Source organism: Jaculus jaculus, chromosome 9, assembly GCF_020740685.1.
Source record: "Jaculus jaculus isolate mJacJac1 chromosome 9, mJacJac1.mat.Y.cur, whole genome shotgun sequence".
In the NCBI taxonomy this organism is placed as follows: domain Eukaryota; kingdom Metazoa; phylum Chordata; class Mammalia; order Rodentia; family Dipodidae; genus Jaculus; species Jaculus jaculus.
In genome coordinates, this window is record NC_059110.1 from 100,515,890 (window position 1) to 100,658,568 (window position 142,679).

The 142,679-nt window shown below is 46.2% G+C and overlaps 3 protein-coding genes, 1 non-coding gene and 1 pseudogene across 5 annotated transcripts in view; 4 read left to right on the top strand and 1 right to left on the bottom strand.

Moving 5' to 3' along the window:
* Positions 1 to 34,348: 34,348 nt before the first annotated feature.
* On the bottom strand, positions 34,349 to 80,241 carry Scpep1 (serine carboxypeptidase 1). The gene is made up of 13 exons (XM_045159325.1): positions 80,117 to 80,241; positions 75,940 to 76,094; positions 66,622 to 66,711; positions 63,940 to 64,095; positions 62,246 to 62,320; positions 59,680 to 59,752; positions 49,622 to 49,659; positions 47,929 to 48,057; positions 45,429 to 45,522; positions 42,251 to 42,364; positions 38,022 to 38,159; positions 36,950 to 37,113; positions 34,349 to 34,654 (listed from the first exon to the last, which is right to left on the bottom strand). Exons 1-13 carry the CDS (start codon positions 80,190 to 80,192, stop codon positions 34,592 to 34,594), a joined length of 1,365 nt encoding a protein of 454 aa, XP_045015260.1. The 5' UTR covers positions 80,193 to 80,241; the 3' UTR covers positions 34,349 to 34,591.
* On the top strand, positions 68,435 to 68,541 carry LOC123463688. The gene has a single exon (XR_006639079.1). It is a non-coding gene; the product is annotated as a U6 spliceosomal RNA (small nuclear RNA).
* Positions 80,242 to 101,761: 21,520 nt separating the features above from the next.
* On the top strand, positions 101,762 to 121,793 carry Coil (coilin). Its single transcript, XM_045159763.1, has 7 exons — positions 101,762 to 102,023; positions 107,995 to 109,078; positions 109,199 to 109,285; positions 109,822 to 109,869; positions 113,239 to 113,308; positions 116,805 to 116,893; positions 120,886 to 121,793. Exons 1-7 carry the CDS (start codon positions 101,779 to 101,781, stop codon positions 120,973 to 120,975), a joined length of 1,713 nt encoding a protein of 570 aa, XP_045015698.1. The 5' UTR covers positions 101,762 to 101,778; the 3' UTR covers positions 120,976 to 121,793.
* Positions 121,794 to 124,187: 2,394 nt separating this feature from the next.
* LOC101601491 lies at positions 124,188 to 124,449 on the top strand (annotated as a pseudogene).
* Positions 124,450 to 131,090: 6,641 nt separating this feature from the next.
* The window catches only part of Trim25 (tripartite motif containing 25), a 24,922-nt gene continuing 13,333 nt past the window's right edge, over positions 131,091 to 142,679 (top strand). For both annotated transcript variants that reach the window (XM_045158756.1, XM_045158757.1), the window contains exons 1-2: positions 131,091 to 131,684; positions 138,853 to 138,948. In XM_045158756.1, coding sequence (XP_045014691.1) covers positions 131,091 to 131,684; positions 138,853 to 138,948 — 690 coding nt within the window. The remainder of the gene's footprint in view (positions 131,685 to 138,852; positions 138,949 to 142,679) is intronic.

Below are 142,679 nucleotides of genomic sequence, written 5' to 3' on the forward strand. Positions count from 1 at the left end.
TTGCATTCTTTCTGCCACCTAGTCCGAAATGGTCCCTGAGCCTTGGAGAGGGTGATAGAGATGTCTCACTTAGTGTTGAACACTACTCCGCTGTCACTTCTTCACAACACTTTGGTGACTTTGTTTCACCACACTGCAAACCCAGGACTTGGTGCATGCTGGGCAAACACTACCAGCTGAGCGGCATCCCCAGCCCCTTCTTCATTTTTCCTTTATCACCCTTACCCAAGGCCCTGTGCAGCAAGCACTCTCACCCCCAGTCACACCCCCAGCCTTCACAGTCTTAAATCTGTGTCTTTTGTTCAGTGGGTGTGGCAGCCATTTCCAGGAGACCCTTCCCGTCACTCTTCCAATAGTAGCTTGGAACTGGAATTTGAAAATCTCCTTCTGTTGGGCGTGGTGGCTCACGCCTGTAATCCCAGCACTCGGGAGGCAGAGGTAGAAGGATCACCGTGAGTTTGAGGCCATCCAGAGACTTCATAGAAAATTCCAGGTCAGTCTGAGCTAAAGTGACACCCTACCTCGAAAAAAAAAATTAAAAACCACTCCTTCTGGCAGGCTAAAGTAGGTAAAATAGCCCAAAGTCTCAAGTGTTTGTAATGAAGCCTCCTACCTGGTCCCCAGCAGGTAGGGCCTTTGGGAGGTGGAGCCTTACTGGAGAGGATGTGTCACTGGGGGTGGACCTTGAGGTTTGTCAGTCCAGCTCTACTGGGTGGCCAGAGTTAGTTCACTCTGCTGCCCTGACAAGAATGCCATGCCCATCTGCCTGCTCCACCATGCTTTCCCTGCCAAGAAGGAGCTTCCTCTTGAACCTGTAAACCAAAGTCAAGTATGATGGCACACACCTTTAATCCCAGCACTCTGGAGGCAGAAGTAGGAGGATCAATCGCTGTGAGTTCGAGGCCACCCTGCGACTACATGGTGAATTCCAGGTCAGCCTGGGCTAGAGTGAGACCCTACCTTGAAAAACCAAGAAACTATAAGCCAAAATACTCCCTTTCCTCTCATAAGCTGCTTCTGCTCGGGGGTTTGGTTCCGGCACTGAGCAGGTAACTGCAACAAGGCCCTTGCAACAGCAAAGCTCATACAAGTAGAAAAGCAATTATGTCATGGGAGACAGCTACCTGCCTCATTTGATTCCTGAGATATATCTCCTGTTCCAACAGTTGGGATCATCTCAGGCCACCAGACATTGCTGGGTGCCTGTGTGTGAATGATTGGATGCTCAAATCTGTAGGACCAAAGCATCCTCTCTAGGCAAGGTTTGGAATCCCATGTGCAGTTTAAATATTTTATTTATTTATTTATGAGAAAGAGAAAGACACAGATAGAAAAGAATAATCCCTGCAGGGCCTCTAGCCACTGCAAACAAACTCCAGACACGCGTACCACCTTGTGCATCTGGCTTACATGGATACTAGGGAATCAAACCTGGATCCTTAGGCTTTGTAGGCAAGTATCTTAACCACTAAACCATCTCTCCAGCTCCCAAGTGCTGTTTTGTGAGTAGTATACATACATTTTTGTATACCGCTGCAGAATGGTAATCCAGAAATGGCAAATAATTACAAGGGAACATGAACTTCCCTGCAGATGAGTCAATTGGATGGAGGCAGGAAGGTCAGGAGTTCAAAGTCATCCTTCCTACTTACTGAGTTCAGAATCGCCTACACTATAGGAGACTCTGTTTCAAAAAAAAAAAAAAAAGAAAGAAACACCAAGAAAGAAAACATAACAAAAACAACTCTAGAGATGAATATAGCACATATCCATATATTTCCACATATTTCCACATCTCCATACTTTATTTTATTTATTTAATTAATTTATTTATTTTTGGTTTTGTGAGGTAGGGTCTCACTGCAGTCCAAACTGACCTGGAATTCACTGTGTCATCTCAGGGTGGCCTCGAGCTAATGGCAATCCTCCTGCCTCTGCCTCCATAATGCTGGGATTAAAGGCGTGCACCACCACACCAAGCTTTATATTTTCTTTCAATCTTTAACATGCTTATTTGTCTATCTTGCTATTTATCTATTTAATGTCTTTTGGGATTTATGGTTATTTTTGGTTTTTCTGAGGTAAGGTCTCACTCTGCCCCAGGCTGACCTAGAACTCACTCTGTAGTCCTAGGCTGGCCTTGAACTCACAGTGAACTTCCTACCTCTACCACCCTGGCCTTGGGAAGGAGGAGGAGAATCACACTGAGTTCAAGGCCAGTCTGGGCTATGAAATGAGCTCCAGGTTAGCCTGAGCTAGAGTGAAACCCACTTCAAAGAAGAAGACAAAAGAAGAGGAGGGGGAGAAGAGGAAGAAGGAGAAGAGGAGGAGAGGAAAGATAAAGAAGAGAAGGTGGAGGAGGAAGCTTCTCTGACCAAGGCTGAAAGCAGCACTAATCTATGGGTATAAACACAAATAATTAAAAGGCAATTTGACATGTTCATTTTGCAAAATAACAGTAGTAGACTCCCACATTAGAGTGTATGGCCTCCCCAGCCATGGGCTTTTGACCAAGTTTATAGCACCCCTCCTGTGGGGTGGGCCTCAAATCATAGAGTAGTTGGTTACCACCATAGTAATCACGCCATTATTACACCAGTAAACACATCTTGTCTGGAAGGCTGGTTATGTAACATGGAGGGTTCTCAGTTGGGTATTGATGACTTTTCTCTCCCAGCAGCCTGCAAAACACCTTGTGGCATGAGCCACCTAGTGCATCCTAGCTTTATGTGGGCCCTGGGAAATCAAACCCTGGCCATCAGGCCTTGCAAGCAAGCACCTTTAACCACTAAGCAATCTCTCCAGCCCTCCTAACTCTCTCTCCAGATAGCTACATAGATAGATGATAGACAGATGCATAGATAGATATACACATAATATTTCATTTTTCAATTTTTTTTCAAGGTAAGGTCTCACTCTAACCCAGGCTGACCTGGACCTCACTCTATAGTTCCAGGCTGGTCTTGAACTCACAGTGATCTTCCTCTGCCTCCCAAGTGCTGACATTAAAGGCATGTGCCACCATGCCCAGCCTTAAATCATATTTGTTGCCATGTGTGGTAGGGCACAACTTGAATCTCAGGACTCGGGAGGCAGAGGTAGGAAGATCACCATGAGTTTGAGGTCAACCTGAGACTACAGAGTGAATACCAGGTCAGCTTGAGCTAGAGTGAGACCTTACTTTGAATAACCAAAAAAAAAAAGTTATATTTGTTAATTAATTTGTAAAGTAGTAAGTTTCCATGTGGCTTTGTCATGCATCCCGAGTCCTGGTTAACCCTCTCTCCCACTCCATCACTCACCTATGAAACCAGGTCTTCCTGTGTAGTCCAGCCTCGCCTAGAACTTATAATTCCCCTGCCTCATCCTCTTGAGTGCTCACATTGTAGACACTTGCCACCACACCCAGCTTTGAAGTTGTTTGTTTTCTTTTTTTTATCATGTGTGTGGTATGTGTGAATCTTTGAGTCTTTGTATGTGTATAGGCACATCTGTGTATGCAGGGTGCATGCACATGTGTGCACATGTGTGTGGAGGTCAGAGGCTGACGTGAGGTGTCTTCCTCAATCTCTCTCCACCTTTATTCTTTGAGACAGGGTCTCTGGATGAACCTAGAGCTCATCAGGTTGACTGGACTAACTAACCAAGAGGCCCCAGAGATGCCCCTATCTCTGCCTCCTCAGCACTGGGACTGGTACTGTGGCCACACTGGTATTTTCAAATGGGTGCTGGGAAGCGGCACTCAGGTCCTCAGGCTTGCATTGGCAAGCACCGCTCACTGAACCAACTCCCTACCCTCAGCTTAGACCCCATGGGAGCCACAGCAGAGTAATGTGGTCACTGTCAACCTACCAGTTGCATTGTATTTCATTTTCTTGTGTCTGAGGGCTGGAGGGATGGCTCAGTAGTTAAGGCACTTGCCTGCAAAGCCAAAGAACCCAGGTTTAATTCCCCAGGACCCATGTAAGCCAGATGTACGAGGTGGCATGTGCATTTGGAGTTTCTTTGCAGTGGCCAGAGGTGCACCCATTCTCTCTCTCTCTCTCTCTCTCTCTCTCTCTCTCTCTCCCCCTTTCTCTCTCTCTCACACACACACTCTCTCTCTCTCTCAAAGAAATAAATAATTTTTTAAAAATATGTTCAATTTGTGACTTAGGAAGTATCTAACAAGCAAGGCTAGAATACTTCAGAAATCAATGGTGTGAAATGCTATATGATACAACACAGGGTTTGGTGGGGGGGGGGTTGGAGAAATTGTTCAGTGGCTAAAGTTGCTTGCTGTGCAAAGCTTGATGACCAGGGTTTAATTCCCCTGTGCCCATATAAGCCAGATGCAAAGTACAAAATGTGTATGGTGTTAATTTGAGGGGAAGGAAGTCCTGACATGCCCATACACACACATACGTACATAAATAAATAAATATACATACACACACATATATGAAGTTAAAACACAGCAGGGGTGGCTGGGGAGATGGCTCAGTTTAAACAGTTAAAGGCACTTGTTTTCTAAACCTGCAGATTCAGGTTCAATCACCCAGTACTAACATAAATCCAGATGCACAAAGTAACACATGTCTGAAGTTCATTTGCAGTGGCAAGAGGATCTGGAGAGTTGTTCTCTCTCTCTCTCTCTCTCTCTCTCTCTCTCTCTCTCTCTCTCTCTCTCACACACACACACACACACACACACACAATCTCTCTATCTTAAATAAATAAAGAATAAAAATCTGGACTTGGTGACACACAACTTTAATCCCAGCAATCAGGAGGCAGAGGAAGGAGGATCACCATGAGTTCCAGGTCAACTTGAGCTAAGGAGAGTGAGACCCTGCCTCAAAAAACCAAACAAACAAAAATGGGTCAAGCCAGGCATGGCAGTGCACATCTTTAATCCTAGCACTTGGGAGATGGAAGTCAAGGCCACCCTGACACTATATAGTAAATTCCAGGTCATCTTGGGCTAGATAGAGTGAGACTACCTTGAAAAAAAAAAAGTGTGTGTCGGGGACTGGAGAGATGGCTTAGCAGTGTTTAAGGTGTTTGCCTACAAAGCCAAGGAACCCAGGTTTGATTCCTCGGAATCCACGTAAGGCAGATGCACAAGGGGATGCATGCATCTGGGGTACATTTGCAGTGGCTGGAGGTCCTGGCACATCTATTCTCTCTCTCTCTCTCATCTCTCTGTCTCTCTTTCTTTCTCTCTCTCTCAAATAAACAAAAATAAAACATATTTTTTTAAAGGGGTCAAATCCACATTTCAGAACCAGCTCACTGTGTGACCCCCATGAAAGTTATTGGATCTCTCTTTCCATCCTTCCCTCAGCTGGAAGGTAAGGGCCAATTAAATATAACTTCCCAGGGTTCTCTGAGAAGTAGAGAGAAAACAAGGAAAGTACCAGGTGATGGTAGGTGAGATTGTCTGGCAGTGCCATGATATGGGCACTATTGTTGTGATTGGAGTTCTGGATTTCTTCTCAGTAAGGCAACATGAGTGGTACATTTGGAGCCATGTCTACTTCCGTCTTTCACTGGAGAACTCAGCAGCTCCTTAGCATCGTCCACCCCTCCTTGCAAAGCTCCCAGTGATGCCAGGCAGTCAGGGAATGGCTACATGAATATGCTCAATCTTTGGCAAAGCAACTTAGTAATCATTAACACGAGTCATAAAATAACGTTCACATCCTCTGACCCAATAACCAAAATTCCATAAGTGCTCCAAGAGAATTGATTCAAAAGGAAACCAAAACCCATAAAGTTTCATATTGTCATTTTCTTTATTTTTTATTATGATATCTCATATTTTTAAAATATTTATTTATTTGAATGAGAGAGAGAGAGAGAGAGAGAGAGAGAGACAGAAGCAAAGAGAAACACAGAGACAGACAGAGAAATAATGAGCACCCCAGGGACTCTAGCCACTGCAAACGATCTCCAAACGCATGTGCCACTTTGTGCACCGGCTTACATGGGTACTGGGGAATTGAACCTGGGTCATTGAGCTTTGCAGGCAAGCACCCTAACTGCTAAGCCATCTCCCCAACCCTATTATCAGCTTTTTCTTTTTTTTTTTTTGAGGCAGGGTCTCACTCTAACCCATGCTGACTTGCCACCACATCTGGCTAATTGTCATTTTCTCTATACCAACTAAAATTAAAGACACAGTTTAGATGTCTAAAAATAAGAGGATAGTTAGCTAAATTATTATACAAATAAATACTTGCTAAAATATATTTTTAATACTTAACTTATTTGAGATGGAGAGAGAAAGAAAGAGGCAGACATAGAGAGAGGAGAGTCTGGGCCCACCAGAGCTTCCTGCCATTGCAAACAAGCTCCAGACGCATGTGCCACTTTGTGCACTTGGCTTTATGTGGGTCCTGGGGAGTCAAAGTCAAGCACTAGGGTTTGCAAGAAAACACCTTTTCCACTGATCCATCTCTCAGCCCTACTTGCTAGAATATTATGCAATTGCTAAAATGACAATTATTATCACTCTATGGTAGAAAGAAAATTTAAAAATATAAATGCTAAGTGACAAATTCACAAGTATCTCTACGTGGGGTTAGGGATATAATTCGGTTGGTAGAGTGCTTACCTACTATGAGAGCCTGGGTTTGATCCTGAGCACTGCAGAAGACTGGGCGCTGGGGGGCTGGAGAGATGGCTCAGTTGTTAAGGTGCTTGTCTGCAAAGCCTAACAACCCAGGTTCAATTCCCAAGTACCCATGTAAAGCCAGATGTACAAAGTGATGTATGCATCTGGAGTTCATCTGCAATGGCAAGAGACCCTGGTGTGCCCATTCTCTCTCCCTCACTCTCTCCCCTTGCAAATAATAAACAAAAAGAGAAGCTGCCAGGCATGGTGACGCACGCCTTTAATCCCAGTACTTGGGAGGCAGAGGTAGGAGGAATCACCTTGAGTTCGAGGCCACCCTGAGACTCCATAGTGAATTCCAGGTCAGCCTGGGCTAGAGTGAGACCCTACCTGAAAAACCAAAAAAAAAAAAAAGAGAGAGAGAGAGAGAGAGAGAAGCTGAGCTTGGTGGCTCAAGCCTTTAGTTACAGCACTTGAGAGGCAGAGGTAGGAGGATCACCATGAGTTCAAGGCTACCTTAAGACTACACAGTGAATTCCTGGTCAGCCTGTAGAGTGAGACCCTACCTCAGAAAACCAAAACTAAAACAACAACAACAAAAACCTGGGCATTGTGATGTGAGTCTGTAATGCCACCACTTGGGAGGCAGAAGCAGGAAGATCAAAAGTCAAAGGTCATCATCCTTCATGACCTCATGACCTAGCAAGTTCAAATGCAGTCCAGGCTACTAGAGACTGTCTCAAAAAAAAAAAAAAAAAAAAAAAAACAGCTAAGCTTCAGTTGGGGTGATGCTGAGCAGGTAAAGGCACTTTCTGCACAAGCATGAGGATCTGAGTTCATTCCCCAGCACCCATGTAAGAAGCTGCTGGGCATAGTATGCAGGCTTGTAACCCCAGTGTTGAGAGTGGGGGCAGAGATAGGAGAGTTACTGGGGCTCACTGGTTTGCCAGTCTAACCAAAAAAGTGGAGGACACCTGATGCCCTCCTTTGGTCCACATGTGCACAGGACTTGCACAGATGCACAAACACATGCCAGAGAGAGAGAGAGACACAGAGAGAGAGAGAGAGAGAGAGAGAGAGAGAGAGAGAGAGAGAGAGAGAGAGAGGGAGGGAGAGAGAGAGAGAGAGAGAGAAAGAGAGAGAGAAAGAGAGAAACAGTTCCCTATTCTTTGGTAAAATCTTAGGGTTAGGGGCTGGGGTTAAATGTGCTTCCTTGTAAAGCCTGCCCACTTGGGTTTGATTCACCAATACCCACATAAAGCCACAAAATGGCACATGTGTCTAGAGTTGATTTGCAGCCCCTGGTGTGCCCATCTCCCTCCTTTCCTCCTCCCCCCCCACACAACTAACTAAATATTTTGAAAATACTAGGGTGCTGGGTGTGATGGCTCACACCTTTAATCCCAGCACTCGGGAGGCAGAGGTAGGAGGATTGCCATGAATTTGAGGCCACCCTGAGACTACATAGTGAATCCCAGGTCATCCTGGGCCAAAGACCCTACCTCAAAAAAAAACCATAATAATAATAAATAAATAAATATAAATTAAAATACTAGGGTAAGGGCTGAAGGGTTGGCTTAGCGGTTAAGGCATTTGCTTGCAAAGGCAAAAGACCCAGGTTCGATTCCCCAGGACCCATGTTAGCCAGATGCATAAGAGGGCAAACATGTCTGGAGTTCGTTTGCAGTGGCTGGAGGCCCTGGCGCGCCCATTCTCTCTTTGTCTCTATCTGCCTCTTTCTCTCTCTGTCACTTTCAAATAAATAAATAAAAATATTTTTTTAAAAAACAGGAAAGAAAAAGAAATCCTGGGTTAACTAATCTCTTTGGTTGTTGGAGGATGAGACAAGGTTTCACATAGCCTAGGCTTACTATGTTGTCACTGATCCGTTTTCATGACGACTTGCTTCGTGAGCCCATCACATCCCTACCTAAGTAAGTTCTTTGGGAAAAGTTATTTTTCAGGAGGAGGCCAGCATGCCTTAGAGACTTCCTGCCTCCCTAGTGAAAGAAGTTTGGGATGCAAACTTTACCCAAGCACGAGGGGTTTTGAGTTCTTAGAGTCTTTGTGAGTCTCTAGGAAGGTAGCACATGGGGCTGGAAAGAAGGCTCAGCAGCTGAAGCCACTTGCTCGCAAAGCCTGGTGGCCAGAGTTCAATTGCTCAGCACCCACGTAAAATCAGACCCAAAGTAGTATGTGTGCGTGTGTGTGTGTGTACACGTGCAGATAAATAAAATTTCTAAAAGAAAGCAAGGAAATGCTGGAGAGATGGCTTTTCAGTTAAAGCGTTTGCAAAGCCTAACAATGTGCGCAACCCAGGTTTGATTCCCCAGTGCCCACGTAAAGCCGGAGGCACAAAGTGGCCCATGCATCTGGAGTTCATTTGCAGCTGCTAGAGGCCCTGGTGCACCGATTCTGTCTCTCTCTCTCTCTCTCTCTCTGCCAATAAATAAATAAATAAACATTTTTTTAAAAAAAAGGAAAAGTTGGGTGTGGTGGCGCACACCTTTAATCTTAGCACCTCAGGAGGCAGAGGTGGGAGGATCTCTGTGAGTTCAAGGCCAGCCTGGGACTACAGAGTGAGTGCCAGATCAGCCTGGGCTAGAATAAGCCCCTATCTCAGGAAGAAAGAAAAAGAGAGAGAGAGAGAGAGAAGAGAAGAAGAAAGTCGTCTGACTCTCTGAAGGAAATAGATGAAATATTTTTCAAAGGGGGCTTACAGAGTCATCTGAACGGAGGCTATGCCACCCAGCAATGACCAGGGTGTTACCTGTTGCTTTCCTTGACTACTTAATCACCAATGGTCCTACTTCCACCAGATTCCTTGTGCTGCCTGACAAACTGCACACGGGCTAACACCCACACTGTCAGCTGTCTCCCCAGGGTACATCCACCCTACTGGGTGTATCAAGTGCCTTGTTTCTTGTTTTTTTTTTGAGGTAGGGTCTCACTCTAGCCCAGGCTGATCTGGAATTCACTATGGAGTTTCAGGGTGGCCTCGAACTCATGGCAATCCTCCTACCTCTGCCTCCCGAGTGCTGGGATTAAAGGCGTGCGCCACCACGCCTGGCTCAAGTGCCTTGTTTCTTGACCAGATGACCAGTAACATGGAGCCCAGATGTACTGAGTCATTTTTAAATACCTCAGCTTGCTCCAGGGAAATATATCAAGAGATAATAAAGGTACCAGTGAGAGATTCTTGGATCATTAAGTAATCTCCTATGAGCCATGCTAAACTGTAACAAGTCGAGCAAGATTGTTATTGCCCACATTACAGCCATCAAATTAGGCTTTAGCTAAAATGTATGAACCAATGAGCTTTTATGTGCTATAAGGTTCATTGGACTCCCTGTGTAATCATGGTTTAGAGCACATTTAAGCCTGTTTTATGGAAGTTGGAGCAGCACACATTTTATTGTAGATGACTACAGATTTTATAATCTTTTTTTTGTTAGAATGCAGTTTGGGGAAGGGTTTTTTAATTTTTTGGTTTTTGGTTTTTTTTGAGATAGTGTTTCACTCTAGCCCAAGCTGACCTGGCACTCACTCTGTAGTCCCAGGCTAGCTTTGAACTCACAATGATCCTCTTACCTCTGCCTTCCAAGTGCCAGGATTAAAGGCCTGCACCACCACACCTGCTTTTTTTTTTTAATTATTTTTACAGGGATTAAAATGTAGTTTTGGCTTATTTAGGGATGAGTCCTTTGGTTAGGAGCACACTGTCTTGTTCCAATAGTATTCATGTGATAAAATGTAGTATCTTTATTATTTTTTAATTATTTATTTTTATTTATTAATTAGAAAGAGGGAGAGAGAGAGAGAGAGCACACCAGGGCCTTTAGCCATTGAAAACAAATTCCAGATGCATGTGCCACCTGCAGCTGGCTTATGTGAGATCTGGAGAATTGAACCTGGGTCCTTATACTTCACAGGCAAGCGCCTTAACCACTAAGCCATCTCTCCAACTCCTTTTTTAAAAAATTACTTATTTATTAAAGAGAGGAAGAGAGAGGATAATATATTATTATTATTATTTATTTTGATTTTTTCGAGGTAGGGCCTCACTCTAGTCCAGGCTGACCTGGGATTCGCTACATAGTCTCAGGGTGGCCTTGAACTCACTGCCATCCTCTTACCGCTCTCTCCAGAGTGCTGGGATTAAAGGCATGCGCCACCATACCAGCTTATTTTTGAGACAAGCTTTCATGTAACCTGGGATAACCTTGAACTCATTATGTAACCAAGGATGACCTTGAACCCCTGACCCTTATGTTTTTACCTCCCACATGCCAGGACTGCAGATGTGAGCCACCCACCACATACCTGTTAGGCTGGCTCTTTTTTATTTTTTTCTTTAAATAGTCTTTAATGAAGTCCTGGGGATTGAACCCAGGGCTACCCGCATGACAGGCAGCACTCTACCAACTGAGCCACGCGCCAAGTCCTCCTTTTGGTCTTTTCAGAAGGGGGTCTCACTAGCTATCTCTGGCTGGCCTGGGGCATGTTATGTACCACAGGCCTGAGTCAAACTTAAGATGATCCTCCTGCCTTTGCCTCCCAACTGTTGGGTTTACAGATGTGTGCACCACACCTTGTTCAAACAGAGTATTAAAACCACTTTTGCCAGAGCTGGGCGTGGTGGTGCACACTTTTAGTCCCAGCACTTGGGAGGCAGAGGTAGGATTGCTGTGATTTCAAGGCTACCCTGAGACTACATTGTGAATTCCAGGTCAGACTGAGTTAGAGAGAGAGAGACCCTACCTCAAAAAAAAAAAAATCACGTTTGGGCTGGAGAGATTGCTTAGCGGTTAAAGCACTTGCTTGCAAAGCCTAAGGATCCAGGCTTGAATCCCCAGTATCCATATAAGCCAGATGCACAAAGTGACACAGGTGTCTGAAATTTGTTTGCAGTGGTTGGAGGCCTGGTGCAACCATTCTTTCTCTTGTTCTCACTCCCTGTGTCTCATAAATAAATAAATAAAAATAGCAGGGCACGGTTGTGCATGCCTTTAATCCCAGCACTCGGGAGGCAGAGGTAGGAGGATTGCCATGAGTTTTAAGGCCACACTGAGCATAGTGAATTCCAGGTCAGCCTGAGCTACAGTGAGACCCTACCTCGAAAAACAAAAATAAATAAATAAAAATGAAATATTTAAAATAACGTTTACCTGTTTATTTTTACTTACTTGAATGTGGCCACTAAAAAACCTTCATAAAATTTTAAAATTTAATCTAAATTATCATATAACTTTTATTTTATTGATCAGTATAGTTTTGTTTTTTTTTTGTTTTTCGAGGTAGGATTTCACTCTAGCCCAAGCTGACCTGGAATTCACTATGTAGTCTCAGGGTGGCCCCGAACTCATGGCGATCCTCCTACCTCTGCCTCCCGAGTGCTGGGATTAAAGGCGTGCATCACCACGCCCGGCTAGTGTAGTTTCTTTAGTACCTATGTATTATTTATATATTATATATTTACTTTAAAAAGAGTATAGGCATGCCAAGACTTCTTGCCCACTGCAAACTAACTCCACACACGTGTGCCACTCTGTGCATCTGGCTTTATGTGGGTACTGGGGAATTGAAACTAAGCTGATGGGCTTTACAAGCAAGCGCCTTTAACCGCTGAGCCATCTCTCCAAGCAGATCAGTGTGGTTTCTGACGCTCTGGGAAAGCCTGCTGGGTTAGTCCAGAAGACCATGTGTTTGGTTTCCTGTTGCGTATTCTAGTACATTGCCACAAGGGGGCGCTTCCCTGACCTTGAACCTACTTGGCTTGGTTCCTGACACCTTGCCTTAAATTTTTCAAACTCGTTTTGTAAGCTAGAGGTGATCTCGGAGAAAAAGCACAGAACTGCGCACAGGCTTTGCAGCAGCCGCTGCAGACAAGGGAACTTGAAGCCTGCCTGTCATTAGCTGCTGCTTCTTTTTTATTTTTATTTTATTTTTTTATTTTTTCGAGGTAGGGTCTCACTCTAGCCCAGACTGACCTGGAATTCATTCTGTAGTCCCAGGCTGGCCTCGAACTCACAGCAATCCTCCTATCTCTACCTCCAGAGTGCTCGGATTAAAGGCGTGCGCCACCACACCTGGCTCAGTAGCTTCTTGATAAATCTGCCTCCTTTCTTCAAACCTCACTGGGGCAGCTTGCTTCCCTCCATGCTGTCTGGCGAGGAATCTTACTCTCCATAAATCTCTTATGAGTTACTAGGGTAACATCCAAAGTGACCATTGCCCTTAACCCAGGCAAACAGGACCCTCAAGCTTAAGAGAACTGCTTATACACAGTGTGTGTGTGTGTGTGTGTGTGTGTGTGTGTGTGTGTGTGTAATTTTGCTATGTAGCCCAGGTTGACCTCATACTCACAATAGTCCCCCTACCTCAGCTTCGCCAGTGCTGTGATTATAGGTATGGGCTACCGAGTCCAGTTAAACAGAGGCTATATCAAGGAATGTCTGTAGTGGAGCCTGTTCACCAGAATCCATGAACTAAACATCAGTGTTCTCATGTCTTATCCCATTCATATCCCCAGAATGGCTTCCCTACATCTCTAATCCTCAGTCCTGGAAACAGAAAGGAATGAGACAGAGTACTGCAGAAATCTGCTGCTAATGTGGAGCTGGAGGCCACTTCTGAGCTCTGTGGGGAGGAAGAGGTACTAAAAAAAAAAAAAAAAAAGACAAAGTAATTATCTTGTCAAATTCTTCCTCCCAGCTAGCAAAAATGAGATAGATTCTTGAAAGACAAGGTACCAAGTTCAAGGGTGCAAAGATTCTGGTATTTGCAACTGTTGCAAAAGACAGCCCAGGAATATTTGTATCATCAAATCATTCATATTCCTGTTAAATTGGTATCTACACATTTAGATGCCCCTCCAAGGACACATGAGCTGATTTGGTAACTAGATAAACAGATGTAACAGCAATGGCATGCATATTGACTATGAGAATTATAATCTGGTCTTTTTCATTTAAAAAATGTTTTTGGTATACGTATGTGTATGTGTGTTTTGTGCATGATGCATGTGCATGTTGATGTGTGTGAGTGGGGAGATCAGGGGACAACTTTCCAGTACCTGTGGTCTCGGGGTGGCCTCGAACTCATGGTGATCCCCTACCTCTGCCTTCCCAGTAATGGGATTAAAGGCGTGCGCCATCACACCTGGTTCTACAAAATCTTTTTTTTTTAATATTAATTTATTTATTTTAAAGAGAGAGGCTGAAAGAGAGGCAGATAAAATGAGTGTGCCAGGGCCTCTAGCCACTGAAAAAGGAACTCTGGATGCATGTGCCACCTTGTGCATCTGGCTTATGTGGGTAGTAGGTACTGCTGAATTGAACCTGAGTCCTTAGGCTTCACAGGCAAGCGTCTTAACCACTAAGTCATCTCTCCAGCCCCTTACAAAATCTGTAATAAAGATTTTATTACTAAGCCAGGAGTGGTGGCGCACTGTCTTGGGAGGCAGAGGTAGGAGGATCGCCATGAGTCTGAGGCCACCCTGAGACTATATGAATTCCAGGTCAGCTTGGGCCAGAGTGAGACCCTACCTCAAAAAAACAATAAAAAAGAAAGAAATCTTCAAATTTGTAATTTGAAAGGATCAGATGATAGCTCAGGGCTAATCTCAGGAGACTTAATTTTTTTTTTTTTTTTTGGTTTGGTTTTTGTTTTTTGAGGTAGGGTCTCACACTAGTCCAGGCTGACCTGGAATTCACTCTGTCTCTCAGGGTGGCCTTGAACTCACAGCGACCCTCCTACCTCTGCCTCCCAAGTGCTGGGATTAAAGGCGTGCACTACCACGCATGGCTGGAGAGGAGACTTAATTTTTGATCAAAACAATGAGAACAACAACAAAAAAAGAATAAGTCATAACTCAAATGCAGGCTGGAGAAATGGCTTAGTGGTTAAGCGCTTGCCTATGAAGCCTAAGGACCCCGATTCAAGGCTCGATTCCCCTGGACATTAGCCAGATGCACAAGGGGCGAATGCGTCTGGAGTTTGTTTGCAGTGGCTGGAGGCCCTAGAATGCCCATTCTCTTCCCCCTTCTCTCTCTCTGCCTCTTTCTCTCTCTGTCTGTCGCTTTCAAATAAATAAATAAAATAAACAAACAAAAAAAGGCAAATGCAAACTCTGACCAGTCCACCAGTATATGAATAAAACTGCATTCATAAAAGCTACAGTGAATGTGAAAACCACAGTTTACCTTATTTAGTTGATAGTGAGACTGGAAAATGGCCATCATGTACTTCTGATAGCATAAAACACATTTTGAGCAAAATGCAAACCAATTTAAATTAATAATTAAATTTACCATTGACCAGGTGTAGTGGTGCATGCCTTTAATCCCAGCACTTCGGAGGCAGAGGTAGGTAGATCACTGTGAGTTCAAGGCCACCCTGAGACTACAGAGTGAATTCCAGGTCAGCTTGGGCTAGAGTGAGACCTTACCTCGAAAAACCAAATTAAAAAAAAAAAATTCCAAGGGCTGGAGGCATGGCTTAGCAGTTAAGGTGCTTGCCTGCAAAGCCAAAGGACCCATGTTGGATTCCCCAGGATTCACATTAGCCAGATGCACAAGGGGCGCATGCATCTGGAGTTCCTTTGCAGTGGCTGGAGACCCTGTCGTGCCCATTCTCTCCCCCACTTTCTCTGTCAAATAAATAACATGAAATATTTTTAAAAATTCCATTGGATAAACATGGCAGAAATTTTAGTATTTAAGTTTACACTGAAATTATTTTAGATGAAGTAAGAAATTATTTAAAAAATAGCTTTTAAGAGCTGGATGTGGTGGTGCACACCTTTAATCCCAGCACTTGGGAGGCAGAGGTAGAAGGATCACTGTGAGTTCGAGGCCACCCTGAGACCATTCTCTCTCTCTCCCTCTCTGCCATTCTCTCTCTGCTTGCAAATTAAAAAATTATTATTATTATTATTATTATTATTATTATTATTATTATTTTGAGAGAGAGAGAAAATGGACATGCTAGGGCCTTCAGCTGCTGTGAATGAACTCCAGACACGTGCGCCCCCTTGTGCACATGTGTGACATTGCGTACTTGCATCACTGCATCTAGCTTACATGGGACTTGGCAATTCGAATATGAGTTCTTAGGTTTCATAGGCAAGTGCTTTAACAACTTGACCACTAAGCCATCTCTCCAGTCCAGTAAAAATATATTTTTAAAAACCCTAGTCAGGTGGAGAGATGGTTCAGAAGCTAAAGGTGCTTATTTGCAAAGCCTGCAGGCCTGGGTTGGTCCAGGTTTGATTCCACAGAACCCATGTAAAGCCAGATGCACAAAGTGGAGCATGCATCTAGAGTTTGCAGTGACCAGAGGCCCTCACATACCCATACTGTCTGTCTGTCTGTCAGTATCTTTCAAATGAATAAATAAAAATATCTTTTTTTGAGGCAAGCCCAACAGACTGGCCGGTTTTTATGAAAGAGAATTGGAGTGCTAGGATCTCCAGCCACTACAATCAAACTCCAGATGTCACATGCGCCACCTAGTGTGCATGTGCGACCTTGCATGCTTGATCACTGCCCGTTGGGCTGAAATGGGACCTAGTGAATCGAATATGAGTCCTTAGGCTTCACAGGTAAGCACCTTAACTGCTAAGCCATCCCTCCAGCCCCATGGTTGGCTTTTAAAAGTACTTTTAGAGCTGGAGGGATGGCTTAGCAGTTAAGGTTTTTGCTTGCAAAGCCAAAGGACCCAGGCTTGATTACCTAGGACCTATGTTAGCCAGATGCACAAGGGGGCACATGCGTCTGGTGTTCGTTTGCAGTGGCTGGAGGCCCTGGCGTTCCCATTCTCCCCTTTTGTCTCTCTCTCTGTTTAAAAAAAAAAAAAAGCCAGTCATAAAATGGCTCTCATAGCCCAAGGGCAAAAAAGAAAAATGACTCAGTCAATAGCCTTCAAAAGGAATACAACCAGGGAATGGACAAGGTGACCATGATGCATGACCATTCCTTCCCCTGATTGGGCAAATGACCTGTGATCAGCTTCTTAGGTAGGTGGAGGGGACATGCGCAGAGTGTGTAGCCTCCTCACTGGTTTGGCCCAAGATGTGCACACATGACTAACTTCAGTAAAGATTATCTATGTCTACCCAGTTCCCAATATAAGTCCCATAAAAAACACCTGTAAACCAGGCAATGTCTCTCTCAGGTTGCCCTTCCTAACTGGGAGTCTTACCTCAACGAATCTAATTTTGCTAGAAAGAAAGGTTGAAAGAAAGCAGAGAGAGAGAGAGCGAAGAAAGGAAGGAAGGAAGGAAAGGAGGAAAAGAGGAAGAGAGGAAGGGAGAAAGGGAAGCAGGGAGAGAGCACACCTGGATCTGTATGGTTTTCAGTTACTGACTTCTTTATTTTATTTTTCAAGGTAGGGTCTAACTCTAGACCAGGCTGACCTGGAACACCTGGAACCTGAATCTGGCTTACATGGGTACTGGGGATTTGAACCCAGTCCTTTAGCTTTGCAGGCATGCACCTTAACTGCTAAGCCATCTCTCCAGCCCTTCAGTATATATACTGAGGTAGGGCCTCACTGTAGCCCAGGCTGACCTGGAACTCACTATGTAGTATCAGGATGGCCTTGAACTCATGGCGATCTTCCTACCTCTGCCTCCCAAGTGCTGGGATTAAAGGTGTGTGCCATCACGCTTAGCTCAGTATATACTTTTTAACATTTTTAAAAAATATATCTTGGGCTGGAAAGATGGCTTAGCAGTTAAGCGCTTGCCTGTGAAGCCTAAGGACCCTGGTTCGAGGCTTGACTCCCCAGGACCCATGTTAGCCAAATGCACAAGGGGGCACACACATCTGGAGTTCGTTTGCAGTGGCTGGAGGCCCTGGCACGCCCATTCTCTCTCTCTCTCTCTATCTGCCTCTTTCTCTCTGTCTGTCGCTCTCAAATAAACAAATAAAAATAACAAAAAAAAATCTCATTTTTATTTGTTTATTTGAGAGAGGGAAAGAGGCAGAGTGAGAGAGAGAGAGAGAATGAGCACACTAGGGCTTTCAGCTACTGCATACAAACTCCAGACACATGTACCACCTTGTGCATCTGGCTAATGTGGGTCCTGGGGAATAGAACCTGGGTCCTTTGACTTTGCAGGCAAGAGCCTTAACTGCTAAACCAGCCCTATTTTTTAACATTTTATTTATTTGCACAGAGAGAGAGAGAGAGAGAGAGAGAGGAAATGGGCGTGCCAGGACCTCTAGTCACTACAAACTCCAGATGCATGTACCACCTTGTGAATCTGGCTTATGTGGGTGCTGGGGAATCGAACCTAGGTTTTTTGGCTTTGCAGGCAAGCACCTTAACTGCTAAGCCATCACTCTATCCCTCCAGTAGATACAATTTTTTTGTTTGTTTGTTTTCGAGATAGGGTCTCGCTCTCGCCCAGGCTGACCTAGAATTCACTATGTAGTCTCAGGGTGGCCTCAAACTCACCGTGATCCTCCTACTTCTGTCTCCTTAGTGCTGGGATTAAAGGTGTGCACCACCATGCCTGGCACCAGTATATTTTAAACATTTTATTTATATATGTATTTATTTATGTATTTATTTACACACAGAGAGAGAAGACAGATATATATACAGAATTGGCGTGCCAGAGCCTATTGTCACTACAAATTCTAGACACATGGGACACTGTACATCTGGCTTTATTTGGGTACTGGGGAATGGAACCCAGGCCATCAGGCTTTCTAAGCAAGTGCCTTAACTGCTGAGCCATCTTTCCAGCCACCCCCTTTTTTTTCCTTTAATTTCTGCAAAAATAAACTGCTGCAAGCTCTAGAAACTGAGAGGGTTAAGAGACTCTGTCATAGACTTCTCTGTTTCCCAGGTCCATAAAATTAGGCTCACACTGTTTCTCGCTGGCTGCAGGACCACTGCTGGCCCACAGCCTCTTGGGAGCACCCTCCAGTGAGGAATGACTGCATCGAAGCCTGGAACCGTTCGCGTGCGAGAGCAGCCCTCTTCTTCGGGAACTGGGTGTGTACTCAGGGACGCTGGCCAGAAAGCGGGTTCCCAGCGGGGAAGCAAAGGTCCTCCTGCCCGAGAGGGAGGGGCAACAGCTCCTGGCATCTCAGACCAGCTTCCAGGCAGGCAATTCCCAAATGCTAAGTGGTGTTTGGTGGGGTCAGTTTTCAGTCTCCCTCACTCTCACCCAGTCTCCAGAGGTCCATCCTGCCCACCCTTTGGGGCTGCACTCTCCTGCAGAACCAGGAGACAAAGGCAGCAAGTACAGAATGGCTTCCTGCAACCACTAAAACAGCCAGATTGTAAGGCGCATATGAGGAGAAATCTGAGTGTGTTTTTTCCTTTTGTTTTGTTTTGGTTTGAGACAGGACATATTCCAGGTTGGCCTCAAACTCTCTAGGTAGTCCAGAATGACCTTGAATTCAAGATCCTCCAGCCTAGCCTCCACTTGCTCAAATGCTAAAATTATATAGACAGATTGTGTGCTTTTGCCTTAAAAAAAAAAAAAGTCATGTTTAGGGCTGGAGAGATGGCTTAGCAGTTAAGGCACTTGCCTGCGAAGCCTAAGGACTGAGGTTCAGTTCCCCAGTATCCACATAAACCAAATGCACATGGTGGTCCATGTGTCTGGAGTTGGTTAAAAAAGGGCTGGAGAGATGGCTTAGCGGTTAAGCTCTTGCCTGTGAAGCCTAAGGACCCCGGTTCGAGGCTCGATTACCCAGGACCCACATTAGCCAGATGCATAAGGGGGCACACACATCTGGGGTTTGTTTGCAGTGGTTGGAGGCCCTGGTGTGCCCATTCTCTTTCTCTCTCCCTCTCTTCCTCCCTCCCTCCCTCTCTCTTTCTGACTCTTTCTCTCTGTGTTGGTCTCAAATAAATAAAAATGAACTACAAAAAAAATTTTTTTTAAGAAAAAAATCATTTTAGGGTCTGCAAAGATGGCTTAGTGGTTAAAGGTGCTTACTTATAAAGCCTGTCAGGTTTGATTCCCCAACACACAAATAAAGCCAGAGGTGCAAAGTGGTGCATGCATCAGGAGCCCACCACCACAGAACAGTTGGGAGGGGAAGGGGGAAGTCTGAGCTAAGATTCCCTGGAGGAACCAGGAAGCTGTCTCTGGTGGCCATACTGAATTAGACTGAAGTTTCTGTCTAGTCCCACCAGGGCTGGTCACATCTCTGTCCCCATGTCCCTAACTAAAGTCCTGGAAAAGACTACATTTCTCATAATCTCTATGACAGGCACCTCCCCGAGGAGAGTCTGGCTGCAGTCTCACTGTTTCTCAAGGTGGCTTTGCAGTTCCAAACAGAATCTAAACTATCTTTCTTACAGATCCTGCAAGGGGGCTGTATGAGCCTAACTAATGGAAGTGAGCTTCCCTGACCTGGCCTTCTATAGGCAGCTTCTGGCTTTGTGGAGATCCCAGGGGCTACCGTTACAATGAGAATCAAGTTTCACTCTCCAGTAGTCCTTCTGGAAGAGCAAACCACCAGTAGCTCACGTTGGCTGTATCAAATAGCAAGGTGATGTCAGCAAGCTCAGTCCAACTCAGAGTTTATTTTGGGTCTGACACAGAGCAAGGACGTGGTGGAATACCCGGCTGGAAATCCACCTGTGTGGGAGGTTTTTTGGAGCATAAGCACTGTAGAGCCTGGGGCTGAGAGTAGCTGCAACTCAGTTGGTAGAGCCCTTACCTAGCATGCACAAGGCCCTGTGTCTGATCCCCAGATAAATCAGGCATGGTGACATGTAGATCCGAAGTTCTAGGTCATGATCAGCTACAGAGGGAGGCCCAGGCCAGCCTGGTACTGGCCAGCTTCCCCTCCACACAATAGTTCTTTATTCTATTTTATTATTTTATTTACTTATTTGCAGAGGGACGGACAGAGAGAAAGAGTGAGAACGAGCATGGGACACCAGGGCCTCTAGGTGCATGTGCCGCTTTGCCTGTCTGTCTGTATGTGGGTGTTGAGGAATTGAACCAGCGTTGTCAGGCTGTGAAAGCAACCACTTTTAACCACTGAGTCATCTCCCAGACCATCAACATAATGTCTTCTTTTAAAATTTTTTTAAATTTATTTATTTGAGAGCGACAGACACAGAGAGAAAGACAGATAGAGGGAGAGAGAGAGAATGGGCGAGCCAGGGCTTCCAGCCTCTGCAAACGAACTCCAGACGCGTGCGCCCCCTTGTGCATCTGGCTAACGTGGGACCTGGGGAACTGAGCCTCGAACCGGGGTCCTTAGGCTTCACAGGCAAGCGCTTAACTGCTAAGCCATCTCTCCAGCCCAACATAATGTCTGATATGACTTATAGTGAGATGTGCCATACACAGAAGCAAAAAAGGCAGGTAAGTGAAGTTTAGTGTGTCCGTGTAAGTTGACTACTCACACACCCACCAGCTGGTCTAGACTTGAACTTAGTTCCCTCGAAGCCCTTCTGCCTCCTGGCACATAGTTCCCCACCAAGGGCCACTGCACTGATAGAAATCACTTTTTTTTTTCTTTTTCTTTTTTCCTTTTTTTTTTTTTTCCGAGGCAGGAAGGTTCCCCTTTGGCAGGAGGGCCTCTGCTTAACCCTTGGGAACCAGCTCCCTGGCTAGTGTCCATGACTATACACCCAGTTCCTGAAGAGGGCTACGTGTGAAAGGTTCTGGCTGGGTCTCCAGCACCTGGCAAAAAGATGCAGTCATTCCTTGACCTGGAAACCAGAGATAAGTCGTGACAGAGTCTTTTAACCCTTTTAGTTTCTAGACCTTGCAGCAGTCGATAAACATATTCTTTTTATTTGGGGGGGGGGGTTGAGGTAGGGTTGGCTGAACTGCCTAGAATACAATATAAAGTCTCAGGGTGGCTTTGAACTCTCAGTGATCCTCCTATCTTTGCCTCCCGAGTGCTGGGATTAAAGGCGTGGACCACCACGCCTGGCTTACTTTCTTTCTTTTCTTAAATATATAATATATATTTTATTAGAGGTATTTATTTGTGAGAGAATGAGCATGCCAGGACCTCTAGCCACTGCAAATGAACTCCATAAGCATGTGCCACCTTGTGCATCAGACTTACATGGGTCCTAGGAAATCGAACCTGGGTCCTTTGGCTTTGCAGGCAAGTGCCTTAACTGCTAAGCCATCTATCTTTTCTACCTTCATTTTCTTTTTCTCTTTCTTAAAAAAAGATTTATTTGTTTATTTGAAAGAGAGAGGGAAAAGAGGTAGATAGAGAAAGAGAGAAAATGAACATGCCAGGGCCTCTAGCCACTGCAAACAAACTCCAGATGTATGCACTACCTTGTGCATCTGGCTTTACTTGGGTGCTGGGGAATCAAACCTGAGTCTTTTGGGTTTGTTGGTAAGTGCCTTAACTGCTAAACCATCTCTCCAGCCCATTTCTTTCTTCCTTTTTTTTTTTTTTTTGTTTTTTTTTTTTTTTGTTTTTTTGCGGCAGTGTCTCACTCTAGCTCAGGCTGACCTGGAATCCTGCAATTAGCCACAGAGTGGCCTCAAACTCACGGCGATCCTCCTACCTCTGCCTCCCAAGTATTGGGATTAAAGGTGTGCGCCACCACATTGGCTCTTTTCTTTTTTGGGAGAGTGAAAGCAAGAGCAAGAGTGAGAGCGAGAGAGAGAGAGAGAGAGAGAGAGAGAGAGAGAGAGAGAGAGAGGACTGGTGCACCGGGGCTTCATCCACTGCAAACTCCAGAGGCTTGTGCCACCTAGTGCGCATGTGCAACCTTGCACATGCCTCACCTTTGTGTGTCTGACTATCTTGGGATCTGGAGAGAGATTGAACATGGATGGGTCTTTGGGCTTTTGCAGGCAAGCGCCTTAACCACTAAACCATCTCTCCAGCCCTTCATTTCCTTCCTCCCTCCCTTTCTTTCTTTCTTCCTTTTTTTTTTTTTTTTTTTTACAGATAAGGCTTATTTTCCCTCAATGCTCTGTGTGACTGACCACCGAGGCCACTGGGCACAGGCACAAGGGAAGCTTCCCTTCCTGGTCGCGGGTGGGGTCTCGACGACCTCTTCCTGCCTGGCCCGAGGCGCTCCCCACGCGCTTGCGGGCGTCCTTGGTCTTAGAGCTGCGGGCCTCAGCCTGGGCAGCCGGCGGGCGCTTCCTGCGGACCTTATCGGCCTCGGGCTGGTGCATGTGCTCCGTGAGAACGCGCTTGGTTTTGAACACGTTCCCCTTCAGCTTAGGTACAGGCTGTGGTACAGGTGAGGTCAATCTTAGATTCACGGTATCTCCAGAGCAGCCTGCGCAGGATCCGCATCCTCCTCATCTAGGTCACCTTCTCGGGCATTGGCAGTACCCTTCCGCTTACCCATGCCCATGTGCCTGCTCTTCCGGCGCGCCAAGGTGTTGTTTTTCCCCCATGGAGCCTGGGGATGGACAGTTACAGGCTTGCGGATAATCAGCCCATCTTTGATCAGCCTCCAGGTCTGCTGATGGGAGGTGGAATTGACGATTTTACTGGTCTCTTTGGGGTCCAAGCAGACCTTCCTTTTGCCACAGCATTGGACACGCCAGAGGGAAGCCTGGGCATACTGATGGTTGCCGCCACAGCAGCGAAAGAAAAGCTCACTTGGTACTACAAATGAACTCCAGATGCATGTGCCACTTTACACGGGGTTGCACCCAGGTTCACATTGCTGGCAGAAAACACCTGGCCAAGAGCAACTTGTGGAGAAAGAAAGAGTTTACTTAGCCAGGTGTGGTGGCACACGCCTTTAATCCCAGCACTCGGGAGGCAGAGGTAGGAGGATCGCAGCGAGATCAAGGCCACCCTGAGACTACATAGTGAATTCCAGGTGAGCCTGAGCCACAGTGAGACCCTACCTCGAAAAAAGGGAAAAAAAAGAAAGAGTTTACTTTGGCTTACAGATGCAAGGGGAAGCTCCATGATGGCAGGGAAAAAAGACAGCATGTGCAGAGGGTGGACATCACCTCCTGGCCAACATCAGATGGACAACAGCAACAGAAGAGTGTGCCAAACACTGGCAAGAGGAAGCTGGCTATAATCATCAAACCACCACACATCAGTAACGGTGAATCAAACCTGAGTTGTTAGGCTTTGCAGGCAAGCACCTTAACCACTGAGAAATCTCTCCAGCCTTTTAGAAATCTCTTTCTTTCTGCTCCGTTGTTTTTTCAAAGCAGTTTCTCACTCTAGCCTTGGAACTGACTCTGTAGCCCAGGCTGGCCTCAAACTCACAATGATAACCCTACCTCAGCCCCCCCAAATTCTGAAACTAAAGACATTGTGCCTCCACACCCAGCTTCTTTTCTTTTTTAAGTATTTTTAAATTTTCATTTAGTTATAAGCAGAGAGAGAAAGAGAAAGAGGAAAGAGAGACAGACAGAGAGAGAATGGGCACACCAGGGCCTCTAGCCACTGCAAACGAACTCCAGATGCATGCATGTGTCCTTTGTGCATCTGGCTTATGTGGGTCTTGGGGAACCAAACCTGAGTCCTTTGGCTTTGCAGGCAAGCACCTTAACCTCTGAGCAATCTCTCCAGCCCTTCTTTCATTTTCTTTAAATTTTTAAAATTTACTTGAGAGAGACAGAGAAAGTATGGAAGTGCCAGGGCCTCTTGTTGCTACAAACTCCAAATACATGTGCATCTGGCTCTATGTGAGTACTGGGAAACTGAATCTAGGGAAGCAGGCTTTTCAAATAAGTGCCTTTAACTTCTGAGTCATCTCCCCAGCCCCAGGGGCTCTTATTTACTTTTTTTCTAATACATGTCCGTGTGCATGTGCATGTGCGCGCGCGCGCGTGTGTGTGTGTGTGTGTGTGTGCAGGCCAGAGGGCAACATTGGGTGTCTTTCCATGTGCCATTTGTCTTTGTTGTTTTTTCGGTCTTTGTTTGTTTTTCAAGGTAGGGTCTTGCTGTAGCCCAGGCTGACCTTGAATTTGAAGCAATCCTCCTACCTCTGCCTCCCAAGGGCTGGGATTAAAGGCACGTGCCACCACACCTGGCAACTCCCACTTTTATTTATTTATTTTTAAAATATATTTTATTTATTTATTTGAAAGAGAGAGAGAATGGACACACCAGGACCTCCAGCCACTGCAGACGAACTCCAGATGCATGCGCCCCCTTGTGCATGTGGCTTACGTGGGTCCTAGAGAATTGAACAAGGATCCTTTGGCTTTGCAGGCCAACACCTTAACCACTAAGCCATCTCTCCAGCCCCTATTTATTTGTTTATTTTATTTACTTACTTGAGAGAGAAAAAGAGGCAAAGAGGCAGAGAGGAGAAAGAGAGAGAGAATGGGTGAACCAGGGCTCCCAGCCACTGCAAATGCACACCAGATGCATGTGCCAACTTGTGCATCTGGCTTACATGGGTTCTGGGGCATTGAACTTGCGTCCTTTGGCTTTTCAGGCAAGCACCTTAACTGCTAAGCCATCCTCCACTCCAAATCCCACTTTCATAAACTCTTTTTTAAAATTTTAACTTAATTTTTTAAATTTTATTTATTTGAGAGCGACAGACAGAAAGAGGCAGAGAGAGAGAGAGAATGGGTGCGCCAGGGCTTCCAGCCACTGCAAACGAACTCCAAATGCGTGCACCCCCTTGTGTATCTGGCTAACGTGGGTCCTGGGGAATCAAACCAGGGTCCTTAGGCTTCATAGGCAAGCGCTTAACCACTAAGCCATCTCTCCAGCCAAAATTTTAACTTTTTATTGACAACTTCCATAATTATAGACAGTAAATTGTGTCAATTCCCTTCCCACACCCATGTTCCCCCTCACAAATCCACCTTCCCTCGTATCCCCTCCCCTTCTCAATCAGTCTCTCTTTTATTTTGATGTCATCATCTTTTCCTCCTATTTATTATGAGGGTCTTGTGCTGGTAGGGCCAGGCACTGCGAGGTCATGCATATCCAGGCCATTTTGTGTCTGGAAGATTGCATTGTAAGCAGTCCTACTCTTCCTTTGGCTCTGGCTTTCTTTTTTTTTTTTCGAGGTAAGGTTTCACTCTAGCCCAGGCTGACCTGGAATTCACTATGGAGTCTCAGGGTGGCCTCGAACTCACAGCGATCCTCCTACCTCTGCCTCCCAAGTGCTGGGATTAAAGGCGTGCACCACCACGCCCGGCTGGCTCTGACTTTCTTTCTACCACCTCTTCCACAATGGACCCTGAGCCTTGGAAGTTGTCATAGAGATGTCTCAGTGCTAAATACTCCACTGTCATTTCTTCTCAGCACTATGGTTCAACAAACTCTTTTTCTAGTGGCATTGATCCATTCCTCAAGACCAAGCCCTTGTGACCTCCCCAAATACCCCCACTCAATATAGGTCAGGTCTCCAGCACATGAATTCAGGGCCCTTAAGGAGTTTCATTTGAGACAGGGTCTCATGTAACCCAGGTTAACCTTGAATTCCATATACAGACAAGCCCGGCTTGAAGTACTGATACTCCAGCTTCCAACTGCCAAATGCTGGGTTAACAGGGGTGCTCACAACCTGGCTGACTGTCATGGTGACTGTGGCATGTTCTTTCTCCACAGGCTCACATTAGGGCTGTTTTGGAACTCTGCAGAATCTTTTGGACAAGGGGCATAGTTGCCAGAGGAAGGGTATGGCTTAGAGGCAGGGTTTAAAGTAAGAGTGAAGGGTTCTAGCTGCTTCTGCTTCTAGCTGGATTTTCTTGCCTGTGAGACCCAGGCTTTCTCTGACACGCCCTCCCCACCACATGGGCTGTAACCTCAAGGCAGGAGCCAAAATAAATTCTTCCTTTCCATAGCTTCTTGTCAGTAACAAGAAAAGTAACTAAGCCAGGTACACATTCAGGTCACAGCATCGAATGTCACTTCCAAGATTATGAAAGACCACGGTCTTGTATTACTCACTCTGGAAGAAGCCATGTCCTGAGACAGCCTTGTGTGGAGGCCCAGGTGGTGAGGAACCAGAGCTTGCCAACAGCCACACAGTAAGCTTGGGAAACAGCTTCTCCACCCACTGAGCCTTCAGACAAGACTAAAGGCCCAGCTAACACCTAACCACAACCTGATGGAAAGACTTTCAGCCAGAGACACCCCCACTAAGTCATGCTTGGACTCCTGACCCACAGAAGCTGTGAGATGATTAATGACTTGCTTTAAGCTAAAATATCTGGGGGCAATTTGCTACACAGTAATAGGTAACAAATGCCCTGCCTTTTCTTGGGTAAGAAAAGAATTGGCAGGTTAGAGAGATGGCTTAGTGGTTAAGGCATTTGCCTGCAAAGCCAAAGGATCCTGGTTCGAGTCCCCAGGACCCATGTAAGCCAGATGCACAAGGCGGTGCAGGTATCTGGAGTTCATTTGCAGTGGCTGGAGGCCCTGACGTGACCATTCTCTCTCTCTCTCTCTTTCTCTCTCACAAATACATAAATAAACATTAAAAGAACAGAGTTGGCAATGTCAAGCTGGGCATGATGAACCAGGCCTGTCACCCAGCGTGTGGAGGGTAGAAGCAGAAGGATCAGGACTTTACGGCCAGCCCAGACTCTATATTGAACTCAAGGCTAGCCTGGGCTACATGGGATCCTGACTCACAAAAAGAAAAAGAAAGAAACAAGAAAAGCAAGAACCCTGGGGCTGGAGAGATGGCTCAGCAGTTAAAGGTGCTTGTTCGCAAAACCTGATGGCCCTGGGTTCAATTCCCCAGTACTCATGTAGAGCCAGATGCACAAAGTGGGGCATGCATGTGGAGTTCAGTTACAGTGGCAGAAAGGCCTAGCATGCCCATACTCACTCTGCCTCTCTCTCTGAAATAATCAAGAATAGCCAGGTGTGGTGATATACACCTTTAATCCCAGCACTGGGGAGGCAGAGGTGGGAGGACTGCTGTGAGTTCGAGGCCACCCTGAGACTGCATAGTGAATTTCAGGTCAGCCTGGGCTAGAGTGAGACCCTACCTGGAAAAAAAATTAATTAATTAATTAAATTAAAAATTAAAATATACATATTAAAAAAAAACCAGCCAGCATGGTGTCCATGCCTTTTAGTCCTGCCACTCAGGAGGCTGAAGTAGGAGAATCGCTGTGAGTTTGAGGCCAGCATGAGACTAATTCCAGGTCATGCTGGGGGTCAGGAAAGTCCTTGAACCGTAAACCCTAGGTATGTGTCTACTTTTAATCAAGGAATTAAGTTGTTTTTTGTTTTTTTTGAGGTAGGGTCTCACTCTGGTCCAGGCTGACCTGGAATTAACTCTGTAGTCTCAGGGTGGCCTTGAACTCATGGGTGCTGGGATTAAAGGCATGTGCCACCACGCCCGGTGGAATTAAATTTTAAAAGAAAACTGAGAAGGATAATTATTAAATTATTATAGTTATTAAGGGAAGTATAGAACCAAGGAAAGATAACCCCATGGCTTGAGAGCCCACGTGGAGGGCTGTGGAGAAAAAAGAAAGAGAAGAAAGTTCAGGAGCTGGAGAGATGGCTTAGAGGGTTGCGGCATTTGCCTGCAGAGCCAAAGGACCCCCGTTCCATTCTCTAGGACCCATGTAAGCCAGATGCACAAGGGGGCACATGCGTCTGGAGTTTGTTTGCAGTGGCTGGAGGCCCTGGAGCATCCATTCTCTCCCTCTTTCTGCCTCTTTCTCACTATCAAATAAATGTATAATTTTATATACGACATATAATTTATATAAATATAAATACATTTTTTTTAAAAAAAAGAAAGTTAAAAACTCCTGCTACATGGGAAGCTGGAGGGGGTAAATGAGCCCATGTGGAGAGGAAGAACTAGGGAGTCTCTCCCCAAAGCCCGCCAAGCAGAGGAGGAACTCACCAGCGGCTGGAAGTTCAGGGGAGGTCAGGCGGCACCCAGCCCTTGTTCTCCCTTGAAAACATATTTGTAACCTTATGGTGGAGGGCCCTACCTTCCAGCTTAGCTCACCTGAGAGATAGCTGATTGGTTTGGGCCAGGGGTTGTGTCAGGAAGAGGACAGCCATGATGCCAAGTTCTGAACGTTGACCAATCACAATGTTGGAGCCAGATGTCAATCCGGGGCCTCAGAAAAACCGAGCTTAATAAAACAAAAACCCTTCAGTTTCATGCTTTCACACTGCCTTTCCCCCACACACTGGGGTTGAAGAAAGTAGCTCAGACACAACATACTGCCCACGACTTTTCCTTGCTCTCTCCACTTTCTCCTGGAAAAGCAGAAATCATCTTACCTTGCCCCTTGCAGCCCAGGCTTTTGTTGTTAAACTTTTTATTACTTTATGGGTGCTCGCTCCACTGCAAACGAACTTCACACAGAAAACACGACTTTTTGTGCGCAGCAGGGAATCAAACCTGAGTCCTTTGGACTCGTAGGCAAGGGCCTCAGCCGCTGGGCCATCTGCTCAGGCCGGGTGCCGGGCAGCTCTTGCGCCAGCATCCTTTCTCAGCAGCCCGCCACGCTCTTCGGCGAGCAGCAGGTGGCGCTGTGGAGCGCGGAGCCCGGCTGACCTCCGGAAGGGAACCCGAGCTCTCTCGCCTTTGCCTGCACTGGCCATTCCCACGCTTCCTCTTCTTTTATTTCCGAGTTAGGGTCTCGCTCTAGCCCAGGCTGACCTGGAATTCACTGTGATGGCCTCGAACTCACGGCGATCCTTCTATCTCTGCCTCCCGAGTGCTGGGATTAAAGGCGTGCGCCCACGCCCCCTTCTTTCCCCGCATCCTGTCTCCAAGGATCACTGGATTCAAAGGACTCAGCGAGCCCAGCCCGGGGCTGCGTTTGCCCATCTGTGGGTTTCTGTTCCTCCACGGCAAGAGGGATTTGTCCCCAAAGGTTGCCAAAGGCAGTGGCAGGAACTCCGAGAGAGCAATTACTTTGAAAAGCCTTCCCCGAGGCACAGGGTCTCTCTTTCCCAAGTGGGAAAATCCTCACCATGTGCCAATTAGCCCAAAGGGCACCTGGAACTTTGCCAGCTGAAACACTCCAACCCTTAAAGGGAAAGCGAGCAAAGAACACGGGCTGCGGCAGCAGGTAGGTGGCATTTAAAGAAAGAACGCAAGAGGCCGGGGAGGTAGGGCTGAGGGTCTGCCTAGCATGCGCGAGCCCCAGCGCCACATAACTCTTTATCCACTGGGCATGGTGGCACACGCCTGCAATCTCAGTGCGTAAGTGAAGACAGGAGGATCACGTTCAGGATCGGGCAGGCCCCTGTGCTGGCACACACCTTTAATCCCAGCGCTGCAGGCTGGCCCTGTGGTGCCTAGTGATTGCTGTGTTCAGGGCTGGTGGGTTCAGAAAGTATGCCATCTGCATAGAAATGACTGGCATCCAGTCTGGGCTACTGAGTGAGTTCCAGGTCAGCCTGTGCCTACCTATAAACAAAACAAAACAAAACAATGGCACCACAGGGAGGACAGCTCAGTGTTAAAAGAGCTTGCTTTCAAAGCCTGCTGGCCCAGGTTCAGTTCCCCAGTAGCCAGGTAAAGCTGGGTGCACAAAGTGGCGCAGGTGTCTGGTTAGTTTGCAGTGGCAAGAAGCCCTGGCCCGCCAATTTTCTCTCTCTCAAATAGATGATTTTAAAAAAAAATTTTTTTGTTTATTTTAATTTATTTATTTGAGAGTGACAGACAGAGAGAAAGAGGCAGATAGAGAGTGAGAGAGAGAATGGGCGCGCCAGGGCCTCCAGCCACTGCGAACGAACTCCAGGCACATACGCCTCCTTGTGCTTCTGGCTAACGTGGGTCCTGGGGAATCGAGCCTCGAACCGGGGTCCTTAGGCTTCACAGGCAAGCGCTTAACCGCTAAGCCATCTCTCCAGCCCTATCTTTTTTTTTAAGGTCTATTCTCTCTAGCCCAGGCTAACCTGGAACTCACTCTGTAGTCCCAGACTGGCCTCAAACTCATAGAAATCCTCCTCCCTCTCTGCCTCCCAAGTGCTGGTATTAAAGGCATGCACCACCATATATATGTATGTATGCGTGATCCACATGTGTTCATGTGTGTGAGTGCAGGTATGAAATTGCCCCAGCACATGTGTGGAGGTCAGAGGACAACTTCTCTGGTGTTTGTCCTCACCTTCCACCTCCCTTGAGACAGTGTAAAGAATTCAAGGTTGGGCTGGAGAGATGGCTTCGTAGTTAAGGTGTTTGCCTGCAAAGCCAAAGAACCCAGCTTCAATTCCTTGGGACCCATGTAAGCCAGATGCACAAACATGCATCTAGAGTTCATTTGCAGCAGCTGGAGGCCCTGAAGTGCCCATTCTCTTTCTCTGCCTCTTTCAAATAAATAAATAAAAATTATTTTGGGGGGAGGTTCAAGGTAGGGTCTCACTCTAGCTCATGCTGACCTGGAGTCCACTATGTAGTCTCAGGGTGGCCTCGAACTCACAGCACTCCTCTTACCTCTGCCACTCAATATCTGGGATTAAAGGCATGTACCACCATGCCTGGCCAAAAATAAAATATTACAAAAAAAAACAATGCCGGGCGTGGTGGCGCACGTCTTTAATGCCAGCACTTGGGAGGCAGAGGTAGGAGGATCGCCGTGAGTTCAAGGCCACCCTGAGACTACATAGTGAATTCCAGGTCAGCCTGAGCCAGAGTGAGACCCTACCTCAAAAAACCAAAAAAAAAAAAAAAAAAAAAGGGCTGGAGAGATGGCTTAGCGGTTAAGCGCTTGCCTGTGAAGCCTAAGGACCCCGGTTCGAGGCTCGGTTCCCCAGGTCCCACGTTAGCCAGATGCACAAGGGGGCGCACGTGTCTGGAGTTCGTCTGCAGAGGCTGGAAGCCCTGGAGCGCCCATTCTCTCTCTCTCCCTCTATCTGTCTTTCTCTCTGTGTCTGTCGCTCTCAAATAAATAAATAAATAAATAAATTAAAAAAAAAAAAAAACAACCAAGAATTCAAGATGATGGGTCGCAGAGATGGCTCAACAGTCAAGGTGCTTGTCTGCAAAACCCAAGTTCAGTACTCATGTAAAGGCAGATGTGCAAAGTGGCACGTGCATCTGGAATCCATTCATAGCAGTTGGAGGACCTAATGCACCCATTCTCTGTCTTTGTACTTGAAAATAAAAAGAAAATTTTTAAAAAAGGGCAAGATGGGCTTGAGAGATGGCTTAGTGGTTAAGGCACTTGCCTGCAAAGCCAAAAGACCAAGATTTGATTTGATTCCCCAGAACCCATATAAGCCAAATGCACAAGGTGGCACTTGCATCTGGAGTTCATTTGCAGCAGCTGGTGGTCCTTGTCCGCCTATTCTCTCTCTCAAATAAATAAAAGTCAAAGAGTTGCTGGGTGTGGTGGTGCACATCTTTAATCCCAGCACTTGGAAGGCAGAGGTAGGAGGATCACTGTGAGTTTGAGGCCGCCCTGAGACTACATAGTGAATTCCAGGTCAGCCTGGACTAGAGTGAAAACCTACCTCTTGAAACACTAAAAAAAAAAAAAAAAAAAGTCAACTATACAAAATAAAACAGGCAGGAGAGATAAGGTCCTTGTGATTCCCAGTACCCACATAAAACCAAATGCACAAGGTGGCATGTGTCTGGAGTTTGTTTGCAGTGGCTAGAGGCACTGGTGTGCCCATTCTCTGTCTTCCTCTCTCTTTCAAGTAAATAAATGAATTTTTTTAAAAAAAGGTTTTTTTTTTTTGGTTTTTTGAGGTAGGGTCCCACTCTAACCCAGCCTGACCTGGAAATCACTCTGTAGTCTCAGGGTGCCCTAAAACTCAGTGATCCTCCTACCTCTGCCTCCCAAGTGCTAGGATTAAAGGGGTATACTATCATGCCTGGCTAAAATGTTTTTCTTAAATGGCTTTGTTTTTAAATTTTATTTATTTACTTGAGAGAGAGAGAGAATGAATCAGATAGACAGAATGGACGTACCAGGGCCTCTAACCACCTTGTGTATCTATGGCTTTATGTGTGGGTCCTGGGAAATCGAACCTGGGTCCTTTCTTTGGCTTTGCAGGCAAGCACCTTACAGCTAAGCCACCTCTCCAGCCCCCGCTTTTTAAAATATTTTTTTAAATATTAAAAAAAGAATTCAAAGTGATGTCAGACTGCCTGCTACATTGTCTATAAGACCTCAGCTATAGAGCTCAGGACTCAAGCTTTGGAAGTTACTCCTCTGAGTCATGTCAACATGAATAAATCTTCTGATTTTTCACTTTATCTCTGATGCCATCTCTGTGGGACTCAGTTTCCCATAATACAATCACAAACTGGAATGTTCAGCAGCCATAAATAAGTCATATATTTATTGATATGAAAGGTTTTCAGGACAAAGCAGACAGCAAAATCACATACAGCATTGATTCCATTTTTGTAAAAAAATAGTATATGTAGTCATGGTGGCAGTGCACACCTTTAATCCCAGCACTTTGGAGGCTGAGGTATGAGGATCCCTGTGGGTTTCAGACCCGCCTGGGACTACAGAGTGAGTTCAGAGCCAGGTCAGCCTGGCTACCTTGAAAAGAAAATATATATATATATATATATATATATATATATATATATATATATATATATATATATATATCTAGCAAGTAAAAGAGCTGCAGGGAGAGAAACAAGTTGGTGTGGTCCATTCTGTTCCTTATCCTCCTCTTTGTGTATAAATCACATCAATTTATTTTCCTTTGTTTGAGGTAGGGTCTTGCTCTACTCCAGGCTGACCTGGAGTTCATTATGTAGTCTCAGGGTGGCCTTGAACTCACAGTGATGCTCCTACCTCTGCTTCATGAGTGCTATAAGTAAAGGTGTAAAGAAAGTGTAGGAGAAAAGTGAAAGAGAACACAGACTTGGTCTCTATAGGCAGACTGTTTATTGAGAGAAACAGGAAGAGGCAGCAACCTTCCCGTGGATGAAGGCTGAAGCACTGAGCCAGGCTGGGGTTCAGACTTATAAGGAGGATCTGTACCAGGTGCCGTTGATAAGAAATTGTAGCTGTTTGTGACCTTGTACAGAATAGGCTTCTTCAGCCAAGATTGTCTAAGGAAGGTTACTCAGATGGTTTCTGGTCCTTCAAGGTCATCTGAACTTAAGGGGAGAACATCAATCAGGGAAGGTGTTGAACATAGAGGCCAAATAACTCTATGACTTCTTTATTGCCTGATAGTTTCAGGGATAGTTATTAACTCTTTAGTTCCCTCTAGTTTTCAGCAAAGCCTATTAACCCTTCAAAAGGCATGTGTCACCTCACCTGGCTCCCAAATTCAGTTTTATGTGCGTGTGTGACTTTTTTTTTTTTTTTTTGAGACAGGGTCCATCATGTAGACCAAACTGGCCTTGAACTTGTTATGATCCTTCTGTCTCTGCATCCTGAGTGCTGGGAAGACAGCTATGCACCACCATGTCTGGTCTAAAAAACTTAGACTTCATAAGCAGCAGAAATAATCTCCAAGTTGCCTCTATCACACCTTCCAAGGCTCAGTGTCCATTGTAGAAGAGGTGGTGGAAAGAATGTAAGAGCCAAAGGAAGGGTAGGACTTCTTACAGTGCACTATTCCAGACGCAAAATGACCTGTACATCCATGTTCTCGCAGTACCTGTCACTACCTACACAAGACCAGTACACTAGGAAGAAAAGATGATGACATCAAAACAAAAAAGAGACTGATTGAGATGGGGCAGGAATATGATGGAGAGTGGAGTTGTGAAGGGGAAAGTAAAGGGGGAGGGAATTATCATGGTTTAATGTCTATAATTATGGAAGTTGTCAATAATAAAGAATTTTTTTTTGTTTTGTTTTTTATTTTTTGTTTTTCAAGGTAGGGTTTCACTCTTAGTCCAGGCTGACCTGGAATTCACTGTGTAGTCTCAGGGTAGCCTGGAACTCACAGTGATCCTCCTACCTCTGCCTCCTGAGTTCTGGGATTAAAGGCATGCACCATCACACCCAGCATAAAAAAAATTAAAAATAAATTCCAAGTTGCCACAGGGGCTGCGATCTTCTGTTGTGTGAAAGGTGGTTAGAGCCACAGCCCACGTTGGATCAGGAAGTTCCGGCGTCCAGCACCTCTAGGAGCACTGAGTGAGGATCAGGGCCTCTTACTCTTGCTGAGTCACCATCCTCAACATCTTCAAAGCCATGTCACCTTGGTCATAGGGAACCTAGAACCAAGCAACATGAGTCAGTCTCCTGGGATTATTCCTGGGCTGGCTGGGGTCAAAGACAATACCCTGCTTATAGAAAAAAGTCATCTCTGGGAACGCTACTTGGGAAGGGACAGCTGTGCTATGGTCCCTTTAGGAAAAGACTCCCTTGCTGGGCTAAAGCTCTTTACGGTGCCCACTGTGTTGGGACACAGAGGCCTTTAAGAGATGTTAACATTAAGGGAAGAACCTTCTGTTCTACTTGTGGACAACCTGCTGATATTTTCTCTCTTCCTCCCTCCCTTCTCTCTCTCAGAGTATCACGGGTCAAACGGAGGGCATCATACAGGCTAGGCAAGTGCTCTCCCACTGATGCTGCACCACAGCCCCTGGTGATTTCTTTGTTTGTATGTATGTATGTATGCATGTGTGTGTGTATGTATGCATGTATGTGTTGCCCACTGTGAATGAACTCTGGAAGCATGCATCACTTTGTGCATCAAACCCAGGTGGTCAGACTACCAGGAAGTACCTTTAACCATAAGCCATTTCTCCAGTCCCCTATTTTTATTTATTTTATTTATTTATTTTTTTTTTTTTTTGAGGCAGTGTCTCACTCTAACCCAGGCTGACCTGAAACTCTCGCCCAGGCTGGCCTGGAACTAACGGTGATACTACTACCTCGGCCTCCTAAGTGCTGGGACTAAAGGCATGCACAATACTGGGACCCAGCCTGTTTAAGAAGGAAGGATCTCAGGTTGGGAATGGAGTGCAGAGCATGCAGCAGAGAGGCCGTCTAATGGGAGTCATGAACCAGCAGAAAGAAACAAGACCCTTGCTTTTTTTGGAGAGCATCCAGTTTTGCATCATCTCTTTTGTTTACCTCAGATTTAAAGCATAAAGCCTTTCTTGTCCTTTTTATTTTTCCCAAGGCATGGTCTTACTCTAGGCCAGGCTGACCTAGAATTCACTCTGTAACCACACAGGCTGGCCTCAAACTCGTGAGAATGTCTCTACCTTGACCTCCCAAGTGCCAGAACTAAAGGCATAAGTCACCATGCCCAGCTGTAAAAATCTTCCTACACATCACTAAAAGAGGCAGAGTTAAAGACCTCAGTTCCTCCTCACAAAGGAGGGAGGTAGCCAGGTATGGTGCTGCACGCCTTTAATTCCAGCACTCGGGAGGCAGAGGTAGGAGAATCGCTGTGAATTCAAGGCCACCCTGAGACTACACAGTGAATTCCAGGTGAGCCTGGACTAGAGTGAGACCCTACCTTGAAAAAAAAAAAAGAGGGGCAGGGAGAGAGTAGATAGTATCCAGGTGTGAAACCCCTAGCTCCCTGACCCTCTCTGGTACATGTCCTGGACTAACCCACCACGCATGAGTGCCCAGGAAGCAAGGTACAGCGGGGCATTCTAAGATGACATTCAGTCAACTAAAGGGGATGACCTAATAATAGTCTCCAAGGACTATTTTAAGCCTGTCTCACTTCTAACTTCTAACTTCACTCAAGTTCAGACCCATTTCCTCTCGGTTTGTCACATAAAGCATAGCAGTTACGATACCCAGATCCACAGACCCATAAATAAGACCCCTTAACCCAGAGTCCCACTACTTCCGGCACTGCCCCCCACAGTGACCTCCTACCCGCGCCTCCTGAGTGCTGGGATTAAAGGGGCCACCACGCCCGGCTGCCATGACTTTTAAGCAAGTGCTAAGATCCAAACTGTTGACCTTGTGCTTTCACAGCAACCACTGACTGAGCCATTTCCCCAGCTCACACAATGTTCTTTCTGTTTTGTTTTGTTTTGGTTTTTCAAGGTAGGGTCTCACTCTGGTCCAGGCCCACCTGGAATTAACTCTGTAGTCTCAGGGTGGCCTTGAACTCACAGCGATCCTCCTACCTCTGCCTTCCAAGTGCTGGGATGAAAGGCACGTGCCACGATGCCCGGCCTCATGCAATGTTTTTATTCATTTTATTTACTTATTGTTTTTGAGGTAGGGTCTCACTCTAGCCCAGGCTGCCCTTGAACTCACAGTGATCTGCCTACCTTCTCCCTCCTGAGCAACAAGATTAAAGGTATGGGCCACCACGCCACACCTCTTTCTGCTTTTGATGCCACTCAAAAAAGTTTTGGATTTTAGAGCATTTTTGGATCAGCAGTGCTCAAGCTGGAACATAATTCAAAACACCCCGAAGCCTGAAGCACTGAAGTCCAACCCAGACAGCGGACACATGGCTGTCGTAACACACTGCCTCTGGCTCCCTGCTTGGCATGACTTTAGGTGTGGAACGAAGGCGGCACTCTCACCATGTGACCAGCTCTTAGGATCCAGTAGAAAGCCAGGTTCTCATGGGACTTAAAGAATGCAGAGGTTTCCAGTGACTTAGGATCGCTGTATAGGGCCTTCCATTTGAGCTCGTGGAATCTGGGCAGTTCTCGCCACTTCAGCTTCCGTAGCCAGGCTTCTTGTCCTAGTGAACACAAAAAGAAGGGATTAGGGCTGGAGAGATGGCTTAGCGGTTAAGCATTTGCCTGTGAAGCCTAAGGACCCCGGGTTCGAGGCTCAATTTCCCCAGGACCCACGTTAGTCAGATGCACAAGGGGGCGCACGTGACTGGAGTTCCTTTGCAGTGGCTGGAGGCCCTGGCGCGCCCATTCTCTCTACCTATCTGCCTTTCTCTCTCTGTTGCTCTCAATAAATAAAAATAAACAAAAAATTTTTTAAAAAAAGAAGGGATTATAGCCAGGTGTGGTGGTGCACACCTTTAATCCCAGCACTCAGGGGCAGAGGTAGGTGGATGGCCGTGAGTGCAAGGCCACCCTAAGACTACAGAGTGAATCCCAGGTCAGCCTGGGCCACAGTGAGACCCTACCTTGAAAAACAAAACAGCTGGGTCTGGTGGTGCACGCCTTTAATCCCAGCACTTGGGAGGTAGAGTAGGAGGATCGCCATGAGTTCAAGGCCACACTGAGACTACATAGTGAATTGCAGGTCAGCTGGAGCTAGAGTGGAGACCCTACCTCAAAAAAAAAAAAAAAAAAAAAAAAAAGAGGGGATTATTATTAAAGCCCAGGTGGCAAGGGTAAAGAGAAAAAGAAAAATCTAGATCCTATAATGTGGTATTTTCCAAACAATGGGATATTGTTAACAAGTACTTCTGGGTGAGACCTGGGCACCCACATTTTCAGTAGCCCCTTATCGATGCTTGGGTTGACTGAGAAACTCAACAAACCGTGAGTTTTTGTCTGACTCTCCCGCTGCTTTTGGAAGGGAACAGGGAACCTATGCGGTCCAACACAGCTGTCAGGAGGATTGAGAGATGTCAGTTTGGACAGCTCACAGAAGACATCAGACGCCTGGCTTGGAGTTGGTTCTTACCCATGGTGCCCACTATGAGATCGAGCTGTCCGTTATACACGGTCACGTTGACACCAGCTTCCAGTAACTCATCCACAATGCTGATGACGGGCTTCATGAAGTCCCCCTCCATGTTCATAAAGACGTTAGATGCCTGGGCTACACAAGGGCAAAGAGATGTAGAAGATTAGAATGTGCCAGAACAAGAAGCATCTTTCAGTTCCAGCATCCTTGGCTTAGGTACCTCAAGGTCACCACCATGTATGAAGCACCTAGCAATGGCCCAGCAGGGACCAGCAGGCCAGTAAGGACAGGGTCGGAGGGAAGCAGCGGACAGCAGAGCACATGGTCCCTTCAACTGTGTTGTGCAATGAGGAACTGAAACCTGCAGCAGGAAACAGGAAGGCAGAGGTCCACACAGCCCCTCTAGCCGGGCTACTCAGGGAGTAAGTTGTGTTTTAAGCAAATGTTACGCCCAAAATCACTTCTAAATTCTGAACAGGCTGGGGCAGAGGTACCTTACCATGAACTAAATAAACCAGACCTAAAAAAGCCAGCCACTTCAGAGCAGGCCGTCAGGAAAGCCAAATGGACCACAAACCCCAGGCAAGGGAGCAGCCAGACAGCACAGACTCCCGCTTACTTAACCACATGCCTCATCCCCTTACTGAATGACTGAGGTACTACGAATGTAATGTGTTCCCATAAGCCTCGTGTGTTCTGAATACTTGGTTCCCAGCTGATGGCAATTTGGGAGGTGGAGCTTTGCTCGAGGAGGTGTGTCACGAGGGGTGGGCTGTGGGGTTTATTTGCCCACCTCCAAGCTCACTGGGACTTCCTCCATCCAAACATGTGAAAGTTTCCTACTTCTTCCGTTCTTTCCCCACCATCATGAAGCTTGCCCTGTAAACTTGCTAGGTGTGGTAGCGCACGCCTTTAATCCCAGGACTCGGGAGGCAGAGGTAGGAGGATCGCCGTGAGTTTGAGGCCGCCCTGGGACTACATAGTGAATGCTAGGCCAGCCTGGACTAGAGAGAGATCCTACCTGGAAAAGCAACAACAAAAAAGGACACTGTAGTGGTTTGATCCAGGTGTCCCCCATAAACTTAGGTGTTCTGAATGCTAGGGTCCCAGCTGATGGAGATTTGGGAATTAACGCCTCCTGGAGGGAGTGAGTGTATTGTTGGGGACGGGCTTATGGGTGTTATAGCCAGTTTCCCCATGCCAGTGTTTGGCACACTCTCCTGTTGCTATTGTCGCCTTATGTTGGCCAGGGGGTGATGTCCACCCTCTGCTCATGCCATCATTTTCCTCTGCCATCATGGAGCTTCCCTCCAAGCCTGTATGTAAGCCAAAATAAACCTCTTTTTCCCACAAGCTGCTCGTCGTTGGGTGATTTCTACCAGCAATGCGAACCTGACTGCAACAGACACAATACGCTGAGATAAAACCCTTTCCTCCCACAGGCAGTTTCTGGTCTGGTGTTTTGTTCCAAAACTGAGAATGTAACTACGATAATGAAAAGAGTTAACGGCAGCCACAGCCAAGTATTTTCTAGGCTCTGAGCTAGGCGAGCACTTCAGAAGCAACTTCCCATTTCTTCTTGTGGGAGATAGAAGGCAAGTCAAGTACAACGTTCAGGTAATGAAGTGAGGATCGGAGAGGCCAAGGAACAAGCCAGGTGAAGTGACTTGCCGACGGTGATCTCAGACCTGCGCTCGGGCCTGCGTGACCCCACGCCTGTAAGCTTCACACCAAGTGTGCCTGGAGGACTGGGGAGCAGGCTCAGTGGACACAGCGCGTGCCTTGCAAGCCTGAGTCCTGGAATCAGACCCCCAGCAGCCACGCAAAGCTGGACACTGCAACACCAACGTCTGTAATCACAGGGCGCTGATGGTGCAAAGGAGGTGGAGACAGGAGAATCCCCAGAAGCTCAGGAGCCGGCCTGGAGACCTCAAAGGAGAACAATGAGACCCTGCTTCAAAGAAGATGGAGGGCGAGGATCAATACCCGAGGCTGTCCTCGGACTTCCACGCGTGTGCTCTGGCATATGTGCACGCGCACTCACACACAAGCATAACACTCACAGAGCAAAAGCAAAAAGACCCTGGGTGTATTGGATAAGGGCAGTTTATCCTTTCTCTTTCCAGTCTTTAAAATAAATTATTTATTTATTTGAAAGAAGAGGCAAAGACAGGAAGAGAGAGAGAGACGGGGAGAGAATGGGCACACCAGGCCCTCTTAGCCACTGCATACAAATGCACCACCTTGTATATCTGGCTTTATGTGGGTCCTGGGGAATTGAACCTGAGTCCCTTGGCTTTGCAGACATGTGCCTTAACCACTCAGCAATCTCTCCAGCCTTCTTTCCATGTTTTAAAAACATTTTTTAAATTTATTTGAGTGAAAGAGGCAGACAGAGAACATGAGGAGGCACACCAGTACCTGCAGCCACTGAAAATGATCTCCAGACACACGCACTACCTTGTGCCTGTTGCTTTACATAGGTACTGGGGAATTGAACCTGGGTCCTTTGGCTTTGTAGGTATGCACCTTAACCAATAAACCGTCTCTCCAGTTCCCCAAAAATGTTTCATTCATTTATTTGTAAGGAGAGGAAGGGTGAGAAAGGGAGAGGGAGAAAATAGGTGTGCCAGGGCCTCTTGCCACTGCAAAAGAACTCCAGACCCATGCGCCACCTTGTATACCTGGCTTTATGTGAGTACTGGGGAATCAAACTTGGACAGTTAGGCTTTGCAAGCAAGCACCTTAACCACTGACCTATCTCTCCAGGCCCTCTTTCATTTTTGTTTTTAAATTTTTAGTTTATTTATTTAAGAGCGACAGACAGAGAGAAAGACAGATAGAGGGAGAGAGAGAGAATGGGCGCGCCAGGGCTTCCAGCCTCTGCAAACGAACTCCAGACACATGCGCCCCCTGTGCATCTGGCTAATGTGGGACCTGGGGAACCGAGCCTCGAACTGGGGTCCTTAGGCTTCACAGGCAAGCGCTTAACTGCTAAGCCATCTCTCCAGCCCCCCCTCTTTCATTTTTAAAGTTTAACTAATATTTACTCACTTATAGACACTGTCTTCTAAGTTGCCCAGAGTGATCTCAAACTTATGATGCTCTCTCTCATCCTCCTAAAAGTGCTGGAATTTACAGGACTGTACCAATAAGCCCCACTCCTTGTTTTGGTTTTTTTAGGTAGGGTTTCACTCTAGTCTAGGCTGACCTGGAAATCACTATGTATTCTCAGGGTGGCCTCGAACTCACAGCAATCCTCCTACCTCTGCCTCCAGAGAGCTGGGATTAAAGGCGTGTGCCACCACACCCAGCGTGCCCACTCTACCTTAATTGTTCACCATGTTACAGCACATACGTTACCAAGTAGAGTACCCCCCTTATCAGGCTTCAACAATAGCTTCAACATAACCAATCAAGGGCCACTTCTCTCCCCACCTACTTCCTACCAAACCCTTATTTGCAATCAATTTTTTTTTTTTTTTTTTTTGAGGCAGGATTTCACTCTAGCTCAGGCTGACCTTGAACTCTTCATGCTTCTCCTACCTCAGTCTCTTGAGTAGTGGGGTTAAGGGCATGAGCCACATGCCCAGCTTTGAATATTTTTTAAATCTGTGTGTGTGGGCGGGGGTGGGTGGGTGCTAGGGCACCTGTGTGGCAGTCAAGAGGGCAACCTCAGGTGCTGGTTCTCTCCTGCCACCTTGTTTGAGAAGCGTTCTCTCTTGCGGTTGTCTTTTTGCCATTCGGAAGGGGAGTCTAGCTGGCCTGAGAGCTTCTGGACTCTCCTGACTCTGTCTCCCGTGGTTGCAGTGTGCTGGGATCACAGACTCTTGCACCACTTTGCATCTGGCTTTTCACAGACACTGGCGAAATCAAACTCAAAGTCTGCAGGTTTAAAGGACCAGAACCAGGCTGGAGGGATGGCTTAGCGGTTAAGGCGTTTGCCTGCAAAGCCAAAGGACCCTGGTTCAATTCCTCAGGACCCACATTAGCCAGATGCACAAGGGGGCGCACGTGTCTGGAGTTCATTTGCAGTGGCTGGAGGCCCTGGCGTGCTCATTCTCTCACTCTCTCTCTTTCTCTGTCAAATAAATAAATAAAGATAAAATATTTAAAGGACCGGAACCCTTAGCCACTGAGCCCTCTCCCTCCAGCCCACGGCTCTCAATTGGCACCTCCCTCCCCTACAACTCCACAAATAGCATGTGACGGAATGACGTCAGTACCTCCCCAGGAGAAATCTTCAGGAATGATTTTGAGTTTCTTTCTGATGACACCGTTCATGAGCTGGCTCAGGGCGTCTCCCTGTAGGTGTCTCACGTGTCGTTGACAAAGGCGAACTGAAAACAGAGGGGTACACGGTGCATCAAAGGACTGGGATCGGGACCACAGGGACATCTGTCCTAAGCTGCTGGGGATGCTGGGCAGAAGACGAAGGGTTTTGCCTGGAAAAGCCCGAGAGTCACTTTGACCCATCCCAGGTACAGCAAGAAAGCCAGAAGCACGTTGAAAGCAGGGTGAGTCTAGTAGTATTAATGGCTACATTTCATTCATTTGGGGGCCACTGGAATTAACAAGAACAGACAGAGAAAGTTAGCTGAGAATAAGAGCCTATGGACGTTCAGCAACCTTTGTATGTTTCATTATTTTAAAATTTTAGGGCTGGAGAGATGACTCAGCAGTTAAGGCGCTTGCTTGCAAAGCCTACTGACCCAGGTTTGATTCCCCAGAACCCACACAGAGCCAGATGCACAGTTAAGCACAGGTATCTAGAGCTCGTTTGCAGCAGCTGGAGACCCTAGTGCATCTATTCTCTCTGTCTCTCTGCTTGCAAAAGTAGATAAAAATTTGTTTTGTTTTGTTGTTTTTCAAGGTAGGGGTCTTGCTCTAGCCCAGTCTGACCTGGAATTCACTATGGAGCCTCAGGGTGGCCTCGAACTCACAGCGATTCTCCTACCTCTGCCTCCTGGGTGCTGGGATCAAAGGTGTGCACCACTATGCCCGGCTCAAATAAATAAATAAATAAGTAAAATTTATTTGCACATGTGTACACATACATAACGGGGTGTCCTGCTGCTGCAAACAAATGCTGTCTGTCTTTAATTAGTTGAATGGGAAATTAAACATAGGCTGCAGGCTTTGCAAGCAAGTGCTTTTAACTACTGAAACATCTTCCCAGCCCTTTATCTTTTTTTTTTTTTTTTTTTTTTCATGGTAGGGTCTTGCTCTAGCCCAGACTGACCTGGAATTCACTATGTTAGAGGGAGAGAATAGGTACACCAGGGCCTCTTTTTTTTTTTTTTCAATTTCAGAGAGCGAGATTAAGAAAATGAGTCCACCAGGGACTCTTGCTACTGCAAAGTCCAAATGCATGTAGCACTTTGTGCATCTGGCTTCACATGAGTACTGGGGAATCGAATCCTGGCCATCAGGCTTTGCAAGCAAGTGCTATTAACTTCTAAGCCATCCCACCGGCCCCTGATATGGAGGGAGGATTTCAGGCACTCTGCATCTGAAGCCAAGCTGTGCCAACTGAAAGACCACCAACTTCAACCAAGACCACCCAAACCACTCTGAGGCAAAGATGGAAGCTTTTATTCAGGAAAAGCCCGAGCTGCCAGGGCTGACTCACAAGAGAGGAGCACGGCCAGCCTGAGTTTTCAGGTTGTGGGCTGTACAGGACCTTTTCAGTTGGAGGAAGGTGAGGAAGGAAAAAACATCTCGTTTGTTAAGCTGAATAGAAGAGTTTCTTTAGGGGAGATCATTACAGTAACCATTTAAAATAGCCAGGGTGTGACACCAGAACAGTGACCACTTAGGAGATAAGGGGGCAGGAAACCATGACCTGGAGCATTGCTAGGAAGGAGGGGATAATGACCAGGTGGCTTCTTGAGGAATGTGGACAATCCACTTCCTTATGCCTCTGTCACCATTCTGCTGTCCTTGGTGACTCCATCTTTGGAGTCCAGCCCGACCTAACACTCCTGGGGTAGCTCAATGACAGACCACGTGTTTAGCTTACAAGAGGTCCTGGATATAATCCCAAGATTCCCCTGTCCCAGAAGAAGAAGTTGGTTCCCATCGCTTCTCAGCCTTTGGCTAAGATTGAGTGCACAAGCTGATTCCTGAACTTCATTTTGCTAAGCAAAGAAGACCAGATACAAGAGCCTACTGTAGGGGCTGGAGAGATGGCTTAGCAGTTAAGGTACTTGTCTGCTAAACCTAAGAACTCATGCTCAAATCTCCAGGTCCCATGTAAGCCAGACACACAGCAACGCAGGCATGCAGTGTCGCACATGTGCACAAGGGGGCACACACATCTACAGTTTGTTCACAGTGGCTAAAGGCTCTGGTGCACCCCTTCTCTCTCTCTAAAATAAAAATTAAAAAAAATAAAGAGCTTGTATTTGTTTAAAAATAAGGTGTTAACTAAACAAATAAACAAATAAGCTATTGTTAGCCCAGATTCCATTAAAAAAATTTTAAAAATTGGGGGCTGGAGGGCTGGCTTAGCGGTTGTTTGCCTGCAAAGCCAAAGGATCCCAGTTCGATTCTCCAGGACCCACGTAAGCCAGATGCGCAACGGGACACATGCATCTGGAGTTTGTTTGCAGTGGCTGGAGGCCCTGGAGTGCCCATTCTCTCTCTCTGACTGTTTTTCTCTCTCAAATAAATAAATAAATTGGGGTGGAGAGGTGGCTTAGCGGCAAAGGCGCTTGCCTGTGAAGCCTAAGAACTCATGTTCAAATCTCCAGGTCCCACACAGCCAGATGCACAGAGACACAAGCACACAATGTTTCACATGCACACAAGGGGGCGCACATGTCTGGAGTTTGTTCACAGCAGGCTGAAGGTCCTGGCATGCCCATTCTTTCTCTTTCTCTGCCTCTCTTTCTTGCACAAATAAATAATAAAAAGCCTACTATAGGATTACATTTATATAGAATGCTCTGAAAAGACAAAAGCAGAGACGCAAAAAGTGGATTAGTGGTTGCCTGAGGCTGGGAGAATGAGAAGTGATTGCAAACAGATGTGTGGGATCTTTTGGTGGCGATGGAATATTCTAAAACTGGGCTGTGGTGATGACTGTGCAACTCTGTGAATGCACTGAAAACCACTAAAATCCACACTTCAGATGGGTGATTTTTTTTTTTTTTTTCAAAGCAAGGTCTCACGCTAGCCCAGGCTGCCCTGATAGTCACTATGTAGTCTGAGGGTGGCCTCAAGCCCACAGCAATCCTCCTACCTCCCGAGTGCTGGGGTTAAAGGTGTGCACCACCACGCCCGGCTTAGATAGGTGAATTTTAATGAGATATAAAGTATATGTGAATAAATTTTAAATTAGACGAGCCTCTTCCTGCATAGAAGCTAAAGGCAGGACTAACAGTGTGAAGATTCACTCACCTAAGCTGTTTCGGAAGAAATCTAGGCTGGATTCCATGGCAGACATGGGAGAGCGCTTAGTTAAGATGTTGTAGAAGTTCACCCCATCTGTATTCTGAAATACAAAAATCACACATTTGGCTAGGTTTCTTTCTCTGTCCCTCGTCAAAGTTTCAAGGGAGGGCCAGGCATGGTGGCACACGCCTTTGATCCTAGCACTTGGGAGGCAGAAGTAGGAGGATGGCTGCTGTGAGTTCAAGGGCAGCCTGAGACTCCATAGTGAATTCCAGGTCAGCCTGGGCCACAGCAAGATCCTACCTTGAAAAATCTTTAAGCATATGACTTTCTCAGACCAGAAAGAAAGCAGCTCTGAAGATTAAGATAGCCTACAATTCTGGGGGTGCTGTAGCCAGCTCATGACACTGGAGCTCTGAGCCTCCGGGCTTCCCCCACTCCCAGTCTTTGGCCAGAACATTGCTGGGCAGGGATCCAAATAAGGACATACATTGTCTCTCAAATACATGCTCACCTGTGCAAAATTCGTTTTTATTTTATTATTTAAAGTTTAGATATGTTATTTGGTTACAGCTAGAACTTAAAGGAAGGAAGGCAAAGGTCCTTTACTGCAGGAGGGGGTTTGGGGAAATAGAAAAGCCCCCATTTATCTATTTAATTTAGTGTAGCCCTGGCTCAAACTGAACTCCCCATGTAGCTGAGGGAGACCTTGAGTTCCTGTACTTCCAAGTACTGGGCTTACTTACTGGCGTGTGCCATCACACCAGGACCCTGGACAGTCATTTTTACAGAATCCACACATTCAGTCAGGGACATTCAAGTCTTGCAGGCTTGGCTAGTTTTCTGATTCCATGAAGGCTACTATGTCACTACTTAGCCCTATCAAATTTATCACTTTGCTGGGCATGGTGGTTTACACCTTTAATCTCAGCACTTGAGAAGCAAGGAGAATCACTGTGAGTTTGAGGCCTGCCCTGAGACTACATAATGAATTCCACAGGTCATCTTGGGCTACAGAGAGACAGACATTACCTCAAAACAAAACAACAACAAAAAAGTGGTTAAGGTGCTTTCTGGGAAAGCCAAAGGACTCAGGTTCAATTCTCCACTACACATATAAGTCAGATGCACAAGGTGGTGCATGTATCTGGATTTCACCTGCAGGGCCTGGAGGCATGCCCAGGTATGCCATTCTCTCTCTCTCTCTCTCTCTCTGCCTCTTTGTCTCTCTCAAGTAAATAAGGTTAAAAAAACAAAAGCCAGAGGGGGGCTAGATATGAGATATGAGATATGAGAAGAAGATAAGAGATATGGCTTAGCAGTTTACTTGCCTGTGAAGCCTAATGACCCAAGTTTGATTCCCCAGTACCCATGTAAGCCAGATGCACAAGGTGGCGCATGCATCTGGAGTTCATTTGCAGAGTGGCTAAAGGCCCTGGTACACCCATTCTCTCTGCCTGCCTCTTTCTTTCTCTTAAATTAAAAAAAAAAAAAAAAACAAGAAAAAAGACAAGAAAGGGAGGGCATGGAAAGATGGCTTAGTGGTTAAGAAGCTCACCTGTGAAGCCTAAGAAAACATGTTCAAATCTCCAGGTCCCAGTAGCCAGATGCACAGTGACGCAAGTGTGCAATGTCGCACAATGTCAACCACACCCAGCTGCCAACTCTTTTTCTCTCTCTTCCTCTCTTAAAAAACAGAAGCAGCAGCAGCAGCTAGGTATGGTGGCACATGCCTTTAATCCCAGCACTTGGGAGGCAGAGGTAGGAGGATTGCCATGAGTTCAAGGCTACTCTGAGAATACACAGTGAATTCCAGGTCAGCCTGGGCTAGAGTGAGACCCTACCTCAAAAAAACAAATAAAATCCAGGCGTGGTGGTGCACACCTTTAATCCCAGCACTTGAGAGACAGAGGTAGGAGGATCACCAAGAGTTCGAGGCCACCCTGAGACTACACAGTGAATTCCAGGTCAGTCTACACTACAGTGAAACCCTACCTTGAAAAACAAAACAAAAGAACCAGAGGGCTGGAGAAATGGCTTAGTGGTTAAGACCCTTGCTTGCAAAGCCAAAGGACCCAGGTTCAATTCTCCAGGACCCACATAAGCCAGATGGACAAGGTGGTACATGCATCTGGAGTTTGTTTGCATTGGTTGGAGGCCAATTCTCTCCCCCACCTTTCAAATAAGTAAAAAAATAAATATTTTTAAAAAGCCAGAACCAGGCATGGTATAACACACCTTTAATCCCAACACTTGGGAGGCAGAGATAGGAGGATTGCCATGAGTTCAAGGCCACCCTGAGACTACATAGTGAATTAAAGGTCAAGTTGGACTAGAATGAGACACTACCTTGAACCCCTCCAACCCAAAAAATTTATCATTTACTGGGCAATCATTTTTAAATTTGTAGGAGACCTAGGATGGACCCTAATCCTAATGACATCCACCACAAGCCACATACCCCTGAAAAGAAGCCACATCATGCTGGCCTGAGTACCCTTTTTACCTTCTCAATGACCATTTCTGCTTCCCCCCACAGCCGGGTGGCCTCTCTGTAGAATCCCTTATTTACAGCATTCAGGACACGTTCTGCAACCTCAGACACTTCTGCCAAGCCTTTGTCATCAAGAAGAGACTGAAATGCAAACCAAGAACAAAATGGCCCCGTTATTAGGGAACAGAAATCTGGCATTGCTATAGCTTAGAGATGAGCACAAAGTGTCTGGAGTTTGTTTGCAGTGGCAGGAGGTCCTAGTTTTCCAATACTCTCTCTGTGTCTGCCTCTTTCTGCCTGTCTCATGCTCTCTCAAATAAATAATAAATAATGTTTTAATGAAATGTGTTTCAAGCTGAAGGTATAGCTTAGTTGGTAAGTTGTGGGTTTGATCCCTAGGACTGCATAAGCCAGGCAAGGTGGTACACACCTGTAATTCCAGCACTTGGGGGGCAGTGGTGGGTGGATCACCTTGAGTTCAAGGCTGCCCTGAGACTACATAGTGAATTCCAGGTCAGCCTGGGCTACAGCAAGACTCTACCTCAAAAAACTAAAAAAAGGGCCGGAGAGATGGTGTAGCGGTTAAGCACTTGTTTGTGAAGCCTAAGGACCCCAGTTTGAGGCTCGGACCCACATTAGCCAGATGCACAAGGGGATGCACGTGTCTGGAGTCCATTTGCAATGGCTAGAGGCCCTAGCACGCCCAGTGACTATCTCTGCCTCTCTCACTGTCTGTTGCTCTCAAACAAATAAATAAAAATAACAACAAAAAAAAATTAAAATAAAAAAAAAAGAATTCAAGGTCATCCTCAGGTACCCAGCCAATTCAAGATTAGGCAGGGCAATATAAGACCCTGGCTCAAAAAAAAATGTTTTAAAAAGCGGGAGACAGAGGATAGAGTTTAGTTGATAGAGTACTTGTTTCATATGTATGAAAGTCTTCAGCACCACAAAAACAAAACAAAACAAAACAAAAAACCACAAAAATTAAATGAGGGGCTGGAGAGATGTTTGCCTGTGAAGCCTAAGGACCCAGGTTCAATCTCTGGTATCCACATAAGCCAGATGCACATGACTGTGCATACATCTGGAGTTCATTTGCAGTGGCTGGAGGCCCTGGTGTGTCCATTCTCTCCCCCCTCACCTCTTCCCCTGCTCTCAAATAAGTAAATAAATAAACTTAGAAAAACTAATGTTAACAAAAATTAGAGCCGGGTGTGGTGGCGCATGCTTTTAATCCCAGCACTTGGGAGGCAGAGGTGGGAGGATCACCATGAGTTCGAGGCCACCCTGAGAATACGGAGTGAGTTCTAGGTCAGCCTGAGCTAGAGTGAGTCCCTACTTTAACAAACCAAAATAAGTAAGTAAATGAAATTTCTAGTGCCTACTTTTGGGTGTATCTGATGGCTTTTGGAAAGAGTATGAACTGAGGGGGAGAGACCCACTCTGAATGCAGGCCCCACCCCACTGGACTAAACAGAAGTGGTGCACTGGAGAGAAGGGGGCGGAAGCCGGCGGCCAGCTACCCGCGCTGCTCTGACCGGCCCACGTGTGAGCGAGCAGCCTCCTGCCGTCGCGCTTCCCCGGCCGGGAAGGACTGCGCTCTCTCCAACCTAAGCTAAAGGAATCTGTTCCTTAATTATTACACTTCCCAGACACCAAATGAGGTTACAGCCCCAAGAGAGGCGAGGGCCCACCAACTCACCATGCTGTACAGGTAAGGTCCCCAGGTCAGCACGGAGTCTAAGGAAAATCACAGATGTACAAATTAGGTGCGTCAAACTGTGTCTTTCCAAAAGACCATCTCACGGCTTCACCCCAAAGCACAAAGAGACAGGAGCTAGAAACCCAGTGGTTTTTTGGGGTAAAGACTCCAGACCCTGCTAAGTGCCCAAGCAGGAGAGGGCCATGTCTCAGTGGCTGGAATGAGGGCGAAGTCCTTTCTGCCAACTTCAAAGACCAAATGGTGAGCCGGGTGTGGTGGCGCATACTTGGGAGGAAGAGGTAGGAGGATCACCATGGGTTCAAGGCCACCCTGAGAGACTACATAGTGAATTCCAGGTCAGCCTGAGCTAGAGCGAGACACTACCTTGAAAAACAAACAAACAAAAACCCAAAAAGACCAGTGGCAGGTTGGCCTATCCTGGCACTGCCCTATCAGGGTGCCATGTCCAGGGCACCCCTCAGGCAGGGTGCAGGCTTGCTTCTACCGGCCTTCCTGACAGCATCGTGGAGACACCAGCTCCTGCCAAGGACCTAAGACTATGCCTCACTCTGTAACTCCAGGGCTAGCCTGCCAATCGGCTCATTTCTATTTTGCAAGCACACAAAGATGTTACTAAGGGCCCCGGGCAACAAACAGCTCCAGAGAACCTAGGGATGAGTAAGACAAGGCCGCCCTCAAAGAGAACAGCGAGGTGCCTACACAAGCTCACAGCCACCACGTTCCCAGCTAAGACACATGCTACGGAGACATGCCAAGTACCAAGGGCCTCACAGGAGAAATCACATTTGAGAATGTCAATTTTAGCTTTAGAAGCCTTCAAATGGCCGAGTATCTCCAACTACGCGTCACCCTTAGTTCTACAAGACTTGCACACATGTGCCAGAGTCTCTTGCCACTGTAAACGAATTCCAGAAGCACCTACCATTTTAGCTTCTGGCTTTACATGGGTGCTGGGGAATTGAACCCAGGCCAGCAAGCTTTGTAAGCAAGTACCTTTAACTTCTGAGTCATCTCCCCTTTCCCAAGAATTATTTTTTGGAAAATTTTCATAGCATAGAGTGATGACATAGTGGTTAAGCCACTTGCCTGGGTAGCCTAAGGAGCCAGGTTCAATACCCCTGTACCCACATAAGCCAGATGCACAAGGTGGCACATGCGTCTGGAGTTTGTTTGCAGTGGCTGGAGACCAGGGCACACCCATTCTCTCTGTCTCAAATAATATGATATTTAATAATATTTAAAGAACTGTTTATTTACTTGCACATGTGTGTCTATAGTCTCAGGCTGGCCTTGAACTCACAGTGATCCTACCTCTACCTCCCAAATGCTGGGACTAAAGGTGTGCTTTATCATGCCCAGCTTTTTGCCTTTTCCCATAAAAGACAACCTTATTTATTTATTTAGTTAGTTTTTTTCAAGGTAGGTTTTCTAGTGCAGGCAAAAGGAAAGCTTTATGGAGCATGCATGTGTTCTCTTCATAAACCCAGGATTTTGCTCACACTCTCTCCCAAGAAGCTCAGGGTTGATCTGTAGGTCTCAATCATTTACCTGCTTCCTTGAGCATTTGAGTCTAAGGATATGGCCTCACAGATGGGTGACTCTAGTGTGTCCTTATGTAACTAAAACTGGTACTTCTGCTGGGTGTGGTGGCGCATACCTTTAATCCCAGCACTTGGGAGGCAGAGGTAAGAGGATCACCAGGAGTTTGAGGCCACTCTAAGATTACATAGTGAATTCCAGGTCAGCCTGGGCTAGAGTGAAACCCAACCTTAAAAAAAACAAACAAAAAACCTGGTACTTCTTAAAATATTTTTATAAAGGGGGGGCTATAGAGATTGCTTAGTGGTTAAGGGACTTACCTGCAAAGCCTAAGGACCCAGATTCAATCCCCCGGTACCCACATAAGCCAGATGCACATAGTGGCACATGCATTTGGAGTTCATTTGCAGTGGCTGGAGGCCCTGGTGCATCCATTCTCTCTCTCTCACACACGCATGCTTTCTCTCAAATAAATAAATAAAAAGAAAATATTTAGCTGGATGTAGTGGTGCACCCCTTTAATTTCAGCACTTGGGAGGTAGAGGTAGGAGGATCACCATGAGTTTGAAGCCACCCTGAGACGACATAGTGAATTCCAGGTCAGCCTGGGCTAGATTGAGACCCTTCCTCAAAAAACAAAACAAAACAAAAAAAAAAAAACCTATAGCCAGGTATGGTGGCACATGCCTTTAATCCCAGCACTCAGGAGGCAGAGGCAGGAGGATCACCATGAGGTCAAGGCCACCTTGAGGCTACATAGTGAATTCCAGGTCAGCCTGGGCTAAAAGCAAGACCTTACCCCAACAAAACAAACCAGGGTTGTGTTTAAGTGGTTAAGGCACTTGCCTGCAAAGCCAAAGGGAGCCTTAAATGTCTTATGGACTCCAAGGAGGTAGAACTGGGACTTAGTTTCAACTTCCTATGTGACCACAGAACCACCTTGTGCATCTGGCTAACATGGTTCCTGGGGAATCGAGCCTTGAACCGGGGTCCTCAGGCTTCACAGGCAAGCGCTTAACCACTAAGCCATCTCTCCAACCCTTCTCATAATTATTTTATTGACTGAAGCAGGGTCTTACACTAGACTGAGAACTCACTGATTTGGGATTTGGCTGGTCTAACCAGCTCTCTTCCCTAGGTATGGTAGCTTTAATGGATGGCCCCCTGTATGTTCAGGATTTTATTAAAGTTTGTAATTTAGATCTGCAGCCACCTGGCTACAGGAGATGCTGCTGCTGGTGGATCCCAGTGTTCAGCCCTAAGGTGTGGGGGTGGATCTGGACTTCCAGTCTAAAGACGTGCAGAGTGCTCAGGCGCCGTGTGGAGTTCGTGAAGTGTTGAAGTGTGCCTGGGTGTGCTGGTGGTGTGGCTTTTGGGTTTTGGCTGTGGCTTTTCTCTCTCTGCTTGGATCTGTGAAAGCAGGCCAGCTTCTTCTTCCATTCTAGAACTTCCCCTGGATCTGTAAACTTTAATAAATATCCCTTGTTCCTTAACTGTGCACTGGTCCCAGTGATGTAAGGCTGTCTACTATACAAGGGAGTCCCCTTGTCTCCACTTTCCAAGTGCTAGGATTACAGGTAGGCTGCTATGCCCACCAGGCATTGATGTGGGTTCTGGGAATCCAAACTCCTGTCCTCATGCTTGCATAACAAGTGCTTTACCCAGTGAGCTATCCCCCCAACCCTGCAACACAGATTAAAGTCTTTCTTGGGCTGGAGAGAGGACTTAGTGAGTAAGATGCTGGCCTGTTAAGCTAAAGGACTCAGGTGGCACATGCATCTGGAGTTTGTTTGTGATGGCTACAGGCCCTGGTGTGCCCATTCTCACTCTCTCTGCCTTTCTTTTTCTTTTTTCTTTCTTTCTTTCCCTTTCTCGCTCTCTCTCTCCAATAAATAAATAGAATAAAACAAACTTTTCTTGCCAGGCGTGGTGGCACACACCTTTAATTGCATCACCCGGAAGCAAATGTAGGTGGATCACCATGAGTTTAAGGCCACCCTGTGACTATATAGTAAATTCCAATTCTAGGTCAGCTTGGACTAGTGTGAAATCTTACCTCAAAAAAAAAAAAAAAAAAAAAAAAAGAGCCAGGCGTGGTAGCACACACCTTTAATCCCAGCACTCAGGAGGCAGAGGTAGGAGGATCACCGTTGAGTTTGAGGCCACCTTGAGACTACATAGTTAATTCCAGGTCAGCCTGAGCCAGAGTGAAATTCTACCTGAAAAAAACAAAAATAAATAAATAAATAAATAGATAAAACACCTTTCTTAAGCAGGAATGGTAGTGCACACTTTTAATCCCAGCACTCAGGAGGCAGAGATAGGAGTGCTCTGAGTTTGAGGCCAGCCTGAAACTACATAATAAATTCCAGGTCAGCCTGGGCTACAGCAAGACCATACCTTGAGGGGGTGGGTGGCTTTCTTGGGCTGGAGGGACGGCTTAGAGTTTAAGGCACTTGCCTGCAAAGCCATGTTTGATTCCCCAGAACCCATGTAAGCCAGATGCACAAGGTGGCGCATGTGTCTGCAGTTCATTTGCAGTGGTTGGAGGCCCTGGTGCGCTCATTCTCTCTCTCTCTGTCTCTCAAATAAATAAATAAATAAAATTAAAAGCATTAAAATAAAAACTTTCTTGAAGACAAGGAATGCATCTGTCTTTTTCTAGCACCTAGAATGGGCCCAACTATATAAGAGACAAGTGACAACTGTTCACAGAAGAGACTAGTACTTCTGCCTCAAAGCACTCACAAAGCCATGGGGAAACCATGGCAAAACCAGCCTCACAAAGGAACGAGAGCAAAGTGGATTCCAGCTCTTGCTGCCTATGTTCAGATCCCATTTCTACCACTTCAGCTGCACAACTCTAGGAAAGCTGCTTAACTGCTTAGTCCGTTTCATCACCTACAAGCTTAGGAGAATGAGCACATTTACCCCCCACCACAGGATTTTTCTTTTCTTTTCTTTTCTTTGTCTAGGCAGGGTACCACTCTATCTTAGCCCTGGAACTTACTATGTAGTCCGGGCTGGCCTTGAACTCACAGTGATCCTCTGACCTTGGCCTTCACTTCATGGTGCTGGGATTATAGGCATGAGCCACTGCATCTTGACAAGCTTTAATAAATGAACATGCCCACACAGCCACTAACTCCATGAAGATACAGGACCCTGACAACCTAGAAAGTTCCTTCAGGGCTAGGAAGGTGGCTCAGCAGTTAAAGGTCCTTGCTTGCAAGCATGCCAGCCACAGTGTGACTCCCTAGCACCCACGTAGAGCCAGACATAAAGTGGTGCAAGCACCCATAATCACAATGCACCTATGGTAATGGGAGGCAGAGTTAGACAAATCCAGAAGCACATGGCAGGCTAGAAGGGCGCCCGATACAGTGGCCAACAAGGGAGACCCTGTCTCAAAGGTGGAAGGAGAAAGGAGAAAAATGGAAGGAGAGGACAAACATCCTTGATTGTTCACAGACTCCCTCACATATATATCATAGCATGTGTGCGTGTATATGTGTATACAAACATATGCACACTGAAAAAACTAGGGCTGGACACTTACCTGCAAAGCCAAAGAACCCAGGTTTGATTGCCCAGGCCCATGTAAAGTCAGATGCACAAGATGGCACATGTTCCTGGAGTTCGTTTGCAGTGGCTACAGGCCCTGACATGCACATTCTCTCTCTATCTGCCTTTCTCACTATTTTTCAAATAACTAAATAAAGATATTGACAGAATTCCTTCATATCCCTTCTCAGCTTATTCCCTCCTCTCTTCTCCAGAGGAACCTTACTATGTAGTCTCAGGGTGGCCTTGAACTCAGGGAGATCCTCCTACCTCTGCCTCCCAAGTGCTGGGGATTAAAGATGTGCACCACCACACCCAGCACAGAGGTAACCTTTCTTCTAACATTGAACTCTAAGGTTTGATTTTTACCTGTCAAGGTACCTTTTTTTTGGTTGTTGTTGTTTCCAAGGTAGGGTCTCACTCTAGCTCAGGCTCTCCTGGAATTCACTATGTAGTCCCAGGTTGGCCTTGAACTCATGGCGATCCTCCTACCTCTGCCTCCTGAGTGCTTGGATTAAAGGCATGTGCCACCACACCTGGTTCAGGTCACCTTTTGTCACTGCCCATGATGGTGCAGATCTGTAATTCCAAAACTTAGGAAGGGGAGGCAGGTAAGTCAGGAGTTCAGAGCCAGTTCTTCCCAAACCCCCATGTTAGTCTGAATGCATGTCCCCCATTGACTCAGGTGTTAAAATTAAGCATGTAACTTGGATCTTCAGCTGCCTGGCTGGAGGAGGTGTCACCGGGGGCAGATCCTGCGGTCCGCCCATAAGGGGTGTCTGAGGATGGAGCTGCTTCCAGCCCAAAGGTGTGAGAGCAGAGTGGGCTCTGGAGGTCCCTGCTTGCTGCGGGTCCGTGTTTACTGCTCTTTGGTGTTGCTGACTGGTGGTGGGTTCTCTCTCTGCTGGGATCTGTGAACGGGAGCCAGCTTCTTCCATGATTGATGGAACTTTCGCTGGGCTGTAAGCTTGAAATAAATCCCTTCCTCCCATAAAAAGGCACCTTTTATTCAAAAACTGGATCCCAACCAGGAGTGAATGTGTGCTTTAAGTGACATTTGAAGATAGTTTTGGTTGTCACAGTGAGGTGGTATCTCATGAGCACAGGCCAAGGATGCTGTTGACAAATGTCCTAGGTGCACAGGACAGCTTTCCACGACAAACATTCCGCCAGTGGTGCTGAGGCTGATGGAGCCATGAGAGTTAACCTGGCCAAGATGATTACTGCAGATGACTGAGGCCACACCCCGATATCTGCTCCCGTATCTGTGCTCCTGACAAGGATGCTGTTATGAAACTACAGCCCTGGGAGTCACAAGCCCTGATGCTAACTTTGCTTCACTGTCATCACAAGCCATAGGTGGAAACGTCACCACAAACGCTCTTCCAGAGCCACAGGCTGGAGAGGACACGCTGACAACACAGATTCAGCCAAGGGCTGTCACTCAGACCTGGGTTTACTCCTTACTAACCCATTCACGCTGTGTGAGAGGGCAGATCTCATCACCTCTCCTAGTCTTCAGAACATTAATTTTGATTCCTTTTCTATGAAAAATCACATGACTGAACCCAGTCTGGGCTGGAGAAATGGCTCAGCAAGCTAAGAGTACTTCCAGCCCAAGCACAAGGACCTGAGCTCAATTTTCCAGCACCCATGTGAACAGACAGGTGTGGCCACACATATCTGTAACCCTAGTCCTGAGAGGAGCAAAGATCATAGAACTTTTGGGGTTCCCTGAAACACAGCAAGTTCCAGAGTCAGTGAGATTACATCTCAAAGAAACACGTCGTTGCAGTCAGGTTCGCGTTGCCAGCAGAAGTCACTGACCAAAAGAGTTCATTATGGCTTACAGACTCAAGGGGACACTCCATGATGGCAAGGAAAATGATGGCATGAGCAGAGGGTGGCCATCACCCCCTGGCCAACATAAGGTGGACAACAGGAACAGGAGAGTGTGCCAAACAGTAGCAATGGGGAGCTGGCTATAGCACCCACAAGCCCGCCCCCAACAATACACTGCCTCCAGGAGGCGTTAATTCCCAATCTCTATCAGCTGGGAACCTAGCATTCGGAACACCTAAGCTTATGAGGGACACCTGAGTCAAACCACCACACCCATGAGTGATGCTTGCAGCGAGGGCCACCTGACGTTCTCCTTTGGACTCCACATGTGCTCACATTTGCATATACAAATGCATTCTACATATATGCAAAAAAAAAAAGTGGCTGGGCAAGAGTGGTTGTACTCATGTCTTTAATCCCAGCATTCAAGAGGCAGAACGAAAAGGGCGTGGGTGAGACAGCTTGGTAACAGGTGTTTTACAAATGATTCTAAATACCTTCCTTTTTGTTTTTGTTTCTCAAGGTAGGTTCTTGCTCTAGTCTAGGCTGACCAGAAATTTCCTATCTAGTCTCAGGCTAGCCTCAAACTCACAGCAATCCCCTACCTCATCCTCCCAAGTGCTGGGATTAAAGGCAAGCACGACCATCCCCGGCTGTACAGGCCTTTCTATCCCCACTCACCTCAGATGCTCCTGAAGTGAACACTTTGTCATGACTTCTCCAGGAACCCAGAAAATTCTACTGCCCTGTTCATTTCTGGTTTTGTTTTTGTTTTTTTTTTTCAAGCTAGGTTCTCACTCTAGCCCAGACAATCCTGGAATTCATTCTGCAGTCCCAGGTTGGCCTCGAACTTGCAGCAATCCTCCTACCTCTGCTTCCAGAGTGCTGGAAGTAAAGGCGTGTGCCACTACGCTCGGCTTCCCTGTTCTTTGATGTGGACATAGCCCGGGAGGACACTGTCTCCTCCAGCTCTGAAATGACCATCACCATCACAGAGCAGAATGGCTGTGGTGACTTACCAGACCATGGACGACATAGCAGACCACTAGGCCTATGGTAACACAGCTGTTAACGTCCACACCAGGGAAAAGTGTCACAAGATCTTCACGAGACCTTCCCCTGAGATCCCAAGCACCAGGCTCCTCTGCCCCAGCCTTACATAACTTCAGCAGTGCTAAAATATGGGGTAGCTGGGATGTAGCTCAGTTGGTAGAGTATTTGCCTACCAAGCATGAAGCCCTGGATTCTATCCCCAACATGCCATAAAACTGACTACAGAGGCCGATGCCTGCCACCACGGCAGTTGAGAGGTGGGAGTAAGCGGATCGGAAGTTCAAGGCCATCCTCAGAGACATAAAGATTTCGAGGCCAGGTTAGAGACTTTTGTCTAAATTAATAAATAATATGTGAGGTGGGCTGGAGAGATGGCTTAGCAGTTAAGCGCTTGCCTGTGTAGCCTAAGGACCCCGGTTCGAGGCTCGATTCCCCAGGTCCCATGTTAGCCAGATGCACAAGGGGCACACGTGTCTGGAGTTCATTTGCAGTGGCTGGAGGCCCTGGTGCACCCATTCTCTCTATATATATCTCTATCTGCCTCTTTCTCTCTCTGTTGCTCTCAAATAAATAAATAAAATAAACAAAAAAAATTTTAAAAATAATATGTGAGGTCAAAAATTAGCTGGGTTGGGCATGATGGTGCACACCTTTAATTCCAGCAATTGGGAGGCACAGGTAGGAGGATTGCTGTGAGTTCAACACCACACTGAGACTACATAGTGAATTCCAGGCCAGCTTGGGCTAGAGTGAAACTCTACCTCGAAAAAAAAAAAATTAGGGCTGGAGAGATGGCTTAGCGGTTAAGCGCTTGCCTGAGAAGCCTAAGGACCCCGGTTCGAGGCTCGGTTCCCCAGGTCCCACGTTAGCCAGATGCACAAGGGGGCGCACGCGTCTGGAGTTCGTTTGCAGAGGCTGGAAGCCCTGGCACGCCCATTCTCTCGCTCTCCCTCTATCTGTCTTTCTCTCTGTGTCTGTCGCTCTCAAATAAATAAATAAAAAATTAAAAAAAAAAAATTAGCCAGGAATGGTGAGGCACACCTGTAATCTCAGAACTCTGGAGGCTAGGGTAGAAGAACTGCCTTGAGTTTGAGGCCAGTCTGGGACTACAGAGTGAGCTACAGATCAGCCTAGGCTACAGTGAGACCCTACCTCAAAAAAAAAAAAAAAAAAAAAAAGGCTGGAGTTAAGGTACTTACCTGCATAGCCAAAGAACCTGGGTTCGATTCCCCAGGACCCATGAAAGCCAGATGCACAAGATGGCACATGCATCCAGAATTCGTTTGCAGCTGCTAGAGGCTTTGACATGCCCATTCTCTCTCTCTCAAATAAATAAATTTAAAACAAACATAAAAAAAAAAAAGTTCTGGCTTAAAAAAAACCAGAAATCCAGGCTCAGTGCCACACACCTTATTCCCAGCACTCAGGAGGCAGAGGGAGGAGGACCACTGTGGGTTTGAGGCCACCCTGCGACAGTGAATTCCAGGTCAGCCTGAAGTGGAGTGAGATACCTGGAAAAACTAAAAAAAAAAAAAAAAAAAAAAAAAAACGGCTGGAGAAATAAATGGCTTAGCCGTTATGGCACTTGCCTGCAAAGCCAAAGGACCTTGGTTCAATTCCCCAGGACCCATGTAAGCCAGACGCACAAGGTAGCACATGCATCTGGAGTTCGTTTGTAGTGGCTGGAAGACCTGGCATGCTGATTCATTCTCTGTCTCTCTCTCTCTCTCTGCCTCTTTCCCTCTCTCAAATAAATAAATAAGTAAAAATATTTTTTAAAAACCCACCTACCACAAAACAACCACCTAGGGGTGGGATATTTTGGTGGCACAGCTGCAGGAGGTTGTCCATATTCCTGTAAGTTTCCTCGATAAACTCGTCAATTACCCAGCTGGCCTTGGATAGAATCCTTTGGGCCTGTCAATGCCCACTCTACCTAGGGTGACCAGACCTTTCTTTATACCACGCCACAATACGCCCAAAGTCCCAGGAAGGGATAGAGAGGGGAAAAAAGAGATGCCTAAAAATTCTAGACTTACCGACAGGGGAGATCCAGGAATCGCCCAACGCAACCCCAGAAAAGTTGCACTTGATGGTCCCTTCCTGGACAGCCTGCAAGAGGAGCCAAGGAGCACCCTGACCAAGGGTGCCCAAGCCTGCACCCCCGCTCAGCTGAGTCGTGGTCTACTCCACTTTTTTGGAGCACACAGCCCTTCTGCCCAAGCTTCCCCGGGTATTACGAAACTACATAGAGGGTGAGGGTAGCCCCTGTCCTCTGCTACTGAGAAAGCAAGGAGGGGCTGCCTTGCTCATGGGGTCTGGGCAGAATGTGTGTGGACCTGTCTCTTGTCATTCTTGGGGGGAAACAGCCATCCCTGTCCCTAAGATCTGGATGCTTCTCAGAGTGCTCAGGGGCTCCTTGGACACACGTTCCTATGCCAAGCAGCAGTGGTCAAGGGCTGGGGTCTCCTCAAGTATCTAGGGGTTCAGGGAGGGCATGTACCTAAAGCAAGTTCATGCTTCTCTGCCTTTCTAGTCATTAAAACAGTACACGCTCGGACTGGAGAGATGGCTTAGCAGTTAAGGCACTTGCCTGCAAAGCCAAAAAACCCAGGTTCAATTCCCCAGGACCCACATAAGCCAGATGTACAAGGTGGCACATGCATCTGGAATTCGAGTTCATTTGCAGGGCTAGAGGCCCTGGTGCACCCATTCTCTCTCCCTTAAATGTGTGTGTGTGTGTGTGTGTGTGTGTGTGTGTATTATTTTTTGGTTTTTCATGGTAGAGACCGGTCTCCCTCTAGCCCAGGCTGACCTGGAATTTACTATGTAGTCTCAGGCTGGTCTCAAACTCACGGTGATCCTCCTACCTCTGCCCCCCAAGTGCTGAGATTAAAGGCATGCACCACCACCCCTGCTTATTTATTTATTTTTTCTAAAAGGGACTAGAGAAATGGCTTAGTGGTTAAGGTGTTTGCCTGTAAAGCCAAAGGATCCTGGTTAGATTCTCCAGGACCCATGTAAGCCAGATGCACAGGGGTGCATGTGTCTGGAGTTTGTTTGCAGTGCCTGGAGGCTCTGGCATGCCCATTCTCTCTCTCTCTCTCTCTCTGTGCCTCTTTCTCTCAAATAAATAAAATATTTTAAAAATAAAAAGTAATTTTAAAAAACTACATACTCTGCTGCAGACACAGCTCAGCAGTTGAAGGTACTTGCTTGCAAAGCCTGACAGCCTAGGTTCAATTCCCTAGAGCCATATAAAGCCAGATGCACAAACTGGCACATACATCTGGAGTTTGTTTGCAGTGGCAAAAGGCCCTGGCATGCCCATTCTCATTCTCTTTCTCTGCTTGCATGGCTAATGGCCCTGGGGTGCCCATATACTCTCTCAAATATATAAATAAAAATGTTCAGCTTTGGGCTAAAGAGATGGCTTGATTAAGGCACTTGCTAGAGAAGCCTGGGGACCCAGGTTCAATTCTCTATGTCCTACACATGCACATGGTGGCGTATGTGTCTGGAGTTTGCTTACAGTGGCTAGGGGCCCTGGCATGCCCATTCTCCCTCTCTCTCTGTCTCAAATAAATAAACATAAATCTTTATTTTGATTTTGAGGTAGGGTCTCACTCTAGCTCAGGCTGACCTGGAATTTACTATGTAGTCTCAGGGTGGCCTCAAACTAATGGCGATCCTCCTACCTCTGCCTACCGGGTGCTGGGATTAAAGGCATGTGCCACCACGCCCGGCTAAAAATAAATCTTTAGGGGAGAGGGAGGGTATTACCATAGGATTTTTTTTTTATTAATTAATTTATTTTTATTTATGAGAGAGAGAGAGAGAATGGGCATGCCAGGGCCTCTAGCCACTGCAAATGAATTCTAGATGCATGAGCAAACATGTGCATCTGGCTTACAAGGGACCTGGAGAATCGAACCTGGGTCCTTAGGCTTTGCAGGCATGTGCCTTAACCGCTAAACCATCTCTCCAGCCCAACCATAGAATATTTTTTATAATCATGGAATTTTTCTTAAAATTGAGAATAAATAAATAAATAATTAAAAAAAATGTTTGGGCTAGAGGGATGGCTTAGCACTTAAGGTGCTTGCCTGCAAAACCAAAGGACACAGGTTCAATTCCCCAGTACACACATAAGCTTACATGGAACCTGGAGAGTCAAACATGGGTCCTTAGGTTTCCCAGGCAAGCGCCTCAACTGCTAAGCCATGATTCCAGTAGTTTTATTGTCTCATATATATATACATACATTTTATATATATATGTGTGTGTATGTATATGTATATTTACAAGCAGAAGGAGACAGAGAGAAGAGAAACACACACATACACACGAGTGGGGGTGTGGCGGGGAAGAGGAGGCACTCCAGGGCCTCCTGCCACTGCAAACAAACTGCGTATATACGTGCCACATTGTGCTTCTGGTTTTCCATTGGTCCTGGAGAACTGAATCAGGGTTTTAGGCTTCGCAGGCAAGTACCTTCACTACTGAGCCATCTCTCCAGCTCCACTGTTCCTTTTAAAACTTTCATAGTAAAAACAATTGAGTTTTCATCCCAAGCCATCACAACAAAACCATCATCTCTGTTACCTTGTGAAGTTGTAGGCCAATACCAGCAGCCATCTTTCCTCCATAGGATTCTGAGAATATGTAGAATGGAACCATCTGGTAAGCAAAGTTTACAGAGAATTAAATATCCTAACTGCCTGTTATTCACACAAATGACTTTTATATTTTATTTTATTTATTTGAGAGAAAGAGACAGATAAGAGAGAGAACAGGCACACCAGGGCCACTAGCCAGCACAAACAACTCCAAATACACGCGCTCCCTTGTGCATCTGGCTTACGTGGGTCCTGGGGAATTAAATCTGAATCCAAAGACTTCGCAGACAAGTGCCTTAACCACTAAACCATCCATCCAGCTCATAAATAACTTCTAAATTTCTTGTTTTTCAAGGTAGACTCACTCTAGCCCATGCTGACCTGAAATACACTATGTACACTCAGGTTGGCCTCAAGTCACAGGAACGCACAGTGATTCTCCTACCTCTGCCTCCTGAGATTAAAGGTATGTACCACTACACCCAGCAATTTTAAATTTCTGGACAGATAAAACAAATCTGGGGCTAGAACAATGGTTTAGCAGTTAAGGCACTTGCCTGCAAAGTCCAAGGACCCAGGCTCAGTTCCCTAGGACCCATGAAAAGCCAGATGCACAAGGTGGTGCATGCATCTGGACTTTGTTTGCAGTGGCTAGAGACGCTGGCATGCTCATTCTCTATCTGCCTCTCTCTTAAATAAATAAAATATTTTTTAAAATCTGCTTTTGCCTCTCTCCCCATATGTAATGATGTCTGGCTAGACAAAACCCCACAATCCAACCTTGGGAGTGAACAGGGCTTCTCAGAAAATCAACTGGCATTGAGTTGAGGAAATGGCTTAGTGGTTAAGGCATCTGCTTGTGAAGCCAAGGACCCTGGTTCAATTCCCCAGAACTCATATAAGCCAGATGCACAAAGGGGCGCATGCCTCTAGAATTTGTTTGCAGTGGCTGGAGGTCCTGATGTGCCCATTCTCTTTCTTTCTTTTTTTTTTTTAATTTATTTATTTGAGAGCAACAGGCAGAAAGAAAAAGAGGTAGATAGATAGATAGAGAGAGAGAGAGAGAGAGAGAGAGAATGGGCACGCCAGGGCCTCCAGCCACTGCAAACGAACTCCAGCTGTGTGCACTCCCTGTGCATCTGGCTAACGTGGGTCCTGGGGAATCAAGCCTCGAACCGGGGTCCTTAGTCTTCATAGGCAAGTGCTTAACAGCTAAGCCATTTCTCCAACCCGCCCATTCTCTATCTGCCTCTTCCTCTCTCTCTCTCAAATAAATAAATAATAAAATATTTTAAAAAAAAAAAAAGAAAAAGAAAAAGAAAATCAATACATGGTACTGGGGAATTGAACCCAGATTGTTAGACTTTTCAGGCAAGTGTCTTAACTGCTGAGCCATCCCTCCAGCCCTCTGCTCCTGGTACTTAGGTTTTGAAGTAACTGGAAAAAGCCAGAGAAAATTGGTACTTCTGGGGTGTCTCTGCACCCTCTTGTGGTATTTCCTCATGAAAAGCATACAATAAAGTTCTATTTCTCTAAAAAAAAAAAGAAAGAAAGAAAGAAAGAAAGAAAGAAAGAAAGAAAGAAAGAAAGAAAGAAAATCAAGTGGCATTGAATTTGGGAGAGTTCACACTCCAATCAACACCATCACTACTGCACAGCTGGCCCTGAGCCTTTGCCTACCTGGAACTCTTTGTGACAATCAAAGAAGCTCTTCAGGAGAACCATCATGTCCGAAACCACCATACTCAGGTCCGTAGCGTAGGCATTGCTCTTGTTCACGTAACTGAAGCCAGTGCCCACAGGATTATCCACAAACAGGAGACTGGCCGACTGGAGCTACAGCAAACCGCCAAGGAGAGAAGAACGCGGGAAACAGCGGGGGCCAGTCATTATCCTTCTGTCGCCGGACAGGTTCTCAGCAAAAGCCCACAAGCTTACTGACACTGGAGTGGTGATTTTATCTAACTGCTAAAAGGGACTTTTCTTTAAAGGGAGAGCGTGAGACCAAGGATGCTGCCTAGTCAATAGAGGGCTTGCCCAGTAGGCCTGGAAGCCCTGGGCACCATCCCCAACCTGTTATAAACCAGCAGTGGTAGCATCAGCCTGTAATCCTAGCATTCAGGAGGATCAAAAAGTTCAAGGCCAAAAAAAGTGGTAACGCACGCCTTTAGTCACAGCACTCAGGAGGCAGAGGTAGGAGGATCTCTTTGAGCTCTAGGTCAGCTTGAGACTACATACTGAATTCCTGGGCTAGAGCAGATACCCTGCCTCAATAAAACAAACAAACAAAAAAAAATTCAAGGCCATCTTTGGCTTTATCATCAAGGTTTTTGGGTTTTTTTCTCCCCCTTCCCCAAGATAGGATCTCACTCTAGCCCAGACTGACCTTGAACTCATGATGATCCTCCAGTCTCAGCCTCCCAAGTACTAGGACCAAAGATATGTGCCACCATGTCTAGTACATATCAAGGGTCACTCTGGCAGGAACCTAAAGCAGTAAGTGTGTACTTTCTTCCAGATTAATCTAATTAGCCAGGTGTAGTGTCTCAAGCCTTTAATCCCAGCACCTGAGAGGCTGAGGTAGGAGGATTCCTGTGAGTTCAGCCAGCCTAGAATGAATTCTAGGTCAGCCTGGGCTACAGTGTGACCCTGTCTCAAAAAGGGAGGGGGGAGAGTGGGAGAGTTGGCTTAGTGATTAAGACACTTGCCTGTGAAGTCTAAGGGCCCAGGTTCGATTCCCCAGAACCCATGTAAGCCAAATGCACATGATGGCACATGCTTCTGGAATCATTCATTTGTAGTGGCTAGAGGCCCAAGTGTGCCCAAAAAATAAATAAAAATGAAAATGAAAAAAAAAAAAGGCCTGGAAAGAGATGGCTCAGCAGTTAAGGCACTTGTCCACTTGTCTGCAAAGCCTAAGGACCTAGATTTGATTCCCCAGTGCCCACATAAAGCCAGATGCACTAGGTGGCCCATGCATCTGGAGTAGCTAGTGGCCATGGCACGGCCATTCTCTCTCTTGCTGCCTTTTTCACTCCCTCTCTCTTAAATAAATATTTAAAAATAAATAAATAAAAAAAACAGGCTGAAAATTACAGAACTGTGCATCTGAAAGGATCCTTGGTAATGGTATCCAGCCACATTATTTGCTGTCTAGGAAAGCCAAGCCCCCAAAGGGCCCAGGGCGTGCACAGTGAATGTCACAGAGCTGGAGAGGACCAGGACCCAAGCTCTCTGCCCCTGCCTTTGGTAGCACCTTTGGTTCTGGGAGGCTTGGGGACAGACCAGAGGGGATGGTACCTTGCTCCTGCTGCCACAAGAAGCAAGTGTAGGGTGTGAACTGAAAAGAATGAGGTTGGGGCTGGAGAGATGGCTTAGCAGTTAAGCGCTTGCCTGTGAAGCCTAAGGACCCCGGTTCGAGGCTCGGTTCCCCAGGTCCCACGTTAGCCAGATGCACAAGGGGGTGCACGCGTCTGGAGTTCGTTTGCAGAGGCTGGAAGCCCTGGCACGCCCATTCTCTCTCCCTCTATCTGTCTTTCTCTCTGTGTCTGTCGCTCTCAAATAAATAAATAAAAAATTTTAAAAAAAGAAAAAAAAAAAAAAAAAGAAAAGAATGAGGTTGTTGGGGAGCAAGAGGGTTGAGCAGAGGAGTAAGGGAGGGGAGTGATGCTAAGAATGAGGGTGTGGTGGCACGCGCCTTTCATCCCAGCACCCGGAAAGGCAGAAGTGGGAGGACTGCTGTGAGTTTGAGGCCAGCCAGAGTCCACATAGTGAATTCCAGGTCAGCCTGGGCTAGAGAGAGACCCAAGCTCCCTCCCCGCCCCCAAAAAAAGGAAAGAAAGAAGAGACTGAGGGGTGGGCATAAGAACAGAGAACCAGGAATACATCAGGGGGCAAAGAGAAGGACTTGAAGGCTTGAGGAAGAGGTTGGGAAAGAGCAGAGGACCGGAAGCTGTGCCAGTGGTCTGTGGGCGCAGAGCATGTGAGTAAGGACAGGGTCCCCAGTGTCCGCTAAAGGAAGCTTCCTTTTCTTTTCTTTCTAGGGGGACAAGATTTTATGTAGCCCAGGCTATCCTTGAACCTTCTCTCCAGCCAAGGATGGCCTTGAACTCCAGATCGTTCTACTCTGACTCCTGAGGGCTGGGATTACAGCTATGCATCACCTCACTGGAAGTTTCTGAAGGTGGGTGGGGAGGGGTCATGGAGATGGAGGAGGTGAAAGCTAGGGGAGGCTGGGCGGGAGAGGACGGGTGTGGGAGACTGCTAACTCTGTGGCCCTGCCCTGTGCTGTGACGGGCTTCACAGGGTTGGGGCTCTCAGAGGCCCAAGGGCAGGCACAACTGGGGGCAGTCTTCAAGGTACCCAGGTAGTGTTTCGTGGCTTGAGGTCACTGTCAAGAGGTCCAATTTCCTCAAAGTTTCCAAATCCAGTGCTGGAACCACCTGGGCCGCCCTGTGGAACAGAGAGAAACGAACATAAACCCAGACAATATTCAGCCAACATCTAGTTGTTCTGACCGGTGACCACATCCACAATAAATGACTCATAATGCAGTGATGGCTGGTCATCCTGCAAAAAGGTTGCCTTTTCTTTTTTCTTCTTTCTTTATTTATGTATTTGGTTTTTTTGAGGTATGGTCTTGCTCTAGCCCAGGCTAACCTGGAATTCACTCTGTAGTCTCAGGCTGGCCTCAAACTCACAGCGATCCTCCTACTTCTGTCTCCTGAGTGCTGGGCTTAAAGGCATGGGCCATCACGCCTGGCATGGATTAATTTTCTGCTGGGCATGGAGGTGCATACCTGCAAACCCAGCACTTGAGGAGGTGGAGGCAGGGAGATCAGGAGTTCAAGGTCATCATCCTTTGTTACATAGCCAGTTTGAAACCAGCCTTAGCTACATGAGACCACATCTCAAAATTAATTAATTAAATTAAAAAAAATTTACCAGGCATGGTAGTAAACGCCTTTAATCCCAGAATACAAGAAGCAGAGGTGGAAGGAATGCTCTGAGTTTGAGGCCAGCCTGAGACTACAGAGAGTATTCCAGGTCAGCCTGAGCTAGAGCAAGGCCCTATCTTGAAAAACAAAAACAAAAGCAAAAACCTTCAGATGTGGTGGCACACGCCTTTAATCCCAGCACTTGGGAAGGAGAGGTAGGAGGATCTCTTTGGGTTCAAGGACACCCTGAGACTACATTGTGAATTCTAGGCCAGCCTAAACTAGAGTGAGACCTGGGGGGGGGGGGGAGCGCAAAATAAATAAATAAACGGTTTAGCAGGTAAGAGCACTTGCTGCATGTCAGAGACCATGACCTGGCTGCCCTGAGGACAAAAGAGAACTAGCAGCTCTCATGCAGCCCCTCCCCCAGAACAAACAGCTGCTCTGGGAGATGTCACAAGAGAGATTCCAGAAATACCACAAGATGCTCCAGAAGATTATGGCCAGGTATCCCTACTTCCTCCTTCCTTGTACCCCCTCCCCCTTTTTCCCCTCCTTATTGCCCTACCTGCTGGTTGATTATAAAAGAGCTAAAAAAAATCCAACATTAGGGCTGGAGAAATGGCTTAGCGGTTAAGCACTTGCCTGTGAAGCCTAAGGACCCCTGTTCGAGGCTTGGTTCCCCAGGTCCCACATTAGCCAGATGCACAAGGGGGCGCCCGCGTCTGGAGTTCATTTGCAGAGGCTGGAAGCCCTGGCGCGCCCATTCTCTCTCTCTCCCTCTATCTGTCTTTCTCTCTGTGTCTGCCGCTCTCAAATAAATAAATAAAAAATTTAAAAAAAAAATCCAACATTAAACGAGACCTTGACAAATCCTCCGCTTGGTCTCCTTCTTCTTTCCCACCCGTTCTTTCAGGTTGCAGCCCTCCTCGACCACCCCATGTTAGATTGGTCCCGCAGGTCAGGGGCAGCTGCAAAAGCCTAAGATCCTGGGTTTGAGCCTCAGTACCTGTGTGCAAGTTGGGCATTGCTGTTTATGCCTGTGACCCCAATCCTGAGGGGGACAGAGGCAGGAGGAACACTAGAAACACTAGGAGTGGTCAGCCACTCTCACAGATAAATGGTGAGCTCTAGGTTCAATGCACAACTCTGTATGCATCTTCTCACACATACACACACATACCACTACAACACATGAACCGAAAAAAAAAAAAACGTTTTTTAAAAAAGGACCTATTGTGCTTGCTTCGGCAGCACATATACTAAAATTGGAACGATACAGAGAAGATTAGCATGGCCCCTGCGCAAGGATGACATGCAAATTCGTGAAACGTTCCATTTTTTTTTTTTTTTAAAAAAAAGGACCTATTTTTCTTTAGGGTACCAGGGATTTCTGCATCTCTTTGAAAAGACTGAGGAGGGATAAGGGGCCCTCACGGATCTTTCCAGCCTCCGGCTTCGCTGTGCTTGTGTCTTGGCCCGCTGTGGGTCTCATGCACCAGAGCACCAGAGGAGACTTCCAAAAGCACCTCCTCGAATTGCTTTCCCTTCAAAGGCGGCCAGTAACAGCAAGGTCCAGAGGCAGATGCAGTTGGCCCTGGGCCTCTCAGTCACCAGGGGCTCCATCTGAGCTGGAACCTACGGTTGGAAAGATGACCCAGCAGTTAAACTGCCTGCCTGCGAAGCCTAACGACTCAGGTTCGATTTCCCCAGGACCCACGTAAAGCCAGATACACAAGGTGGTGCATGCATCTGGAGTTTGTCTGCAGTGGCTAGAGGCCCTGACCTGCCCATTTTCTTTCTATCCGCACCCCCCACCTCAAATAAATAAGTAAATACATAAAGATAAGGCAACATATAACCCATCATTTAAAAAATAAATAGCTTTAGCCAGGCGTGGTGGCACAGCCTTTAATCCCAGCACTGGGGAGGTAGAAGTAGGAGGATCACTGAGTTCAAGGCCACCCTGAGACTACTGGACTAAAATAAAACCCTACTTTGAAAACTAAAAAAATAGTAAGAATAAGTAAATGAACTGGAACTATTTAACTTTCTTGCCTTCCCCAAAGTGGGAGACTCTCTCCTTGGGGCCCTGTGGATTGACAAGATACCAGGTCCAAGGGTCGGTTTAGTTATAACATAACCAAGTCCTAGGGAGGGACCACGTGATACCGTGCACATCCAGGAGCAGTGGAAAAGCAGGATTCTGAACTGCTGCTCCACCCTGGGGCCCCAGGGGCTTTGAAGGGCTCACAGGGAAGGGGAGGGTCAGGTAGGGTTAACTTTGAGATGGTGATGGGAAGAAGACCTTGGGAGAGGGTTAAAGGGAAGGAGGGCGGTGTTCTGGACAAACTGGAGGCTGAGCAGGGGGTAGAGTACGAGGAGAGGTTTCTCAGCTGAGGCAGGGCACAGGCCCAGGGCTGAGAACAAGAGAATGTGGTCTCTCTCTGCAGGGCAAGATGGGTAAGAGAGGGAAGAACACACCACAAGCCAGGGTGTGGCCACACATGCCTGTGATCCCAGCACTGAAGGACAGGAGGGTCATGAGTTCATGGCTAGCCTGGGCATCATAGCAAAATTCTGCCCATTTTCTCTCTCTAGAAGGAAGAAGATGAAAAGGTGGAGGAAGACGAGGAACAGAAGGAGGTTGGGGGTAGGAAACAAGCACACCAGGAGGCAAGGCTAAGGGCTGGCTGGACAACTCAATAGGCTCCCCAGGCAAATGCTTCCTACACTGGCACTTTGAACTGACATCAGCCCCGTATGATAAGATCAGAAGCTCCGACTCCCTTTGATTACATCCATTTTGCATCTTAAGGTTTCCTAACAGTAGTAAAAAGTTCACAAACCAGTTGGAGATGCTCATCACGGAACCATTAATAGCAGCACCAACAAGAGGAAAAGGTGCAACTCGGATGCCCCACAGTAGGGAAACAGGTCAGTAAACCACGTCTGCAGGATGATTCATGCTGCTTAGAATCACAAACCGTGAGACAAAAATCAAGTGGCAATGTTGAAAAACGCTTATAGAGAATACACAGTTAAAACAAAGTATGTCTCTTCAAATGAGACCGGATCCTCATTTAGATGAGACTCCAAACAAGGGGGAGGATGTTAAGAAGCCCAGAGGCTTTGGTTTTGGGGGCATAAAACCCATTTCCCAGTCTGTTCCCTTCTCCTGCCCCCCTTCCCAGCAAGAGGAGAAGCCAGATGAAGGAGGCGACTATCTGTGTGAATACCAAAAGTGACCGCATCTTTTGCCTAGAGTTTTGGGGACAAAGGGGATGTCACTGGGACCCAGAGCTACCCAGTGATGATGAAATATGATGAATGTGTCAGTGAATGAACTGAGATGCTTAAATGACTAGAGAGTGTTCCTAAAATAACTTGCTACTCCACTCAGGCTGTAACCTTAATTCTCAAAGCATGCCCTCTCCCCCAAAGAAGTCAGTGGTGGGATGTTAACAGTGATCTCTTTTTAAATGTAAACTAACCATTTCTTCTAATCATATTCTATTCTTCTTCCTTGGGCCTCTGGGGAAGTGGGAAAAAATGCAGTTTCCAGGCTTCAGTTGTGAACAGCTTCAAGCAGCATACATCTTGGCTTAAAAGGCTAAGGGCAGAGCGGATCGCAGGAGAGTTGAGGGCTCCCTTCTCCCATAGCTCCTGCCCACTTTGAAACAAGGTGGATGGGGGTAGGAAACACACTGCTATTCAGCTCTGGCTACAGTGTACTCAGCCTTCAACTTGTTAGATCTCCTAACTTTTGGAAACAGGACGGAAATGTTCCAACTTGAGCTGGAGAGATGACTCAGCAGTTAAGGCACTTGTCTGGCAAGCCTAATAACTGGAGCTCAATTCGCCAGTGCCCATGCAAAGCCAGAGAGATGCACAAAGTGGCATGCCCACTCTGTCTGTCTTCTTTCTCTGCTTACAAATGAAAAAATATTTTGTGGGCTGGAGAGATGGCTTAGCAGTTAAGGCACTTGCTTGCAAAGCCAAAGGACCCAGTTTGACTCCTCAGAACACACATAAGCCAGATGCACAAGAGGGTGCACGCATCTGGAGTTTGTTTGCAATGGCTAGAGGCCCTGGCATGCCCATTCTCTTTCTCTCTCTACCTGCCTATTTCTGTATCTCTCTCTCTCTCTCAAATAAATAAATAAATATTTTTTAAAATTTTTTAACAAAAATGGGAGTCAACCTGAGCTAGAGTGAGACCCTACCTCAAAAAACCAAAACAAGAAAAGAAAATGGGAGCTGGGCATGGTGGTGCACGCCTTTAATCCCAGCACTTGGGAAGGACAGGTAGGATTGCCATGAGTTCAAGGCCACCCTGAAAACTGAAAACCAGGTCAGCCTGAGCCAGGGTAAGACCTCAAAAAAAAGAAGGAAAGAAAATGGGACTGGAAAGATGTAGCAGTTGGGGCATTTACCTTGAAAGCCAAATGACCCAGGTTTGATTCCCCAGGACCCACATAAGCCAAGATGTACAGGGTGGTGCATATGTTGAGTTCATTTGCTGCAGCACGCTCTTTCTCTCACAAATAAATAAAATATCTAAAAAATAAAATAAAATGAAGCCGGGCATGGTGGCGCACGCCTTTAATGTCAGCACTCGGGAGGCAGAGGTAGGAGGACTGCCATGAGTTTTAGGCCACCCGGAGATGACAGAGTTAATTCCAGGCCAGCCTGAGCACAGTGAGACCCTACCTCGAAAAATGAAAAAATAAAATAAAATAAAATGTCTCAACTTTAAAATGTTAGCAACCAATTCATTCAAAACAACTCTGCAAGGGCTGGAGGGGTGACCCCATGAGTAAGAGCACCAGAGAAGCGAGCACGAGGCCGTGACTTTGCTCCCCAGAACCCACGCCACATGCAAGGCTAGGAATGCCTGTAACCCCAGTGCTGAGAAAGGTGGAGACAGGAGGATCACTGGAACTGCCTGGTAAGCCTGCTTTTTGTAACAACAGTGAGCCTTGGATGCAAAGAGAGGCTCTGCGCCACCCCCCCCCCCGCAAGTCTTCCTCTGTATTCTGCATGCACGCATGTGGGGTACACAGACACATGCATGCACCTGTGATCAAGCAAAAGCAAAAGCTTGCAATTTGTGTTTTGTTTTGCAATTCTGGGGCCTGGCACATGCTAGGCAAGCTATCTCCCACTGAGGTACATTCCTACCCTGTGGGAAAAAAAGTCACTGTTTTTCAAAACAATGTTGTTTTACTGAAAAACCTAGAAAGTTCCCTGTGGCCACGCAGGGACAAAAAGGAGGCCATGGCCAGGCATGATGGCGTACACCTTTAATCCCAGCACTCAGGAAGCAGAGGTAGGAGGACTGCCATGAGTTCAAGGCCACCCTGAGACTACATAGTGAATTCCACATCAGCCTAGACTATACAGCAAGACCCTATCTCAAATAAATAAATAAATAAATAAATAAATAAATAAATAAATAAAATTAAAAGAAAACCAAGACCCAGAGAAGGGAAGTGTCTATAGCTAAAAATGACAGATAGGTACTGAAAACCCAGGTTTTCCAACTATCAGGCCCAAGCTTGTCCATGCCCAGCCTTTTGCTGTCAACTATGCCACACATCCATCACCTGGGCTGACCATATAGGTTCCTCTTCTGAGCATCGTCCTACGTGGCTCTCAGGCACAGCCCCATCTCTAACCCTCAGAAGAGACATCGAGGAGGGGAAGGCCCTCCCTCCAGGCTTCATCCCTGTGTCACTGCAGCAGGAGTTCTGCAGCGTTGGGCCAGGGAGGCAAGGCCTATGCTCTGGGAGGCATCTGTGGAGGAAGGCCCCATCTGCACCTCAAGGAGGTGAGTACCAGGGAGCACTATTTACTGGTGAGCCATCTAGAGTTTTAAACAACATGTGGGCGGCACCCACACCTTTCAGAGGCTGAAGCAAGACCTGGTTCCTCAACCCCTCCTTAAGAACAGTAGTTTTCCAGCCCAGTAAGGCCACCACTGGCCAGCCACTTCAGGAATGCAGCAGGAACCTCCTCCTCCCCTCCCTGAGGCAGAGCTCAGAGGTTAAAATGCAAGCACGCTTATGGGTAAGGCCAGGGTCTCATATTTTCACTCAGATACAAAAGCCTGCTGGAAGTTCTTTTAAAACATGAGCTTTTGAGCTGGGTGTGGTGGCGCAAGCCTTTAATCCCAGCACTCGGGAGGCAGAGGTAGGAGGACTGCCATGAGTTCAAGGCCACCCTGAGATGACAGAGTTAATTCAAGGTCAGCCTGGACCAGAGTGAGACCCTACCTCGAAAAAAAACAAACAAACAACAACAAAAAAACAAACAAACATGAGCTTTAGGCAGAGTCAGGGCTACAGAGTGAGTTCCAAGTCACCCTGGGCTAAAAGCAAGACCCTGCTTCAAAAAAAAAAAAAAAAAAAAAAATCAGCGGGGGCTGGAGGGATGGCTTAACAGTTAAGGCTTTTGCCTGCAAACCCAAAGGATCCTGGTTCAATTCCCCAGGACCCACATTAGCCAGATGCACAAGGGGCGCTTGCACCTGGAGTTTGTTTGCAGTGGCTGGAGGCCCTGGTGCATCCTCCCTCCCTCCCTCCCTCCCTCCCTCTCTCTCTCTCTCTCTCTCTCTCTTTCTTTCTCTTTCCCTGTCAAATAAATATTTTTAAAAAATTAGCAGGGCAGGGTGGTGCACACCTTTAATCTCAGCAGTTGGAAGGTGGAGGTAGGAGGATTGCTATGGGTTCGAGGCCACCACCCTGAGACTACAGAGTGAATCCCAGGGCAGCTTGGGCTAGAGTGAGACCCTACCTCAAAAAAATTACTAATAATAAATTATTAATTAAAATAAGCAAATAGGGAGGGAGGGAATTACCATGGGATATATTTTATAATCATGGAAAATGTTAATAAAAATTAAAAAAAAATAAATAAATAAATAAATAAATAATTATCCAATGCAAAAAAAAAAAAAAAAAGAAACAAACAGCCAAGCCTTTCACCCCAGCAGAGGCAGAGAGGTAGGGGGGATTGCCATGAGGCTACAGTTTCAGGTCAGTCTGGGCTACAGTGAGACCCTACCTTGAAGAAAAACAGAAAACAAAAAAATCAATTCAACAAACAAATAAATGCAGCATGTGACACTCTGCAAAAAAAAAATAAAAAAAATAAAATAAAATAAAATAAAATAAAATAAGCAAATAAAATGACCCCAAAATGGGCTGGGGAGATGGCTTGGTAAGTAAAAGTACTTGCTATGCAAGCCTGATGCAGAGTTCAGATACCCAGGACCCATGTAAAACTAATGTGAAGCCGGGCGTGGTGGCGTACGCCTTTAATCCTAGCACTGGATTAAAGCACTGGAGGGGGTGGAGGCAGAGGTAGGAGGATCGCCTTGAGTTCGAGGCTACCCTGAGACTCCATAGTGAATTCCAGGTCCGCCTAGACTAGAGTGATAGAGTGAAACTCTACCTCGAAAAACAAAAACAACAACAACAAAAGATGTGGTAGTACATGTCTGTAATCCCAGTACATCTGCAAGATGGGAGGCAGGGACAGGAGAGTCTGGAAACTCACCGGCCAGCTAGCCTGTGTATGCAGCTGTGAGCACCAACGAAACCCCGCCTCAAACAAGGTGGAAGGCATCAAGGTTGTCTTTTGTCCTCCACACGTGTGCTGTGTCCCAAGCGCCCACATTCCCACTCATCCACACACAAAAGACCCTGGAAAAAGACCAGTAAACAGGGTCTCCTTCACCCTTAGTTGGCCTCCTAGGCCACACCCTTACTCATCCTCTCTCAGAAGGATGAGCTCAGTCCTTCAATGCTGAGCTGGACACCCGTAAGAACCAGCAAAAAACCGGGGAGGTGGTGCCACAGGAAAGAGGGCTTGCTGTGCAAGGGTAAGGCCCTGAGTTCAATTCCCAGCACCCAAATTAAAAAAAAAAAAAAAAACAGGAGCCAGGCAGGGTGGCACACGCCTTTAATCCCAGCACTCAGGAGGCAAAGATAGGAGGATCTCCATGAGTTTGAGGCCACCCTGAGACTACATAGTGAATTCCAGGTCAGCCTACGTTAGAGTGAGACCCTGTTACAGTCAGATTCACATTGCTGGTAGAAATCACCCGACCAAGAACAGCATGTGGGGAAAAAAAAAGGTTCACTTTGGCTTACAGGCTTGAGGGGAAGCTCCACAATGGCAGGAGGAAATGATGGCATGAGCAGAGGGTGGACATCACCCCCTGGCCAACATAAAGTGGGCAATAACAACAGGAGAGTGTGCCAAACACTGGCGAGGGGGAGCTGGCTATAACACCCATAAGCCCGCCCCCAACAATACACTGCCTCCAGGAGGCATTAATTCCCAAATATCCATCAGCTGGGAACCTAGCATTCAGAACACCTAAGTTTATGGGGGGTGCCTGGATCAAACCACCACAGACCCTATCTCAAAAAAAAAAAAAAAAAAAAAAAAAAAAGTAGGGCCATGCATGGCATAAGTCCAGGGCTGAAGGATGCAGAGACAGGAGGATTGCTGGGGAATCCCTGGATCAGCCAGTCTGAGGGAAAAAAGCAGCTCCGTGTTCATGGAGAGCCTCTCTCAAGGAAATAAAGGAGAAGAGCCACAGAGGAGGACACCAATGTGCATGGCAGGCACATCTGCACACACACACACGCACACGCACACACGACCAAGCAAAGAGGTAAGAAAGGGAGACCTGGCCTCAACACGAGACCAGGCCAGAAAGCTACTTTACCTGAAGCCACATGACCAGCGGCAGTTCTGAGAAGTTCTTGCAAGGGTTGGTGGCATAGTAGAGCCACCAGAACATGTGGGCATCCTTCCGGACAGTCACATAATCCCATACTTCCTTGCCTTCTTGTGCAGGCCAGTCAACGACAGCTCCTGAAACTGAAGTTCAATGTCATTGCCCTGAAGGATGCATCACATCCAGGTGAATTACAAGCCTGGCTGCTAGGCTAGAGATGTTTTGTATTTCAAGGTAATTTACCTAAAATATATCATGGGGGATGGAATTTCAAAGGGGAAAGTGTCCGGGAGGGGAGGGAGGGAATTACCATGGGATATTTTTTTATAATCATGGAAAATGTTAATAAAAATTTTAAAAATTAAAAAAAAAAAAAAATATATATATATATATATATATATATATATATATATATATATATATATATATATCATGGGGGATAGGTGAGGGGAGGGAGGGGACAACTGAGCTGTGAGAAACAAAGCCAGACTTTCAGACCAGCCTGGGCAACATCATGAGGGGGTGAAGAACACTCGCCCACCGGGGGCTGCATGACTTGTGGGAGGCCCTGAGTTCAGTTCCTCTTAAATGTGGGGTGAGCCGGGTGTGGTGGCGCACGCCTTTGATCCCAGCACTGGGGAGGCAGAGGTAGGAGGATCACCGTGAGTTCGAGGCCAGCCTAAGACTACATAGTGAATTCTAGGTCAGCCAGAACTAGACTGAAACCCTACCTCAAAAAACCAAAAAAAAAAGGGCTGGAGAGATGGCTTAGTGGTTAAGCGCTTGCCTGTGAAGCCTAAGGACCCCGGTTCGAGGCTCGGTTCCCCAGGTCCCACGTTAGCCAGATGCACAAGGGGGCGCACGCGTCTGGAGTTCGTTTGCAGAGGCTGGAAGCCCTGGCGCGCCCATTCTCTCTCTCTCCCTCTATCTGTCTTTCTCTCTGTGTCTGTCGCTCTCAAATAAATAATAAATTAAAAAAAAAAAAACCAAAAAAAAAAAAAAAGGTGGGGTGAGTGTGGGTGTGAAGAGGGCAGTCCCTGGTGAGGGCTTATAGTCTCCTACTTCCTCTTTCCTGCCTCTTTGTAAAGTAAAAGAATAAAAACTTGTCCCAACGGAGAAGAGATGAGGAGACAATATTGTCTTGTAAATTAAAAGAATGAAGAGAGCCTGGCATGGTGGCACACTCCTTTGAGCCCAGCACTTGGAAGGCAGGGGTAGGAGGGAGGATCACTGGGAATTCTGACTTCCAGCCCAGACTGACAGGTCAGCCTGAGCGAGAGTGATACACAACCTTGCATAAAAACAAGAAGAAAAAAGAAAGAAACCATGGAGATTGGAGGGCATGTTGGCCAAGCCACAAATTCTACTACTGAGGCAGAACACAGGAGGATCAGGAGTTCAAGACCAGCCTCAGCTGCACAGGGAGTTTGAGGTTACATAAGACTGTCACAAATAAGAAAAACATGGGGGTTGGGGAGATGGCTTACTGGTTAAGGCACTTGCCTACAAAGCCTAAGGACCCAGGTTCGAATCTCCAGGTCCCATATAAGCCAGATGTACAAGCTGCCGCATGAATATGGAGTTCGTTTGCAGTGGCTAGAGGCCCTGACGCACCCATATTCATTCATTCTCTCTCTCTCTCTCTGTCTCTCTCCATCTCTCTCCTCTCTCTGTCTCTAATAAATAAAGACAAGAGAAAAACATGCCAGGTGTGGTGGCACATGTCTTTAATCCCAGCACTTGGGAGGCTGAGGTAGGAGGATTGCCATGAGTTTGAGGCCACTCTGAAACTACATAGTAAATTCCAGGTCAGGGTCAGCTTGGGCTAGAGTGAGACCCTACCTGGAAAAAAAAAAAAAAGACAAACAGACAGACATGATAAGAAAGCCAGAAAGCACATAAAGAGCAAAGCACAATGGCTAAAATATTATACATGTGGTTCTAAGAGTCTATAAAGTCACACAAGATTACCGTCTCCTTGAAAATGACAGATAAGTTAAAACTGGAAAAAAGAAAAAGACAGATAAGGCTCAGGTCCCTTCTAATCTAACTCCCTGTCACTTCTCCCCTCCCAGGTGGTTACTACTGTTAAAAATAAGGGGTAGAGGCTGGGCGTGGTGGCACATGCCTTTAATCCCAGCACTCAGGAAGCAGAGGTAGGAGGACTGCTGAGAGTTCGAGGCCACCCTGAGACATACATAGCGAATTCCAGGTCAGCCTGGACTACAGTGAGACCCTACCTCGGAAAAACAAACAAACAAAAATAAATAAAACAAGGAGTAGGGCCCGATATGGTGGCGCTTGCCTTTAATCCCAGCACTCGGAAGCAGAGGTAGGAGGATCCCCATTCTGATGAATTCTGGGCCAGCCTGGGTTAGAGGAAGACCCTAAGTCAAAAAACCAAAGTGGGTAGGGCTAGAGAGATGGCTTAGTGGTCAAGGCACTTGCCTGCAAAGCCAAAGTCACTTAACGTCAACCAGATGCACACTGTAGTGCATGTGCCTAGATTTCATTTACAGTGGCTGGGGGCGCTGGTGTGCCCATTCTCCCCCCCTTCTCTCTCTCAAATAAATACAGTAAACATTAAAGGGAGGGGGGCAGAGGTACCAAGGCGAGATGGTACAAACCCTTTTAATTCCAGAACTGGGAAGGCAGGATCAACCTGTGAGTTCCAGGTCAGCCTGGGCTAGATAGAGTGAGGTGTTACCTCAAAAAATAAAAGGAGAGCTGGGCATGGTGGCACACACCTTCAATCCCAGCACTTGGGAGGTAGAGGTAGGAGGATCGCTGTGAGTCCGAGGCTACCCTGAGATTACAGAGTAAATTCCAGGTCAGCTTGGGCTAGAGTGATAAGCTACCTTCAAAAAAACAACCCAAAAAGTAAAAAACTAAAAAAAAATAAAAGGGAGGGGGTAGTGAAATCCAGGTTAGCCAGGGCTAGAGCAAGAACCTACCTTGAAAAAAAAAAAAAAAGAGGGGGATAACATACTTTACATTTCCCAGACACAAGGCACAGGGTCTTGATGAGTCCCCCTTTGCTAAGACTAAACCATAGCTGCTATTCAACCTTCCTAAGATTAAAGGACCAGGTTCAGTTCAGTTCAAATTCTCTGTCCCTGATGAGGATGGGGAAATGTTTTGCTGACTGAAGAATGAAAATCAATTTGCAAGTCATCCTACTAAACACAAATTTATTTTTGCCCAAAAGTGTGCCGGTGGAGGTAGGTGTGTTATTTTTTTCTGTCCTGACCAAACATAATGGACCAGCCTCTAAAAAAAAAAAAGTCCCAGTTGTGGCAGGATTTTCCAGAGTCTCTGACTGCACATCTCAGCTCAAAAATCAAAATAACTCTATAACCTCTTTCAACAGCTGATCACAGGGAAAAGGGAGGTGGTTTTCAGACTGGAAATCTCATGAGTGGGCAGTTTCCAAAGTCACACATTTGTTTCTGCACGTGGTATCATCAGACAACACAAGAGTCAAAAAGAGGGCTGCAGAGGTGGCTTAGTAGTTAAAGTGTTTGTCTGCAAAACCAAAGGACCTCGGTTCAGTTCCCCAAGGCCAGCTGCACAAGGTGGCGCATGCACCTGCAGTTCACTTGCAGTGGTTGAAGGACCTGGCACGCCCATTCTCTCTCTCTCATTTGTCTGCCTCTCTCTCAAATAAATAAGTAAAAAATAAATTGTGTGTGTGTGTGTGTGTACACATATATGTATGTATAAAGGGTACAGCTGGGTATGATGGCACACGCCTTCACTCTCAGCACTCAGAAGGCAGAGGTAGGAGGATCACCATGAGTTCGAGGCCAGCCTGAGACTACATAGTGAATTCCAGGTCAGCCTGGGCTACAGTGAGACCCGTACCTCGAAACAAAAGCACAAACAAACAAAAAAGGGTACAGAAAGCATTTTTGGGGGAAAAACGAAGAAGCTCAAAAGCAATATAAATTACACAAGATAAGCACCAGGAAGAAGGAATTTGTTAAAGAAACAAACAACAACAACAATATAAACCCCTGGGGGCTGGTTTAAAAGCCAGATGCCAGTATCTGGAGCTCCTTTACAGTGGCGGGAGGCCCTATCTCGAATAAGTAAACCATAAACCCACTAGCAAACTTTCATCTCTGCACAGACACGCGGCAGCCGGTGCGCCTTCCGTACCTACCCGCGCCCAGGCCCAGCAGCAGCGAAAGCAGCGACGGCCACCGCGGGACGAGGAGGCTGCACCGCGCCGGCCCCATGACGAACACCGCGCCGCCGAGGTGCCCGCGGGACTTGACCCGGCACGTAGAGGACCGGCGGGCCTGGGTGGGTCCGGGGGGCGGGCGCGGCTCGGCCGGGGCGGAGCTTCAGGCCACCGGGCGGGTTCCACTAAGTAGCGCGCCCTCTGCTGGGAATACCACCCTGGGAGGGCGGCCCGCTCCGCTGAGAGTCAGCTTGCTTTACTTGCTTCTGCCACTAAGGGAGGGGTTGCCCGAAGGAGGCATTTAATGTGTCTCACTTCCGGTTGTAGGACTGGATTGAGAAACTACAGAGGGATAACCACTGTCCTTCCTGTCCTTCCTGCCCTTCCTACCTTCCTACCTTCCTATCTCTACTGTTTCCAACAACAACAAAAAAAACTTAGCTTTTGTTTTGTTTTGTTTTGTTTAAATTTTTTTCTTTTCACAATTTTTATTAATATTTTCCATGATTATAAAAAACACCCCATAGTAATACCCTCCTCCCCCCCAACACTTTCCCCTTTGAAATTCCATTCTCCATCATATTACCTCCCCATCTCAATCATTCTACTTACATATATACAATATCAACCTATTGAGTACCCTCCTCCCCTCCTTTCTCTTCCCTTTATATCTCCTTTTTAACTTACTGGCCTCTGCTACTAAGTATTTTCCTTCTCACGCAGAAGCCCAATCATCTGTAGCTAGGATCCACATATGTGGCGCTTGGCTTTCTGGGTCTGGGTTACCTCACTTAGTATAATCCTTTCCAGATCCATCCATTTTTCTGCAAATTTCATAACTTCATTTTTCTTTACCGCTGAGTAGAACTCCATTGTATAAATGTGCCACATCTTCATTATCCACTCATCAGTTGAGGGACATCTAGGCTGGTTCCATTTCCCAGCTATTATAAATTAAGCAGCAATAAACATGGTTGAGCACGTACTTCTGAGGAAATGAGATGAGTCCTTAGGATATATGCCTAGGAGTGCTATAGCTGGGTCATATGGTAGATCAATCTTTAGCTGTTTTAGAAACTTCCACACTGATTTCCATAGTGGCTGGACCAGATTGCATTCCCACCAGCAGTGTAGAAGGGTTCCTCTTTTTCCACATCCCCGCCAACATTTATGATCATTTTTTTCATGATGGTGGCCAATCTGACAGGAGTGAGATAGAATTTCAATATAGTTTTAATCTGCATTTCCCTGATGACTAGTGACGTAGAACACTTTTTTAGATGCTTATATGCCATTAGTATTTCTTCCTTTGAGAATGCTCTATTTAGCTCCATAGCCCATTTTTTGATTGGCTTGTTTTAATTATTTTTATTTATTTATTTGAAAGAGATGAGAGAGAGAGGCAGACAGAGGGAGAAAAAGGGCGCGCCAGGGCTTCCAGCTGCTATAAACAAACTCCAGATACATGCACCCCTTGTGCATCTGGCTTACATGGGCCTGGGCAATCGAACCTTGGTCCTTTGGCTTTGCAGGCAAGTGCCTTAACCACTAAGCCACTTCTTCAGTCCCCTGTTTTATTTTATTTTGAAGTAAGGTCTCCCTCGAGCCCAGGCTGATCTGGGACTCACTCTGTAGTGCCAGGCTGGCCTCAACTCACAGTGATCCTCCTACCTCTGCCTCCCAAGTGTTGGGATTAAAGGCGTGCGCCACCACACCTGGCAAGATTTAGCATTTTTAAAAAATTATTTTTCTGGATATATATATATTTTGGTCTTGTAGGGTCTCACTCTAGCCCAAGCTGACCTGGAATGCACTCTACATTTCAGGATGGCCTCGAACTCACGGCAATCCTATCTCTGCTTCCTGAGTGCTGGGATTAAAGGCGTGCACCACCACACCCGGCTTGGATAATTTTTTTTTTTTTTTTTTTTTGAGACCGGGTCTCACTGTAGTCCAGGCTGGCCTTGAGCTCACAAAGATGCTCCTACTTCAGCTTCCAGAGCGCAGGGGCTAAAGGAGTGAGCCACCATATCCAGCCTGTGATCCTATCCACACACGTCCCCTCCTATTCCCATGGAACCCAAAAGGCCTAACATTTTAAAATATTTTATCTTATTATATTTACTTATGACAGAGAAAGGACAGGCACACCAGGACCTCTAACCACTGTAAACAAATTCCAGACTCATGAACCACCTCGTGCATCTGGCTTTACATAGGTTCTAGGGAATTGAACCTGGGTCCTTAGGCTTTGCAGGTAAGTAAGTGCCTTAACCACTGAACTATCTCTCCAGCCAGGCCTAACATTTTATTTGTTTCTTTTCTTTTTTTGGTTTTGCAAGGTAGGGTCTCACTCTAGTTCAGGCTGACCTGGACTTCACTATGTAGTCTCAGGGTGGCCTTGAACTCACAGAGATCCTCCTACCTCTGCCTCCCAAGTGCTGGAATTAAAGGCGTGCGCCACCACACCCAACTGGGCCTAACATTTAATAAACTGCATCTGCCTTCAGTCAGGTAAGTCTGTACTAGTTGACCAGTTGATCATTCAAAACTTAGATTTCAGGCTGGAGAGATTGCTTAGTGGCTAAGGCACTTGACTGCAAAGCCAAGGGACCTGGGTTTGATTTCCCAGGACCCACATAAGCCATATGCATAAGGTGGCACATGCTTCTTGAGTTTGTTTGCAGTAGCTGAAGGCCCTAGCATGCCCATTCTCTCTCTCTCTCTTTTTCCTTCTCTCTCTCAAATAAATAAAATAAATATTTCTTTTAAAAAGGCTCAGATTTCAGTTTCATAAATGTACTTCTCAAATCATTATTTTCTCTCTCTCTCTTTTTGTTTTTTTGTTTTGTTTTTTCAAGATAGGGGCTCTCTAGCCCAGGCTGACCTGGAATTCACTGTGTAGTCTCAGGGTGGCCTCAAACTCACTGCAATCCTCCTACTTCTGCCTCCTGAGTGCTGGTATTAAAGGCATGTGCCACCACGCCCAGGCTGACCTGGGCTTCATTATGTAGTCTCAGGGTGGCCTTGAACTCATTATGACCCGCTTACCTGTGCCTCATGCTGAGATTAAAGGTGTGAACCACCATGCCTGGCTTGAAATCATTATTCTTTTTTTAAAATATTTTTGTTCAGGGCTGGAGAGATGGCTTAGTGGTTAAGCGCTTGCCTGTGAAGCCTAAGGGCCCCGGTTCGAGGCTCAGTTCCCCAGGTCCCACGTTAGCCAGATGCACAAGGGGTGCATGCGTCTGGAGTTCGTTTGCAGAGGCTGGAAGCCCTGGCGCGCCCATTCTCTTTCTCTTCCTCTATCTGTCTTTCTCTCTGTGTCTGTCGCTCTCAAATAAATAAATAAAAAATTTTTTAAAAAAATATTTTTGTTCATTTTTATTTATTTATTTGAGAGTGACAGAGAGAAAGGGAGAGAAAGAGGCAGAGAGAGAGAGAGAGAGAGAATGGGCGCACCAGGGCTTCCAGCCACTGCAAACGAACTCCAGACGCCTGTGCCTCCTTATGTCTGGCTAACGTGGGTCCTGGGGAATAGAGCCTTGAACTGGGGTCCTTAGGCTTCACAGGCAAGCGCTTAACCACTAAGCCATCTCTCCAGCCCTCATTATTCTTTTTTAAATTACATGTATTATAAGCATGTTGGAAATGTAAAGGAAAAAAAGACCATACACAATATTTGCATGTAAGGTAATACTTTCAGTATTATCTCATACTTTTAGTTAATCTTAACACAGTAATAAAAACTGTTTTTCTCTTTCGATAATCTGTGATCAACATTACTCTGTACTGTTACTTTACCTCCAAACAAGACATTTAAAAGAGGATATTAGGAGCATGGGGAGTGAAAAGTAAGTACCCAGTAGCCGTGTGTGTGTGTGTGTGTGTGTGTGTGTGTGTGTGTGTTCACCTACCAGAGCTAGGAAACAGTAAGAGTTGCAGGAGAGTCAGTCCTCTCTAAGTACTTTGTTTCAAGAGGTCCCACAGCAAAACTCAATAAACAAAAAAGGAACAAAGTTTCCCTGACTCTCTTTTTCCTGCCCAGCCCCTCTTCTCATCAGTCAGCTCAGGGGCCCAGGTTCTCTCCTGGCCTAGAGTGTTTCAAACGCCTGAAATTGTATAGGCCAGTATCACCGATCAACCTCTGGGGAAACATTTGTAACACATAAACTCACAGTTAGAGCCAGGTGTGGTGGTGCATGCCTTTAATCCCAGGAGACAGAGGTAAGAGGATTGCTGTGAGTTCGAGGCCACTCCGAGACTACATAGTGAATTCCAGGTCAGCCTGGAAAAAAACAAAAAAAGTTTCGTGATGGCATATACCTTTAATCCCAGCACTTGGGACGCAGAGGTAGGAGGATGGCTGTGACTTCGAGAACACCCTGAGACTCCATAGTAAATTCCAGGTCAGCTTGCACTAGAATGAGACCCTACCTCAAAAAAAAAAAAAAAAAAAAAAAACTGGTTAGGACCCAGAATTGTATTGTAAAATGATGGTGCCCTGATTGGGGGAAGCCCAGGAACTTCCCAGAGTCATGAAAATGTCATGTTTTGGTAACAATTTGATTTACACAGTATATAATTTTTTCAAAATTCAGCAAATGTGACAAGATATGCTAATTTTATATCAGAAGGAAAAAATGTAAACAAAAACTTACCTTAGTCAATGTGTGTTGACATGTTTGTTTTGGTTTTTGATATAGGGTCTCACTCTGGCCCAGGCTGACCTGGAATTAACTATGTAGCCTCAGGGTGGCCTCGATTACACAGCGATTCTCCTACCTCTGCCTCCAGAGTGCTGGGATTAAAGACATGTGCCACCACGTCCAGCTCAGTGTAAACTATTCTAACATAAATTGTATTGGTAAATTGTCACATGCTCTTACAGCTTATTGAGTGCTGACTCAGGGAATGGGCTAAGCCCTTTCCTCAGACCCAAACATGTTTATAGGCCAAGGGTTGAATTGGAAAGTCAATCATTTCCCAAGCTATCTGGCCCCCACTCCACCCTAAATCTTAACACTTGAACAGAAGTCATGATTGTCTGTTCCCTGGTATAAAAATGTCCATAAAGCCAGGTAAGGTGGTGTACACCTTTAATCCCAGCACTTGAGAGGCTAAAGTAGGAGGATCTCCTTGAACTCAAGGCCAACCTGGACTGTAGAATAAATTCCAGGTCAATCTGGGCTAGAGTAAGGTCCTGATTCAACAACAAGGCTGTGGTGAAAACTTCTGGAAGCTTCACAGGGAAGGAGACCTCTGTTCAGTGACCGCAGATGCTGCTTCTGCTGGGTGTTTTGTTGCTCAGTAACAAGCTTGATGTCCCGCTTGCTTCTACTTGCTTTTGTTTTTCTTTAGTATTTTTTTATTCTACTTTATTTATTTGAGAGAGAGAGAGAAATGTGCAGGGAGGGACTGAGAGAGAACGGGCGTGCCAGGGCCTCCAGCTGTTGCAAACTCCAGATGCATGTGTCCCCTTGCGCATCGGGCTTACATGGGTCCTGGGGAATCGAACCCAGGCCCTTTGACTTTGCAGGCAAGCACCTTAACTACTAAGCCACTTCTCCAGCCCCCACCCCCCACTTTTTTTTGGTTTTTCGAAGTAGGGTCTCATTTTAGCTCAGGCTGACTTGGAATTCACTATGTAGTCTCAGTGTGGCCTCAAACTCATGCGATTCTCCTTCCTTTTCCTCCTGAGTGCTGGGATTAAAGGTATGTACCACCATGCCAGTAGATTTGTCTATTTTTTTTTTCAGGGGCAATTATGTAAAATTTTAATAAAGTTTTATTTTTAATCTATTTATTACATATACACACAGAGAATAGGCACATCAGGGCTTCAAAGCCACTGAAAATGAATTCCAAACACATGTATCACCTTGTGCATCTGGCTTATGTGGGTACTGAGGAATTGAACCTGGTTCTTAGGCTTCATAGGCAAGCACCTTAACCACTAAGCTATCTCTCTAGCCCTGCTTTCACTTTTCAATGAGGTTAATCCGATCATTTCTGCCGCATGTTGTTTAATGCCCTGTTGAATATTCTATTCTTTATGTGCCATTTCTTCTTCTCTCTCTTTTTGTTTGTTTCTTTTGTATTTTTCAAGGTAGGGTCTCACTCTAGCCCAGGCTGACCTGGAATTCACTGTGTCAGGCTGGCCTTGAACACACAGTGATCCTCCTACCCCTGCCTCCAGAGTAAACCTATTCTTAAATTGTCTTGATGGGCTGGAGAAGTGGCTTAGCTGTTAAGGTGCTTGCTTGTGAAGCCTAAAGATCCTGATTCAGTCCCCCAGTACCCACATAAGCCAGATGCACAAAGGGTGGATGTGTCTGAAGTTCGTTTGCAGTGGCTACAGGTCTTGGTATACTCTATTTTCTCTCTCTCTCTCATATATATGTATATATATATTTTTTGTTTGTTTGTTTGTTTGTTTGTTTTGTTTCCCAAGGTAGGGTCTCACTCCAGCAGCTCAGGGTGATCTCAGAGTGGCCTTGAACTCTCAAGTGATCCTCCTACCTCTGCCTCCCGAGTGCTGGGATTAAAGGTGTGCACCACCACGCCTGGCTAAATAAAATATTTTTTTTTAAATGCCGGGTGTGGTGGTGCACACTCAGGAGGCAGAGGTAGGAGGATCAGGATCGCAAAGAGTTCGAGGCCCCTTGAGACTGCATAGTGAATTCCAGGTCAGCCTGGGCTAGACTGAGACCCTACCTCGAAAAAAAATATATGTATGTATGTATGTATGTATGTATGTATGTGTGTGTATATATATATATATATACACATACACATATATAGTCTCATCTACTTTTTTTGTTTGGTTGTTTTTCAAGATAGGGTCTCACTGTAGCCCAGGCTGACCTGGAATTCACTATGTAGTCTCAGGGTGGCCTTGAACTCAAAGATGATCCTCCTACCTCTGCCTCCCAAGTGCTGGGATGAAAGAAGTGCTCTGGATTATCTCATCTGTTTTCTAAGGTAATATTGTTTCCAGAATGGAAGTTTTTTTTTAATGGTAACTTTATTATTATTATTTTTAACAACTTCCATGATTATAAACAATATCCCATAGTAATACCCCCCTACTTTCCCCTTTGAAACTCCACTCTCCATCATATCCCCTTCTCCCTCTCAATCAGTCTCTCATTTCTTTTCATATAATGATCTTTGCCTTCTATTATGATGGTCTTGTATAGGTAGTGTCAGGCACTGTGAGGTCATGGATATCCAGGCCATTTGTGTCTGGAGGAACACATTGTAAGGAGTCCTACCCTTCCTTTGGCTTTTACATTCCACCTGTTCTGCAATGGACCCTGAGCCTTGGAAGGTGTGATAGAGATATTGCAGTGCTGAGCACTTCTCTGTCACTTCTTTTCAGCACCATGATGCCTTCTGAGTCATCAGGGTAGAAATTTTTGATGACATAAGCAAGGACAACTCAAGTTAAAACACCTTCAAAAGACTCATTATCCAATAATCAGCAAACAATGGGCCACTTGTATTGACAAATGCTCTAAGTAGGTATCTATCTTTCACCACTAGATGACCTTTTACTGGAGCAACACTATCATTCCATTAGTTTCCTAATCACTGGAACTAAAGGCACAAAAAGCATCTGGAAGCCAGGTGACAGCTTGTTACCCTAGTCAGTAATATACTCCCAATCTTTGTTTTTGTTTTCTGAGGTAGATCTAACTTGCCTTAAACTCATGCTGATCCCCCTGTCTCAGCCTCCAAAGTATTGGGATTAGAGATGTAAACCATACTTGACATTAAAATTCCAACCTTGGGGGCAGAGGTAGGAGGATCTCCGTGAGTTCAAGGCCACCCTAAGACTACATAGTGAATTCCAGGTCAGCCTGAGCTAGAGAAAGACCCTACCTCGAAAACAACAACAACAAAAGTTTCCAATGTTGAGGCTGAGGAGATGGCTCAATGGATCAAATGCTGGGTGGGTATGGTGGCCCAGCTATTGTCTCAGCCATAGGGAAGTGGATCCCCAGGGTAAACTGGCTAGACCAGACAAAGCATTGAGCTCTAAAGTCAAGTGAGATCCTTCCTCAGTAAATAAACTGGAAAGTGATTGAGGACAATATCCAACGTCAACTTCTGGCCTCCACATCCGTATACACACACACACGCGCACACACACACACACACACACACACACACAGACAACCTATAGGAATACGATAACACATGTATACATGCATGCCCACCATAAATATGCAAAACAATATACCAATTTTTTTTCGAGGTAGGGTCTCATTCTAGTCCAGGCTGACCTGGAATTCTCTATGTAGTCTCAGGCTGGCCTCAAACTCATGGTTATTTGTCTATCTCTGCCTCCCGAGTGCTGGGATTAAAGGCCTGTGCCACCACACCTGTCTAAGAGTCCAATGTATATATAAACATTTTTATTTGAGAGGAAGAGAATAATCATGAGTGTATCAGGGCTTCTTGCCTCTGCAGATGAACTTCAGACATGTGCCACTATGTGCATCTGGCTTTGCATGGGTACTGGCTAATCAAATCTGGGCTGTCGTGCTTTATAAGGGAAACAACCTCAACGGACCTAAGGGAAGCCATCTTGACATTTTCCAGGAGTTACAGCAGAAAGATTAACACAGATGATATCTGGTGTTAGTCTTTCCCTAAAGTCAAGACAACCCGCCCCGGTTCATGCTGCACACCACCATCTGGTGCTTGCTCTGTGCTGACGGCCAAATTCTACCTTTGTAAACCATGCTTGCTTGCTCTTGCAGAATTAATTAGGGGACAGAGGGGATGACTGAAGAGTGAAGGGCAGGAATGTGGTTTTGCCTTTAAGAACTCACGGTAGAAATAGGCTGTTGCTGCTCTCTTCCTCAGCATCCAGCTGACCTGAATAAAGGCTCTCTTTTAAATTTTATTCAGGTGCTCTTCTGTTCATTTCTGGTCTGGAACTTGTTACACAAGCAAGCATCTTTAACCACTGCACTATCTCATCAGCTCTTATAAATAAATATAGGATTGCTCAGTGGTTTAAGGTGTTTGCTTGAAAAGCCTGTCAGCTTGGGTTCAACTCCCCAGTGTCTATACAGGGCCAGATGTGAGGAGAGGGAGAGAGAGTATATAGGCACACCAGAGCCTCTTGGTACTGCAAATGAACTCCAGATGTATGCACCCCTCTGTTTATGTGGCCCTAAATGGGTCCTAAAGTTTGAAGTTGTTAAGAAAATATCTGAGGCCGAGAATGGTGGCGCACGCCTTTAATTCCAGCACTCAGGAGGCAGAGGTAGGAGGATTGCCATGAATTCAATGCTACCCTGAAATGACAGAGTTAATTCCAGGTCAGCCTGGACCAGAGTGAAACCCTACCTCGAAAAACCAAAAAAAATAAAAAAATAAAAATAAAAGAAAATATCTGAGGAAGCTGGGTATGGTGGCGCATGCCTTTAATCCCAGTACTCCGGAGGCAGAGGTAAGAGGATCGCCATGAGTTCGAGGCCACTCAGAGACTACATAGTGAACTCCAGGTCAGCCTGAGGTAGAGTGACAGCCTACCTTGAAAAAACAAACAAAAAGAAAAAGAAAGGAAAAAAGAAAATATCTGAGGGTTGGAGAGATTGTTTAGCAGTTAAAGAAATTGCCTGCAAAGCCTAAGGACCCAAGTTTGATTCCCCAGTACCCACGCAATGCCAGATGTACAAGGTGGCACATGCTTCTGGAGTTTGTTTGTAGTGGCTAGAGACCCTAGTATTCCCATTCTCTTTTTCTATCTGCCTCTTTCTCAAATAAATAAATAAAATATTTTAAAAAGAAAATACTTGGGGGGGGTTGCTAGGGAGATGGCTCAGTGGTTAAAGGTGCTTACTTGCAAAGCCTAATGGCCTGGCCTGGGTTCAGTTCCCCAGTACCCATGTAAAGTCTGATGCACAAAGGCACATGCTTTGGGGGTTCATTTGTAGTGGCCAGAGCTCCTGGCATGCCTATACCTTCTCTCTCTCTCTCAACTAAATATAATTTTAAAAAGATGAAAATGTCTAAGGACTGAGTTCTCTCTCTCTCTCTTTCTTTCTTCTTCCTTTTTATGTAGGATCTCATTCTAGCCCAAATTGACCTAGAATTTACTCTGTACCTCCAGGGTGGCCTTGAACTTACAGTGATCTTTCTACCTCAAGCTCCTGAGTGCTGGGACAAAAGGTGTGTGTCACCATGTTTAGCAGGACCGAAGACTCAGCTTAGTTTGTAGAGTGCTTGCCTAACATGTAACACATGAGGCCCAGAATGGGGCTGGAGCAGCTGCTCAGCAGTCAGAGCCCTTGCAAAGTGTGACAGCCCAGGCTCAATTCCCCAGTTCCTATGTACTCTTTCTGTCTCTCAAATAAATTAATCAAACGATAAAAAGGGGGGGGGTCTGGAGAGATGGCTTAGCAGTTAAGGCATTTGCCTGCAAAGCCAAAGGATCCTGGTTCGATTCTCCAGGACCCATGTAAGCCAGATGCACAAGGGGACACATGTGTCTGGAATTTGTTTGCAGTGGCTGGAGGCCCTGGTGTGCCCATTCTCTGTCTCTCTTTTTCTGTCTCTCTGCCTCTTTCTCTCTCTCAAACAAACAAACCTTTAGGGGCCAACAATGCTCACTGGAGCAAAAATAACATCTTCAGCAAATGGTGCTGGAAAATGTGGACAGCTGCATGTAGAAGAATGAATCTGGATTCTCTCCTCTCACCTTGCATAAAAATGAACTCCAACCGGGCACATGCCTTTAATCCCAGCACTCGGGAGGCAGAGGTAGGAGGATTGCCATGAGTTTGAGGCCACCCTGAGACTGCTGAGTGAGTTCCAGGTCAGCCTGATGACAGCAAGACCCTACCGCAAAAAAACAAAAATAATGGGCTGGAGAGATGGTTTAACAGTTAAGGCATTTGCCTGAGAAAATTGAGGATCCAAGTTCGCTTCCCAGGACCCACATAAAGCCAGATGTACAAGGTGGCACATGCGTCTGGAGTTTGTTTGCAGTGGCTGCAGGCCTTGGCATTCCCATTATCTTCTTCTCTGTCTCAAAATAAACAAATTAAAATATTGTTTAAGCTAAGAGCAGTAGAGCACGCCTTTAAACCTAACTCTCGGGAGGCAGAGGTAGGAGAATCGCTGTGAGTTTGAGGCCATTCTGAGACTACATAGTGAATCCAGGTCAGACTGGGCTAGAGTGAGACCCAACCTCTAAAAACCAATATATATATTTAAAAATACACCAAAACAATGCTGAGCATGGTGGCACACATCTTTAATCCCAGCATTCAGGAGGCAGATGTAGGAGGATCACCATGAGTTCAAGGTCACCTTGAGACTACATAGTGAATTCCAGATCAGTCTGGGCTAGAGTGAGACCCTACCTCACCCCCTCAAAAAAACAATAACAACAACAAATAACAACAACAAAAGTGTGCTCCACCATATCCGGCAGGCCAGGGCCTCTAGCTACTACAAATAAGTTGCACACTCATGCACCACTTTGTGCATCTGGCTTCACATGGGTATTTGGGAATCTAATTCAGGTTGTTAGGCTTTGCAAACAAGTGCTTCAAGCCTGGCCCCAGCTCTCTTCTTTTTTTTAAAAAAATTTGTTTATTTATTTGAGAGCGACAGAGACAGAAAGAGGCAGAGAGAGAGAGACACAGAGAGAATGGGTGCGTCAGGGCCTCCAGCCACTACAAATGAACTCCAGACACGTGCACCCCCTTGTGCGTCTGGCTAACGTGGGTCCTGGGGAGTTGAGCCTCGAACCAGGTCCTTATGCTTCACAGGCAAGCGCTTAACCGCTAAGCCATCTCCTCCAGACCCCCAGCTCTCTTCTTGATGTCTTGATATAGCCTGGTTCTCCCCAGTATTCTCCTCCACCTGTAAGATAGAACAGATTCTCCAATCAAAAGTGAGAGCAGGGTTCGAGGGATGGCTTAGCAGTTAAGGTGTTTGTCTGCAAGCCAAAGGATCCAGGTTCAATTCCTCAGGATCCACGTAAGCCAGAGGCACAAGGGGGCTCACGTGTCTGGAGTTTGTTTGCAGTAGCTGGAGCCCTGGCACGCCCATTCTCTCTCTCTGTCCCCTTCCTTTTCTCCCTCTTTCTCACTGACAAATAAGTAAATAAAAATAAAATATTAAAAAAGGTGAGAGCAGTTTGAATTAAAAGGTATAAGCCTAGTTATTAGAGATTTGTTGGTGTATATATCCACTCATCCTTTCCATTTATTAATTTTTTGTTCTTTGTTTTTTTAAAGTAAAGATTCACTCTAGCACAGGTTGACCTGAATTCACTATGTAGTTTCAGGGTGGCCTGGACCTGTTGGAGATCCTCCTATCTCTGCTTCCCAAATGCTGGGATTAAAAAATATTTGTTTTCACCTTTAATCCCAGCACATGGGAGGCAGAGATAGAAGGATCACTGTAAGTTCAAGGCCACCCTGAGACTACATAGTGAATTCCAGGTCAGCCTGGACCAGAGTGAGACCCTACCTCAACCCCCCCCAAAAAAAATTATTTTCAAGCAGAGGCAGGGAGAGAGAATGGGAGCAGTAGGGCCTGTATCCACTGCAGACAAATTCAAGAATCATGCACCATTTTGTGCATCTGGCGTTCCATGGGTACTGGGGAATCGAACTAGGGTTGTTAGCAGGCAAGCACTGTAATTGCTGAGCCATCTCTCTGATCTCATATCCACTTTTATTTATTTATTTGAGAGAGAGAGAATGAGAGACTGGCACGCCAGGGTCACCACCCACATGTGCCACCTTGTGCATCTGGCTTATGTGTGTACTGGGGAAGCGAGCCTGGGTCATTTAGCTTTGCAGACAGGTGCCTTAACTGTTACGCCATCCCTCCAGCCCCCATAGTCACTCTTCTTAAAGAGCAGGGGAAGTTCACATTGCCATTAGCTTTGTGCATTCTCCCCCACCCCCCCATTCCTTCACCCCCCGGCTGCCTTTCTATCTTTCTGTTTGCTGACCATTGACTTGTCAAGTAGCCCTTCCTTTCTTCCCTCTCTATTTCCCCTTTTTCTATCTTCATTCTAGTACTATGTCCATATTCTTATTTATTATAGCTTACAATTAACTGGCCACTAGGAGCACACCTTTAATCTCAGCACCGGAGAGGCAGAGGTAGGAGGATTGCGGTGAATTAGAGGCCAGCCCGAGACTGCATACTGAATTCCAGGTCGGTCTGGTGAGACCCTACCTGGATGAGGTGGGGAGGGGAGGGAGGGAGGAGAACCAAGATCGGACTGTCTTCCATACTACCATGAGATGGGTCACCTCCACCTCATCTGCCTGGGCCCATAAATCATTACAAAGGGAGCAGTGGCATGAATACTGCTCTCACAGCTCTCCTGAAGTCAGTTCTGGGGAAATAGACACTGTGGTCATTTAAACCTCATCAAAACAGAGATCCAGAGGCTACAGAGAGAAGGCAACACTAAGTTAGATCTCGACATGTCCACCAAGGCTCTGGGAACATTGTGGAAGAGGGAGAAAGACTGTAAGAGCCTCGGGGGTGGGTAGGCATAGCCTGAGGCACTGTGTTCTCCCTCCCCCTAAACTGACTGAGGCCTCTTGGTCCCCACAATGAATACCAATACCCCAAAGAAGACCTTTAGCAGAATTGCTGTGGGGGAGAAGGGGTCTAAGAGTACAACCTTTTTTTTTTAATTAAAAAAAATAATCAATAAACAAAAAAAAAAAAAAAAAGAAGTTGGGCATGGTGACCCATGCCTTTAATCACAGCACTCGGGAGGTAGAGGTAGGAGGATCACTGTGAGTTCGAGGCCATCCTGAGACTACATAGTGAATTCCAGGTCAGCCTGGCCTAGAATGAAACCCTACCTCAACACCCCCCGCCAAAAAAAAATCTTTAGGACTGGGGAGATGGCCCAGTGGTGAAAGGCAAATGCTTGGAAAGCCTAACAGTCTGGACTGAATTTCCCAGTACCTATATAAAGCCAAATGCACAAAGTGGCCCATGCATTTGGAGCTGGAGTTTGTTTACAGGGGCAAGAGTTCCTCGTACACCCATAGTCTATCTGTCTCCTTGCAAATAAATAATATTAAAAAAAATAAAGCCAGGCATGGTGGTACACACTAATCCCAGCACTCAGGAGGCAGAGGTAGGAGGATTGCAGTGAGTTTGAGGCTACCCTGAGACTTCATAGTGAATTCTAGGTCAGCCTGGGCTAGCGTGAAACCCTACCTTGAAACAAACAAATAAAAAAAACAAACAAACCCAAAATAAAAACTCTTTAATCCCAGCATCTGAGAGGTAGAGATAGGTAGATCACTGTGACTCAAGGCCAGCCTGGGACTACAAAGTGAGTTCCAGGTCAGCCTAAACTAGAATGAGACCCTGCCTCAAAAAACAAAACCAAAAGCAAACAAAAACAGTACCCCCCCCAAAAAAAAACAGATGGATCTGGAAAGGATTATACTAAGTGAGGTAACTCAAGCCCAGAAAGCCAAACATTGCATGTTTTCTCTTGTGTGTGGATCCTAGCTACAAATATTTAGATTTATACATGAGTTGGAGTAAAAAATTGGTAGCAACTCGTGAGGCAAAGGTAGGAGAATCGCCGTGAATTCAAGGCCACCCTGAGGCTCCATAGTGAATTCCAGATCAGCCTGGGCTAGAGTGAGACCCTATCTTGAAAAACCAAAAAAAAAAAAAAAAAAAACAACTTGGTAGCAGAGGCCAGTAAGCTAGAAAGGGGCCAGAAGGAAGAAAGGAGAAGGGAGGACTTAAGGAGATGGAATTCCACATATTTAAGTAGATGAACAGATTATTGGGGGTGCAATGGCCTAAGTGAGTTCATAGGAAGAGACTGAGTAAAAGAAGGGTAAGAGGGCTGGAGAGATGGCTTAGCGGTTAAGCGCTTGCCTGTGAAGCCTAAGGACCCCGGTTCGAGGCTCGGTTCCCCAGGTCCCACGTTAGCCAGATGCACAAGGGGGTGCACGCGTCTGGAGTTCGTTTGCAGAGGCTGGAGGCCCTGGCGCGCCCATTCTCTCTCTCCCTCTATCTGTCTTTCTCTCTGTGTCTGTCGCTCTCAAATTAAAAAAAAAATAAATAAATAAAATTTAAAAAAAGGGTAGGAAAGGGTTAGTCAAAACTTTAAGATGTTATGAGTAAGCCATATACAAACCTATTTTTTTGGTCAATGGAGCACCCAGAAGCCATAGACGGTTGGTTACTAGAAAAATTTCAATGCCAGGGATGATAGCTTCTAGCGAGTTGTTAGCCAGGGAGGTCTCTGATGCCCCCAAAAACACTACAGGCCCTGTCAGAGGCTCTTGGTTTCCCATTCGGAATAGATGGTGTGATGGTTTGATTCAGGTGTTCCCCATAAACTTAGGTGTTCTGAATGCTAGGTGCCCAGCTGATGGAGATTTGAGAATTAACACCTCTTGAAATGTATTGTTGGGGGTGGGCTTATGGGTGTTATAGCCAGTTTCCCCATGCCAGTGGTTGGCACACTCTCCTGTTGCTATTGTCCACCTTGTGTTAGCCAGGGGATGATGTCCACCCACTGCTCATGCCATCGTTTTCCCTGCCATGGTAGAGCATCCCTTCAAGTCTATACGCCAAAATAAACCTTTTGTTTTTTTTTTTTTCCTCCAAATGCTGCTCTTGGTTGGGCGACTTCTGCCAGCAATGCGAACTGAGTGCAACAGATGGTGAGACCCTATTGCTGAGTGCTTGGGCTGCAAGTCACTGAGAAATCAAGCTGGAGCTGAGCTGAAAACCTCCTCCCTGTAGACCAGAAGACAGAAAGCTTGAAAAAGCTATGCTGCATGCAGCCCTATGGGAGAGAGAAGTCATCAGTGAAAATAAACAACAGTGGACACTGCAGGTCTTCAGTCTGGCCAGCCAGGCCAAATGACCAAACAGGTGCATTAGTGGCATGTCTCCTTGGGAGGAAACCAACTGCTCCCTTGGACTGGAGGCCTGCTCCATGGGAGGGAACACATGCCTCATGCTGAACATCTAATCAAAAGCCTATGGAAAGCTGGGTGTGGTGGCGCATGCCTTTAATCCCAGGCTGTAGGAGGCAGGGGTAGGAGGATCACCAGGAGTTCGAGGCCACCCTGAGACTACATAGTGAACTCCAGGTCAGCTTGAGCTAGTGAAACCCTACCTTGAAAAATAAACAAACAAGCAAACAAACAAACAATCAAGCCTATGGAGTGTAATGCTTCCCCTTATTTGACTAAATGCATATATTATGCTCACCAAACTGCTATGTAAGCATTTTTCTTAATGCTCATACCCATAGATTAATGTTACTCTCACTTTTGGTTAGAGAAGCTTCTTGTTGCAGTCAGGTTCGCATTGCTGGTAGAAATCTCCCAACCAAGAGCAGCTTTTGGGAAAAAGAGGTTTATTTTGGCTTAAAAGGCTCGAGGGGAAGCTCTACAATGGCAGGGGAAAATGATGGCATGAGCAGAGTATGTATATCACCCCTTAGCCAACATAAAGTGGACAACAGCAACAGGAGCATGTGCCAAACACTGGCAAGGGGAGACTGGCTATAACACCCATAAGCCCGCCCCCAACAATACTCTCCTTTCAGGAGCCATTAACTCCCAAATCTCCATCCACTGGGAACCTCGCATTCAGAACACCTAAGTTAATGTAGGACACCTGAATCAAACCACTACACTTCTCTTTTCAGATGGCAGTGACCACTGGGATGACCTAAAAGGCACCATAGTGCTGAGAAGTGACAGAGGAGTATTCAGCACTGAAACATATATACCCTCCAAAGGCTCAGGGTCCACTGTGGAAGAGGTAGTGGAAAGTACGTAAAAGCTAAAGGAAGGGCAGGACTGCATACAATATAATCATTCAGACACAAATTGGCCTCAACATCTGAGTCTACAAACTACCTAGTACTACCTTCACAAGACCCTCATAATAGGAGGAAAAGATGACATCAAAATAAAAAAGAGGCTGATTGAGAGAGGGAGGGGATATGATGGAGAGTAGATTATGAAGGGTAAAATGGGGGAGGTAATTTATTGTATATAGTTGTTGAAACTGTCAATTAAAGTAAAAAAAAAAAAAATCCCAGCACACAGGAGGCAGAGGTAGGAGGATCACCATTAATTTAAGGCCACCCTGAGACTGCATAGTGAATTCCAGGTCAGCCTGGGCTAGAGCAAGACCCTACTTCGGAAAGAAAAAAAAAACCAAAAAACCAGCATGGTGAACGACACCTGCAAAGTGCGAACTGGGGAGGCAGAGGAGACAAATCAGCAGTTCCAGGGCATCTTCAGCTGTATAGCAAGTTTGCGGCCAGCCTGGGCTACACAAGACTAGCGAGGCTAAGGTAGGATCATCGTGAGTTTGGTCAACTAAGGCCACAGGGTGAGACCCTGATGATGCAGGAATCTGGAGTTAGGGAGGGCTTATGAACTTCAACTTTTGGGCTCTTGTCTATTTTAACAAACAATAGAAAAAACAGGCTGATGAGCCGGGCATGGTGGCGCACGCCTTTAATCCCAGCACTTAAGAGGCAGAGGATCGCCATGAGTTCGAAGCCACCCTGAGACTACATAGGGAATTCCAGGTCAGCCAGGCTAGAATGAAACCCTACCTTGAAAAAATAAAAAATAAAATAAAATAAAATACAGGTAGGTATAAAAGGTCGGGTACCTGCTACCCAGCTTTATTAACATTTTAGTTCTGGCTGTTTTCTCAAAAGCATGGCTTAGCAAGAGAGTGGCCCAACACAGTCTAGGTAAGTGTCACAGGAAACCTGAACCTAGGGTCTAATGCGGAAGAAGTGGCGGAAAGAATGTAAGAGCCAAAGGAAGGGTAGGACTCCTTACAACGTGCTCCCTCCAGACATAAAATGGCCTGGCTATCCATGACCTCATAGTGCCTGACACTAACTAAACAAGACCATCATAAGAGGAGGAAAAGATCATGACATCAAAATAAAAGAGAGACTGAGATAGAGAGGGGATATGATGGAGAATGGAGTTTCAAAGGGGAAAGTGGGGGGAGGGAGGGTATTACCATGGGATACTTTTTATAATCATAGAATGTTAATAGAAATTGAAATAAATAAATAAATAAAATTTTTAAAAAAAGGAAAAACAAAAGCATGGCTTAGCTTCCATTTTTGTCTTCATTGGGGATTTGTGGTATTTTACCTACAGAAGGAATCAAGCATTGCCAGGCAGCACTTAGAAGCCACTCACTGCTTAGACAATACTGCTTGGACAATTTTCCATTTGAATGGGTTAGCATCTTCTAAGCAGAGTTCAAACATTTCCCCCTTACGCACACTGGGCAAGTGCTCTGCTGCTGAGCAATGCCCTGAGCCATTCAAATCTTCCTCTTTTTTTAAATTTATTTTTTATTTTTTGAGGTAGGGTCTCAAACACTTTTTTAAAAATTTTTAAATTTATTATTATTTTTTTTTTCAGTTTTTCAAGGTAGGGTCTCACTCTAGCCCAGGCTGACCTGGAGTTCACTATGTAGTCTCAGGGTGGCCTTGAACTCATGGTGAGCCTCCTATCTCTGCCTCCTAAGTGCTGGGATTAAAGGAGTGTGCCACCAGGCCTAGTTAAGTACGTTTTTTTTTTTTTTTTTTTTTTTTTTTTTTTTAATGAGAACAAGAGAGAGACAGAGAATTGGCTCACCAGGGCTGCCAGCCACTGCAATGGAAGTCCAGATGAGTGTGCCACCGTGTGTGCATGTGTCACCTTGTGCATCTGGCTTACGTGGGATCTGGAGAGTTGAACATGGGTCCTTAAGCTTCACAGGCAAGCACCTTAACCGCTAAACCATTTCTTCAATCCTCAAACACTTTCTGAGACAGACTCTTGTAAGCATGTAAATACCCAGCTTTTTTTTTTTTTTTTTTTTTTTTTTTTTGCGATGGGGTATCATGTTGTTCAGACTGGCCTTGAACCCACTATGTAGCCAGGGATGACCTTGAACTCCTTGATACTTTTGCCTTCATTTCCCGAGTACTGAAATTACAGTGTCACCACTCAGGGCTCTAGGTCTTTGTTTTTTATATTATGGAACAAGAATCTAAGTTGTTGGTGCTACAATGCTAAAAATACATTTAAAAGATGTAGATAGAAACCGGGCGTGGTGGTGCACACCTTTAATCCCAGCACTCGGGAGGCAGAGGTAGGAGGATTGCTATGAGTTCGAGGCCACCCTGAGAGTCCATAATGAATTCCAGGTCAGCCTGGGCTAGAGTGAGATCCTACCTCGAAAAACAAAAACAAAACAACAAAAAAAGATGTAGACAGAAAGAGAATAGGTGCACCAGGCCTGCTGCTACTGCAAACAAACTCCAGACACATGTGCCACTTTGTGACTCTGGCTTTACATGGGTACTGGGAATCAAATCTAGCTGTCAGACTTTGCAAGCAAGTGCCTTCAACCTTAACCACAGAGCCATCTCTCTAGTCCCTAACAGACATGTTTCTATGTCAGTGCTACTTTCCTGGTTTAATTATTTGATCAGTTTTGTGTGTATTTTATGATGCTTTGATCAACTGTGTACCAGTAATAATAGTAATGGTACCTTAGAGCTAGGTTTAGCTCAGTTACAGAGCACTTCTCTATCATGTACAAGTCCCTGGGTTTGGCCCCCAGCATCTCTCTCTTTCTCTCTCTCTCTCTCTCTCTCTCTCACACACACACACACACACACACACACACACACACAAAGTAATTTAATCCAGAAGATCTACAACATTAGAATCATAGAATCATTGTACCTACTGACAGTCAGGTACTTGCTAGGTTAGTGATCCTGGGGGAGTAACAACCTCTCTGAACCTTAAGTTTTTTTTTTTTGGTTTTGCTTTGTTTTGGTTTTTCGAGGTAGGGCCTCACTCTAGCCCAGGCTGATCTGGAATTCATTATGTAGTCTCAGGGTGGCCTCAAACTCAAGGCAATCCACCTACCTCTGCCTCCCCAGTGCTGGGATTAAAGGCGTGCACCGCCACGCCCGGCTACCTTAAGATTTTTAGTATTCCAAAATAAGGATACTAGTTCATAGTTTATACCATTGTCATGAAAATCAAATTAGTTAATACATGAGAAAAATAGAAACTTGAGTTCAAGAAACAAACAATACAATTTCCTTATTTATAAGTCTGGGCTTACTACTTTATAAAGGACAGAATAAGATGGGTATATTTATATTCTATTGGATGCATTTAGAACAGGTAATTTTTTTTTGTGTGTGTGTGTTATGGGCCACCACATCTGGCCTCTTTTTTTAAAAAAATATTTATTTTTATTTTATTTATTTACTTGAGAGCGACAGACAGGGGGAGAAAGAGGCAGAGACAGAGAGATAGAGAATGGGCGCACTAGGGCCTCCAGCCACTGCAAATGAACTCTAGATGCATGCGCCACCTTGTGCATCTGGCTTATGTGGGTACTGGGGAATTAAGCCTCGAAGTAGGGTCCTTAGGCTTCACAGGCAAGCATTTAACCGCCAAGCCATCTGTCCAGCCTCTAGAAGAAGTGATGTTTTTATTTTAAAATGTTAATACTTGGGACTGAGGGATGGTTCAGCAGTTAAAGATGCTGGCACGCCAAGCCTATCAACCCAGGTTCTATTCCACACTACCCATGTAAAGTTGGGTGCAAAGTGGCACGGCATGTCCTCTGGATTTCATTTGGAGAACCCAGAGACCCTGGCGCCCCCTACTCCCAACATGTGCAAACAAAAAGATTAAAAAAAAACAAAATGTTAAAATAGATGATATACCAGTGATGCCATTTTTTTCAACGTGATGAATGGCTACCTAAATGTGATAAAAAAATTTTTTTTAATTTTTTATTTATTTATTTGAGAGCGACAGACACAGAGAGAAAGACAGATAGAGGAAGAGAGAGAGAATGGGCGCGCCAGGGCTTCCAGCCACTGCAAACGAACTCCAGACGCGTGCGCCCCCTTGTGCATCTGGCTAACGTGGGACCTGGGGAACCGAGCCTCGAACCGGGGTCCTTAGGCTTCACAGGCAAGCGCTTAACCGCTAAGCCATCTCTCCAGCCCAAAAAAATTTTTTTAATTTTCATTTTTATTCATTTGAGAGAGAAAGAGGCAGATGGAGAATGGGCATGCCAGGGCCTCCTTCCACTACAAACTCTAGACGCATGCACCACCTTGTGCATCTGGCTTATGTAGATGTTGGGGGATCGAACCGGGGTCTTAGGCTCCAAACCTCAAAGTTCCTGTTTTTAAAGCCTCTAGCCAGTCGTGTTAGTGCACGCCCCACAGTAATGGGGAAGCTGAGATGGGAGAATTGCTGCGAGTTCCAGGCCAGCTTGGACTAATGTGAGACCTCAGAAAGAAAAAAAAAAATCTTTTACATATATGAGCAAATATCTTGGCATTTCTGGCAGCGACTTGTCTAAATTGAGCCCTCACAGTGCAGGGAAGGAAAGCAGGAAAGACATTTATCTCATGAAAATAAAGCAGCTCCGAGTTCTCGCGGCGGACGACGCCTGCAGTACACATATACCACCCCTAGGCGGCACACGTCAGCGGGAGGGGGCGGGCCGCCAGGACACGCCCCTCGGAGCCCGGTGGTATCTCTCGGCTTCCGTTGAGCACGAGCAAGATGGCAGCCTCCGAGGCGGTCAGGCTACGGCTTCAATTTGATTACCCGCCGCCAGCCGCCCCGCACTGCACAGTCTTCTGGCTTCTGGTGGACCTAAACCGATGCCGAGTCGTCACGGATCTCATCAGTCTGATCCGCCAGCGCTTCGGCTTCAGTTCTGGGGCCCTCCTGGGTCTCTACCTGGAAGGGGGGCTCCTGCCGCCGGCCGAGAGCGCGCGCCTGGTGAGAGACAACGACTGCCTCAGGTGCGCGCGCCGCGGGGGTAAGGGGCGGGGCGGGGGCGCGCCTGTGCGCGCGCACGCACGCACGCACGCCTGCCGGGGTGGCCTCCTGGCCGCTGGACCGGGCGAACCCGGAGGCTGGGGTGGATAGCTGCTTGACCAGAGGAGTGAAGGACCTGGCGCAGGAATCTGCATCCCGGACGAGCATCCTTCCCCGGGATGCCTCTGATGCCGGGCGGACCAGACTTTGGAACCGCTCTCACGCCGGCGAGCTGGGGCCGAAGCCGCTTGCAGCTTTGATTTAGCGGATGCTCACTTCCGACTGCCTTCCGTGTTCCGTGCGCACGTGGGGTCGGTGCCAAGGCCGGCCTTTTCGTGTGTCAGGCATAGTTCATAGCGGACAGAAAAGTCAATCATGTTTTCTTTCTTTCTTTTTTTAATATTTGGTTTTTGGAGGTAGGGCCTCGTTCTAGCCCATGCTGACCTGGAATTCACTATGTAGTCTCAGGCTGGCCTCGAACTCACGGCGATCCTCCTACCTCTGCCTCCCGAGTGCTGGAATTAAAGGCGTGCGCTACCACGCCCGGCTGATCATGCTGTCTTTATCGCGAGTGGCTTGTCCCAACTTGGTTCTTGTGTGGTATCCACTGACACTTCTGGTGGGTGTGAGTGTGCGTCTCACTCAGGCGTCTTGGTTTACTCGGTTTACTTTCCAGTTGTGATGGGGATGTGGCTTAGTACAGTACTTGTCTACCATGCCTGAGGTCTTGGGTTCACCCACACTGCATAAACCGCACTGCATAAACCGGGCATCGTGATACTACTTGTAATATACCAGGAGTTGTAGGCGGAAGATCAAGGTCATCCTGTAGTAGGTACCTTGTCATTGCTGGGACAGAACACTCAACCAGAAGCAGCTTATGGAAGGGAAGGATTCATTTTGGCTAGCAGTTTTGAGCAGAATCTTCATTGTCATGGGGGAAGCATGGCAGAGCAGACAGCTGAGTGTGACAGCTTGTCACTTTGGCCGGGAGGAAGCAGCAAAAGTGAGGTAGCTGTGGCCAGAGAGATGGCTCAGTGGTTAAATGGCACTTGATTGCCAAGCCTGACTGCCGGGGTTCATTTTCCCAGTAGCCACATAAAGCCAAGTACACAAAGTGATGCACATATCTGGAGTTCATGTGCGGTGACAGGAGACTGGCCCATCCATACTCACTGTCTCTGTCTCAAACAACAACAACAATATATATATATATATAATGTATTATTATATATATAATATATATAAATAAAATAATTTTTTTTTCGAGGTAGGGTCTCACTGTAGCCCAGGCTGACCTGGAATTCACTATGGAGTCTCAGGGTGGCCTCGAACTCACGGCAATCCTCCCACCTCTGCCTCCAGAGTGCTGGGATTAAAGGCGTGTGCCACCACGCCCGGCCCTATAATAAATTTTTTGAAAAGTGAGCTAAGGGGGCACTGGCAAGGGGTCTGTATTATAAAATCCCAAGACTGGGCTGGAGAGATTATTCAGTGGTTAAAGCACTGGCCTATGAAGCCTAAGCACCTGAGTTTGATTCCTCAATAACCACGTAAAGCCAGATGCACAAAGAGGCACATGCATCTGGAGTTTGTTTGAAGCAGCTGGAGGCCTTGGTGCACTCATTCTCTCTTTTGTAAAAATATTTAAAAAATGCATATGTAGCCCACTCATCTGGAATTCAGTATGTCATCTCAGGCTGGCCTTGAACTTGCAGTGATTCTCCTACCTCTGCCTCCCAAGTGCTGGGATTAAAGGCATGTGCCCCCACACCTGGCTCTCAGATCTTTTTATTTTTATTTTTTTTTCTGTTTTGTTTTTTGAGGTAGGGTCTCACTCTAGCTCAGGCTGACCTGGAATTCACTATATAGTCTCAGGATGGCTTTGAACTCACAGTGATCCTCCTGCCCCTGCCTCTGGAGTACTGGGATTAAAGGCATGTGCCATCACGTCCAGCTCTCAGATTTTTTTTTTTTTAATGTAAGGAAGGGATTTATTGAAGTTTACAGATCCAGGAGAGGTTCCATAATGGCAGAAGAAGCTGGCCTTCTTTCACAGGGCCAAACAGAGAAAAACCACAAGCCTAAAGCCACATAGCACTGTACACTTCAGGAACTCCAGCTAGGCACACTTGGCACATCTTTAGATTGGACTCTCAAACCCCCACCACACATTAGGGCTGGACCCTAAACTGCCTCCAGCCACATGGCTGCAGATCCAAACTACAAGCTAATAAAACACTGAATAGATGGCCCCCAGTATATTCAAACTATCACATTCCACCCCTGGCCCCCAACAGATTCAAAACCATCACACATTGTAAACTGTATTCAGTCCAATTACAAAAGTTCCCCATGGTCTTGACCAACTTAAGATAGTTCCAAAGTCCCAAATCCTCTGAGATTTAAGATTTTCTCTTAGCTGTAAGTCCTATAAAGTCAAATAAGTTAAATAGTTTTAAGTTATAAAGGGACTGAGTAAACATTGTCAACTGGTTTAAGGCATAGCAAGGAGAAACGAGAACAATGTAAACTCAACCATCATCAAGCAAACATCAAACTTCTGTAGTTCAGGTCTAATATATCCAGAGACTGTTATTCTCCACATTTTCCAATTCTACTCCTCCAGCTGGGCAGAGTAGCCAGGGGAACATTTCCATCCCAAGCCAACAGTGCACTCCATGGTAGCTCTTGCATAATCCTGGTATATCCAAAACATCTTCGGGTCTCCATGCAAACCATGGTCCATCTTCCAAAGGCTCTTCTGACCTATCAGGGTCATCACGGTTTGCCTCATGCTGTATCTCAGCAGGCTCCTGGAGCCATGTGTAATTCATGACCACTCCGCCCATTTTTCATGCTTCCAAAACCAAGACCAGGTATGCAGGACACAGCCATATTCTTTTTTTTTCTTTTTTAATATTTTATTTTTATTTGTTTATTTGACAGAGAAAGGGAGAGGTTGAGAGAGGGTGGGCACACCATGGATTCCAGCCACTCACAGCCATATTCTTAATTTAGGGATGAAATAAATCTCAGCCTTGAAAAGCAGGTTCCTTCTCCAGTCAACTTTTTCCAAAAAGAGTTTGCATTTCTGTCATAATCTTTCTTCAGGCATCTTCTCCATTGTTTTAATGTAAAGCAGTTGGGCCATCTTCCTCAAGATTGCTAACGTGTTTTACTATAGCAGCTCCAGCAACCTGAAACCAGTCTCAGTGCCTGCAATTTTAACTTGCTTGAGGCTTTCCAATTTAAAATCTTAAATCTTTCAGTCCATTACAAATTTAACCTTGATCAAACTCTGGGCGTGGGAAACAGGATGCAGCCAGCCCTTATGCCAGTAGCCCAGTTCTAACAAAGTCCTCTGCAGTCTTTCCTTCCCCTTAGAAAGTTCATAAACCAAGCCTCAAAGTTCAGTACTCTCTGCCCTTAGCATTTTAAAACTCTCACAAGAATAGTCCATAATACTTAGCTTACTGCTCCAGGAGGCAGCTTCAGTTGCAAGCACCAAGTCCATGCCCATTGCTCCAAAACAAAAGTTCCAAAAGACCTAAATCCACATGGTCAGGTTCATCTCATCCCAGCCCAGGCTGACCTGGAATTCACTATATAGTTTCAGGGTAGCCTTGAACTTATGGTGATCCTCCTACCTCTGCCTCCCGTGTGCTGGGATTAAAGGCGTGGGCTGCCACGCCCGGCTTTTTCAGATCTTTTTTTTAACAAAATATTTTTCTTCACTATTTGCAAGCAGAGAAAGAAAGGGAGAGAGAATGAGCATACCAAGGCCTCTAGCCACTGCAAAGGAGCTCCAGATGCATACACCATTTTGTGTATCTGGCTTTAAATGGATAGTGGGGAATTCAAACCATGGTTATTAGGCTTTGTAGGTGAGCACCTTAACCACTGGGCCAACCATCTAGCCCTATAATATACTTTTAATATTCACAAATTGAACTTGATTTTCAAATACAGGTACCTGCATTTTTCTCTATACTGTAAAAACTCTTGATGGCAGACATAGCTGGATATAAGTGCATTGCAAGTATAATTCTGTTGGAATTAGGCATTTTGTAGTTTCTCCTGTCTCCTCAGCATTGCGGACACTGACTAGTCTTCTCTCATCGAGCTCTACACTCCAGGATTAATTGTTGCCAGTTCTTAGAGAAAGATTGATTTCCTATAGTAAAAAATATTTATTTTATTTGTAAGCAGAGACAGAAAAAAAGGGAGGGAAGGAAAAAGAGAGTAAGTGAGTTTGGGCATGCCAGGCCCTCTTGTCGCTACAAACTCCAGACTCACGTGCCACTTTGTTCATCTGGCTTTACGTGGGTACTGGGAAATTGATCCCAGGTTGTCATGCTTTGCAAGCAAGGCCCTTTAAATGCTGAGCCATCTCCTCAGTACCCCTCCTCTTTTTTTTTTTTTTTTTTGAGGTAGGGTTTCACTCTAGCCAAGGCTGACCTGTAACTCACTCTGTAGTCTGTAGTCCCAGGCTGGCCTTGAACTCACAATCATTCTACTACCTTTGCCTTTCAAGTACTGGGATTAATGGTGTACTCCACCAAGCTTGGCTTGTTTTATCTATTTATTTAATTTTTGGAGGCAGAGTCTCATTCTAGCCCAGGCTGACCTGGAACTCACTCTGTAGCCCAGCCTGGCCTTGAATCCAAGGCAGTACTTCTTACCTCAGCCTCTTGAGTGCTGGGATGAAAGAGCCCCACCACCTCTGACATAGTGAAATAATTTTGCATAAAGGGCAAGTTAATCAAAGTTCTTTAGAGAGACAGAGCCAACAGGGATATGTGCATGCACACACTGCTACACACAATTTGTCTTAAGAAATTAGTACTGCGTGATTATAGAGACTCAAAAGTTCCAAGATCTGGGCTGGAGAGATGGCTCAGTGGTTAAGCGCTTGCCTGTGAAGCCTAAGGACCCCGGTTCGAGGCTCGGTTCCCCAGGTCCCACGTTAGCCAGATGCACAAGGGGGTGCACGCGTCTGGAGTTCGTTTGCAGAGGCTGGAAGCCCTGGCGCGCCAATTCTCTCTCTCTCCCTATCTGTCTTTCTCTCTGTGTCTGTCACTCTCAAATAAATAAATAAATAAAATTAAAAAAAAAAAAGTTCCAAGATCTGCAGTCAGTAAGCTGGAGACCCCAGAGAACTGATGGTATAAATCTAGTCTAACGCTGAGTCTGAGGTAGGAGACTTGAGGCCCTATTTGAAGGGGCAGGCAGATCTTAGCTAGGAAGCACTTCCAACTGAGCTCCATTCTCCCACCCCATATCTCACTTTAAAAATTTCAAGCCGGTTGTGGTGGCACACGCCTTTAATCCCAGCACTAGGGAGGCAGAGGTAGGTGGATCGCTGTGAGTTCAAGGCCACCCTGAAACTCCATAGTGTATTCCAGGTCAGCCTGGGCCAGAAGTGAGACCCTACTTCAAAAAACCAAAAAAAAAAAAAAAAAAAAAATTCAAATATTTTATTTATTTATTTATGTGTGAGAGAGAGAGGAGAGGCAGATAGAATAGGTACACCAAGTAGTCTAGCCACTGTAGATGAACTCCAGACATAGGTTCCACCTTGTGCCTCTTGTTTACATGGATACTGGGGAATTGAACCTGGGTCCTTAGGCTTTGCCGACAAGCCGTCTCTTGAGCCCTCATTTTTTTTTTTTTTTTTTTTTTGAGGTAGGGTCTCACTCCAGCCCAGGCTGACCTGGAATTCACTGTATAATCTCCGGTGGCCTCAGACTCGCAGCAGTCCTCTGCCTCCCGAGTGCTGGGATTAAAGGCATGTGCCACCACGCCTCACATGACCTATTTCTGCTTATTTATTTTTCCACTGACTTGGTGGTCCTTGATTCTGGCAATTTGCAACCATCTTCCGTGTATGACTCCATCCTGTAGACATGCTTAGGAATATAGCTCATTCCAGCTTCTCTCTTCTTTTGACAGGGTTAAGTTAGAAGAGAGTGGAATTCCTGAGAATTTGGTAATCATCAGTAATGGTGATCATGATTCTCATTTCTCACCCAGAAAAACAAAGAAGCGGGCTTTTAGTTTGGTGGAGGATGATGAAACAGAACTAGGGTATAGCTACTCAAAGAAGCTCGGGAAGACGCAGGAGAACCGTGGCCACCATGACAAGGCCTTGGGTCTAGAACCAAAGGCTGGGAGGAAGAAAAGCAAGAGGAAAAGCCAGGCGACATGTGGTACAGCAGATGATGACGACGACGAACAAACCAAAAGGAATTCAGCAAAAAGAAAGGAGAGACGCGAATCCAAGAAACAGACGAGGAGTTCCAAGTCTGGTAAAGCACAGCCGGTGAGAGAGTGGCCCACGCAGAACTGTCACCCTCCCAAAGGTTCCCCCAGAGGCAGCCTGGCAAAATCCCGGAGGAAAGGTAGGGCAGGCACGGAGCCCAAGGAGGCCACCACCTCCTCAGAGTCTGAGCCTTCTCATGAGTCCAACTGTGATGGTCACAGCAATGCCACATTGGAGGCTGACAACTCCTTAAAGAAACTGTCAGCTGAGTTATTAAAGGAAGGACTTTCTACAAAAACTGTAGCTGCCAACAAACAGGCCCCCAAATCTGCCCTTAGCTCCAGCAAGGGCAAGGCAGCCAGAGCCTCGTCTAGTTCAGACTCTGGCTCAGAGTCCGATGACCAGAGCATGGTGTCCAAGAACGCCTCGGAGGGCGCTGCTGCAGGCCTCTTGAAGGCGGTGGGCGTCTTTGCCGGAAGAGGGTGTCCCGGCCCGGGGTCCTCATCACAAGCTCTAAGAGGGAAGCTCTCTGACTCAATGCGGACTCCCGCTCTTCCGCCCAGTGTGTCTCTTCCCACCAGTTTGGGAAGAGGATGGGGGCGAGGAGAGGACTTTCTGTCTTGGAAGGGAGCGAGGGGCCGGGGCGCGCGGGGCAAAGGCCGAGGCCGAGGAGCGGGGGCGCTTGGTGTTGCCTCTATCTTCAGTACAAACACCGAAGGTGAGAAGCAGCAGCAATTAAGTGAGATGGTGACAAACACATCCACCATTATCCAGGTAGGTATTTCCTGAGAGTCGGCCTCCATCCTTCTCCCCCTGACCTGCCTCCCCGTTCCTGGGCATGGGATCTCATGCTCTTGTCAGCAGTGGAGTCACCTGGCTCATGCTGCTTTTCAGAATCCAGTAGAGGTACACAGGAAGGACTACAGTCTCTTACCGCTGCTTGCAGCTGCCCCTCAGGTCGGAGAGAAGATTGCATTTAAGGTATGTTCAGACAGTAGTAACAAGATTAGCTCCCCCACCCATAAACGTGTGTGTGTGTGTGTGTGTGTGTGTGTGTGTGTGTGTGTTAACCTCCATACATGCACAGAGTGTACCTTGGTTCTCATCCCCTCCCACCACTCTCCTTTCGTCCTCTCTCCCCTCTACTCAACCCCCTCTAGTCTTCTTTTTTCTTAAGAAAAATTATACATTATATAGACTAGATGATACTTGTTTGGGTTTTTTGAGGTAGGGTCTCACTCTAGCACAGGCTGACCTGGAACTTACTCTGTAGTTTCAGGCTGTCCTCCAACTCACAGCGATCCTCCTCCCTCTGCCTCCCAAGTGCTGGCATTACAGGCGTGTGCCACCACGCCTAACTTCCCTTTAGTCTTAATGTTCATACACCGTGCTGGTTGTGGTGAGTGCTGTTGGGGGCCACATTTGCACTTCACTTTTTCTTGGGAATAAAAGGGAGAGACCATGGGACTGAGAGTCCAGGAAGGCTCGTGTACTTACACAGTGTTTTTCTTCTATAGTTGTTGGAACTAACATCTAATTATTCACCTGATGTCTCTGACTATAAGGTAAGGTTGTCTTTTTAAATAATTAATTTAGCTGGTTGTGGTATGTCTGTAGTCTCAGCTTCTCAGGAGGTTAAGTCAGGAAGTTACTTGAGCCCAGTAGTGCATGGCCAGCCTGGGCAATAAGGTGAGCCCACTTCTCTAAAAAGAACTTTGTGAGTGGGGCATGGGAGTGGGGGGCAGATATATGGGTGCACCATGGCCTTGTGCAGCTGCAAATGAACTCCAGATGCATGTGTCGTTTTGTGCATCTGGCTTTAAGGTGGGTACTCGGGAATTTAACCCAGGCTGTCAGGCTTTGTAAGCAAGTGCCTTAATCACTGAGCCATCTCTTCAGCTCCGTTTTATTTTATTTTATTTTTTAATTTTTATTTATTTATTTATTTGAGAGCGATAGACACAGAGAGAAAAACAGATAGAGGGAGAGAGAGAGAATGGGCGCGCCAGGGCTTCCGGCCTCTGCAAACGAACTCCAGACATGTGCGCTCCCGTGTGCATCTGGCTAACGTGGGACCTGGGGAACCGAGCCTCGAACCGGGGTCCTTAGGCTTCACAGGCAAGCGCTTAACCGCTAAGCCATCTCTCCAGCCCCCCGTTTTATTTTATCTTACTTTGTTTTTGGTTTTTTCGAGGTAGGGCTTCACTGTAGACCAGGCTGACCTGGAATTCACTATGGAGTCTCGGTGGCCTCGAACTCATGACAATCCTCCTACCTCTGCCTCCCGAGTGCTGAGATTAAAGGCATGCACCACCACGGCCGACCTTATTTTACTGTTTTATGTTTTAGTTTTTCGAGGTAGTGTCTTGCTCTAACCAAGGCTGACCTGGAATTCACTCTGTAGTCTCAGGGTAGACTTGAACTCAGCGATCCTCCTACCTCTGCCTCTCAAGTGCTAGGATTAAAAGCATGAGCAACCACACCTGGTTTCACTGTTGTTGTTTTTATATATATATAAGGTATATATAGTTGCTGGACATAGTGGTGCACGCCTTTAATCCCAGCACTCAGGAGTGACTACTGAGTGAGTTCCTACCTCAAAAAAAAAAAAAAATATCCAAAAATAATAAAAATATAAAATAAAATATTCCATCTGGGCATGTGTCACCATACCTGGCTTCAATGTTTATTTGTTTTTTCTCTTTAGACAGGATGTCATGTAGCCCAGGCTGGCCTTGAACTCATTATGTAGCTTAAGATGACTTTGAACTTCTGATCCTCCTCCTTTATCTCTCAAGTGCTAGGATTATAAGCATATGCTACCACTCCTGGTTTACACAGTTCTGGGGATCAAACCCAGTCCTTGTTCTTGGTAGGCAAAGAACTCTACCAACTGAGCTACATCCCAGGCTCCCTGATGAGTTATTTATTTAAAAAAAAAATTTAAATCACTTTCAAACCAATTTTATGAATGAAGATCACAGTTTTGCTTTGACTGCACATGCTGTTTTCTAGTGATCATCTGCTTCATTCATTATACTTTTCTTTAGCAGAATACTCTTTGTTTGTTTGTTTTTGTGTTTTTGAGGTAGGGTTTCACTCTAGCCCAAGCTGACCTGTAATTCACTATGTGGTTTCAGGTTGGCCTCGAACTCATGGTGAACATCCTACCTCTGCTTCCCAAGTGCTAGGATTAAAGGTGTGTGCCACCATGCCTGGCTCTACTCTGTCGTACAGAATGTAGTCTCCCAGGCTCCTGATCACCACTGAGTCTAGTTTTATTTATTTATTTGGTTTTTCAGGGTAGGGTCTCACTCTAGCTCAGGCTGATCTGGAGTTCATTATGTAGTCTCAAGGTGGCCTCGAACTCACAGTGGTCCCTTGTCTCTGCCTCCATCCTCGGCTTGAGTCTAGTTTTAAGAAGCACCTGTTGTCGGACATGGTGGCACATTCCTTTAATCCCAACACTCAGGAAGTAGAGGTAGGAGGATCCCTGTGAGTTTGAGGTCATCTTAGAACTACAGAATGTGTGCCAGGTCAGCCTGTGCTAGAGTGAGCCCCTACCTCACAAAAAAAAAAAAAAAAAAACACCTGGGTGTGGTGGCACATGCCTTTAATCCCAGCACTCTGGAGGCAGAGGCAGGAGAATTGCTGTGAGTTCAAGGCCACCCTGAGACAACATAGTGAATTCCAGGTCAGCCTGAGCTAGAGTGAGATCCTATCTCAAAAAAACCAAAACCAACCAACCAAACAAAAACAACCCAGGCATGGTGGTGTTCGCCTTTAGTCCCAGCTCTCCAGAGGCAGAGGAGGATCGATCACCGAGAGTTTGAGGCCACCCTTAGACTGCATAGTGAATTCCAGGTCAGCCTGAGCTAGGGTAAGACCCTGCCTCAAAAAAAAAAAAAAAAAAAAAGGCACCTGTTTCTGACCATGTTGATGGACACCTGTAGTCTCAGCCACTCTGAAGCTGAGGCAGGAGATTGTGAATTGAAGGCCAGCCTGTGCAAGACCCTATCTCAAAACTAAAATAAGTAGAGGACTGGAGAAATGGCTCAGCCATCAAGTGTACTTCTTATACAAGCATGAGGGCCTGAGAGGATCTAAGTCCACAGAAGTTTGAATCTCCATGGTTCACATAACAGCTGAGCATAGCCACATGCACCTGTAACCCCACTGGCACAGGGGACCGAAGACCTGAGAATCATGGGAACTTGTGAATAAAATGGCAAGCTCCAGAATTAGTAAGACTCCAGCTCAAAATAGGGTGGAAGAGCAGTGGAGCCGAATGCCCAGTGTTCCACACCAGCCTCTGAAGGCAAGCATAGCTTGCACACACAGCACTGCACACTAATATGCTACTTTATACACACACACACACACATATACATGCAGAAAAAGAAAAAAATCACCTTCTAAACCTGGAGGCGTTGGACCTTTGTCCCAGGTTACAAGCAAGTCTCTAACCATTGAGCAATCTCTCCATCCCTCTATTTTGTTTTTATTTCTACTATATGATTTTTAAACTTAATTTTTTGTTTGTTTGTTTTTCGAGGTAGGGTCTTTAGCTCAGACTGACCTGGAATTCTCAGGGTGGCCTAGAATTTATGAAGATCCTCCTACCTCTGCCTCCCAAATCTTGGGATTAAAGGCATGTACCACCACACCCAGCTTTTTTTTTTTTTTTTTTTTTTTTTGAGATAGAGTCTCACTGTAGCCCAGGCTGACCTAGAATTCATTGTGTAGTCTCAAGTTGATTTTGAATTCATGGAGTGCTGTGCTGGGATCAAAGGCGTGTGCCATACCTGGCTAAACTTTTTCATTGAAGTAGAATTTATATAAGACTCAACATTTTAGTCTACTGTTTAGTGATTTTTAGTATATTCACAATGTTTTATATGTTAATTTCTGACTTGGACTTTTATTTTTGAAAGGAAGGAAAAATATTAAGCCACAATCCAGAGAGCCAGCTAGTAGATATAGAAATCCTCTCATCTTTACCTGGTGAGTCTTCTGGAAACAAATTTGAAATTTCAGACTTTGAATTTGCAGCGGTTTCTGTTGGTCTTTATGCATGACGATGTCCTGTGGCCTCCGGGGTTGAGTGGCCTTCTGCGCTGCCTGCCAGCACGCCAGCCCTGGGGCCTGTGCGCCTTCTTTTTGGCTTAAGTGTCTGAGAGATTCTGGATTCCTCTCAGAGCTGTTGGGCTCCGTTTTAGCACCATAATTATACAAGATTTAGTGCTGGAGAAAGTTAATTGCAAAGACAATGAACTTATAGGAAACCCAAGTTGAATGCCAACTCATGAACATTGCTGGAAAAACCACTACTAAATTGTGGGTAGGTCAGCTACAACAGTGGGAGGAATTTGGTAAAAATCTAGTATGCCTTGAAAAGTTTACTCCCCCCCCCCCCCCAGGTAGTGTCTCACTCTAGCCCAGGCTGGCCTGGAATTCACTATGTAGTCTCAGGGTGGCCTCGAACTCATGGTGATTCTCCCACCTTTGCCTCCCAAGTGCTGGGATTAAAGGTGTGCGCCACCACACCCAGCTTGGTGGCGCTGTTAATTCCAGTACTCAGGAGGCTGAGGTAGGAGGATGAACATGAGTTTGAGGTCAGCCTGGGCTAGAGTGAAACCCTGCTTCAAATGAATGAATGAATGAATAAATGAATCAATCAATCAGTAAATAAATAAATAGGGTCTGGAGTGATGGCTGAGTAGTTAAGGCCCTTGCCTGGAAAATCAGACAACCCAAATTCTGTTCCCCAGTATCTATGTAAAGCCAGATGCACAAAGTGGTGCGTGCATCTGGAATTTGTTTGCAGCACCTAGAGGCCCTGCATGCCCATTCTCTGTCTCTCTCTTTCTGCTCACAAATAAATGAATAAAGTTTATAAATGAATGAAATATTAAATAAATAATGTACTGAGTAAAAGGTACAAAATCCCAATAAAAATTTGTCAAAAAATTTTATTTTTTATTTTTCAAGAAAGGGTCTCACTCTAGCTCAGGCTGACCTAGAATTCACTATGTAGTCTCAGGATGGCCTTAAACTCCAGATGCACGTGCCACTTTGTGCATTGAGCTTTATGCAGGTACTAGAGAATTGAACCTGGGTCATTAGGCTTTGTAAACAAGCACCTTAACCGCTGAGCCATCTCTCCAGCCCCCTCAAAAGAATTTTTGATAAAAATCCCTTTCTTTCTTTATTTATTTATTTGAGAGGCAGACAGAGTGAGAAAGACAGATAGAGAAAGAGAATGGACATGACAGGGCCTCCGGCCACAGCAAACAAGCTCCAGATGTGTGCGCTCCCTTGTGCATCTGGCTAACGTGGGTCTTGGGGCACTGAGCCTTGAAGAACCGGGGTTCTTAGGCTTCACAGGCAAGCACTTAATCGCTAAGCCATCCTTCCAGCCCTCTTTTTTCTTTCCTTTTTTTTTAAATTTTTGTTTTTTTTGTATTTATTTGAGAGTGATAGAGAGACGGGGGTGAGGGGGAGGCAGGCAGGCAGACAGAGAGCAAGAGAGAGAACGGGCGTGCCAGGGCTTCCAGCCATTGCAAGCAGACTCCAGACACATGTGCCCCCTTGTGCATCTGGTTAACATGGGTCCTGGGGAATCGAGCCTCGAACTGGGGTCGTTAGGCTTTACAGGCAAGCACTTAACCGCTAAGCCATCTCTCCAGCCCTCTTTTTTTTTTTTGAGGCAGGGTCTCGCTTTAGTCCAGGCTGACCTGGAATTCACTATGTCTTGTCTCAGGGTGGCCTTGAACTCATGATGATCCTATTACCTCTGCTTTCCAAGTGCTGGGATTAAAGGCATGTGCCACCACACCCTTTTTGATATTTAAATAAATGATTACATTTAGTAGCATACAGTGTTTTTTGAGCTTTCTACTTTTTTTTTTTTTCCAAGGTAGAGACTTGCTCTGGCCCAGGCTGACTTGGAATTCACAGTGATCATTTGACCTCCACCTTCCATTTTGATGAAATTTTGTTTGTTTGTTTCTTTGTTTGTGTCTGTGTTTTGGTTTTTCAAGGTAGGGTCTCACTCCAGCCCAGGCTTACCTGGAATTCATTATGTAGTCTCAGGGTGTCCTTGAATTCATGATGATCCTCCTACCTCTGCCTCCTCAGTGCTGGGATTAAAGGCATGCACTACCACACCCAGCCATTTTTGTTGTTTTTTTAAATTTTTATTTACTTATTTTAGAGAAAAATACAGAAATAGGGGGGAGAGAGAGAAAGAATGGGCACCTGGGCCTCCAGCCACTGCAAACAACTCCAGATGTGTGCGCCCTATTGTGCATCTAGCTTACATGGGTCCTGAGGAATCAAACTGGGATCCTTTGGCTTTGTGGGCAAGCTCCATAACCACTAAGCAATCTCTCCAGCCCCATTTTCTTGTTTTTTTAAGACAGGGTCTCATGTAGCCCACATTGGCCTTGAATTTGTTATATAGCCTAGGATGATTTAGCAGGCAGAAAGAGACAGACAGAGGAGAGACAAAGAGAGAATGGGCACGCTGCAGATGAACTCAAAGTGCCTGTGACACTTTGTGCATCTGGCTTTATGTGGGTAGTAGGAAATCAAAGTTGGGTCATTAGGTTTTGCATGTAAATGCCTTAACTGCTAAGCCATCTCTCCAGCTCCCAAGGATGATCTTGAACTCTTGACCTTCCTACTTTCTATTTTCCAAGTGCTGGGATTATAAGTATGTTTTACTATACTCAGCTTTGTTTGTTTTTTTTTTTCATTTTTTATTTATTTATTTGAGAGCGACAGACACAAGGAGAAAGACAGATAGAGGGAGAGAGAATGGGCGCGCCAGGGCTTCCAGCCTCTGCAAACGAACTCCAGATGCGTGCGCCCCCTTGTGCATCTGGCTAACGTGGGACCTGGGGAACCGAGCCTCGAACCGGGGTCCTTAGGCTTCACAGGCAAGCGCTTAACCACTAAGCCATCTCTCCAGCCCCACTCAGCTTTGTTTTGATGAAAAGAAAAATTTTGTTTTGTTTTGTTTTTCTAGGTAGGGTCTCACTCTGGCTCAGGCTGACCTAGAACTCACTATGTAGTCTTAGGGTGGCCTTGAACTCATGCTGATCCTCCTACCTCTTTCTCCCGAGTGCTGGTAAATATTTTATTAATTTGAGAGAGGGAAAGATGCAGAGAGAATGGGCATGCCAGGGCTTTTAACCACTGCAAATGAAGTCTAGATGCATGCGCCACCTTGTGCATCTGGCTCACATGGGTCCTGGGGAATGAAACTGAGTTCTTTGGGCTTCATAGGCAAGCACTTTATCTGCTAAGCCATCTCTTCAGCCCTCAGTTGGAGTTTTCTAGGGGCTGTAACACACCGTGCATTGACATATGTCCGCTGTTTTTATACTAGCTCACATTTTGTTTGTGACTGTTTCCCCAGTGATATACATACTCTATAGAGGAAAATCACGTCCTGAGAATTGACATATTCTTTCCTTTTGCCTTCTGTTTTCAGCTTTGAAAGAACCTGGGAAATTTGATTTGGTTTATCACAATGAAAATGGGACTGAAGTAGTGGAGTATGCCGTGACACAGGAGAGGAAGGTGGGTCCCCTTCTCTTGCTGTGCTGCTTGGACAGACACGTTCTGTTGACTGTGGCATCCTGTACTTTTTGCGTTAAGCTCATACCGGGGCCATTGAGCCTTTTTATGGAGTGGCGCTGACAAGTGCCAGGTTCCAAACCAGTGAGTGCCACGATGGGCCTCAAAGAGCCCGTGTGACAAGTGCACCAACACTGGTTCTTGTGTAAGAGCGGAGCACTGCTTTAAAGATGTCGGCGACGAGAGCAGCAAATTCTAGAGGCATGTTACTGGCATGTCCAATCAGAGGCATTGGGATAGCTGGGCCAGTATTCAGGGCTGCCCACATGACCAGACCCAGGTTAGCAAGCAGCATGGCACCTCAGAAGCTCCAGCGTGTGGCCTTGCAGCTGTTGCCGCCCCTCAGGTGCCCACATAAGTAGCATGCGGAACAACATAAGATACTGTCTTATTTATTTATTTATTTTTTCAAGGTAGAGTCTTGCTCTAGCTCAGGCTGACCTGGAATTTACTATGTAGTCTCAGGGTGGCCTTGCGTACATTTTTATTTGCAGTATATAATTAAATTCTGCCAGGCTTGGTGGTGCACACCTTTGATCTCAGCACTCAGGAGGCAGAGGTGTACTGAGTTCAAGGCCACCCTGAGACTACATTGTGAATTCCAGGCCAGCCTGGACTAGAGCCTGACCCTACCTCAAAAAACCAAAATAGGGGCTGGCGAAATGGCTTAGCAGTTAAGGCGTTTGCCTGCGAAGCCCAAGGACCCCGGTTTGATTCCCCAGGACCCACATAAGCTAAATGCACAAGGGGGCCCATGAGTTTGGAGTTCGTTTGCAGTAGCTAAAGGCCCTGGTACTCCCATTCTCATTTTGGCTCTATCTGCCTCTCTTTCAAATACATGAATAAATAAAACATTAAAAAAATAAAATAATAAAATAAACTCCATTTTTTTGTTTGTACTGGGGAGGCTTTCGGGAATGGAAAGCCTATAGTTTCCTTTGACACTAGATGGCAGTCGTTATCCATCCATGTGGCCATACTATTGAGTCTCTTGTAAAGTAGCTGCAGTTTCTCCAGGGGAAGAACTACAGAGCCACAAGGCAGGGCAGCCTAGCAATACCCATTTGGGTCACATCTAGCTTCCCAAGGAGTCCAAGGCCATCAGGCCATAGGGGAAATCCTGGCACATTGTAACTTCCTCACCCCCAGCACTATGTTTACTGTAAAATGTGGCTGCATTCCACAGACTTGAACTCAGTTTACTTGCACTGAAAATAGTCTCACTATTCAGTCCTTTTGCACAAACTTACTAACCTAAACTGTTTTGTTTTTCTCTTTCTTTCTCTCTCTCTCTCTCTCTGTGTGAGCTAGGATCTCACTGTAGCCGTAAACTTTTCTTTTTTTAAACATAGGGTCTTGCTCCGACCCAGGCTGATCTGGAATTCACTGTGTAGTCTCAGGGTGGCCTTGAACTCATGCTAGTCTTCCTGTCTCTGTCTCTCAAGTGCTGGTATTAAAGATGGGTGCCACCATGCATGACAGCCTTTCTTTTTCTTTCTTCCTTTTCTTTTTTTTAAATTTTTTTTTTATTTTCGAGGTAGGGTCTCACTCTAGCTCAGGCTGACCTGGAATTCACTATGTAGTCTCAAACTTCCTCCTACCTCTGCCTCCTAGTGCTGGGATTAAAGGTGTACACCACCATGCCCGACCTTTTCCTTTTCTTTTTTTTATTAATTTTTAAAAATATTTTATTTATTTGAGAGAGAGAAAGAAAGAGGCAGATAGAAAGAAAGAGAACGGGCATGCCAGGGCCTTTAGCCACTGCAAACAAACTCCAGATGCATGTGCCACCTGTGCATCTGACTTATGTGGGTCCTGGGGAGTTGAACCAGGGTCCTTAGGCTTTGCAGCCAAACGCCTTAACTGCTAAGCCATTTCCCCAGCACCCTAAATTTTTTTAATGTATAATTTTATTATTGACAACTTTTATACTTACAGACAATAAACCATGATAATTCCCTCCCCTAACCCACTTTCCCCTTCACAACTCCACTTTTTTTTGTTTGTTTGTTTTTCTACAACTCCACTTTTTATGTATCCCTCCCCCTCCATTAGTCTCTTTTATATTGATGTCATAGTCTTTTTCTCCTACTTTGAGGGTCTTGTGAAGGTATTGCTAGGCACTGCAAGGTCATGGGTATTGAGGCCAATTTCTGTCTGGACAGTTGCATAGTAAGGAGTCTTCCCCTTTCTTTGGCTCTTACATTTTTTCTACCACCTCTTCCACAATTGACCCTGAACTTTGGAGGGTGTGATAGAGATATTTCAGTGCTAGACACTCCTCTGTCACTTCTCTGCACTATGTTTCCTTTTGGGTCATGTCAGAGGATACCATCATCTGAAAAGAGAAGCTTCTCTAGCCAGAAGTGAGAGTAGCATTAATACGAATATGAATATTAAATGTAGTGCTTACTGGGCAGGTTGGTGAGTATAATGTATGTATTTAGTCAGACAAGGGCAGGCTTTATACTCCTAAGGCTCATGACTTCCCTGCCATAGTCTTTTGATTAGGTTTTCAGTACCAGGCATGTGTTTACTCCCATAGAGTGGACCTCCAGTCCAATTAGAGAGCAGTTGGTTTCCCCCAGAGCAGACATACCACTGTTGCACCCGTTTAGTCATTTGGCCTGTCTGGCCACGCTTGAGGTTTCCATTGTCCACTGTTTTTAGTGCTGATGACTTCTGTCTCCCATAGGGCTGCATGCAGCGCAGCTTTTACCATCTTTTAGTTAGCTGGTCTACAGGGAGGTTTTCAGCTCAGCCCCAACTTGATTTCTCAGTTACCTTGTCACCCAGGCATGTGAATTCTGAAGCAATAGGGTCTTACCATCTGTTTCTTGTGGGAAACCAAGGGCCTTGGCAAATAGCCTGTAATGTTTTGGAGGCAACAAGGACCTCCCTGGCCAACAACTCACTGGAAGGTATCCCATCCTTGGCACTGAAAATTTTCTGGTAACAATCTATGGTTTCTGGATGTGCCATTAACCAAAAAAAGTAGATTTTCATATCTTTTTTAAAAAAATTATTTTATTTATTTTTGTTGTTTTTTTTCTCAATTTTTATTAACATTTTCCATGATTATAAAAAATATCCCATGGTACTACCCTCCTTCCCCCCATATCTTTTTTTTTAACAAAGGTTTTGTTTGTTTGTTTTTACTTTACTTTATTCTGTGAGTTTGAGAGTTAAACATACAACTGCAGAAGCTTTATAGTACTGACCAGTTTTATAACAAACGCTGACCCATCATCTTTACTTTGCGTCTGGTTACAGAGGTTCTACGAGCTCAGTTAGTTCTGCCCTTGCGGCCTGTCTGGTCAGCCTGAGGGTGCATCAGTGCAAAGCAGGGTGGCTCTGGGGAACTATAGCAGCAGTGCATAGAACTCACTTCTCACACTATCCTATAAACCAGGCGCACACACTGACAGATGGAGACGTCACTTCTATTGACAAGATCAAGTGTTACTCTTCATGTTTCAAGTTTAAAACTCTAGGGCACTTTAAACAATTCTTTTGTTTATTTATTTATTTTTATTTATTTATGAGCGACAGACAGAGGGAGAAAGAGAGAGAGAGAGAATGGGCACATCAGGGCCTCCAGCCACTTCAAGTGAACTCCAGACACATGCACCCCCTTGTGCATCTGGCTTACATGGGTCCAGGGGAATAGAGCCTTGAACCAGGCTAAGCCATCTTTCCAGCCCCTCCAGGGCACTTTAAAAGCAGACAATACAAGCAAGGCACTGTATTTCTAGATGCCATAACCTATTCTAATAATTGCCTGAGAGTTGATAGTATTGAGGACTACTCACAGGAACCTAAACTTTTATGTATTTATGCATTTATTTGAAACCTAAACTTTTGAATACACTGAAACCTGTCTGACCTGAGAATGAAGTACTTAAACTGAGTGTTTTGTGTTTTTTTCCCTCCAGATCACTGTGTTTTGGAAAGAGCTGATCGACCCCAGGCTGATTATTGAATCTTCAAGTAGTATCTCAAGTACAGAGCTTGTGTCAGTGTGACCTCTGCCTTGGGGTTCATGAACATCTTATTTGTGAAAGCGACTGACATAGCCTGGTCTTTTTTAAAAGAGGATTTGAATGTCGTATGGTGTGGTCCTTTTGTTATCTTCACTTTACTGCATAGGACAAACTACCTCATCATTGTAATGTGGATGCTGGTTTGTAGACCTTTTCCACCTAGTTTAATTTTAGTTAACAAAATCTGAAACATAACATTCCCTGAAGGCATGCCATTCTGGCAAACATGTTTGGCGCTCTATTTTTTTGACCATCAGGTGGTGACTGTCCCTAAGAGTTAATACCAAGTACAAGAGTGTGCTGCAGATCTTGTTCCCATATGTTTTATTAAGTCACGTTTTAATATACTAAGGCATGTTACTTGACCTAATTTTTGAACATGTGAGTTGTTCCATTAAATGTGGAGTATCTTACAAATTACATACTTGTAATTCTCACAAGTTAACAGGTAGATGGATTTGTTGAAGGTGATGAGTTAAGTAATCCTTTCACCTTTTTTCCATCTTTGTTTAAAGATGGAAGAATTCTCGGGGTCCTGTGTAGAGCAGTGAGACCTTGTTGTGTGCCTGGAGGAGAGCCAGTGTTCCGCTTGGGTGGGAGGCTGGCTGTGAGCCCCAGCTGGGGGGTGCCTTGCACCTGGCTCAGTGCTGAAGTGAGGATCTGGAACAGAAACTGCCTTTTCTGTGATGACTCAACCCAAATGAAAATGGCTAAATAGAAACTGAAATTTGCCTTCTTTTAACAAAAGATCAGATCCCTCCTTCAGTTTTGCAAATTTTTAAATAAAATATTGAACTGAATATGTTGATTCATCATGTTTAATTGAATGTTGCAAATTCTTGTCTTCTTATTTTGTCATTTTCATAACAAGGAGGTTTACTTTGTACCTGGGAGGCCAAGGCCAGGAGGATTGAGAGATCAAGGCCACCCTGAGCTAACAAGACCCTTCTATCAAAAGAAAAAAAGAAGGCTGGGCATGGTGGCACACCTTTAATCCCAGCACTTGGGAGGCTGAGGTAGAAGGATCACAGTGAGTTTGAGGCCATCGTGAGACTACAGAATGAATTCCAGGTCAGCCTGGGGCTAACGGAAGACCCTTCCTTGGGAAAAAAAAAAAAAAAAAAAAAAAAAGATTTGGGCTAAAGAGATGGCTTAACAGTTAAAGGCATTTTCTTGCAAAGTCTGTTCATCTGGATTTGATTCCCCGTTACCCACATAAAGCTAAAAGCATAAAGTGGGGCTGGAAAGATTGCTTGTCAGTTAAGGCACTTGCCTACCAAGCCTAATGACCCAAGTTTGATTTCCCAGTGTCCCTGTAAAGCTAGATGCACAGGGTGGCACATCTGGAGTTCAGTTGCAGCAGCTAGAGGCTTTGGTGTACCCATTCTGTCTCTATCTTTCTCTGCTTGCAAATAAATAAAATAAATTGAGGGGGGGAAAAAACCCCCCACAAAATAGTGCATGCATTTGGAGTTCATTTGCAGAGCAAAAGGTCCAGGCACACCTATACTCTCTCTCATACACATCATCTCTCTCCATCCGTCTTTGCTTACAAAGAAATGACTACAGGTTAAACAAAAGAAAGAAAGAAAGAAGGGGAGCTGGGCATGGCAGCGCACACTTTTAATCCCAGCACTTGGGAGACAGAGGTAGGAGGATTGCCAAGAGTTCAAGACTACCCTAAGACTACAAAGTGAATTCTAGTCAGCCTGGGCTAGAGCAAAACCCTACCTTGGAAAAACAAAACAAAACAAAAAAAAAAAAAAGAAAGAAAAGAAAAAGGGGGATGAAGTGAGGGCTCAGTGGTTAAAGGTCCTTGCTTGCAAAGCCTGGTGACTGGGGTTTGGTTTCCCAATATCCACGTAAAGCCAAATGCATGAAATGGTTCATGTGTCTGGAGTTTGTAGTTGCTAGAGGCCCAGAAGTGCTCATACTCACTTTCTCTGACTGTCTTGCTCATAAATTAGAATTTATGAATTTAAAAATTAAATAAAAAGAAAAACATTTGCGTTGACTGAAGTCTGTGGTCATTGTGTAGTCCACTGAGGTCCATCAGATCTGGGAGCCCCTGAATCAATGAAGATGTCATCCAGCCTTAATTCCTATGACGTATAAGCCTGTCAAAATGTGAACTTGGCCAAGCATGATGGCACACGCCTTTAATCCCAGCACTCAGGAGGCAGAGATAGGAGGATTGCCATGAGTTCAAGGCCACCCTGAAGACTGTATAGTGAATTCCAGGTCAGCCTGGGCTAGAGGGAGACCCTACGTCAAGGTAAACAAACAAACAAACAAAAAGTGTATTTGGTTGGGCATGGAGGCACACACCTTTAATCCCAGCACTTGGGAGGTAGGGTTGCTATGAGTTTGAGGCCACCCTGGGACTACATAGTGAATTCCAGGTCAGCCTGGGCTAGAGCAAGACCCTACCTAAAAAAAAAAGTATACTTGTTGATTTGTGAAGAGATGTATTAAGAAATGTTGACCTCAGAGTAAGTTTTCAGATTATAATCAGTAACTTGCTTTTTCCTTCTACAGTGATGAATAGAGTCCACTAAAAAAGATGATAAAATTGATTAGGTGTGGTGGCCACCCTGAGTTTTCACCCTACCCTGAAAAAACAAAAAATAAAATTAAATAAAAATTAGGGCTGAAGAGATGGCTTAGCAATTAAGGCATTTACCTGTGAAGCCTAAGGACCCATGTTCAACTCTCCAGGTCCCATGTAAACCAGACGCACAAGGTTACACAAACATAAGGTTGCGCATGCACACAAGGTAGCACACACGTCTGCAGTTTGTTACAGTGGTTAGAGGCCCTGGCATGCCAAATTTCTCTCCCCCTCCCAACCCCCCCCCAAAAAAGTGGGCAGTGTGTTGGATTTGCCTCCAAAAAAAAAAAAAAAATAATAATAATCTTTGTTTTCTAAATGTGGTTGGTGTGAGGGTGTGGGCACAATGGTCTTTCCAAAACCCAAGGCAAGAGACCTGGATCTTGAGGGGACGAGAGTGGCCGCAGGCTCAGAGGTCCCCTGTGGGGAACATTGGAACACAGGAACACAGTCCTGGAGAGAGACCAGCATAGACTTTCTTCCCCACTCAGCAATGGAATCCTTCAAAGTTTTCTAGTGTTTCAGGGACCCGACAGTTATACAGAGCATCCTCTTGGGCTGCTCCATGTGGCCACCTGATGTCATGTGGCCTCTGCTTTGGACCTTCATGCATACCTATGCCTCCTATGTCATCTTTTCTGTGGCCTGTGTGGTCAGGGCTGGACTGGTTCTTCAGGGGAAAAGACCCTCCAGCCTGTGGAGGAGGCGAAGAGCATCTCAGAGTGGTGGGAAGCTGGCATGCTGGACGAGCTGCTGGGCAAAGACCACACCGGGTGGTGAGCCTGCAGAACAAGCTGGAATTCGCCCCTAAGGCAGTTGTGAACAGAAACTGTCCCGAGACTTAACGGAGGAGCCAGGGCCCTCTGGCCACGGGACTTGGAGCAGCACAGCCCCATAACGGATGCCATACCTGGCTTGCTGCTTACCCCGGCGCCCCTGCACCCCATGTGCACGCACGGCCGGGCAGCGTGGACATCCCTGCTCAGACTTCGCGGTTATTAGGGTGCCCCGCAGGGAGGAGGGCTGAGAAACGAACAGGGGATGTCAGCCAGATGTGGGTGATCCGTTAGGAAGGGCACCCACATGTTGGTTCACGGCTGCACTGTGAAGAATTCAGAGATGTCCCCGGCTTCCTCAACTAGGTTGCCCTATTCCGCATTCCTCCTCATTCTTGGGGCAGAAAGGGCATATTCCAGTCTTCCACCTCATGGTGTAGTGAAAATCTCCATTAAAGCGGCATGTGAGAACCTTGAGAGAGAGAGAGAGAGAGAGAGAGAGAGAGACCTGGGTCTTGAGGCCTTCTCCGTCTCTAGCCACGCCTGTTCCATGGTAGGTCTTCCAGATCTTAGGTCATTTTGACTTGTCTGGCTCTTTTATTTATTTTTTGGGGGGTGGTTAGGGTTCAAGGTAGGGTTTCACTTTAGCCCAGGATGACCTGAACTCACACTGTAGTCCCAAGCTGGCCTCAAACTGAGAGATCCTCCTTCCCCTTCTTCCAAATGCTGGGATTAAACGCATGCACCACCATGCCTGGTTTTTTGTTTTGTTTTGTTTTTGTTTTTCAAGGTAGGGTCTCACTTTGGTCCAGGCTGACCTGGAATTAACTATCCAGTCTCAGGGTGGCCTCAAACTCTTGGTGATCCTCCTACCTCTGCCTCCCAAGTGCTGGGATTAAAGGCATGTGCCACCATGCCTGGCTCACCATGCCTGTTTTGTTTGTTTATTTTGTTTTGTTTTTGTTTTTTTGAGGTAGGTTCTCACTCTAGCTCAGGCAGACCTGGAATTCTCTATATAGTCTCAGGCTGGCCTCGAACTCAGGGTAATCCTACTCTGCCTTCCAAGTGCTGGGATTAAAGGCATGCACCATCACACACACATTTTTTTTTTTTTTTTTTGGAGGTAGGGTTTCACTGTAGACCAGACTGACCTGGACTTTACCATGTAGTCTCAGGGTGGCCTTGGACTCATGGTGATTCTCCTACCTCTGCCTCCCAAGTGCTGGGATTCAAGGCATGTGCCATCACATCTGGCTCAGCTTTTTTTTTTTTTGTTGTTCATTTTTTATTTATTTATTTGAGAGTGACAGACAGAGAGAAAGACAGATAGAGGGAGAGAGAGAGAATGGGTGCGCCAGGGCTTCCAGCCACTGCAAACGAACTCCAGACACGTGCGCCCCCTTGTGCATCTGGCTAACGTGGGACCTGGGGAACCGAGCCTCGAACCGGGGTCCTTAGGCTTCACAGGCAAGCGCTTAACCGCTAAGCCATCTCTCCAGCCCAGCTTTTTTTTTTTTTTAATGAATAAAACCCAGTACCTTGAACATGCTAAGCACCTGCTCTACTACTGAGTCACATCCCCAGCCCCTCTATCTTTTAAATATTTTTAAAATAATTTTTTTTATTTGAGAGAGAGAGAGAAAAATAAAGAATGGGTGCACCAGAGCCTCTAGCCACTGCAAATCTTGCTTCAGTGGGTAGTACGGAATCAAACCTGGGTCCTGGCTTTTGCCAGTAAGCACCTTAACCACTAAGCCATCTCTCCAATGCTCTGGCCATCTTGTAAATTAGAACAAGAACCAACATCCTGCATGAGGAAGGGGTTGACAATTCAAAGGTGCGTGCCATAAGGATGGCACTGGTGGAAATAATAGCTATATTATACTTGTTACTCCACGTTCTTCTCCTTCAGATACAGAGTAGGAATCCAATTATGACTGCTCACCATCTGCTGGATGGGGCCATATAATTCTCTCGTGACCAACTGGGTCACATATGACTCAGGATATCATTGTACTTAATGGCTGATAAACAACACACCCTCCAGGCCAGGGACAGCCCCTAAGCCTGTCCAGAGTCCAGGGACAGGCCCATTGCTGCCTATGTTGAGCGTGCTTTGCATTATCAACCCCACACAAGAGGGCATTCCAGGCCTCCCTGCTTTGCAGTTGAGTCCATGGCCCGCCAGGAGCCAGCCTCACTGTGTCCTGCCATGCACAGCTCTGGGCTCCTGCCTTCTCCCCTGTATTAGAAGGCCAACTGTTTGACTCACACCCATTCCTTCAGCACTCACTCTGGTGCATGTCCGTTGCATCTTTGTAGATGTCTACCCCTCGGAATTTGATAAATATAAATTATGACCTTCCCTGTCATTGTCATTTGTCCAAGCAGCCTTTCTCAACCTCAGCCTGGAAAGAGAATTCCACATCTAGCGTGACTCACCAGACCACCCCACCCACAATAATTAGGTTAGAGGTGACTTTTATATTTATTTCCTGGAAACTGCTCTCCTCATCCCTTAGGAGGCACACGATTTTATAGTAGGAAATATTTGCCTTCTGGAACCAGATAGGCTGCCTGCCAATTTCCATTATTTTAGGCAAGTTATTTAGTTTTTCTAGACCTCAATTTTCTGTGTGAACTGATACAATTTTACCTACATCAGAGATTTATTGTGGGGCTGGAGAGATGACTTTGCTGTGAAGGCACTTGCCTGCAAAGCCAAAGGACCCTGCTTGGATTCCCCAGGACCCACATAAGCCAGATGCACAATGTGGCGCATGTGTCTGGAGGTCTTTTGCAGCAACTGGAGGTCCTAGTGCACTCATTCTCTTTATCTTACTTTTCCTTTCTCTCAGATAAATAAATAAATAAAAATGTTTCAAAAAGATTTATTGTGACCTGTTTCCTGGCTCCTCCTAGCTTCCTGGTGCTGGTTCCCTGTGAGGATGGTGCGCAGGCGGGCATGGTGGTGTGGAACGGGAGCTGGCCCTGAGGAGATAAACCACCCAGTGCACTCCACCCCGGCCCCAGCTGAAACCACAGAGGAACTGGGGAAATGAGCAAGAGTGCTGCTATCTTAGTGATCTGATACCAGCACAAGGGTGAAGGAGATAGACATTGAGGACACTCAACTCCTACCAAACCAGAGATCCAGAGCCTCCTAAGTGCTTATCACCGAAGTCGACTTAAAACTTAACCACCATGGCTCAGGGAATTTCATGGAAGAGGGGGAGGAAAGATTGTTAGAGCCACAAGTTGGGACATTTTGCACAGAGACATTGCCTCTCCCCCACAACTGACTGCTGCCCCCACAAATGCATGGCCCACAATCCCCATGGGGTTGACCTGCATCCCCAACAAGGAGAGCCTCTTCAGAAAAGGGGCAGAGAGGAGGGAAAGGATGGTACCAACATGTGTTGTTTACATATTAAATATGTCCATATCTGATAAAAAGAATTTAAAAAATATTTAGAGCTGGGCGTGGTGGCGCACGCCTTTAATCCTAGCACTCGGGAGGCAGAGGTAGGAGGATCGCTGTGAGTTCAAGGCCACCCTGAGACTACAGAGTTAATTCCAGGTCAGCCTGGACCAGAGTGAGACCCTACCTCGAAAAACAAAACAAATTTAGAGAGTAAGACCCTACTTCGAAAAATCAAAAAATATTATTTAGAAATTAAAAAAATTAATTTATGTCTTAATTGTGGATTTGGAAAAACAACCAAAGTCTGAATTCATGTTGTTCAGTTGTGTTACAGTTGTGCAGTAGGCGTTGCAATTCTAAGCAAAGGAAGGGGCCTAGTTTGCAAGGCAACCAGAGTCAGTTTGCTAATTAAACACTTAGCAGTCTCCATCATTCCATCTTACTGTTTTCCTGTTGGGAAGATTGAAAGAATAACCCAACGTGCTCGGTCTTGTCCCATCATGATCAAATGGCTTGTTTCCGAGACCTTTAGAGTTTTATTAATTTTAAACATATTTTTTCCAATGACATGGTAATTAGTTGATTTATGTATCTCAGGCATATGAAATATATATTAAGTAGAAAAGACTTTAAAAAAATGTATTGTAGGCTGAAGAGATGACTTAGCGGTTAAGGTGCCTGCCTGCAAAGCCAAAGTACCCAAGTTTGATTCCTTAGGACCCACGTTAAGCTAGATGCACAAGGTGGAGCATGTGTCTGGGGTTCCTTTGCAGTGGCTGAAGGCCTTGGCACACTCATTTTCTCTCTCTCTCTGCCTATGCCTCTTTCTCTCTCAAATAGAGAAATCATATAATCATATACATATATATATATATATACATATAATATATCTCAAATAAGTATATATATATATATATATATATATATATATATATATATATATATATATATATATGGTTTTTTGAGGTAGGGTTTCACTCTAGCTCAGGCTGACCTGGAATTCACTATATAGTCTCAGGCTGGCCTTGAACTCTTGGTGATCCACCTACTTCTGCCTCCTAAGTGCTGGGATTAAAGGCGTGCGCTACCAAGCCCGGCTGTAAAAATATTTTTTTTTAATTTTTTTTTGCTCATTTTAATTTATTTATTTGAGAGCGACAGAGCGAGAGAAAGAGGCAGAGAGAGAGAGAGAGAGAATGGGCGCGCCAGGGCCTCCAGCCACTGCGAACGAACTCCAGACGTGTGTGCCCCTTTGTGCATCTGGCTAACGTGGGTCCTGGGGAACCGAGCCTCGAACCAGGGTTCTTAGGCTTCACAGCACGCGCTTAACCGCTAAGCCATCTCTCCAGCCCTGCAAAAATATTTTTAAAAAGATTTACTGTGAGGATTAAATGGGATCCTGTGCACAGATCTCAGTGTCCCACCTTGTCATCCTTCTCCATATTTCTTTTCTCCATGCAGACCACACCATCCAAAATATGAATGACAGCTGAGGGCTGAAGAGATTGCTCAGTGGTTGCAGGTGCTTGCTTGCAAAGCCTTATGGCTAGGGTTCGATTCCTCAGTACCCACATAAATCCGGCTGCACAAAGTGACACATGCATCTGTTTCCAGTGGCAGGAGGCCCTGGTGTGTCCTTTCTCTCTGTATTCAACAAATAAAAATAATTTTAAAAGAAGGCTGGAGAGATGGCTTAGTGGCTAAGGCACTTGCCTGCGAAGCCTAAGGACCCAGTTTCAATTCTCCAGGTCCCATGTTATCCAGATGCACATCATGGCACATGCATCTGGAGTTCGTTTGCAGTGAAAGGTAGGCTAGAAAATTTTAAAGTAAACTTAGTGAAGAAATAGCTGGTTGCTACAGGTAGGGGACAGCCTGAACTGTATATTCAGGAGTAAGTCAAAAATAGGCTAAAAGATAGGCTGCGGGTGGCCCAAGATATGGGTTGGTCGGGTCAACCTAAACTTTATGTCCTGGGAAGAGGAAAAAAAATAGTTTCCCAAGACAGCCTGACCAAGGACTTAAACTCTGGTTATGCACAAATAAGATATGTAGACATAACTGTACAAGCTTGGCAAATGCCCTTGTGAAATCCCCTCCCCTTTTCCTTCCTTGCTAAAAACCCTATAAAAAGAAACACCCAATAGGGCTCAGGGTCGACTCCTCTGTCTCCTGCATGAGATACATGCCCACCCCAGAGCTCTGGTTTCCCTAATAAAGCCTCATGCTTTTGCAACAAGTTTGGTCTCCCATGTGTCTTTGGGTGCGTGCTATCTCCAGACTTGAGTGAAGGTCTCCCTTTGGGGGTCTTTCAGCAGCAGCTAGAGGCCCTGGTATGCCCATCCTCTGTCCCTCTGTCCTTCTGAATCTAATAAATAAATAAATAAAATGTTAAAAAATTGAAACAATATTTCAAAAAAGAATGTTGACAATGACCTGTATCTACAGTATTTTTTGCTTTTGTTTTTTTCTTTTATCTTTTATTCATTTGAGAGAAAGAGGGAGAATGCGAGAGAGAGAGAGAAAATGGGTACACTAGCGCATTCAGCCACTGTAAACAAACTCCAGACGCATGCTCCACCTTGTGCATCTGGCTTACGTGGGTCCTGGGGGAATCGAACCTGGGCCTCTGGCTTTGCAGGCAAACGCCTTCACTGCTAAGTCATCTCTCCAGCTCCCACACCTGCTCTGTTTTTAAAAGTCTGACCTGATTGTAAGACTAGCTTTGATCGCTGGGTGGGGGTAGGGGGTGGTGAGGACACCTCGGGTGGCGAATGAATTCTCTAAATGGGATTTACTCCAAGCGCGCCAAGTTCCGAGCAGACGTCTGCCCCGACTCCGCCAGGTCCCGGGATTCGCTAACCCCGGGGAACAGTACCTCTGCAGGGTGTCCCTGGCCCCTGAAGGTCGGGAGATGGCTCGGACAACCCCAGCTCTAAAGCGCCCAGCCGGGCCCTTGGCTCCACGTCGGGGGCTGCGCAAGCCCCGCGGGTCCTCATCTCCCAGCGCCAGCCAGCGAGCCACGGATCGCACCGGTGACCTCGGATTCTGGGAGGGAACCCGGGTGACCCCTCCCGCCCCGCCCCGCCCCCCCCGTGGGTCCCCACGTGACTTCCTGAAGGCCCCCAGGGCGCCGCCCCTCCCTGTACACTTTCGATTCCTCCGAAGCCTCGGGTTCGCCTCGGCGCGCGCTCGCTCGTCGCCGTCGCCGATTCCTGCGCGTCCCGGGTCCGGGGCGGTGGTGGGGGAAGGTGGCGGTGTGTGTGGGGAGGTCCCAAGCAGCGCGATGGCCGAGCTGTGCCCGCTGGCCGAGGAGCTGTCCTGCTCCATCTGCCTGGAACTCTTCAAGGAGCCGGTCACCACCCCGTGCGGTCACAACTTCTGCGGGTCGTGCCTGGATGAGACGTGGACCGTCCAGGGCCCACCGTACCGGTGCCCCCAGTGTCGCGACTCGTTCGCCACGCGCCCCACGCTGCAAAAGAACACGGTGCTGTGCGCCGTGGTGGGACAGTTCCAACAGGCCGAGCAGGCTCGGGTGCCCACCGACGAGTGGACACCTCCTACCCGCTCCGGGGCTCCCAGTCCAGCCAGCCAGGTGGCCTGCGACCACTGCCTGAAGGAGGCCGCCGTGAAGACCTGCCTCGTGTGCATGGCTTCCTTCTGCCAGGAGCATCTGCGGCCGCACTTCGACAGCCCCGCTTTCCAGGACCACCCCCTGCAGTCGCCCGTGCGAGATCTGCTGCGGCGCAAATGTCCCCTGCACAGCCGCCTCCGGGAGTTCTTTTGCCTCGAACATGGCGAGTGCATCTGCCATATATGCCTGGTGGAGCACAAGGCCTGCGCCCCCGTACCCCTGGGCCAGGCCAGCGCCGAGCTGGAGGTAGGGCATGGCTGGTGCGAATTAAGGGGACGGGGAGTGGGGAGTGGGGGGAGCACTCTGGTTATCTTTGCACTTAGTACCGCGTCCCCAGGCTTTGCTGGGGCCGACATCCACCTCTTTGCGTGGCCATCTGGACTGTAGGCCACATGGATAGCGGGTGGGCATCCTCAATGACAGCAGAAAGGAATAAGGACATGATACGGCCGCCCCCACATCCATTGCCCACTTCCTCCCAATCCCCCTGCACCCATTTTACAGAGGGAACAACCGAAGGAACAGGTAAGGTTGCTTGTCCCAAATCCGTGCTCTTGACCCATAGTGGGCTTTTTCTTGTTTGTTTTTGTTTTTCAAGGCAAGGCCTTGCTCTAGCCCAGGCTGAACTGGCATTCACTAGGCAGTCTCGGGCTGGCCTCAGACTCACAGCGATCTTCCTACCTCCACCTCCCTAGTGCGTTGTGCGCCACCATGCCCGGACTTAGCCCGTTTCCTAGGACTTTTCCCCCAGAGGTTCAGTAGCTGAGCGTCAAAGCCTGTCCTCTGCGTTGACCTCTACGGTACAACTCAAACATGTGTAGACACTTAGTACCCCACCTGTTCCAGGAAAAAGCCCGCCCAGCCTTTGCAGCGCGGGCTTCTGCTTTGCCGCCTAGAGCTGTGGGGCTTGGAGTGAATCACTGCATCTCTAGGCGAACTTTCTTTGCCGCCAAGGGGAATTAATAGCATTCCCTCCCTACCTCCAAGGCTGGTGGGAAGGCTCCGAGAGAGCCGTGTATCCAGTATCAGGAGGCCTGCTTGCTTACAAAGGCTCCCATCACAGTGGGTGCCAGGATCTAGGGTTACATCCTGACGGGGCTGCCAGCTTCCCCATGGGAAATGGTAAAATGGGCGTTGTGGTGGTGTAGGGCTTAGGGTGTAGCGAAGAGCAGTTGATGCGTGGTGACGCAGCTCCTGCCTGTAATCCCCGCACTTGGGAGGCTGAGGCAGTAGGCTTGCTGCAAGTTATAAAGTCAGCCTGGGCTACAGAGTGAGTCTCTGTTTCCAAAAAAACCCACAGAAATCCCCCACTTTCTTTGAGGAACTATATTGGCAGTTAATGGTTGGAGGGGGATTTGGGGTACAGCTAGTTAGTGGTAACTTGCCGCTTTTTTTTTTTTTTTTGGTTTTCGAGGTAGAGTCTCCAGGCTGACCTGGAATTCACTGTGTAGTCTCAGGGTGGCCTTGAACTCATGGTGATCCCCCTACTTCTGCCTCCTGAGTGCTACCATGCCCAGCTAAGTTGCCCATTCTGCAGTGAATAACCTCCCACCCATGGTCATGTAAGTAATCTTAATTAAATTCAGTGGTCACCAAAAAATAAGACATCAAAAGTAGAATGGAAGCCAGGCATGATGGCACATGCCTTTAATCCTAGCTCTTGGGAGGCTAAGGTAGGAGGATCCCTGTGAATTGGAGGCTGGCCTGAAGTACAGAAAGAGTTCCCAGTCAGCCTGGGCTAGAGTGAGACCTGCCTTGAAAAAAAAAAATAGTAGAACAGAGACTGGGGAGTGGGGAAGAAGGAGTGGGAGGAGGACGAAAATGTGATAAAATCACATACTTTTATAAAATTGTCAGATCAACAATAATGAAGAACACTCCATTAAAAAGCTCTATATGCAAACCAGGTGGTGGCACACGTCTTTAATCCCAGCACTTGGGAGGCAGAGGTAGGAGGATTGCTGTGAGTTTGAGGTCACCCTGAGCCATCTCCCCAGCTACGAAGAAAATACTTTTTATTTTTTTGCAGACATTTTGTCTTTATTAAAAATTCAGAGCTGAGTCCAGCACTTGGGAGGCAGAGTTAGGTGGATCACCGTGAGTTTGAGGCTACCCTGAGACTACATAGTGAATTCCATGTCAGCCTGGGTTAGAGTGAGACCCTATCTCAAAAAACAAAAAGCAAAAGCAAAAACAAAAGCTCCATATGCATGGCCACCATTTCTCCTGCTCAGGCCCGGGTGGAGGGGCGTCCTGGGTGGATGGGGCAGGCCCAGGAAGACTCCCCCTATGGAGCCTCAGGTTAGGCATAGAGGCCAGCTGTTGAGCCCTGGGGCAGCCTGGCTCCTATAGAAGACACTTGTAGAAGGTTTTTAAAAGAAATATCTTAGGGGCTGGAGAAATGGCTTAGTGGTTGAGGCACTTGCCTGTGAAGCTTAAGGACCTAGGTTCAGTTCCCTAGTACCCATGTAAATCAGATGCACAAGATGGTGCGCACGTCTGGAGTTCATTTGCAAGTGGCTGGAGGCCCTAGCGCACTCTCTCTCTCTCTCACTCTTCCAAATAAATATTTTTAAAAATATTTTATTTATGATCGGGGGAGGGAGGGTATTACCATGGGATATTTTTTTATGAGCATGGAAGCTGTTAATAAAAATTTGAAAAAATAACAAAATGAAAATTAATAAAATATTTTATTTATGAGAGAAAGACACAGAGGAAAAGAGCATGGGTATGCCAGGGCCTCCAGCCACTACAAACAAACTCCAGATGCGTGTGCCACTATGTGTATCTGGCTCATGTGGGCACTAGGGAATCTAGCCTGGGTCCTTAGGCTTTGCAGGCAAGCCCCTTGACTGAACAGCCATTTCTCCAGCCTCACTTTTAGCAGCTTCTCTTCATAGAGAAAGAAAAGGGTGGGGGTGCAAACCAGGAGAAACCTCCCTGGCACTGCTCCCTTCCTGCTTCTCCATCCTGAGCTGGGGTCTGTGAGCGAGCTGTGCTGGGTGGTTTTTAAAAATGATTTATTTATGTATTTATGAGAGAGGGAACGGGCATGCCAGATCTCTAGTCACTGCAAATGCACCGCAGGCACATGTACCACCGTATGCATCTGACTTTATGTGGGTGCTGGAGAATCAAATGCAGGTCCTTAGGCTTTCTTTGCAGGCAAGCCCCTTAACCATTGAGCCATCTCTCCAGCCTCCATTTTTTTTTTTTTTTCCTAAGTAGTGTCTCGCTCTAGCTCAGGCTGACCTGGAATTCACTATGTAGTCTCAGGGTGGCCTCGAACTCACGGCAGTCCTCCTACCTCTGCCTCCCGAGTGCTGGGGATAAAGGTGTGTGCTACCACACCTGGCTGTCCTTTTTTTTTTTTTTTTAATATATTTCACTTTTATTTGTTTATTTATTTGAGAGAGGGAGAGAGAGAGAATGGGTGTATCAGGGTCTCCAGCCACCGCAAACAAACTCCACATGCATGTGCCACCTTATGCATCTGGCTTACATGGGTCCTGGGGACTTGAACCTGGGTCCTTTGACTTTGCAGGCAAGTGCCGTAACCGCTAAGCCATCTGTCGAGCCCCTGCCTGGGTTTTGAATCCTGATAGCAAGATCTCCCTGCCCTGCTATTGCTTGTGATGTGACAAGGTCCCGCCTTGGTTATCTTGACTGCTGGTGTGGGGCTGGTGTGAACGATCTAGGTCTTTCGCCTGGGACTTGATCCCCATAACTTCAGAAAGTTTTCTGCCTTTAATGAGTAGATTGCCATCACCATGTAAATCCCTGGGCTGTTTCTTTTAGTTTGGGTTTGTTGAGTGGACCTCTGTCCGTAGTGAGGGGATAGTCGTCTGTGTTTCATTTGTAGTCAGTGGAGCTTTTCAGTGTCGGGTTCAGGATGCAGTGCTAAGAGTGGCTCTTGGGAGGGAGACAGCTGTTAGCACCTGTGTGTCCAATGCTAGATCTATCCACAGATTGTCCTTTGGGCCCAGCTTGTCTGAGCTGCTGTTCCAGGCCTGGTGGAAGGGCCACATCACAGAGTTCCAGTCGTGCTTCCTCACTGACTTGGGCTGTGGGCGGAGTTGGTGTGACTGTGGTCTCTGCTTGTGGCCCTTACATGTGACTGTCAGTGGATTGTTGAAATCCAGACTCGAGGTCAGGTTCAGCCCCATGGGTCTCTTGTGGAGCAGGAGAAGTAGGAAAGTGGAAGGGAGGAACACAGTATGCTGAGCCAGCTGGTTAGAAGAAGGAATTTTTTGCTTGTTTTGTTTTTTTGAGGTAGTATCTCACTCTAGTCCAGGCTGGCCTGGAATCCACTATGTCATCTTAGGGTGGCCTCAAACTCACAGCCAACTACCTCAGCCTCCCGAGTGCTGGGATTAAAGGCATGTGCCACCACACCTGAATTTTTAAAAAAATTTTTCACTTAGTTATTTATTTGCAAGCAAAGAGATAGAAGAGACAAAGAGAGAGAGAAGGGGCACACCAGGGCCTCCAGCCGTAGGGAACAGACTCCAGATTCATGTGCCACTTTGTGCATCTGGTGTCCTGGAGAAATGAATTTAGGTCCTTAGGCTTTGCAGGCAAGTGCCTTAATCACTGAGTTATCTCTCCAGCTCTTGTTTTGGCTTTTTGAGGTAGGGTCTCTCTCTAGCCCCAAGCTGACCTGGAATTCACTCTGTAGTGTCTGACTAGCCTTGAATTTACGGTGATCTTTCTACCTCAGCCTCCCAAGGGCTGGGATTCAGGGGGTGCACCACCACTCCCAGAGGGATTTTTTGTTTTGTTTTGTTTTTTCAAGATAGAGTCTCATTCTAGCCCAGGCTGACCTGTAATTCACTCTCTATTCTCAGGGTGGCCTCGAACTCACAGTGATCCTCCTACCTCTGCCTCCCAAGTGCTGGGATTAAAGGCATGTGCCACCACGCCAGGGTTTTTTTCTTTTCCTTTCTTTCTTTCTTTCTTTCTTTTTTCTTTTATTATTTTGGATTTTTTGTTGTTAGTTTCCTAGAAATTTCCAGCATGTTCAGTTTGGTCACATGCCTGTTAAGTTTAATACTAGAGCTTCAGATGTACTAGTTTAATGGCAATGTGATCTTGGTCAGGTCACCTAATGTTCTATGCTTCAATGTCCTGTAAAGGTTGAGTGATTCCTATCTCATGGCATTGTTCTTAGCTTTACAAAGTTATTATGTGGTCTGGTGTAGTGGTGCACACGTTTACTCCTAGCACTTGGGAGGCAGAGGTAGGAGGATCACTGTGAGTTTGAAGCCAGCCTGGGACTATAGAGATAGTTCCAGGTTAGCCTGGGTTACAGTGAGACCCTACCTTGAAACAAAAAAAAAAAAAAAAAATGGGCTGGAGAGATAGCTCAGCAGTTAAGCCATTTGTCTGCAAGGCCTAAGGACCCAGGTTTAACACCCCAGCACCCACATAAAGCCAGATGCACAAGGTGGCATATGTGTCTGGAGGTCAGTTTAGTGGCTATAGGTGCTGGCATGCCCATTCTCTCTCTTTCTCTCTCTCCCTCTCCCTCTTTTTCTCTCTCTCAAATGAGTTAATAAATAAAATAATTTTTAAAAAGTTAATATGGGGCTGGAGGATGGCTTAGCAGTTAAGGCGATTGCCTGCAAAACCAAAGGACCCAGGTTCGATTTCCCAGGACCCATGTAAGCCAGATGCACAAGTGGGTGCACGCGTCTGGAGTTCATTTGCTGTGGCTGGAGGCCCTGGTGTGCCCATTCTCTCTCTCCCTCTTTCTCTGTCAAATAAATAAATTAAATTAAATATATTTTTAAAAGTTAATATGTGTCAATCATTAACACACATACAGTAAGCACATAAACTTCCCTTACTGTAGTGCTGGTGATTTCCCTTGTTTCTTGACTGACATGTTGATATGATCTCTCAGAAACAATGAGAATGATATTTCATCCTTCGCACGTAATTTACCTTTGCTTCTGAACTGCCTTAACTCAGCTACAGGGACTGAGCCAATTCTGCAGGTGTCTCCCCTCCCCGTAGCCACCAGCTCATCCTGATTCTCAGTCCTTCGCAGTTCCTAGTCCCTGCCTGGGGTGGCCAGGCTCAGCTAGCTGCCTTCCCCCACTGGCCAGAGCCACCTCTAGGGTGCCAGGCGCCCTTGGGGAGAACAGTTCCAGGTGTGGAGCTTCTCTTTCTGAGTCCCCTTTCTCCTGGTCCTCTCCTGTTTGCTTAGCTCTCTAGCATCTTGCAGTAGGATTTTTTTTCTTCAATATTTTGTCTGCTTTTGTAGCTGTCCTTAGGGTAGGTTCTTAAATTTTTTGTAAAATTAGTTCATTTAATTGCAAGCATAGAAAGAGGGGAAAGAGAGGGAAAGAAAGGGAGAGAGAGAATGGGTATACCCGGGCTTCTTGACACTGCAAGTGAACGCCAGATGCATGTGCCACTTTGTGCATCTGGTCGTTGGCGAGCCACCTCTCCAGGCCCCGCAGTGGGAGGTTTTCTGAGCGACCTCATCTGTCATCTGAAGCAGCTGTCCCAGCTCGTTACGTGTCTGTGTGAGCCCACCCCCTTGTCCCTCCTTGGCTGGGCTTCCATCAGCTATAAAATGAGTAGCAGTGAAGCAATGCATCAGAATAGAAACGGACACTTAGCGAGTGACCTTACGGAGATGCAGGATCCAGGTGCTGCACGAAGCACACGCCTTGTCCTAGCTTGTCCTCCTGACAGCCTTGCGGGCAGGCACGGTTTGTTCTCCCCATGGCTGAGGAAACAGGCAGGAGACATTTGCACAACTGGGACTGGGAACTTTGAACCTAGTCCCTCTGGCTCCAAGTCTTAACTTTTTTTGTATAAACATATGTCAAAAGGGACTAGGAGCCAGACATGGTGGTGCACACCTTTAATCCCAGCACTCAGGAGGCAGAGGTAAGGGAATCACCACGAGTTCGAGGACACCCTGAGACTATATAGTGAATTCCAGGTCAGCCTGGGCTAGAATGAAGATGCTTACTTGCAAAGCCTGTGGGCCCCACGTTCACTTTCCTGGCCACCTACAAATGCCAGATGCAAAAAAAAAAAAAAAAAGACAGAAGCATCTGGTGTTTGTTTGCAGTGGCAAGAGACCTTAGTGTGTCCATATACACACATATAGAAACACACACAAATTTAAAACAACGTGTTGCCAGGTGCGGTGGTGCATGCCTTTAATCACAGCACTTGGGAGGCAGAGGTAGGAGAATCCCTGAGTTCAAGGCCACTCTGAGACTACATAGTGAATTCTAGGTTACTCTGGGCTAGAGGGGGAAAAAAAAAATCTTGAGACCAACAAACAAATAAAAAGTGTCAAGTACCAGTGGGAAAGATGGAGAGAGTGGCCCTTGGTGGTTTGGGGACAGGGCGGCTGGAAGATCTCACCCTTGTGCTTCTTCTGCAGAACAAGCTGAGGCATAAGCTGACCGTCACGTACAGTCACATCAACGGGGCGACGAAAGCACTGGAGGATGTGAGAACCAGGCAGCAAGGCTTGCGGGTGAGCGGCACCCCTCCTCCCAGCCCAACCCTCTATCAGCTTCCGAGTCGGGCAGACATGGCTCTGACCTGGATATGACTGTATGACTGGGTGCACTCAGCGTCAGAACTAAATGCCAACCTTGAGAGGCATGCCAAAAAGAAAGAAGGAAAACAAAACAAACCAGCAAAAACCAGTGTGCCAAGAACATCCTTCACAAATCTAAACTGAAAGCTATGTGTCAGCCCAATTGTAGAGGAATCACTATAAATTAGGGTTAAGCCAGTATAGTGAGCGGGGCACACCTGTTATCCCAGCATTTGGGAAGGAGGCTCAAGAGGGAATATCGCCTCGAGTTCAAGGGCAATAAATTCCAGGTCAACCTGGGCTACAGTGAGACCCTATCTGGTGGTGGGGACAGGGGTGTGTGTGAGGGGGAAAAAAGCAAAAAAAAAAAAAAAAAAAAGAACAACAAAAACTAAAGTGGGGGAAAACAGGAGGCAAAAATATATACATGGACTACTGCTGTCTCTGTTTATAAAAGGGGAGTCTATTCATTTCCTAGGGCTGGCAGATTGCCATGTACTTTGGATTACAGACAGATTTCTTTTTTCACAGCTCAGAATGTTAGAAGTCCAAACTTATGGTGTGGATAGGACCACACTCCCTTAAAGTATTTGGGGAGAACCCTTTCTGTCTCCCCAGCTTCCTCTCAGGCCTTCTTTGCCTGGTGTCTGCTTTGCTGTAGTCTTGGCCCCCATCTCCGCATAGCCGCTTCCCCTCTGTGCCTTCTCTTCCACCTGTAATAAGACCTTCATGATAGGCGTGGTGGCACATACCTTTAATCCCAGCACTCCGGAGGCAGAGGTAGGAGGATCGCCGTGAGTTCGAGGCCACCCTGAGACTCCATAGTGAATTCCAGGTCAGCCTGGGCTAGAGCGAGACCCTACCTCAAAAAAACAAAACAAACAAAGACCTTCTGCCTTGGACTCAGGGTCCACCTGGGTAATACCAAAATCTCATTTCCAGACCTTTAATATAAGTATGTCTGCACAGAACCTAAGGGAAGACATGTTCACAAGCTCTGGAATGCAGATGGATCTTTTTCAGCAGGCTATTATTCAACCAGTTTCCAGGAATAGAGCAAAAAACCCTGGGGCACAGTGGGATGGCACATGCTCTTAATCCCAGCACTTTGTAGGTGGAAGTAGGAGGATTGATGTGAGTTCGAGGCCAGCCTGGGCTACAGAGAGAGTTCCAGGTCAGCCTAGGTTAGAGTAAGATCCTACTGATACAAAACTTTTAGATTCAAGAGGGGTCCCCCAAGGTCTGTGAACCCCAACTTTTGGGTCCTTATTCTTATTTATTTGAGAGTGACAGACAGAGAAAGAAAGAAGCAGATAGGGAGAAAGAGAGAATGGGTGTGCCAGAGCCTCCAGCCACTATAAACGAACTCGAGATGCATGCGCCCCTTGTGCATCTGACTAACATGGGTCCTGGGGAATGGAGCCTCTAACCGGGATCCTTAGGCTTCATAGGCAAGCACTTAACTGCTAACCCATCTCTCCAGCCCATTGAGTCTTTATTTTATTTAGCAAAGAATTGATAAAATGGACTCTGAGAAGGCTGTTATGAATTACTAAGTTTATTTAGTAAGAAAACAAAAAAAAACATGAGTTATAAGGTTTATTGTAGGAGGAATTAAGATCTGGGGAGGAGGCTAGCTGACAGACTCAAGCCAGAGGAGAATTAAGATCCAGGGAAAAGTTCAGCTTCAGCCATTTAAAAAAATAATATTAAATTACCTTTAAAATGTTTTTATTTATTTGCAAACAAAGACAGGAGTAACAAGAATGAAAAAGAATGGGTGGAATCTGGTCATGATGGCACACATCTTTAATCCCAGCACTTAGGAGGTAGAGGTAGGAGGACCACCGTGAGTTCAAGGTTACCCTGAGACTACATAGTGAATTCCAGGTCAGCCTGCGCTGGAGTGAGACCCTACCTTGAAGACCAAAATAGAATAGAATGGAATAGAATAGAATAAAATAAAATAAAATAAAAAAGAATGGGGAGATGGCTTAGTGGTTAAAATACTTGCCTGCAGAGCCTAATGACCAAGGTTCAATTCCCCAGTACCCATGTAAAACCAGATGCATCGGGTGGCTTGCATCTGTCTGGAGTCTGCAGTGGCTGGAGGCCTTGGTGTGCCCATTCTCTCAAGCTCTCTCTCTCTATCTGCCTCTTTCTCCTATAAATAAATAAATAATATTAAAAGAATGGGGGCACCAGAGCCTCTTGCCATTGCATGGCTCAGGCTGACCTGGAATTCACTATGTCATCTTAGGCTGGCTTCAAACTCATGGTGATCTTCCTACCTCTGCCTCCCAAGTGCTAGGATTAAAGGTGTGCATCACCATGCCCAGCATCTCAAGTAAATTTTTAAAAATTAGAAAAGAGACCTGGGGAGATGGCTCAGTGGCTAAAGGTGCTTTCTGGCGAGCCTGATGGCAGAGGTTTAACTCCATAAAGCCAGATACACAAAGTGGTATGTGTGAATGGAGTTCGTTTATAATAGCAAGAGGCTGTGGTGTGTCTATTCTCTCTCTCCCTCTCCCCCCCCCCCCCGTCTCATAAGTTATTAGTAATTTAAAAGGGCTGGAGAGATGACTCAGCATTTAAGGCACCTGCCTGCAAAGCCAAGTTTAATTCCCCAGTACCCACATAAAGCCAGATATATAAGGTGGCACATACATCTGGAGTTCGTTTGCAGTGGCTGAAGGTTCGGGCACACCCATTTTCTCTCTGCCTCTTTCTCTCTCAAATAAATAAAATAAATAAATAAAAATTTTTTTAAAGAAAGGGAACCAGGGAGGAAGAAGAGGGCAACAAGCAATTTCCTTTGAAGCAACAGCATTGCCTCATCTGGAGGAACTTGTCCACCTGGCTAAGCCTAGGTGCAGGGGAATCTGGGAAATACAGTCTAAGCAGCTGTATGCCTACATTTAGCTTTGGGGTATTCTCTTAGTAAAGAGAAACTGGCAGTAAAGCCAGATGTACAAAGAGGCGCATGTATCTGGAGTTTGTTTGCAGTGACTGGAGGCCCTGGCATGCCCATTTTCTCTCTCTCCTTTCCTTTCTGTCTCCCTTCCTCCCAAGTAAATAAACATTAAAAAGAAAGAAAGAAAGAGGGGCTAGAGAGATGTGCCCGTTCTCTCTTTCTCTCTATCTGCCTCTTCCTCTCTTTCTACCTCTCCCTTCTCCCCTCTCTCAACTAAATAAATAATTTTTTTTTAAAGAATAGAGAGGGCTGGAGAGATGGCTTAGTGGTTAAGGCACTTGCTCACGAAGCCAAAGGACCCAGGTTCAATTCCCCAGTACCCATGTAAGCCAGATGCACAAAGTGGTGCATGTGTCTCTCGCTCTCAAATACATAAATAAAAATATTTTAAAAATTCATCTCTTGGGCTGGAGAGATGGCTTGGCAGTTAAGCGCTTGCCTGTGAAGCCTAAGGACGACCCCCATTTGAGGCTCGATTCCCCAGGACCCATGTTAGCCAGATGCACAAGGGGGCGCACGCATCTGGAGTTCGTTTGCAGAGGCTGAAAGCCCTGGCACGCCCATTCTCCCTCTCTCTCTCTCTCTATCTGCCTCTTTCTCTGTCTGTAGCTCTCAAATAAATAAATAAAATAAACCAAAAATAAATAAATAAAAATCATCTCTTAAGCCGGGTGTGGTGGTGAACGCCTTT

What these genes read in the sequence shown, in the direction of transcription:
- Scpep1 (XM_045159325.1), bottom strand. Translation starts at nt 80,192, where the DNA reads ATGGGGCCGGCGCGGTGCAGCCTCCTCGTCCCGCGGTGGCCGTCGCTG. An exon ending in TTGGCCTACAACTTCACAAG is followed by an intron (nt 59,753 to 62,245) that starts GTAACAGAGATG and finishes CTCCTCTTGCAG; the next exon opens with GCTGTCCAGGAAGGGACCAT. An exon ending in GACCTTACCTGTACAGCATG is followed by an intron (nt 48,058 to 49,621) that starts GTGAGTTGGTGG and finishes TTTGCATTTCAG; the next exon opens with TCTCTTCTTGATGACAAAGG.
- Coil (XM_045159763.1), top strand. Translation starts at nt 101,779, where the DNA reads ATGGCAGCCTCCGAGGCGGTCAGGCTACGGCTTCAATTTGATTACCCG. An exon ending in ACACATCCACCATTATCCAG is followed by an intron (nt 109,079 to 109,198) that starts GTAGGTATTTCC and finishes GCTGCTTTTCAG; the next exon opens with AATCCAGTAGAGGTACACAG. An exon ending in CTGATGTCTCTGACTATAAG is followed by an intron (nt 109,870 to 113,238) that starts GTAAGGTTGTCT and finishes TATTTTTGAAAG; the next exon opens with GAAGGAAAAATATTAAGCCA.